Raw genomic sequence first — 144179 nt, forward strand, 5'->3', positions numbered from 1 at the left:
GCCATTTGGTAATGCAGAGGCAGTGCTAAAACTGGAAGCTGGGAGAGTTTTGAGCATGGCAAGACAGAAGTATTTGCAATCGTTTGGAAATTCCCAGGCTTGCTTCTCTATATTAGGTCAAGGGGTGGTGGGGGTTAGGCTGGGGAACCAGAAACAAGGTGGGCAGTATAGTGTACTGGAAAGAGCACTCAGCTAACCAGGGGCTATTTGAATAATTACTACATACAAAGCACAGAGCTAGGTGGAGTAGAGCTATAAAAAAGCATTCTTGGAGATTATAACCATTTGGAAGATGCACATTTATGAAAAGTTAATCTTTGGTGCAAGACAGGATGTGTAGGACTGAATGATTATCCAGGGAGCTAGAATATTAGGAGTTAAAAGGAGGGAGACCACCCTGGGCAGGATAGTCCAGAGAAGAGTCGTGTGTGAGGTGGAGCTAGAACTTTTCCTAAAGGATGGCTTTAGAAAGGTTGACTTTAAATGCCTCTCAAATTCATCCTTTCCACTCAAGGCCACAGAAGTAGGTCACTTGGTCATTATTTCTTTAATTTTCTGTCTTTAAATTTTACAACTCAAAATTTTCATTTAAAAAAATCAGACAGAATATATGTAGTAAAATGTGAAATGACACATAGGCACATAAATAATGAAGATTAAAAAAAACTAAAACAAGATCATATTATACAAATTATTTTGCAATGAGGTTTTATCCTTTAAAAGTATTCCTCTAAAATATTTTTTATGTCAGGATATATAAGCTCTTTCTTTTGACTTCCCTTCTTGTGTGGATTCTGGTGAAAGACTGTTCTACTCACTTCTGGCCTCTCTTGGTACATCTTTTTCCCAGCTGCTACAAGTAATATTTTTATAAAGTATATATAGTGTTATGTTGCTTTGCTTAGAGTCTTTCACTGGCACCTATATCAGTTAAAAATCTTTTTCTTAAAAGTAACAGAAAACAGAACTCAAACTTGTTAATATAATAAATAGAATTTTATTGGTTCATGTAACTGAAGATCACAAAGTAGGTGGACTTCAGGCAAAGTTAGACCTAGGGGTTCAATATAGTCATCAGGAGCCTGGTTTCTTCCTCTCTCTCCAGTGCCTGCCAGGATGTCGACTTTATTCTAGAGCTGTTCTCCCTCTTGGCCACAAAGCTTTGTGTACAGTTGTTTCTGCATCATCAATAACATTCTTGGGTTTCATTCTGTTTGTACGACCCTTAGGGCTATGCAAATCTCCAAATGAAAACAAGGAGCTGATAGAAAGTGTTGAAGGTATGTTAAAGCAACAATCATATATTTACACTAAAGCACTTTGTTGTTTTAAGAGTGAAGTGCAAATTCTTCGGCATGGTTTGCAAGGCCATTCATCATGTGGTCTCGTTTATCTTTTCAATTTCATTTTTCTGTCTTATATATACTCTATCTACTATGGCAGTGGTGCTCTTACAATTCCATATTCGGTTCATGTATTCTCATGCACTTCTTCTCTTTTCTGAAGTGACCTAGATTCAATATGACCTCTATGAAGCCTTAATTAACCTTTTTCTGTTACCAGCAGGATTGCTGTGTATGGCTTCTTGGGTGGTGCATTACACCCCTCTAGGGTTGTCATCACTCACATACACTGGGACATGAAGGTTGTCCCCTGGATTGTGCAGTGTAAAACCTTCACAGCTATATGTGGTGGCCCTGGCCTGCTTTCCTTAATATCACACTACATTCTAATGGTTTATTTAAATGTCTACCATCCTTCATGTCTGTGAGCTTCGTGAAGGCTGGCACTGTATCTTAACAGGATAGCTGTATTACTTGCCTCTTCTAGATTTGTATTTTTGTCTGTCAACTGCTAAAAACAGTGAAGTATTTGTTGAACGAGTGGATGAATAAATAGCTATAATTTTTGAGTGCAGTTATTTCTTTTAAGTTTATTTACTATCACACCACTCTTAAGAAGTAGGTATTATTTCCTTTATTTTGCAGCTGGGGAAACTGAGGCTCAGAGAAGTTTGGTCAGTTGTCCAGGGTCATACAGCTAGTAAGTAACAGAACTGAGTCTGTTTCTGTTTCTCTCTCTCAAGTTAGAGTTTTTCCATTGTGATGAATGGTGGACATAAAGTTTCAGCATTGAGAACGATCACGTCTTGTTCAGTTGCCTTAACTACATAGTGGAAAGACTAATCATGCAATCTACCTCACCAAGTTCCCAGGATTAAGTGAGATTAGGTCCGTGACTGTGCTCTGAAGCACAGAGGTCATAACACTATGCAAATATAAGGTATTATTTTATAATGATGGCTTGGTATTAATAGCTTCCAACTTCATAATTAGCTTTGGATGCATGTTTTAAAGAGATGCATGTTTTAATATTTTTATGGATGCACAAATGGAATCTTGAAATACATTTGCAGATCAGTGCTGCGGCCCCAAAGGGAAGCAAGGCAGCCTAATTTTATGGCCCATATACAGGACCAAGACGAAGCAGGCTTGCAAGACGTCTTCCTTTGCTGTTAGTTCTCATTAGCTGAATTCAAATTCCAGTGGTGATAATACATAATTCTTCAGCTGCATATAGATTCTGCCTCTATAAAAGGAAAAAAAATCTATAAATGTAATCATCTCTCCCTTGTCAGCTAATGTAACACAGTAGTAACTATAAAACAGTTTTCTTTAGGCTCTTTTGTGCAATTTGTTCCTCCTGGCATGGATGGGGATATGAGCAGCATTTTGTTTCAATAGAGCCTTTCTGTAGCTTTTAACCAGTCACAAAGGGTGTCTTTCTGTACCTGGACACAATCCGGCCACAGAAATCAAATAGGCTTTTTAAGCCTTGAAAGAAAAGAAACTAGAAGGCCAGTGGCAAATATTTCATCATTTTGTGGGGCAAATATTATATATCTGGGAAAAAGATTTTTTTTAAGTATATAATTTAGGAGTGTCTAAAGGTGTTTTGTTAGGTCAATTGTATATCAGGAATTTAAAAGGAAGGGCCTATAGATCTTTAAATGCCTCCCCAGATAAGGTGAGCCTAATCTATTGTAAATTACACTTCCCACTCTCTGATCTCGGAGAAAGGCTTTCTGTCTCGCTTTCAGTATTTAAAATCTGAAATAATATAGACCTGACTACCCAGGGGTCTGCCTCTTGGCCTGGTGCTTTGTCACCACAATTGAGACGGGCAAGTTGGAAGCAGCGGCATGTCCCCCAGCGTAATTCATGAGAGCAAGAGGTAGTGTTGTCTGTGATTTTTCCAGAGGCTGGCTGTAACTACACTCCCCTTGAGTTTCTGCCAAGGGACATCACTAAATAAGGAGGTAAAATAAGGATAAAATTTAACTGCTTCTTTCCAGGGAAGCTTGTAGACAGTCTCACTTCCTTTTTTAAAGTTGGAGACAATTTTATTTGTTTAGGCAAATCCTATGGGAAATGAATAAATAAAGTACCAACTGACATGCTTCAGTAGGCTGAAAATAGATCCCAGTACACGATTTCTTTTTTATTTATCCGCCACATGTATTTATTTCAGGTTTCCTTCTCACAGACTCCCAGACTGGGAGAATCAGAGATAGTAATAGCTAGGAAGCACAGATTATTATTATTTTTTTGGTTTGTTTGTTTTGGGGGTTACCTCCCAAACTTTTTACTTTGAAAAAAATTTAAACCTACAGAATAGTTGAAAGACTAATATGAACGTTTTGTACATTTGCTTTCTCTCTCTCTCTCTCTTTCTTTTTGCTTATAGTATGAAAGTAAGTTTCATGCAGAATCCTGATAGCTCATCTAAATACTTCAGCATGTATCTTCAAAGAACAAAGACACCCTATCATGATCATACCCAAGGAACTTAACATTGATATAATAATATGTTGTAACATACAGTCCACATGCAAATTTCCCCCAGTTGTCCCAACAATGGCCTTTATAGCTATTCTTCTGTTGAATGCAAGATCCAAAGAAGGAGCACACATATGTTCAGTTAGCCCACCTTTTTGGTCTCTGTACATTCAGAACAGCCCCCCGCCCCATTCCGCCACCTAATTTGTCAATTGCAACATTAATATTTTTGAAGATTCCAGGGCACATGCCGTATAGAAAGACCCACCTCGGAACTGTCTGGTAAGTTTTCACCAAGTGTGTTGTCAGACTTCTGGGTTCAAAACCTACTACTTTCCTGTGTGGTTATATCATCAAGTTGATATGTGGTTAGGTTCATTTGTTTCCGTCTGTATTCAATTTTGGGTTTTGCTTTTGGTCTATCTTTTTAAATTTAAATTTAATTTTTGGATATGTAAAACATTTACATGGCTCAAAAGGCAACAATTAAAAATAAAATTAAACATTAAAAATATCTACCAAGAGAAGTCTTCTTCCTATTTCTGTCTTTCTCCTAATTCCCATCCACCTCTTATAAGTAACTATTTTCATTAGTTTCTGGTTTATCCTTACCATATTTCATTTTGCAAAAACAAGTAAATAAGTTACATATATATGCATATGTATATATCTTTATATGTATAGCTATGTGTTTATATATGTGTATAGAGATATATATGTCTGATTTTCTTTCTTATGATAAAGGTTATATAGATATATTATGATATTATTTTGCATTTACTTTTTTCATTTAATATATTATAAAAATCCCTCCATTGCAATTCATAGAAGTACTTCTCATTCTTTTCATAACTGCATAGTACTTCATTGTGTCAATGAGTCTTCTGTGATTACCCATTTTGTTTTTTTCCATTATCTTGCTATTACAAATAAAGCCTTGACAAGTAACCTTGTACCTATGTTGTATTGTACTTATGGAGGTGCCCTTGTAGGTGTGATGCTGGGCCAAACGGTGAATGCTTGTGTAGTTTTGTTATATACTGCAAATTCCTCTCCATAGGGTTGCATTATTCTGCACCTTCCCAAAGAATATATGAGCACGTCTGGCACAAATAGGAACACTTTACCTTATCTTACTGAATCCTCATGACAACTTTCTCAGGAAGATACTTTTATTACCCCCATTTTATATGTAGGATGGTAAGGCTCAGAGAGCTTGACAAACATCTCCAGGTTCACATGGCTAGATTTGGCACAGTAGGATTTGTACCCAAGCTCATGCAACTAACCACCTCACTGTGCCATGTGTCGCTGCATTAAGCTACATGAATCATAATTCTGTGTCTTGATAAAATTAATGGGAAATCTTTTGTTTCAGAAATGGTGTTCTTGAAAATATCAAGGAATACTGGGGAATCAAGAGAACTTACAATCTCAAGGAATGTTGGAGAAGTAAAAGAATAATCTTCATGTTTCTTAAGGAGGTCAGTGTTCAATCAAAGTTTCTAGGTACAAGCCAAAGATTCTGACCTCGTGAGTTTAGCTATGATAGCAAGAGTTTCTTAAAGATAAGAAGTTTCAGGAAGGCCCCTCTGTGGAGACAAGGCATGAGGATATAGGATGCTATGTCTAGTTCTGAGACAGAGGGTGCTAGTAAGGGGAAGACAGGGATTAGGGCCAAACATGATCAGCTCAGGATTTTAGACAGGTTCCAGTCCCAGCAGAGAGTTGAGGGAAGAGACCAGAAACCTGGAGAGAATCTAGGGACCAGACTTAGATGATCAGGATGGAGGAGAAAGCCTCCCAAGGTGGAGAGAATGAGGCTATCCAGGGACTCATCCTAAGGCAGACAGCAACAAGTAAATAAATGATGTCAGATACAGATCAGGCTCTGATCCAGGGCAATGGCATGGAGAGTAGTTAGGATGTTTAGAGAAGACCTCTCCAAGGATGTGTCCTTTGAGGTCAGACATGAATGATGAGAAATAGCAGGCCATCTAAAGATTTGGGGGAAACAACTTTCCTGACAGAGGGAACAGCAAATGTAAGGGTTTTGAGGGGGAAAATTAGCCTTGCAAGTCATGTAACATGAAGACTGGTATGACTATAAGATACTAAATAAGGCAGTGATCATTTATGAGGGTGGGTGCATGGACAGATCAGGTAGGGCCTTGTCAGTCAGGTAAAAGAGTCTGGATTTATTCTAAGTGCATCTAGGCAGGTTTAGGGGAGGCAAGTTCCAATGGACTTCTGGAATGAGTTGCATTTTAGTCATTAAGGAATGTATTTAAATTCAATTCTATGAGGTATGATGAGTTCCAAGGAGATAGAAATAGAAAGAAGTGCTATTGATTGCCATATATTTATTTATTTTTAAGTCAGAATTATTTTTTGTAAAGCAGCCTATAAAATGAGGCTGAACATGAAGTTTGGTCAGCAGCGTGGTTAAAGGACATTTACACAAACATAAATACATTGCTATTTACATTTACCACCTCCAGATGATTCATCAAGAGATGCATGGTCTTCACTTTCAAGTATGAATAACTATTTGTTTCAGGGATATATGCATAGTAAACATATTTCATTTCATGGAAAGAAGTAAGAATTTAAAAATACCTTGTAATGTGCCACATGGGAAGCTCGAAATATATGCCACTGATGAATTGAAATAGTACCACATCCCCATCCTGTTCATCAATCTTCATATTTTTGTGAAATCAGGTAACAGAAACTTTCTTCTGATTATATCTCTCATTTTGCACTTGGTATTTTTTATAGATTCCTGAAATCAAGGAAGTTTGTAACATGAAGTAAGAAATCAAGCTAAGTTAAAGATATAAATCCTTCAGAAATAAAGAGTGAAAAAAGTTAATGAAATGAATGACAGTAAATATATTTAAAAAGTCATGAGAGGTACATCAAAAATAAGGATAATTTAGTATCAAGTCAACTTATAAAAAAAAAAACCCAAACATAATATTTAACTTTAAAGCAAAATCATAATTAGTCAAGAAAAATTTAGCAGGAGCACTAAAAATATATAAATATGCTTTGAATCTCCCAATTTTCTTTCTTTCTTAGGCTGATCTATAAGATATATCAAAGGTCCAACTATTTTTATTTTTATTTTTTTAAAGATCCATTTATTTATTTTAGAGAGAGAGAGAGAGCACGAGTCAGGGGAGGAGCAGAGGGAGAGGGACAAGCAGACTCCGCACTGAGCACAGTGCAGATGCAGGGCTAAATCCCAGGATCATGACCTGAGCCACAATCAAGTTGGACGCTTAACTGACTGCGCCACCTAGGCGCCCCCAGGTATTTTTAAATATCTAGGTGTTTGATTTCATGTAGACCAAAATGCAGACATTTGAGTGAATTTTGTACTTTCAGCTGGCTATTTGAAATCATATGGAGGGATGCCTGAGTGGCTCAGTCGGTTAAGCATCTGCTTTGGTGCAGGTCATGATCTCAGGGTCCTGGGATTGAGTCCTGCATGGGCTCCTTGTTCCGCAGGAGCCTGCTTCTTCTTCTGCCTGCTACTCCCCCTGCTTGTGCTCTCTCTCTCTCTCTCTCTCTTTTTCTCTTTGACAAACAAATAAATAAAATCTTTTTTTTTTTTTTAATAAAGATTTTGTTTATTTGACAGAGAGAGACACAGCTAGAGAGGGAACACAAGCAGGGAGAGTGGGAGGGGGAGAAGCAGGCTTCCCACGGACCGGGGAGCCCGATGTGGGGCTCGATCCCAGGACCCCGGGATCATGACCTGAGCCAAAGGCAGATGCTTAACATCTGAGCCACCCAGGCGCCCCCAAATAAATAAAATCTTAAAAAAATAAAATAAAATCATATGGAAATAGCCTAAGCCACCTTTTTAAATCTATAAATTAGGCACAGATAATTTTCCTTGTAGGTAATATATAATGTAATGAAACCTGAAGAGTGATCATGCAATCAGCTAAAAATTATAACTGGTTGATTATGGAGGAAAACTACCATAGATTTATTTAATAAGCAATTTTCTAAAAAGTCTTTCTGTGGAAATGAATCTGGTAGATATGTGTGGTTGGTGGAAATACCCACTGAGACAAGAAAAATATTCAAGTTATTTTCAAATTATTTAAATGCAAGTAAAGGATACAACTTATTGTATATAGATGGCCTTCTCTACAGAAGTATAATAACCCTCACTGTGAGAATGAATTTTTCATGGCCCTCAAATCCTCCTGAGGATATCTGATGGCTCCTGATAGCGTGTAACTGGGGTGAGGATCACTTCAAGCTCTTCCAAGAAGCTTGCTCCATTTTTGGGGAAATTCCCTCTTGGTCTCTACGACATCTATGGAGACTCTGGCTCCCTGTCTTCTCTCTCCCTAGTATAGCACCTTCCAGAGTGTTTGCTGTGAGACTGGCTGAACCATGGGCCAGCTTCCCAAGCATCTCATTCCCATAATAGGTCTATTCCTATAGGCTGTTGCCAGTTCTTTTTTTAAAATAATGATCAGATCTACAAAATGGAAAAGTCAGTTCAAGACTATAAAATGTAGTCAGTCTAATTGGCTGAAGCCTAATGAAACCCAGGATCTGAGTTAGGAGTTTAGATCTGGGTGTCTGGTAGGCAATAGGGAGTCACCATACATTCCTGAGGAAGGCAGTGCTAAGATGAAAATGATGTTTGAGATACTGATGACCTCTGTGGACTGACCTGGAGATGGGAGAAATGGAAGAGAGGGAGAAGAAGTGATAACAATGATATGTATAGTTCTGTCTACTTATCTTTACTACCTTTGGTTTCAACAATTTTCTCAGCTAAGTTACAAGGCTGAGTACAAGGCTTTTACAGGTGATCTTGCAGAGAGGTAAGAAGCAAGGGGAAATGATTGGTGGCATCCAGGTATAAGAGACAATAGTCTAATAACTAGGAAACTTGGCATAGGTACTAGTTTGTGTGCTGGGTGTCATAAATAAAGCGGAGTGATCGGGGGACACTTGCCATGGGCATTCTTTGACAGAACATGATTGAGACAAATGATGAGCTCAGGGCCTCTTCCAGAACAAAGACATATACGTCTTGAGATTAGGAGAAGCTAATGGTGAATAATCACAATACTGTCACTAGCACCATTTCATAAGCACCTTTTATGTGTTAGGGAAAGTTATGAATATTATCTCACTTACTTTTCATATCCATGGAATGAGGGTAGATATTATTATCCCCATTTTGCAGATGAGGAAAGAGGAATCAGGAGGGGCATTGAATATGATTGGTAGATCATGATTCAAACCAAAGTCTTTCTGATTCTAAAGCCTAGGTAGTAAACTACTATTTGGGTTTGATTCATGATTTTTAGCTCTATCAAGTTCCTTAAAAATAGCTATTGGGTATTGCTTTAGTAAATTTTCAACTATCAACATGGGAGAGTGTGTCTAGAAGAACATGGAGAGAATCAAAATTTGTCTTGAAAATGGACAAGCTCATTCAAAAAACAGTAGCTATTGCATGTGGGGACTTTGTGGCAACCCTGTGAATGTTCCATAAAATTGTTCAAAAAAAAAAAACAACAACAACAACAAAAAAGAGAAACAAAAAATGAAGCACTGCTTTCTTTTTCCTATGTATGTTTTTTCTTCTGTGTTATTTTGTCTTTTACTTGTTTGTTTTGGCATGTTGTAAGTCTTCCTCAAAAGTTTGATGATATTTGGTTGATTTTTCATACTTCAGTGTGAGGCACTGAAAATCTGATGAAACCTGTGTTTTGTTGGTAGAGCTTATTGACTGGGGTCTTCTGGCAATTTATTGACTTTTTGGAGGGAGTCTCTAGATATCAGTAGCTGTAGGTATTTTCTCTGGGTACTAAAAGAGAAAAAAATTAAGTTTACAGAAACATTTTAAGAATAGTGCAAATATACCTCCCCCCGCCCCCCCGCACCATTTGAGAGTAAGTGACTGCCATATTTTTGTGTGTATTTCCTATATACCCTGTAACCAAATTGTATCCATCAAAATCAGGACATTAACATTGCTACCATTTGATCTCTAGACCCATTATGTCCATTATAGGAAGAGTCCAAGAAGAATTATGTTTTGCCTTTTGTTGTCATATCTTTTAGTCCCCTTCAGTCTAGAAAAGTTCATCAGTTCTTGCTCAACTTCTTTGTTTTTTTAATATTTTTGAATGTCAGTTATTTTGTGGAATGTCTTTCAGTTTTATGTTTTATAAATATTTCTTCATGATTTTTTTCCAGTTATCATCTTCAGCAGGAATATCACAGTGGTGGCTTTTTATTGCATCTTCGCCTTGTGGTTGTGCACAATTTTGATTTGTTCTATTACTAATGATATTGAGTTTGATCACTTGAGTAAGGCAGTGTCTGCCAAGGTTCTCCACGGTAATGTTACTCTTTTTCTCTTTGTAATTAAGTGTTTTGTGTGGGAGGTACTTCAAAATTTGCAGATATCCTGTTTTTCATCAAATTTAATTAATTAGTTAATGTTGGTATGAACTCACAGATTTATATTTTGTTCAATGGTTATAATTTGTTACTATATTATTTCTTTTGATGCTTAAATTGTCTCAGATTTGACCAGTAGGAGCCCCTTCAAGATGACCTCTGTTTCCTTTTTTGAACCTCAACTGTTCTCATCCTACTTATCATCTAATTCCCCATGTGCTGTTGCTGTGGCTTCCCTCCTTCCTCATGCAAAACTACCTGCCTGGGCTGGCCCCAGCTACTGATTTGAAGTGAAATTTTCAGGAAGGGAATAGAAGAGGAAGATCTAAGACCCATATTCTAGGTGAAACTTTCAGAGGAATGAAGAAACTTCTGGAATTTGGAATGGGAAGGCAGAACCACACTGTTGAGCTCCGCTATCATTTCAACTCTAAGAATACATACACACAGACTTACGTACACATATACATAGTATACAGTCTCTAAATCAAGTCAATTATACTACCAGGTCCTCAGCCAAAAAGGAACAATTTGTTTCCATATTCATTGAATGAAAACATGGCTATAACGGATTTATCTAAAGGTGTCTTAGTTTGAATTCCCCAGAAGCTGACTCTGACACGAGCATTCAAATCTAAATAATGTATTTGGGGGTGGGGGGTTTCATCCCAGGAAATACTGGGAGAGTGGAGATGTAAATCAGGAAAGGGAATGAAGACAATAAAAGGTATGTTCTGTGCCAGTTATCTGAGGATATCCAGCTCAGCCCCTCAAGGGAACTCCGGGAGACAGTGAGAACACATCTAATTTATCCTGACTGATGGCCAAAGAAGCAGTGGTATTTACCTTTCAACTCCTTGTTTGTCATTGGTTGAGGATTCTGAGAGACATTAACTCTCCAGACTTCTGGTTGACCCCCACCACAGGCTGAGGGTGCTCCCACTGCCAGATGAAAATCCTTACGCAGAGAGTTGCAGGTGTTTGCACGTGTTAAGTGACACACAGAAGGATATCAATAGGGCAGTGACAGTTTGCTGAAGATGTTGTTTCTTTTCAAGGCTCTGCACCTGAGAGAGTACATACTACTTTAGTGAGATTTTCAAGATCATGTTAGATTATGTTATAATTTGTGTTATACTCTGATGAGACTCCAGTGAACCAGAAAGAACTAATAATATATACATATAATATGCATAATAATAGCTTATAACATCTCATATTTTGAGAGCTAACTATAGTATTGTCATGTTTTTACAGATAGTTAATGATCAAAGCAACTCCTTAAAGCCAGTACTGTTAAGTATTTACATTTAATGTATAAGGAAACTAAGACTTTGAGGGGATTAGCAACTCGCTCAAGGTGACACTAATGGTAAGGGGTACTGTTGGGTTGTAAATCGAGGCTCACACTCATAGTCATTTTCTTGGTGTTCTAAAGCAAAGCCCATCAGAGTTTCCTCAAAAGCAATAGAAAGTAAACCTCTAAGGAGGAAACCTCTGAAATGCTCTCACAATCAATCATCTAGTGGAGAAACATCGATCTAGTGATGAAGAGAGCTAGGATTTAGACAGGAGGCCTCTAAATGCAAGTAATCAGCCTTAGGTCCTAATTGGAGCCCTGGTGTAAAATTTTACCCTGAAGAAACCTATTGAGTTCAAAGCATCAGTCCCTTCTGTGGAACTTACGCCCAGCTTCTGGGAACTGCTAATGAGAGAATCCCAACAGATGCAACAGGGATCGCGAGGCTGGGGAAACACTGTTTGTGGCTCCAGCACTCAATTGAAAGTTGCTAAGTGCAAGCCATGCATTTGGGATCATTCACTCATTTTTTGGTTAAAAAAAAAAAAGTTGCCACGCATGTGCCTTTTGATCCTGATTCTGACAGGGTAGAAATTCTTAAGCAAGTAAGACTCTTATTTGCAACGTAGAGAAATAATTCTTGTCTCCAAAAAATCTAAAAAAGAATGGAAAATGAGTATTGATTGTAGAGTTAATCTAAGTTTCATTCTGAATGGAAGTGATTGAAATCCATGTTAAGATGCTATAGAATAACATATCGCATTTTAAATGTCTCTAGGAAATTAGCAAACCGTCCTTGGAACATAGGTGCAGTACGATGTGAATATATTTTTGGTTGAAACTAGGTCACTTCCTATTTTAACTAGGAAACTTTTGTTTCAGCTTTAGTGTATTTTTAAATACTGTATTGAAAAATACAGTTGTTCCGTCATTACTTATATCTGAGCTGATGATTGCTTTAAGTATGTGCCTAGGAAAATGAGTATAGCTATGAATCTGATAAATGTGGATCTGAATTGAAGAGGTTAAAGGAGTTTATTAATCCAGCTTAAGCAGAAGCATTTACCAAGGGGAAGTAGATAAAAATTACTGGGGAATCAAGAGGAAAAAGAAAACTGTGGGAAGGATGATGCTAACCTGACATCAAAAAACTATTTGTAACATCCATACCACTGTCCACCAGACTTTTCACACCGTAAAGCTATCAAACAATTATCTAATTTTCTAGGTCCTCAACTGGACTAGTGCGTAAATCATTTAACTTTGATCACAGCGAGGACCCAAATGGAGCAGGAAGATGTTTTTTGGTTGTATTCAATCCCATGGAAAAAAAAAAATGTGTACAAAGAAAAAAAAATCAAACATGTCTGCACCTTTTTTCCTTGAGGAAGACGGATACATTTTGGAAGTGCTGTTTTTGGCTTTACTGAGACATATACCCCAGTGATCTAAGTGAGTAAATGCTAAAAATTTCCCACTTCCCTCTACAGATTTTGAGCAATTGTCTTAGCTTCTTTCTTAGCCCTGTAGAAGGAAACTTTCAAATAGTAACCACTAAAATCCCAATAAAGTAAAGAGATAATAAAAAAAAAAAAAGAAAATGTTTCCATCTGTAATCTCTTCAGATTTCAGGGTGAATAAATTGGCAGATACCTGGTAGAGCCCTGGGGCCAAAAACTGAGCTTATTTTGTTTCTGTTTTCATTTCTCCTTTTTTTGCCTTGTCAGTTGAATAACATCTCTGCTGATTTTCTGGAGACTCAAGTCTTCCCAATGGCCATTTGTCACTCTCTCAGCTTCCATGGCTGCTGGCTATGGGTACTAAAAAAGCACCAAGGTGAAGGAAAAAAAAAAAAAAAATCAGGGAATAATGTTTATCTGAACATTCTCTTCCAGAATTTTGACTAAATTTGGAAACCCAAGCCAAGTGGGAAAGTAAAGATTTTCTTTCCATGGATCCTGTAATTGCCCCCAAAAGGCAGCCCTTGGGAGCGTTGCAGATTTTAAGCATTCAAGGTGTGTTGGTAGACTGGTAGTCATAAGGCAGATGGCAGGGAATCTGCTGGAAGGCTGAATTTTCACTGGTGCCAAATAGGGCTGACTGCACAGTAGTTAAGTGGGGTAGCTGTCAAGGAAAGAGACGCTTTGCTTTCCCTCCCCTACAGGGACAGTTGAACCACACACTTCCCTCCTTCTCTGGTTCCCAGTTGCCCTGGGCATTTTTCTCTGTTACAGCATTTCACTCCTGAAATGAATGGCACTTAGCAGGGAAGGTGTCTTTGGTAAGTATTTTACAACAGTGCAGGAGTTAACAGTTTCTTTTTTCATTAAAAGTGAGTTTTTGGTGGCTTTGTGACTGGCAGCCTGGAAACTTCTTACTTCCCTTTGATGCAGTGATCTCATAAAGAGTCTCCTTTTCCCAGACATCTGCCAAAGGGAAGGTTATGCTCCTTTCCTCCCTTCCTTCTGCCTTTGTTCCCTGCTTCCCTTCCCTCCCAAGAGTCATAAGAGAGAGTTTTGTAAAATTCCTGTGAATATGCACCAGCGGTAGGTGCCAGATAATACCACAAACAACACACAGACACCAAATGATTTGTTTACTAAGGGGTATGTGTATGTGTGTGTGTTTGTGTGTGTCTGTGTATGGGGGAGAGTTTCCAAAAAAGCGTTGGGGGACATGGGAGTTACAGCTCATTACAGAAGATAGCATAAAGAAGAGAAGAAGAGAAAAGTAGTATTTAGCCATCTTTACAACATCAGTGGACATACCAATGGTAACTTTTTAAAATGTAGATCTGCTGCTGTTAATATTCCACTTACAGCTAATTAAATATTGACAAGGTAATGCTATTGCAAGGCGGATAATGTAGTGTTCCAAAGTCAGAATGCGTCCTCCTTAAAGACGGGCATTATATCACACTTATTACTGCTGCCCAGAGCTTACCACAGGGCTTGGCACAAAGAAAGCTCTAGATAAAGATTTGTTAACTTGAGTTGAAAAAAAAAGTTAGATCACTACATCATGAACTCCACAAAAGTATTTATGAGAATTAGGATAGTGATTATGTGTAAGTGGAAGCTGATTTATCTGTTATTCTTTTGACCTACACTTCATTAGCACAATCAGTCTTCTGCAGGATGATGCACCTGAGACATTACAAGGGCTTAAAGTATCATCTGAAATGTCCAAGAAAAATTTGATTATATTCTGTATAATTTTAGTACTTTTAGTCTTTGGGGTATTTTACTAGACTTTAATTCTTTGAAAATTAGCAATCCTTTAATGATATATAGGATAAATTGCTCTAATCTGAGGCTATAATTAACCAGAACTCCGAATGTGTAGCGATTAAAAAAATGTTTTTAGGTGGACAGAGCTGGGTTGGAATGTGGATTTGGCTGTCGCCACCTTTGTGATCTTGGGCAGGCCCTTTAGCCTCTCTACACTTTGGATTCCTCGTCTCCGAAAATGGGGAGAAAAACACCTTCTCCCTCCAGGGCTGTTGGAAGATTAAAGGAGATAATGTATGTGCTTGGCATGGTGACAGGTACTTGGCAATCCCTCCTAAGTACTTGGAATAGGAACCAGTAGCCACCCCGTGTTCCCCACTTACTGTATGGACCATGTACTGGGAAAGAGGAAACCCTGGGTGTATGCCATTGGGCACCCTATATTCCTGCTCTAGGACTTGTAGCTTTATACTAAAAAGGGAAGTGTTAGGTACTGAAAAAGCTTTCCTGGTGTTTGGCAGCATGTTATTAGTATCACAAGTGGAATTAGTCTAGATGTATATTTTCCAAATATAATTTGTTATTTTCTAAGGTGGATCTAGACACATACCTGTATTTTTTCCTCCAGTCCCACAGGCAATTTTAGATCAGTACACGGAAAATGCCATCTGTTCTTTGTAGTCAGAAATGAAAAGAAACTGAGTTTTCAGCATCACTATGAGATTTGCATTTGAATAATAGGTGTCAGATACATTGGTACCCATTTCTTTTAAGTGTGAAGTTAAATGCTGGTGACTTCACTAAGTGTTGGGAAGCAAGATGTTAATATTGTAATTATCTTTTTCCTTAATGAGATGATATTGAGAAGCAGGTTTAGAAAAATTTACTGAATAAGATGCTGAATAGGAAAGAAAGATGAGTTGGCTGGCTTTCCTTTTTTCTCTTGGTGGAGCCCAGGTTAGAGAGATGGAGAAGAATCTATGTGTTGTTGCTTAGAAACTTGGGCTACCTTTCGCGGATCCCCCAGACCCCTTTCTGTGAGCTGGATAAGGACTGAAAGTCTGAGGACACTCTACCTTCTGACAACAGTGGCATTTTGTGGGGACAAAACCCTCAGAAAGCCACTGCAGACATTCTGGAGACTTCCATATTCTCCCCCATCCCTCTACCCACCTCCACCTGCATTTTCAGGAGTCCCTGAGACCACCCTCACTTCTGACACCAAATGCAAGTTCTAAGTTCCCCAAATCATCCTCAAGTTCAATAATTCACTAGATGGACTCATAGAACTCAGAAAAGCTGTTATACTTAGGGTTTGTTTCAGTGAAAGGATGCAAATAAAATTAACGGAGGAAAGACTAGGCATGGCACTTCCGGTTTTCTCCAAGTGGAGTTGTGGGAGGACTGCGTCTGTTTCTCTCAACAACAATGTGTGGCAATACACATGAAGTATTGCCAACCAGAGAAGCTTACTCGATTCTGGGTGGCCAGAATTTTATTGGGGCTTGGTCACAAAGACATGGTTGACCATTCGTGCAGCTAACCTTAGTCTCCAGCCCTAGCTGATACCATGTGGAACAAGGTTTTCCACCATAAATCACTTTGTTAGTTAGCACAGCCTATCTAGTGTGGCTCAAATCCCGCTGATGAACAAAGACATTCTTATCAGAGACGACATTCCAAGGGTTCAAAGATTACTTCCCGAGAGGCGACGGCAAACGCTAAACCTCGATCTGGGCAAAGATAATCCTCTAGTGCACACGACCCTGTCCTCTTCCAAACAGAAACATAATTTAAGATCCTGATATAGAATTCAAGTGAGGGGGCTACACAGAGCAAGTCAAGAAGTATCACATCCAGGCTAGGTTCAACTTATTTCCCGTCCTTGATCTCCTCAACGAATTTGCAAGTGTCAGTGACACTTTCTATGTAGGTAGGATCCTGCCAAAATTGAGGAAAAGGACAAATTTTTGTAATTCCACTGCCCGTTTTCCTCAGACATTACCTTACCACACCATAAAACACAGTCTGAGAATCCATGTAATTTGATTTAAGAGATTATCTATAAGTATTATTTTCCTGATCCTTGAGCACTGGAAAGCAGCATCCTCGTATTTGAGACAATGTGCGTATCCCTGCGAGTGTCTACTAAAGGAGAGCATTCTTCTAAGTATGCAGGCTTACTCATCCCCAACACTGCAGAAGGCTCTCTTGGGAATGACCAAGAAAAGAGAATGGCTTCCTTCCTTTAGGTCATCCTATTTATTCATCCATATGAAGAAGGTGTGGGAGAGTGAGCCTTAATCAAACTTTGCATTTTCTTACTGCATTTCAACCAAACCTAGTATTAGGATGTTTTGAGCTATTATCAAAAGCTCATGTCCCTCCATATCTCACCTCCCATTTGGGTCCAATTTTATACTCAAGAATCATAAATCCAAATGCCCATGGAATTAGGTGAGCATATCAACATGTGAAGTGTAACAAGAATGTGACAATAGATATTACTGGAGAAAGGAGAGTATGGCAAAGTGGAGATTAGCAGACTGTGTGAAAATTCACATACAAATTTTAAAATATTTTACAGGCAAATCAGACACATCTTTTGGTGGACAATGGTCCATGAAGCATTGGTTTGGGACTCTCGTAACAAGGATAGAAGAGCAAATACCCAAATATTAGTAGGATAAAAGATAGAGCTTATCCTTTGCCTCAACATTTCAAATATTTTCAGATTACACAATCTGGCTTAATGTTGACTATAAAGATTCAGTTTTCCAATTTTCCTAAGAAATGTAAAAGAAAAGAGAGTTAAACAAAGAAATGTACTCAATATTGAATGGGAACATCAAACAAAAGGAATTACCTTTGCTATCCCATTCATCTTTTATTCTTTATGGTATGGATTTGACCCAGAAAGGGAGAGTCAATGAAGAGTTTTGATTTAAAAGCACCTAAGCTGCTCTGTGATGGGGATAATAGAAATATACATTATAAGGTAACAGGAAGTAAGTAATAATATCTAATCTTTAAATTAAATTCTAGACAGTGAAACAAGAGTGGTAGGGAGACTTATGCAGTAATATTTTTGACATTTCTAGTCTAATTTAAGGTCACACAAAGTATACAATCTGTAAAATATATTTATGAAGAGTAAATCTAGAATTATGGAGATTGAAGTAAAGTCCAGCTTTTTGCATTTCCAGCACATAGTAGGCATCCAATAAATCTTTACTGAATGAATTAAAAAAAAAAAAAAAAACTTGTTTACGTCCCCTCTGAGAGCCCTACTGGGTTTTCTAATCATGCATAGCCCATGTCAAATGAAAGATAAACTGTGCACAGTGAACAATGGCCATTGTCTTTTCACCTTACCCAAAATAAGAAGTAGAAAGGCCAGTGTTTGAGGGGAAATTATTCTCTTGATAAAACTCCAAGTACTTGAACTTTTATAAGGCAGGCCTTCCCAGTGAGATTTTAGATCCAACGAGTTTCAGTAAAGAATCCGCATAAGCACTCACAAGTTTGGGTGCTTATCCAAACTGAAATTAATCTCTGAACCTTTTGAGGTTTTCTGAGTTCTAAAGAAAGCTGAGAAAGCCAGAGAGGGCAGAGAAAACACAGAGAAAAACCAAGGAGAATGATCATAGGAAACGCTGCAGAGGCCAGAAAGATCACAGGGATGTGGGGGTCGGCGGGGAGGGCATGGAAGGGGTTACCGAAATGGAGGAGGAGGAAAACGGGGGAGCAGAGGTAGCTTGGAGGGAGCCAAGGAGTCCAGAGCAATCACAGCAGAGATGCTGAGGGCAGAGGGAGCACTAAGAAAACAGAGCTGAGTGGAGAGATTACAGAGGTGCAATCAGTACAGAGGAGGAGGGCAAGAAACGTGCCCTCAAGAAGAGCTCGACTCCAAACTCTGACTGCTTAAAGGGAAGAATGGCAAGACCTTTCATTTGGATGTGATCCTTTGAAATCTGGAAAAACTTTTCCTCTCCCTCCCTTTCCTCTCTTTTCTTCTCCCCCCATCTCCTATAAAAAAGAGGTAAGAGAAGAAAGAAAGGAGGTGATTTGATTTTTTTTTCCCCTAGTTGTTTTGCAGTTTGATTACCAATATGTCATGCAAGACTTAAGATGAAATGCAATGTGAGGCTTAAAAGATGAAACTGACTTGAAACAGAATATAAGCTATCTTTCTTCCTTTGGAAAATTCCCCATCCTTCTTCCTTCCGAAAATTCAAGGCAAACAAACTACTATATTTGGGAAGAAGCAAAAAAGCATATTTTTTAATAAACAAAATGCTAGTAATACTACAGCAAACTAAGTGTTTTGAGTATTAAACAATAATATTGTTTACTGGACAGACCCCCTTCATTCCATGATAAGAGAATAGTTTGAGTGAATCACATCAGTGAAATGCACTCTGTTGTGGACTATTTAGGCATGCCCCTGTGCCCCGCATCACAGCTTTAGCTGATCTCCTTGGAGTGTATAGTGTATATCTTTTCCCAATTCGATCCCCTCTTTTACAGTGGAGAAATAGACATCCAGAGAAAATGGCATGCGGTCTTAAGGCCACTACTGAATAGTAAGACTTTAAACTCTATCTGTACTAAACACAATTCTGACAAGATGTGTAACTTTTTACACCTCGGTTTCTGAATCATGGTTCATTTGTAGGCCGTGTTGAGGTAGGCTGTCAGAGGTAATTGAAATTAAAAGCAGAAAAGCAGCTATTTTAGTCTGACCCATAAAATAACCCCCCTGGCCTAGCTTCTGGGTACTCTTGGTGGGATGTCTGTTCCATTGTAACATGTTGATAAAAGCCAGCTCTCTTTCTTTTCCCCAGATAGGTCTCATATGGACACCCTAACCCAGTCCATCCGGGTTTGTTTTGTTCTGTTCTGTGATTGTAAATGTGTGATGTTTATTGAGACTCGGGGTGGGTGGAAGGGGTCAAGTAAGAGAGTACATGAATAAACCATACCTACCACCAGTATAAAAATATGCAACTAAGATTATAACAGGGAAAGGCAGTTATCTTCATATTCAAAATACCATATGGAATTTTTATCATTATAAAACCTTCCTATTCTCTACCTTGTTTTACTGCTGAATAAGAAACCAAAATGGCACAGTCCTTACTCTTCCTGATTTCTTAGACTTGCTGGGTAAGCACATGCCACTGTTAAACCCCATCACTAATTTTCATTTCAGACCTTGGTCCTGAGTTAACACAATGGAAACTTTTTTTTTTTTTTTTAAATCTTATTATTTGAGGGACAGAGAGAGGGAGAGAGCAAGTGGGGGGGAGGGAGAAGGATAAGCAGACTCTGTGCTGAGCAAGGACCTCACTGTGGGGCTCAATCCCAGGACCCTGAGTTCATGACCTGAGCCGAAATCAAGAGTTGGACACTTAACTGACTGAGCCACCCAAGCACCCCCAACACAATGGAAACTTTTAAAATGGCTTCTAACTTCCAGCAGCAACTGGATTACAATGGCTCCTCAAACTACAGCATTATTGTACTCATCAAAACAAAGCTTTTTCCATCCGTTCCAAGATTCTTCCAGTGACTTTATTATGCTATTTATTCTTTTCTCAATAATAATTTAATAATTTCTTTAGTATTAATCACATGCTAGTCATCTACTGGAGTGAAAGGATTCAAAAAGTTGGAAGGTGGTGACCATTTTCAAGTATCTCCCCAGGAAATAAGTTGGAGCGATATGAAACCTTGTTCTCATTTATATTGACTTACATACATCTGTTTCTTCTTCAAATTGGAAGCTCTTTAAGTTTAGAGAGTTTGGTTTCTCCTCCTTATCTAACTCCTTATCTAGCCCATGGTATGGCATACAGAACACAACCATTATGATTTGTTGGCTAACAGGCTTCTGCCTAGCCTCTCCAGGATAAACCATCATTTCTGTTCAACTTGGTATGGGCAAGCCAGCTTGAATTTTTTCAGTCACTGTTCCATTGTTTTCCCTCCTTCTTATATTTTCCAGAACAGATCCTGGTGACTATTGTCTTTGATTTTCCCATGCCTAGTTCTTGGTCCTTTTTTCTGAGAAAATAACACCTATATTACTTCGTGGACTTGCTGGGAGGACCAAAAGCAATGCTGTATACATTTGAAAGGTAGCTATAGAAAACTTTACAAGCAGGTGTTATTTTTATAGAGCTGTTTCCTTTGGTGTGAAAGTAGAGAATATAAGCAATGTACTTGTGAAACTGGGTACAAATATATTATTCATAAATTTGGGATATAGAAATGTTAGCAATTCTATACATTTAATAACAATTAGAAACAAATTCTTATCAGGCCAACTATCAGTAATGGTAATCATGAAAAACAACAGGTAATAGAAAAGCAATTTTGTTTTACTACAGATGCAAGCACCACTTAAGTGTGCATGATGCATGATCATATGCACCCTCTGTTATCTTTGCAGGCTCAGTAAATATTGTCAGGTAAGAGTGTAGACTCTGGAGCAAGAATGCCTAAGTCAGAATCTGGCTCTTTCACTTAGCAGGTGAGAGATCTGTCTGCCCCCTTGTTCCCTATCTGTGAGAGTGAGGGGACGGAAATGAGAGTACCTAAATTTTCAGGTAGTTGAATTGATTAAATGAGATATCTATACAGTAATAATTTTAGAAAAGGGTCTGACATATAGCAAGCACTATGTAGTTGTTAGCTGGAATTGTTCTATTATTTCAGAACATCTCAATGAACATTCAGAAGTGTAGCCAACCATTTTAGGTTTTGTTCTTTAAGACATTTAACATTAGGCCAAGTGAAGGTGGTGCTACACGCTCACTTCCAGCCCTGGTTGAGCTTTCCTGGTGAAGGCAGGTGTCAGGTTCTGGATTCTGCTGACTGAGGATGAGGATGGTAAGGAGCAGAACACAGTAGACTGATTCAATAAGTGAATGTTGTACAAGATGAAATCAAACTAGATAACCTGCCACTGCCAAATGGCCAAGAGCACAGGCATTGGAGTTACCCCTGAGTCCTGATCCCAGCTCTACCCTTTGACCAGCTGCATGGATGACACGTTCCAAACTGGGCGGCTGGGTTGTTGTGGGCACAGCACTGAACATGAAGCATGGCTGCTAAGGCATCTGCATGAATGTTAGTTTCCGTTCAGTGTGGCCAACTACACATGGTTCTGTTTTGTTTCAACTCTCTGGCTTTGCTTTAATGACTTGAGAGAAACAGCAGATTTCCATTCCTTTTTGCAAACATTTTAGCACTTAAAGATTGTCATCCGCACAGTTGTTACATGGATAACAAAGCGAGCCTGAGCCCTGCTTGAGCAGGGTCTGTTCCTGGGGAAATAGCTTGACTGTTTCTGCTTTGCCTCATCTGCCATGTATATGTCAGTTGTTAATTGGAGATGGAAACATTTCCAAGTTTTCTTCTTCCCTAGGTATTGATCTCTTGGGTGAACATAAAGTCTTAACCCCTTAAGCTTTATCACCATGCTTCCTCTACCTTATCAATTCAAATGGATTTAGCATGTATTATCGGTATTTAGATCTTGAATTTCTTTCTACTTCTTTCTCCTTTAAAGCAATCTGTCTAGCTGCAAACCTCTTGTTAGAAGAGATTATATGATTGTTTTTTGGTTTTATAATCTGTTTGAAGAAGAAGTGGCTGCACACTTAAGGATTTAAAATGTCTCAACAGGAAACAGCTTCTCTGTTGAAAACCTGATTTCTCACAGAGCTGCTTTTTCTTTCTTTATAACAAAATTTTCAGATTTGATCACACTGCTACCAGGACATTTCGTTTTATTTAAATGCGACAACACAAACATCACTAATCTGGTTTCCCCAAATTCATTTGCGCACTCCCTGTCAACAATGGTTTTATCAGCCATCAAAATCTAATTGAAATGGCAGTGCTGCATGTAGTCATCCAATAATTATAAAATAAACAGACTGAAAATTCAGATGCATTTGAACAAAAGCCATCAAAGTAACATAAACAGGAGAAAAGGTAATTAAAGAGCTTTCTCTCTTCAGCTTTCAACATTACAGGTTTATTTAAATGCAGCTCTAGCAGGAGACCTGAGATGGATTGATTGGCCAAATTTGTTGGCTGACGCTATTCCGAAATGTGTCCCATTAAAAATGCGGTGAAGAAATTTAAAAAGCACGATAATCACAGCACCTCAAAAAGCATGCTTTACTTCCTCCTCTGAGAACTTCTATGGTCATGCGCACAGGTGACAGATAATAATGGATGACAAAAGGCACTGCCCTTTATCATTTAAACACCGCATCTTCAGAGGTTGGGGCAGATAGAGCAGTCTGGTCCCTGACTACAAAAGCGTGATGTCAAAGGGTTGCCCAGCATAGGCTGCAAACCGCCACTTGAATTTTTCACCTGCTGGAGAAAAGGAAGCTGCCTATCAGAGGCTGTAATGCTTGCATGCAAGCAGTTTAGCAATAAGAGATTCAAACTTTTGAAAGAGAGGTAACAAAGCCCTAAGAATAAGCCCCGGTCGGTCATGAATGTATATATAGTCCTAGGGCTGGTTGGCATAGCAACTGTTTCTGAGAACCCCGGTGCTGCCTAAGTAAACAGCTGAAGCACAGAGCGTGCCTCAGCTAAGCTGGGTCCATCTGTGGTATCAGCATGTGAGGATCAGAACAGGAACATTTTCTCCAGTGAATCGATGATATTTTGGTATCACCTCCTAATAACTCCATTGTTCTTAGCACTTTGTGGCAAGCCCCTGGTTCTCTCTCTTTTTCCGCATGGCCATTTTGTCGAGCAATCTCAACGTAGGTGAATCTGACTGAGTTGGTTTGGGGATAACTAAAAGGGATCTAAGCTTAGTACCTTGCCTCTGTTATTTGTCGAGAACTTCCAAGGAAAACAATCGATGATTCAACAGCAACTCATTATGATGATCCAACAGAAATGATAGCTGCCCAAGTTCTTACTTCAAAATTCAGCACACTGGGTCATTGCAGAGGTTTTGGAATCAGACAAGCCTAGCTATAGTTTGTGGTTCCGCTATGAAAAGTGGTATGACATTGAGCATATTGGGCATGTTATCTCCTTTCGGCAACTGTTTTCTCAAATGTAACATGAAGATAGTAACAAATACCTCATGGGCACTGGAGGATTAAAGAAGTTACTGTATTTAAAATGCTACATGAAGTACTCAAGAAATGGTAGTGCTCACACCCCCTGCTGGGTTCTTACCCAATGGCATTTTAGAAGGACGTGTTCAGTGCCTGCCCTTTTTCATGTGATTCAGCAGTAACTCCTGACTCCTTTAAGCCAAATGTTGTGGTCTAATTCCCCTCACCAGTGGCTGATTTGTGGTGGGTGTGTGGTTCTAGTTCTTGCCACTGATATAGGAGGGGAGTTCTTGGAAGACAGGTTAGTGGTAAGATATTAGATCCACTTGGACTAGAGTAGTAAGAGGTCCCCACAGGATTTAAGGTTACAGAATAGATGAGAAAACACATTATAAGAGCTTTTATGTGCTTGTAAGTGGATGCCCTTAGATATCTAGGATTTGTAAGTAACAATTGGAAATTTCTGTTTGGGCTGGGCTTCATTATTTGTGATATTCTTCTGGAACTGAACTATGCAAGCCATTGTTTTATAAGCATTTTAAAAGTACACACTATAATGCTTGGAAAAAATATGTAGTTGAATAATTCACCTGTGTCTTATCCCTGTGGAGAAAGGGAAAAAAAAAAAAAAAGCAGCTATAGCTCTTGGAAACTTGAGTTCTTTCCGGAAAGTTCTTTTTAGACATGTGAGAGAATGTAAGGGTTATAACTAGTGGGTCTTTCCTTCCTTGAGGATCTTCTCTACCACCCATTTCTGATGCAGGAAGAGACTTTAATGGGAAAGAATCAGTAGTAAGGCCAATTGAAGTCTCTTATTGATATCAAAACATCTGTGCTTCCTGAGAAAAAAGAACTGAGAATCATAATTCTGAGTGTCTGGAAAAGAATTCTCAATGTTTTATATTCACACTCCCATTCTTTGATCCTCCTTATAAATCTTTGCCCCCAAAATAGTCCTTCTCAGTCCAAAATGATTTATTTTTATCTTGCCTTTACCCCGATAATTTGAAAGTGTTGTTTCCAAAAATTTGTATTGTTTTCATGAATCACATCTTTTTTCTGATTATTGTAAGTTAAGATTTTTCTTACTTTGTACAACTCAGTACTCTACAAAGAAGGATGAGATAACAAAGGATGAAAGCTGAAGTCTGTTTGTGACCCATGAGTTCTTTTCCTTGGTAGTTTCACTGAATAATCTGCCACTAATATGATGCATGATACTGTCTTGGCAGTTTATTATTTTGAGGCAATAGAACATAACAGATTGGAAGGAACTATCTTGATCTATTATATCAAGAATCCACAATTTATAGCTCTGTCTATTTACTGGTAAAAAGACACTCCCTGAGAGTAGAAGGCATGTGCATCTATGTAGTGATAAGAATGTGGTCCTTTAAAAATTTTTTGATATCCTTACATTTGTACAGTGCCTGTGATTAGGGACAAAATTCCTTGTATTTTATGTAAACACACGAAATACATGTATTTGTTAAATATATATTATTACGTTGACTCTCCACAATAACCCTGTGAAGTAAGTTCTGTAAATTGTCAATGCAGAGATGAAGAGCCTGAGATACAGAGGAAGTTAGATGATTTGCCTAAAGTCACATAGCAAATGAGTGGCAGAGGGATTCCACCCTGGGGTCTTTTGATTCTTAATGATATTGTTTAATTTATTTTTTCTTCACAGCTGCTTCTATGGGTATATGCAGTTTAGCCTAGGGCTAACACTATTTATTCATAACCACTTGTAATATAATTTTTTGGAGATGCTGTCTTTGCCCAGTTTAAAGTCCATGGCTAAAGGCTGGTCAGTTTCCCTTTTCAAAGAAGAACAACTAGTTAAGTCCACATCTCAACCCTTATGGAACCCCCACACTCTGGGGCTACTGTGCATCCACCCCAATCACGGGCCAGACACCAGACACCTAGGGCAGCCCCTGTGCCCTGGAACACAAGGAGTCATTCAAATTATCCAATCCACAGGAAGCTCAAAAAACCTAGCTAACCCCACCCTACCTGCCTTACTTAAGCTCCCTCCTCCATCTCCAGCCTGCTGTTATTCTTCTTCCGTCCAGTTGCCTATGTGGCCCTACCTGGTAGACTTCTCTCATTTGGAGTCCAAGTAATAGAGTTTTGCCTTTCATCTACCCAAGTTTCATTGGGTTGTGTCTCGCCCTCAAAAGAATCTTTAAATCTTATACACCACCACTTTGGAGTTTAAATTTGTCTCTAACCTTTTCAGATACACTGTGATATAACTGGAAAAGCTTTGGATAGAGAGACAGGTGTCTGAGCTTCTACTATAGGCTTTGTGTGGTCTTGAGCAGGTTTATTTAACCCCTTGGAGTCTCAGCATCTCACCTATAAAATGAACAATCACCCTCAATGCAGTGGTTCCCGGTCTGGATTGATCTATCATTTTGTGGTATAAATTGGTAGGATAAATCATTTGTGGTATAAATTTCTTTCATTTTGTGGTATAAGTTGGTGTTGCCAAAGTACAAGGGTATCTGAGGACAAATTGAAAGAGAAATATTCAACCGGAAAGCAGTGCCTATGTCCTTTGGATGTGAATCTTTCAGTATGGCTGATTCACATTGAAGTCATGACAACATGATAAAAGGTATCATGAAGAAATTCTTTGGTCAAAACTGGACTCTAGCTAATAAAACAATAATGACTGGTAACTCTCCAGGCTGGTTGGTAGCCCATCATTATAGCAACAGAAACTTGCTTGTTATTGGGTTTTGAAAGTCTCCTTTCCAGAATGTAGCCTATGAATTCTGAGACCATTTGTTAAAGTTCCTTTGAGATTGTATTTTTTTTTTTTTTCATTCTCTCCCTCTCTCTCTTTCTTTTTCTTTTTCTTTTTCTTTTATTTTTCTGGTCAGGAACTTTAGAAGCTGCTGAAGCTGCAGATTTTGGTGTCATTGACGTGCCTTCCTCTTTGTTTGGCGGCTGATGAATCCTTGGGGAGAGGTGTCCGCAACCCTGATGGAGGGCCAGAAAATAGAGCTGCTGTGAACCACACGCAGTTCCTGGATGCCTGATTTTTCTGAAAGATAGGCTCTTGATCAGGCAAGCAGGGACTTAATGATTTATGCCTTTATGCTCAACTCCAGATAAAGTTAGACTATATCCTAAAGCGTATATAGGAGGAAAAGCTATTACAGCATGTGGCTTGTCAGTGATAAATTTTAAAAAAAGAAAAGAGAGAGGGAGAATGAGAGAGAGAGAGATAGTAAATAGCCTGTACTTGAAATGATTTCCAAATTTCAGCAACCTAGGAATAATAATAGAAGAGAGAGACTTTTTTCTTTTTTTAAAGATTTTATTTATTTATTTGACAGAGAGAGAGAGAGAGGGGGAGAGAGGGAGAGTGGTAGAGGGAGAGGGAGAAGCAGACTCCCCACTGAGCAGGGAGGCCAACTCGGGGCTCGATCCCAGGACCTGAGCCGAAGGCAGACGCTTAACCAACTGAGCCACCCAGGTGCCCCTAGAAGAGAAAGTCTTAAAACACTTGTGTGGCCTCATCCTCTTTCACCAGGCTTTCTTTTTATTCAAGGTTGAGGTCAGAGTTTTATGATGTATTTTATTTTAGAACCAGAATGGATAAAAACTAGCATTGCAACGGCTTGGCAGAAGCATGAGTTTTTTGTTTTTGTTTTTGTTTTTTAACCTCTCCCTATCTCTTTTCCAAAGACAAATGATTGTGTTTTAATAACCTAAATAAGAGATGGGTTCAAAATCCCTCATCAAGATTAGAAATAGAATTAAGAGTCAAAGTTATAATACCAAATCATTCTAGAGTGCCTGAGAGGTTCTGCTAGTTTTGTAATTGGTTAGTTCTCCCATTTAGATTCTTTAAAATACTTTCTCCTTCATGTCTAGCCTAATTTTCCCTCTCCTGTAAGGGTCGGTACAGGTGAAGAGCCATCTCCTTGAAAGGAACTTTCTCTAAAGAGCAGACCTTCATACTCTACGCAGATGGTCTCACATCTCTTCACCATTTCTGTGTGTTCTCTGTTGGTTTCAGTGTGCTCTTCCTTCTGACCACGGACACCTGCTTTCTTCTTTGGAGGACTTCCCTCAGGCTACTGTAACCACTTTGCCTGCATGCTCAAGAGCTTCTGCAGACAGCTGGAGTGCCCGGGCACTTACCTATCCTTCAGGGGCATTTGGTCAGTGGGTGACTGGTGTAGAAGTATGGAAGCGCATCTCCTCTGCCTCAGTGCATTCCAGACTTCCCATGCAGGATCAGGTTGAAGCCATCATCCGTGAGACTTTGAAATATTACCCTGGCTTGGATTCCTCCCCCTTCCCTGTCCTGCTTTCCTCCTTCCCTTAGCCCTTTATTTTGAGAGTACTTTCATAATGCAAATTCTATCTCAAGGTTTGCTTCTGGGGAACTTGACTTAAAACACAACCTTTCTGGTATCCCTTTTTGTGGAATTCTAATAACAATCTCTACATGGTTGGACACTAGTATTAGACCATGTCACAGGACTTGCTCTTTTCACTCCAAGGAAACTGTGAACTCTCTGATGGTCGATGGAATCCTATCTGGTGTCTACTGTTTTTACTTTATTGCTTCATCCTGCATCTATTTCCAAAAAAAGTCTGTAGGAGCTTTACAATAAATGAGTAGGTAAAATAAAACCAAAATCAGTGGACAGAAGATAAATGATGGGAACCAAAAAATAAAGGGAGGAGGAAGAAGGAAAAATCAACAACTCCAGACTGAGGAAAGCAGCCCAAATCAAGAATAATATTTAGCTTGTACTTCTTAGCAGCCAGGATAAAGATGGAAATATGATCTTTTTTTTTTTTTTTTTTGGTAGTTTTCAATGTTTAGTAGCGTGAAGTTGTCTTAGTTATCCATTGCTGTGTAACAAATTATCCCAAAAGTAAGCAGTTTGAAACAACAAACATTTATTAGCTCTCACAGTTTCTAAGGCACAGGAAATGGGGAGCAGCTTAGCTGGATGGTTCTGGCTCATGGTCTCAAGCTGCAGTCAAGCTGTTGCGACAGCTGCAGTCACATCAAGTCTTGACTGGGGGTGGAGAATCCATTTCGAAGCTCACTCATGTGGCTGTTGGCAGGCCTCAGTTCCTCACTGTTTGTTGTCCAGAGGCCTCCCTTCTTTGCCACATGTGCCTCCTCACAGGTGGCCTGAAAGTCCTCAAGACATAGCAGCTGGCTTTCCCCAGAATGAGAGACCTGAAAGAAAGCCAAAACAGACCTGCAGTCTTTTCTAAAGTACCCTGGACGATGATAACCCACCACTTCTGCTCTATGCCACTGGTCTCACGGACAAACCCTCATACGGTGTTGGAGGGACTACACAGTGTACCAATGCCAGGGGGTGGAGATCCCTGGGGCCATCTTGGAGGATGAGGACCACAGAAGTATATTGCCTGTATTCATTTCTCCTGAAAGAGTGAAAAAGATTGTTCAAAGGAGGACCCCATGTGTACATTTTTTTGGTATGTTCCATGTACTTGTCACATAAAGAGTTCTCAATGAATATTATGGATACTCAAATATACTAGTCTTCCAGGATGTTTTCTCCATAATGAAGAGTAAGACAACTAAAACTATTGAGGACATAGTATCTGTACTAGATACTACATTGGATGCTGATTTGGGTACTTATAAGTCAATCTTTAAAAAAAGTATTGTAGGTATGCCACTTCTTCTATATTTCTAATGCTCGCACTCTAAAGCAGTGCTCAGATTGCTTCAATCTGAGCTTCAGCAGCCTCTCAATGTACCTTCCTTGGTCTCAATTCTCTTCATCTTATATTTCACTTTCATCATCATTATTGCTTAATGACTCATTACTAGTATAATAAAATCCAATGTCCTTGACTTTTCAAAAGCAGAATTCAAGTACCCAAGTCTCTATCCCATTGCTTCCATCATGAGCCCTTGTCTTCAACCTGGAAGTATTCTCACTGTATTCCAAGTGTCCATGCTAATTTTTAACTAATAACTTATTCTTGCTGCCATTTCACCTACTGAGAGTTTCTTATTCCATTATTTGTTATCTTCAAGTCCTTGTTGAATTGTCTTCCTCAATATTTCTTTATCTTCACCACTTCTGCATTAGTTCAAGTCCTAGTATTTCTTAGGTGGATTACCTTTTCTTTTTTTTTTTTTTCCATTTTTTTAGGTCCTTTCTGCTCCAATCCATTCTCCATATTGCTCCATTATTTTTTATAACACGTCACACTGATTACTGATTATATCATTTCCTTGCTTAAAGTGAACAAATCACTTTGAGGGCTTGACATTTAGTAGGTGCTCAGTAATTGTTAATTGCATGAATGAAAGGACCAGGTAAAGTCCCACTCTCTATTGCCATGAAGTCTTCCTATAATTCTGACTCTCACTTTGATCTTTCTCTCTTTTGAGGTCCTGTGATTGTCTGTGTTTTCTCTCTCATTTTGATGTTCTCCTGTTAATCACTTAACTCTTTATTTCTTTTTTTTTTTTTTTTTTTCCAAAGATTTATTTATTTTAGAGAGAAAGAGAGCTTGGGGCTTGATCTCAGGACCCTGAGACCATGACTTGAGCCAAAATCAAGAGTCTGATGCTTAACTGACTGAGCCACCCAGGCACCCCCAACTCTTTCTTTCATTCATTTATTCTTCATTTGTTTATTAACTCCACACATTTCTTTAGTACCTACTATATGCCATACACCATGCTAAGTCTTGGGGTACAATGATTAGGAAAAACAGAGGTTTTCCACCTTCATGGCCCTTAGAGTCTAGTTGCAAATAAGGATGAAATTAAATAATCACATCAAGGAAGGTATAATGACAGACTGAGGAAAGTGCTGCAAAGGAGTGGTTGTATGAAGGCATGTAACATGGGACCCAGCCGTGGACTCAGACCTGAGAGAGGCTTCTCTGAAGAAGTGACTACTTTTGAGCTAAGATTGGAATGATGAGTAGAAACCACACAACAAAGAGGACTGGGGCAAGGAGTGAGGATAAAAGACCCTGTTGTAAGCAATGCAGTGGAATACATAAGGACTGTGTAATGGGATAAAAATTTAAAAGAAGGCCAGGTTGATTGGACCCAGGAAGAAAAAAAGGACATTAATGGAAAAACTGATGAAATCTGAATAATGCATGGAGTTTAGTTAATAGCAATGTACTAATGGTAATGTTAAAGGTTTCTAAGGTTTGACAAACATTGCAGTAATGGAAGATGATAATGTTAGGGGAAACGGAAACTGAGTGAGCAGTATATGGGAACTCTCTACTCTCTATGCAACTTTTATGCAAATCTAACATTATTCCCAATTAAAAGTTTATTTAAAAAAATAATAAGGCCAGAATGAAAGAAGCTCAGTGTGTAAAGGAAGAAGGGTGCAAGATAAGGCTGAAGATTAACACAAGGCCAAGATTTCTGCAGACCTTGTGTACCATCTTAATAATGTTAGTCTTTATCTTGCAGTAAGGGAGGACCATGATAGTTTTAAATAGAGGATGTCACAGCAGAGCTGCATTTGAAAGTATCGCTGGCCTGGGGGCAGTGTGGACAGTGGATTAGAGGGATACTGGGGTGGGACACTTGTAGTTAATCAGATAAGAAATTAATTAAAGGTGGGGCAGACTCTTCTTAGCAACGTGTATGTTTTTAGACTTCATTTACCTTTTATTTCTCTTTAATGTCTGTCACAGGATTCTGCACATAATATCTATGGGACACATTTATTGAATGAATAAATGAATAGGTAAATAGATGAATTAATGAAAAGGGATCAGATCAGGTTAAGCAGCCCCTTGGCAATATCATGGTGGCACGAGGGCTGGCACTGGTGATTTCTGAAAGAATCAATAGACTTTCCCTCGTAGTTTCCCCTCTTGCTTTCAAAAACCCTTCATTACTCCAGAAACGAGTGATTTCTTGTCTTATTTTTGGAATACCTAGTGCTTGCACAAAGGTTTAAGGAGGAACACTGATGGAAAAGCGGAGGTTCAAGAACACTTTGAAAGAAAACTTGGAAGTGTTTGATACCTGGGGATGCAAGAAATAAGTCAAGACGTGGTGAGTCATCAATCGGCACAATGGTTTCTTTTTTTGAGCATTTTCATTCTGCATACAATTCATATTTCCCCCTTTTTCGGCACTAGAAGTAATCTTAGCTTTCTTAGAGACATCCTTAATTAGGAGTTCTTCTCCTAAGAGAAGAGGAAGAAATTAGGAGAAAACTCCTAATTTCCCAGTAGATAAAGGAAGCCCAGGGAAAGGCTGTAGCGTGTGTATGAGGAAGGCGCCATACCATGAGTCCTGTTTGCTTACTTCAGCTGAGAGCCAGCAGGTTAGGCAGGGGCGGGTCTGAGTTTTCTGCGAGCCTTTTTTCACAGGTTTCTGAAGAACATCTCTTGAGCTAATTGGTTTGAAGATCAGGAGACTGCTGAGTTCCTTTCAACCTAGAGGAAGAAGGAACTAAGAATGATTAACATTCCAAGATTGTTTCAGCCAGGCAACCCTAAAGATCCCGGTTTCTCTCCTAGAATCTTAGCTCGGAACATTTGCGCTCAGTGTTTGGGGAAGTCTATCCCTACCTATGTTTGTTTTCTAACACACGACCAATTTTAGCCAATGGAGCTTTTATCATGGATCTCAGAGGTTAATCTTTTCCCTTTCTTGTCTCCTCTCCTTCCCAGACATGCATTCATTTGACTGGCAGCCTGGAAAATTGAAAAATGCCACAGGGGTTATTAAGGTTGAAATCGTTTCTGCTCTTTGAAGCTACGCAAGATAGTTATTGCTGCACTCTAATATCCAGGCCTCAGAATAGCACGTATTGTTCTTAGGCTTGCCTGACATAGGCCTGTACCAGCCGTAACGCCCAGATAGAATGAAGGGGTCTCAAGATGTCATTTCTCCACTCTGAAATATATCCCTTTAGTCGATTAAAACAGAGTCCCTGAAGTTATTAGAATGTATTCTGTGTCTTTGTGCACACACGTTTGATTTACTTTTGTTCTTATTAAAAGGGTAAGCCTAGAGAAAAGGAGAAAAGAGAATCTTCCATAATCCATATTTTAATAATTGCCTGAGTGCACATTTACTATACAGAGACTTTCCTGTTTCTGTAACTATTTACTTGGCTCTTCTGCAAAATGTGTATTACTTACCTGGCCTGGTAGACCATGACACAGCTTCTGGCCTATCATATAATCCTGTATTTGGCTCCCCCTGAGCCATTATGGTGTTCTGAGTCTGTCTGTAGGATGGAGATATTATTTTAATGGGTCTTTTTTTTTTCACAATAATGGCTCCATATTGTATAAATTGTATTGAGTCATTATGATGTTAACACATAAATATTAAGAAAACCATTGGGAAAAAGTAACTGTGTCATTGAGATAGCCTATTTTCCAATGTTAATAACTTCTTCTTTCATTTTTTTCTCTGTAAAAAATATTGAGGGAGTTTAATCCACATTAAAAACTTACAAACATTTATTAAAAAAAAAAAAAGAAATCGTTTCATACCCTACCTCAGTAACAGGAAATAATACCACCTCAGCCACTGGAAAACTTCTATGAATCATTTAAACAAAACAAAGAAGGAAAAGAAAACCACCCCAAAACCAAAGTACACCATGGTAACAAGAAACTTCAGAGATTCTTCAGGAGAGAGAATTTGTTTCAATTTAGCTTTAGGGCAATAATCTTTTTTACCATGTTGCTTCAGGCAAACAATTCAATATTAGCAGTGCTTATGACTAAGAATAGGAAGATGTAAAATAATCTATAATAACAAAAAACCCTGATCATGAAAGTGAACTTAAATTCATGTTCTTCAGGGGCACCTGGATGTCTCAGCCAGTTGGCGTCTGACTCTTGGTTTCAGCTCAGGTCATGATCTCAGGGTCATGAGGTTGAGCCCCGCATCAGGCTCTGTGCTCAATTTCCATGCATGTAGCTGGCTTACTCCTATATTGGTATATCAATCAGGGTCCCGGTAGGAAACAGAACTCATTCCAGATGGTTCAAATAAGACTTTAATAAAAAGATAACTTACAGAGGTATGGGGCTGCCATCCAACAGGAATGCATGAGGAATGGTGAGGTGTTCCCCTCAGGGAATGAAAATAGGAAGCCATTACCACACCCACTGCTGAGGGCCCAGAGGGGGAAGTGGTGTAACTGGAACCCAGTAAGCACTGGAAGGGCGGAGGGAGGGCTGCTGTCACAGTGAATCAGCACAGTTGTCACCGTAGCTGTGGCATGAAAATAGAATGAGTGGGGAAGAAATACTCCAACTTCTGTCCTTCTGCCACCTGTCTCCTACTGTACATCTGTTGGACAACCTCACCCAGGAGGCAGCCGGAGAGAGCCCAGGAGATGTAGTCTGCCAGGGCCACCTCCTGAACATCAAAGTAAGGTGGAGCAAAGAAGGAAGGTGGCACCAAAATGGGAAATGTTCAGAACCATTGGTTTTTGCATCACTAGAGTTAGCATTATTGATGTCTAAAGAACTAAATTACTACTAAGGGATTATACTTTTTATCCTTCTTGAGAAAGAAGCTAGAAGTTTCATATGTTCTTTCACATGAGATAAGAATTTCAAAATGATCTTCGGCAAGTTTTTTTCTTGCTTTACAAAAATATTCAAAAATTTATGCAGTAGTCTAATTAATATCCATATAGGAAATTGCAATTTTCAAAGGATTTTATCTTTGAGATAAAGTATCTCATTTAACCCTAACCCAAGCCCTAAGAGGTAGCTATTATTTGATTTATTTTCCAGTTGAGGAGACTGGAGCTCAGAGCATCAAATGACTTTCCCAATATCCTAAGTCAGAATGAACAGCATCAAGATGAAAACCTGGGTCTCCTGACTCCAGCCACCTGGCTCTTGGCATTATACCACTCTGCCTTTCTCAAAATAAGAATGTCATACACTTGTGACAGCAGACACACTGAAAGAACAGAACTGTCTATACCTTGCAGGAAATCGCATTTGTAGGGGAACTAGGCATCTTCGCATCACACAAGCTCGGTCTCAGGAAGTCAAGGGCAGTCTGAAACATCAAGGCCAGTGGAAGGAAATGGTTCAGGGAGAGATGCAAGATTTGAGGCAGAGACTGGAGGTATATCCTGAGGAAACAGTAAGCAGGAGTCTTTCCTGAGGAGTGTACATTCCTGAGAGTGGTTGGGAAGAGAATATTAAGGATGTAAAGCAAGGCTTCTCAAGTGTTAAACAGATGGCTGCAACATTTCTCAAAATAGTGTTCATGGACCACTTCCGTCAGAATCACCAGGGTTACTAATTAAAACAGTCTACACTGGATCCCCCTCTGACTTACAGGGTCAGAGTCTGTTTGAGAGGAACTACACGGTATGACATTTTGACATGTCCTCTACATTAGCCCCCTACTCTCCCACCCCTACTGCATCCCTCCCCAGCTACACAGACACACACACACACACACACACACACACACACACACATACACACAGAGGTTGAGAACAACTGAGAGCAAATTCAGGCAGCTTGACTAAAAAGAGCTCTGTGATGGGACTGTAAATATTTGGTCTGGCATGGCTGAAAATAAGCCATCTGATTACTCATCTATCATACCAACTTCTGTTTCTTTGCTTCAATCATACCTTTTGAATAAGCTTTTGAAATGTATTTTCTAATTTTATGCTTTAATAAACAAGGTATTAAAGACATAATGACTTTTCAGACTCTTACAGTGACTTGAGTTAAATATTTTAAACATCAATTATGGTGAACATTGAGGATGTTTACATCTTTAGTAAATCTGTAGTAAATGGAGAAATTTGGTTGAAACTGTGGATGCTAAGATTGCTTTTAAAAAGGAATCCCTAAGACAGGCATGTGTTCTTGTTATTTAATCTCATTTTCATAAAAGTAACTTGAAAAATAAGCAACTGCAAGAACTCTAAGGTGAGATAATATGGCTACCTCCTTTTTTGTAAAATTAATTATCGACAACAGATGAAGTCATCTGCAAGATGTTTTCTAATCAACACTGAAAGCTTCTTTTCTGTTTTTATCATCATCCTTTTGCAGCATTCAAAACACTATGTATTGTTTCGGCATCAATAACACTTCAACTTCCTGTCAGCTTGCTTTAGGACTCAAGTTTCTGGGTGCCAGATATCTGGGGTTATCGTGTTTATGGTATGGGACGGAATATTGATTTTCATTGTTTTCAGTAAAGGTTTTGTTGTCATTTGGAACTTCATTCTGTGGAATATGGGTGCTCTACCTTCCTACCCTTTGAGAACTTCCTTGTCAGTTGGAACCCTATAATCTGAGTCATGTCTCAAACAAATGGCATTTTAAATCCTGTTTAATAACAGTTTTAAAACAGTGACTAAGGCTGACTATAATATAACTTAACTGTGAATCTATAGGCCACATCTACAATCAGCCCTGCTGATTTATAGAGAGGCACAGATACTTTATAACTGGTAACCTTAGGTTGAATTTGAGCCAATTGTAGAATTTTCCCTTTTTTATTGCAATTCAGAATGGCAAACATATAGTTTTTTTCCCCTAAATGATGGTAGCATTATTGATCAGCCACAAGAACAAGATATGCTGGTTGATTTTTTTGCCCCATTAATGGATCATTAGGGAAGGTCTATATACTTGGAATTGTTTTTAGGGAGGGTCTATGTACTCAGAATTGTTTTTCCAGTAATGGTTGTGGGTTTGAGTTGATTCATTTATACTAGAGGGTAGTCCCTCTTGGACTAACATCTGTAGTTTTGAGTTGGCTGGCCTGGGTTGAAGCTACAATTTATAGTCATGGAAGTAGACCAAAATAAACAGCTTATTCCAGAATTAACTCAAGAGTTTGACCTCATTTGCAACATGCTCTACACCAGAGTTTATTGGTTTTAACCTAATGGCTATTTTTAAAATTAAAGTCCTTATCTTTGGGGACTTTTCCAGAAAATCCACCAATTACTTTTTCAAATATCCATTATTTCTTCAGGGACATATTTGATAAGAGACAGAAGAAAATATAAGCATTATATATTTTGGTATAAAGATAACAGTGCAATCTCTATAGTAATTTCCTATAAGTTCTTATCAATGCAATTGAAAGCAAACAATTGGAAAGTGAAAATTAAATGTGATCACCTTTTTAGGAGAGGTGTGTTCACAATGTCAAATAATCAATTTTATTGATTTTCCCCCTTTCTGAGCTGACCAGTTGCTCTGGTTCCCCATAGTATCACCTTAGCATGTATCTCCGAGAGCTCTCTATAAATTGAGAGATCTTAACAGGTGTTACCACCAGACCAGGCCATTATATCTACCATAGCACTTTTATAAGACATGACACTTACTTGAGTATTATTAATTCTTAGACTGGTACAAAAAAAAAAATCACTCAGCTATTCTTTTAAGGTTTAATTACATATATGCACGAGTATACGCTGTTTCTCACACCCAATTTTCTTTGCCGTCTGTTACGCTATTACAGGAAAGCAGATGTTTATTATGAATTATATTTCTTTAATATATAACAAAGTAAAAATATGGGGTTGAATTATTTATTTTTTGAACTTCTGCCTAAAACATTAAAACCATACTAATATCAACTCTGTAGAATCTGTTTAAAAATAGGAGCAACTGGGGTGCTGTATTTCATGACTGAATGCCAGAGCTTTCATACTGAAAGAAAGCCGGGAGGTAGGAACAATTGAAAGACTCCAAATGCATCATGTCTAAAAAAGCCAAAAGACAAGCTAAGTCTATAAAGACTTCCTGTCATATTCATTTCTTTTTTCCATCCATACAGTAAGGGTACTGTAAACCTATTGAGTTCTTTCAAATACCTTGGGTGGAAATTTATTTTCAAACTATAACAAGTTTTTTTTTTTTTTTTAGAAATAGAGATTCTTTATTCTTAATCTGGTCATATCCTGAAATTAAATAAAATCAAGGTACAGTCCAAGACTTTCTCCCAAAGTTATCTTTCTTTGCACTATTGCTGAGAAAATCAACAAAGAACTACTGATTGCCATCCCCTCTAGTTGACAGTCATTGCTATTTTTCCTTTTTCTGTTTACCATTTGAAATTTTGGCATTTTTTCCCCCTTATATTGATATGAAACAGAAAAGCTTGACATAACAAGAAACTGAAACTATTTATATATTTCTTTCCTTGTGGTTTAAAACATACACAGGTCTCTGCATTCTAAAGCAGTGGCTTTCTGTAGGAAGTAATTCTGTAGCACGTTCCTCGCTCCGTACCCCGCCCCCCAAGGACTTTCGGCAATGTCTGGAGACATCTTTTATTGTGACTTGCACGTGGGAGGGTCTCCTTGCATCCAGCGAGTAGAGGCCAGGGATGCTGCTCAACATTCTGCAATGCACAGAACAGCTCCCACAACAAAGAATATTTAGCCCCAAACATCAATAGCACCCAGGTTGAGAAACCCTGTTCTAAAGCAAGCCCTCTGAAACCTTGCTTGACCTTTGTCTGCAACTCTGGCTTTCAACTGCCAAGCTTTCACTGCTTATTCGGCCATTTCCTAGTTATCACAGGCAATCCCATTCCACGTCACTCTTGGGAGTAACAGTTTTATGAAATTCAAAGGCTTTATTTATTATTTTTTTTTTAACCTCACCTTCTTTAATTGTGGTGCATTCGATTCTCCCCACAGATCTTTCTGTTTTTTTTTTTTTTTTTTTTTTTCTGATTTTCTTCATGCCTCCCTTACCACTCCATTTTTAAGTCCTTTTGGATCTCCCTTTCATCTTTCCGTTCTCTAAACTGTTGGTATCTTTGACATCCTCTCTCTACTGCATTTCTTGTGTGCTGGAACACTCCTGACACTAGATTAGCTACATTCTTTTCATTAGGCAGCACTGAACCCCGGATTGCCCTATTCTGGGTTGTCAGGGGCCTGGGGAACTGTCCTACTGACTCTATTTCCCTCAGGGTCACACCTGGGGAGGTTCTGGACCCACAGAATATCAATCTGTGGAGACCGTGGTGGTAACAGAGGGCTTACCCTACTAATGTTTGTTGTCCTTCATAGAGTGCCAACCATATGTGTTAGGCACTGTGCAAAGTGCTCTTCATACATTATCTCCACCGGGGAGACATGACCAACCTTATCTGCACACAAGAGGAGAAGAAGACTCAGAGAACTTCAGCAAGTAGCTGAGGGCATTGGCTAGCAATGGGTAGAACTAGGATTTGCACCTAGGACTGTTTGGTTTAAAGTTCCCACTCTTTCCACAGGGTCCTGTTGCCTCCGTGCCTTGTAAATAGTTAGGGACATCCTGACATGCTTAGGTTTGTCTAAGGTAGACCTTGGTGACTTTCTCTGAACCATAAAAAGGCTTTCAGAATGGCTTGAATCAAAGGGACTTGGTATTCTCAGAACTGGAAAATCTTTTCATTGGTTTTATGCTCTTTTTTGAGGCCAAAGTGGAATTGGTTTCATTCACTTATTTAATATCTAGCATAATCCAGCAATTACGCTAGTTGCTGCAGTCCTTGGCAAGTCCCTGAGAATTCCAGAGTCAGGGCGGTGCCCAGGAAAAGCTCTGTAGTCTGACTGGCTGGTTTGTGCACCAGTCTGCCCCTCTGTGATGTGCTCCTTCTCAGTTACCTAATTTTACTTCTCTACCCCTCAGGCTGCTCACCTTTCAAATCAGAATAGTAACATTTCAAATCACAGCATTGTGGAGAGCCTCAAAAGACCCAATGCATAAAGACTCCATTCACAGGGAGTAAGCAGAGCATAGAACTCCCACCTTCTCCCCCCCATTCAAGGTGACAGGACATGGGTCCCCAGCAAGGCGTGTTGTGCCTGCGAATCAATAAAACATCCACAAATAAGATGAAGTGCCTTGGCGCTACCTAAAACAGATGTCACTTGTTTGATAACAGTGCAGAGAAGATATAGGGTAAGATGTGGAACGTGAGCGGGAGATTCTTTAAGTGGATGCATTCTATTCTTATAACCCATTTTTGTAGTATTGCTCTGATGAAAGTGGTTTCTCTTTCCCTGCTTAACCTGTGTCAGAGAATTCCTGTGTGCAGCATGGCGAATTACTGCCATATCCTGTTTCAGAGATGGCTGCTCTTCTGTCACGGGTGGAAAATTTTCCAGTGCATAAAAGTGTGAAAGTATATTATAAGGGTGTGAATGTTTTTGTAAACAAGATATTCTAGATGTTATTTCTACCCACAATTTACTTTTGTGCTGTGTGTATGTGTGTGTGTGTGTGTGTGTGTGCGCGTGCGCGTGCGTGCTTTGGCAGGATCTTTCAAAATACCAGCCAGAGAGTTTCAGTTCCTCAAACTAATCTCACCATCTCCTGTATTTTCTATCATTTTTCTGTCCAATGATAGCAGGCATTGACCTTTGGTAGATCATCAGGCATTCCTAACCTCTTTCTGCCAACCATTCTGGAGACTGGAAAAACTCAAGGCTCACCTTATCAGACTCTCTGTGATAAATAAATGAAAATAGTTCTGGTCAATGAGATACAAGTAGTAGTCTGCAGAGGGAACAGGGGCTCTGGGAATGCTTTTACTTTTCCTAACAAAAGTGGCCTATATTACATATACCATGACTACTATTCACTCCTCCTTTCCCCACTCCCATCTTCTATTTGCCTTTTATTCTTTCTTTGCCTTTGTTGTTGTTATTGCCTTGAATGAAGTTATGATGACTGGAGCTGCAGCAGCCATCTTGCAGCCAAGAGGGAGGGCCAAGAAAATCACAGAAATTCCAGCTCTTATCTTTTGAGACTGCAAAACTGATACCAGCAGCTGCCCATCTCCAGACTTTTTGTTTTGTGAGACAAAGGAATCTCCACTGTTTGAATTGCTGTCCATCACATTTTTCTGTGACCTGTAGCTAGTTATATTCTGATACAGTACCTTTGAACAACACATTGCACTTGCCTGTGAATTCTCATGGATCTTCTCCATCGATTCCTTCTCTGCTGAAAACGCCTCTCTTTCAGGGAAGGTGTAAATGATTGAATCCACATCCTTATCTCAAAGTATATTCTCCTCATTTCATGGTACTTACTGGACACTACCAGTGGGCATCCCTTTACTTTTGACTTTTCACTATTAATACATTGCACTCTGCAATATTAATGCCTTCTATTTGTTGCTATTTTTCCCTAAAGAGATATTTTTCTTTTCATGTTTTGCTTTTTGTTTTTGAGTCATAATGTCTAGTTTTTTTTTTTTTTAATTCCCTTAAGATGCATAATACTGAGCTCTCTTCTTATTAGACCCATCCGAAGGTATTTTTGACAGATGGACACGCAGCACATTGAATTTTGCTAGCTGCTACTAGGCAACCAGAAAGGGTGCCAATGTGTGGCGATATTCACACACACAGCTAGGCCTCGACGTACTTTCATAGTGTCACTTACTTCAGCTGGGAAAGAGCCAGACTTGAATCTGGCTTTGCCCCCCTCCTCTTTTGCTCAGAACTGCTTTTCTCAATAGCTCCCCACTGCAGGATTCCTTTCAGAGCTCAAGCCCTGAAGGTTTATGTGGCATGTACATTAAGAGAGTTCTTTTTTTCAAAGTACAGATCCTTTCTTCTTGATTTGGCATCTGACTGTGGTTATTTCTATTATTAAACATCAATGATTCATATTATATAACAGTAGTTATTTACAATGAGAAGGTATAATATAAAGTAATAAGGTACCTTCAGCTGTGCATTGCTTCATGGTACCTGGATGATTTAATTTTTTTTCATATTTCATTTTTAGCTATCCCTATCATTTCCATTGAATTGTACACGCAGCATTTCCTTTTTTTCCTTAAAGAAAAACATAGAAAAGGGCAAAAGATTCCAACCTTTTGAATGTTGACTTCTTTTCTTTACACAAATATTTGAAAACCCTTGTTAATTAGAAACAAAACAGTACCTCCCACATTCATTTGGCTTCCCTGCGTCATCTCTTACAGTTATGAGAGACAAATACATTTCTGCTCATTACTGGCACTGTTCAAGCAGTAAAGCTCAGGGAGAAGAAGATGTGAACAAATTGGTGAAATATGCTCATGGCTAACACACACAATGACTCAATCCCACGGGGAGACAGGAAACACCCAACATCATCCTATTTTTCCACATCATCAAGAATTTAAAGTCTTAAATAGCTTTCCTATGTCATTTCTTCAGGAACTGACTTCATATCCTTGTTTCTGATCTGAAAGAAATAAGGGCAAGACAGAGAGAGCCTGACATTTTCCTTTTTAAATATAAAAGGAATGCAAGCTGGGAAAGACTAGCTGGAATGGATTGTTCAAGCTCATGAGGAAGACCATGACACATCTTTAAAAACTCTCGTGCTCCTTGGGCCCTCAGCACAGGACTGTCCCACGCTTGTCCTACTGACATAGACAGAAATCTGACTTCCAAATAGTTCCCTTTTAGCAGTCTTCCTGCTAGATTCCCTCTTGATGGGCAGGAAAGCTGCCGGCAAATGCACGGGATGCACAAGTGTGCTGCGAGGTGAAGGTGTTACGGATCTAGCACTACGCTCACACCCCGCTCTGTCTTATTTTCACTTGTGCCTCCACTATCTACACATAGTTTCCTGACAGTCCGCTTGATTACAGTGTAGAAATATCTAAGGTCAAAGTCAGGCTTATGTCCTGATCTACTTGTGGAGGTTGTTTTTTCTTCCCTCTGTATACTGCTTTGTTTTGACCTCTTTGAATGAAAAGAGCAGAATCTTTTGACTTCTGAATTCCAGATTCCACTCCCTCTTATTGTTAATACATGGAAACGTCACAGCAAGGCTGCCTGGAGACATGTTGCTGAAGAGAAAACACTGCTGGCTGGAGACACATCTGGGCATGTGTGCCTCAGACGTCTGTCTGGAGATCACAGGACCACCACCCAGAGCACGCAGAGCACCCAGAGCTGCTACCGCCATCACCTTTTACTGCTGGAGTGACATTTCTTTGTAACCAATCTTCCCTGCTGCATTTCCCTCTCCTTATACTCAACTGTCTCTGTCTTTGTAAACACAGCAGGGGCACCAGTTATGGGTATGGAAGCCTCCTGCCCAGCTTGTCTCACTTGTCGCTCTGGAAGGGGATGTTTCCTGAGAACACAGCTCCTTGGAGTGAGTGGGTATGCTCTCCTGAATCAGTTGTGGGAGAAAATGTTTGAGAAGTCTCTATTAAGAACAGCTGCCACTAACATCTGGAAACTCCTTACCATTACAGAGTACCATTTCACAGAGCATGGCATTCTGAATCCTTACACGATCCCTCACAGGAAATGAGATTATGAAGATGGTGTTATTGTCCCCACTTTAAAGAGAGAAGACACTTTTAGATAAGTCACACAGCTAGTGAAGTCAGGACCAGAATGAAGCCTGTTGCTGATATTGTGCTCTCAGCCATGCCATCCCCTCTCATTTAGAACAGAGATTCATGACCTTTCTGAGGCCATTTGTGCCTTTGAATATCTAATAAAAGCTATGAACATTTCTGAACAAATAGGCACGTATAGTTCTACCCGCAACCTTTTCATACAAGGTTAACCTGCTTATGGTCAACTGCACCCTACTTATGCGCCCTGATCTGAAGAAAGGCAGCCACATTTTGGGATGGAGAGGTGGAAACAGCAATGGGACAACCCAGGCCACCAATAAAGCCTACCAGGGAGGGGAGCCCTCCCAAAATAAACCAACTGCTTATGTATTTCAAGAATGATTATGATTATGCAATATTATTATTTCTATTAAGTGCTTTTTTGTGTCAGACGTTCTGTGAAGTGCTCCCATCTCATGTTCATCACAACTCTGTAAGTCAGGTGCCTTTACTGTCCCATTTTTCAAAAAGAAACGAGGTGTAAGCAATATACCCAGTGTCACAAAATCACTGAGCTTGTCAGTGACTGAGCTGGAATTTGAACCCAGGTAGTTTACCTCCAGATCCTACCACCTTATCCACTATACAAATCTTCTCTTTGAGTTATGATATGAAGCCGACCTGTCCTCATTATGATTTAGACGCAGGTGTGTTGGGCAATGAGCTCACTACCAGTCTTTTGCACACAGCACCTCAATTGAGGACTCCATCTTCTCTGCCTAAGAAATACTGCAATACTTTATTCTCTATGGCTTCCAATTTACATCAGTGTTGTTCTTCCTTTGCCGATATTGTTTTATAGTGCTAATTACTGTATTTTATGACCAGGATGATTTTCTTTCTCTTTAACTCAGATTGCAAGTCTCTTAGGTGGGAATCACATCTCCATACATACTGTATATTCTAGAGTTAGTGCTTCCCAAATTTCACCATGTCCACTAGTCACTCAGGGAGCTTGATGAAATGCAAATTCTGATTTAGTAGGTCTGGGCAGGGCCTGAGATCCTACATTTCTAACAGGCTCCCTGGTGAGGATGATCCCACTGGTCCACAGATCGCAACCTGAGTGGCAATGTTCTAGAGCATACAATGCTCACTGTTAAACTATGCAAGCAGCAAAGAACACAGGAGGCAGGGGCTACCTATATGATAGAACCAGACTTATTTATTCAATAAACACTTGTAATAGAGTTCCTACTCTGCCCGATATTAGAAACAATAGATTTTAATTCTGGTTCTCCCATCATCTAATTCAAGGATGACTGACCGAATAATCTTATCTCCACTTTACGAATGGAGTAAGGACATTCATTCCTGATTAGCTGGGAGCTAGTATAATACACTGGAAGAGGAAGGCCTTGGAAATCAGGTAGACTTGTGTTGTAATCCCTCCACTACCCATGACTACATACCCATATGACATTTATTTATTCCTGAGGGAGTCAATAAACTTTTCTTGAACACCTTCCAAGGACCAGGCATTAGGGTAAACACTGAGAATCTAAAGGGCTTGTGGGCTTTTTGCCAACACTGGAGCAAAGATGCTCAAGCAAATCAAGCGGTGCAGATGAGCATGATGAGTGCTGTGATACAGAAATAGGCAGCCTGTTTAGAGAGAATACTGAACTGCATCTAAATCAAATTATGGAGTAAGGAAAAGTTTGTTTGAGGTGTGAGTCAGCCAAACAGAAGGCAGGGCATGGCATGATACATGATGAAATGAACTTTGGAGGCAGGTCACAGGGCGGTAGCCCTTAATTCAACTCATGGCTATGAAGAATTGGGCAAGTGTCTAACTCTTTAAGTCTCAGTTTCCTTGTCTATAAAATAGTAATAATCACTGTAGCCTTTTCATGGGGATTATATGAGCAATTCACATTGAGCACTTGGCACAACGCCGAGCATATGTGAGAACTCATCAAACAGAGGCTTGGGTGGGAAGATGTAAGCGTGAAAGAGCATGTTGTATGTGCAGATCTGAAATTGCTTCCATCTGGCTCGGGTGAAGAGTGAGAGCAGAGAAAAGGCAGGAGGTGATGGGGAGGAATGCACTGAGAAATCTTTTTTGTACTAATATAAGGGGTTCGAGCAGAAATGCACAAAGACGGGAGTGAGGATGGGATGAGAGTAGGGTGATACGGGGGCTGATATGGAACTAAGCAAGATGGAATATGATTTTGGTCAGCTTTAGTTTCCCCCCTCTGTGATATGAGAGCTTTCCCGAATTTAGAAGAAGCACCTCTCTGCAAAGCTTGGCGGGTCCAGTGGCCTGAGGGCCCAGGTTCTCTCCTTGGCTTCATTACTTAGCCCAGGTGTCTGATCCTTGTCTTTCTTCTCATTAGCCTGAATTTCTGATTCCTGTTGACTGCCTCCCAGATATGTCACCTTTGGCCAGGTGGACAAGGTTATCTGTGAAGTCACTGAAAGCAGTGCTTGAGCTTGGAATATTAATAGGTGCTCACTATTTATGAGTGTTGAGTGGATGAAGCATGGATATTTAATAAGGTCTTGCTGAGTACCTTGTTTGTCTGCACCTTGTCTTGGCTGATTTTCCTAAACTGACCACTGCTTGATTTATGCCCCTTGTCTGACCATCTCTCATTCAGCTAGACTCACACAGAGTCCTACTTGGAAAGATTTTTTCCCCCCAATTCTAACATGAAATTTCCCCCTCTGAATCAAATATATTATTATTTAGAAATTACTAAGTACTTGAACATTACAAAGAACGAAAAAAATTGTTCAGTCTCCTTTGGGTTCTCTCTTTGTCCGTTTGCTATAGTTTTTTTTTTTCCTCTCTCTCTCTTTCACATGTATGTGCATACATGTGCTTATGCCAGGCTTAATGAGAAAAGTGTGACAAATTTAGAATTTGCTTATTAGTGTGTGTGTAGTCTACTATGTTTCCACAAGAACAAATCCATAATTTATTTGAACTTGGTGTCACAGCTTTGCGCAGTGGCAGTATCGTAGCCAATGAGGTTTATCCGAGGCATGATTATTGCTAATTGAACTTGGTGTCAATGCAACATGGAATTTTGGTTTTGTCCTCTCCTGGATTTCAAAGTGACTGGCTCCCAAGGCTTCAGCTGTCTGCTTGTAAAGATTTGTTGTAAACTTTGCCCGTTTAAATTGTGAACACAGACTTCCTCACAGAAGAAAGTGAGAGACGAAGCTGCAATATGGCTGTAGAGAGTAGTCTGTATAAAATGAGAAACCCCAGAGAAAGAATGTCCATTCTTATTTTCCGCTGATCTCTTCTGGCTGTTCGGCTAACGGCTGCTCCTGGGACAAGTTGGCTTCCTACACTCCCGTTGCTTGACCTATCCATGCATCCCCTCTGACTACGAGAAAGAAATCTCTCTCTCTTAGGTTTCATTGTCTCTGCTCACTGAACAGCTTGGGTTTTCTTCTTCCCAACTTTTTCTGTAAGAAGGTCAGGTAGACGTTACTGTTCCTAGCTGACTGCTGGAATCTTCATTGGACTCATACCCGCCGTAGACTTCCAAACTGAGCTTATGAGTGCAAAAAAGGAAGGATGTAGGCAAACCTAAGACAACTAAAATTAAACCTTAACATAGGAATGATTTTAGTGGTTGGGTCACTTGAAGTTTGCAGTAAATGACCTCTTTCTTTTTTGGGTTTGTAACAAGGTGTCCAGTCCTGTGTGGCTTTCTTCTCACTAATCATACAAACATTAAATGAGAAATTGAGACTGTTACGATGACAGATTCGGCTCCGATTATTTACATCTTTCACTTTACATATTATTTTTGAGTCCAATATACATTAGCAACTTCTGAGACATACACGTTAGATAACTTTATGGCGAATGGAATGACATAATTTCTACCTGCCACCTTTAAAAACTGGCAGGGCTTCAGTACGTTTCTCCCTTCCCCATTCCTCATTTTATTCCTTTCCACCAGCCATTCCTTAAACTGGTGTTCTTTATTAGATATAAAAAGAACAGTCCAAAGTCCAATATTTGAAAATTCCCTACAAAAGCTACATTAAAAATAAATTGTTCATAAGGAAAAGTATAAATTTTTTCTACATTAACTGTCAGCACAGCTTGGGACTTTTTTCCTAGATGCAAGGTCAGTTCATATATCAGCACCTGACTCTTCACTGAGAGAGCCCCGGTGTGTGGTGTGTGTGTGTGTGTTATGTATGTGTGCGTGCATTTCAATGAGATAATGAACTTTAGATCATTCTAGGAAAATAAGAATTCTCAACTCAAAATCAACCTAAACTTTTTATGTTTAAATCATTTTACATAATCAAACCAAACCATTAAATCATTGTATGAAATTACTTAGTTTGATATTTGTGTGGCAAAAACTCTAGGGGTAATGCTTATCATTTATTAATTTCGTGTACATAGAGTCAAGAGACGAAGGTAAAAAGGACTCCATTATAGATCATCCATCCCACCCTGACCTGGAACAAAGGTCAGACTTCTGCGTCTTTGTCTTTACTGTCTGAATGAGTCAATCAATATGTACTCTTGGTAAAGATGGAGGGAGGAGAGAATCAGGTATAATTTTAATGCTTTCCCTGCCATTTACCAAAATGTGTTTCAAATTTTTCTGAAAACACATTTACTTCTCTGATTTGTAATTGCCAGTGCTTATGCAAATATTGCATAAACCTTAATTTCTTTTTTGAATACTTTCCACATCTGGTCTTTGCCCTTCTTTTTATTATTTAACTTCACAAGGCTTAACCTTACACAGACAATATTCTCCCCCAAAATTGCTGTGCTGAAGTAGACTGATTATCATTGCATAAATATCATCTCCAGATAAGATTTATTGACTGCCCACCCGTGGAAGGCACTGAACTAGGCCTCGCAATAAATGTTATTGAATAGCTTCCACCTCTGTTCATAAGATCTGTGCTGCTCAAAAAGTAAGGCAAAAATTACCTCATATCCTATTTCCCCTGCTGTACTCTGAATATAGATTTATAGTTGGATTTCTTCTTTCTACTTTGTGATCTGGAAACTCTCATTATGAAGCAGTTGTTCTTTCCATAAACTTTTTAGATCTTTGTGAGCTCTCTTTTATTACTTTTTTATGCTGATACACTCTGGCATCAAGGAATCCTTACAAGGGATATCTATAGCCCTTTCCCTTGGTCATTATAAAAAAGAAGACTTTTTTTTTCATCAAGTAAGAATCTGGTGCAAATGTGAATCATAACCTAAAGTTTCCTTCATTCATCAGAAAGTTCATCACTGTCCATCTATCCGATAGTGTTTCAGGTACTTTTGATTTTAAAAATTATTATTACATTTAGATACAGGATTTAGATTCTTTGAAACAGTAAAACAAGTTGGGTTTAAAAGAAAAAAAAATAAAAGTCAGGTTTGATGACATGAAATGCTTGCTTGAGTTGAGCATCATTTAAGAAATACATTAAACGATTTGTATGAGAACATTTTGGATGTAGGTAAGTCATAAATATACCCATAAATTTGTATCCTAGAGGAGGACAGGGGGACGTTGCCTCCTTTGCTTTTTCTCTTTTAGAGAGTATTTTATTCAGTATCACACTCAGGGCATGGCACCGAACAGACTAATTCAAATCGTGGTTTTGTCCTGCTTTACGGCATGACTTTGGACAATTCAACTTTTCTGACCCTCAATTTCCTTCCCTCTAAAATTGGAGCAGTGGTATCTATTTAGCAGGGAGGTTGTTATGAATATTTATAGGTGGTGTAAAATGCCTTATACGTAGTCAGTCTTAGATATATTGGTAACTATTAGTATAGCTTTTAGCAGCCCTTGAAAATGTGTTTAAAAAATCATTTAGGCCTCCAAAATTATATTTGATCTGTAAATTTTATCAAACCTATTGTGTTCAGAGTGATGTCCTTCCTGCTACTCTCTTAGTTCTCTTATTGCTGTATATTGCTTTCGCTAACCAATTAGTTTATAGAAAATATGCAGTGTGTAATCACAAATGAATTTTTTAAAAGCCTACATAGCAGGACTTAAACATCCAAATGAGTCCTTTAAAGTGCCCCATAGGGAAACTCTACATTACACTAACATCACTACCATTGTTGAAGATCATTTTCAAGCCTCCCTTTGAAAAATGCCTTCAAAGTCAATATGCAAGCCACCTAAGAAAATCAATGACATTGCTTTAGAGTCACTCTTTATTCCTATCAAAAAGAAAAAGTGTCACCTAGCTTGACTCTTCACTTTATTAAGATAATATTTACCCTCAATTACATTTAGCTCTTCCCCTTTTCTTTCTTTTATTTTTTTTCTTTTCTTCTTTTTGTATGTGTGGCAGTGAATAGTTAAAACAGCTCGAGTAGTAAAAGGCATCAAGCATCTCAATAAGATGGACATCCAAACATTTGCCTGGATAACTTGACATGCAACAAAGAATGCCAGAACCTCCAAAATAAGCCACAATTAGACCACCGTCCCCTTTAGGCATCAATAATACTGGAAAATATCTGGAAATCTAGGCTTTGAAGTTTTAAGTAGCACATTTAATTTCTCTGGTCTTCAGACATATGCTTAACCACGCAGTAGACATTCAACCTCTTTATTTTTCCTCAGAGCAAGCTATTGAGTGTGAGTGTGTTGATGCTCTTGGGGGCAGTTTTGTGGGTAGAAAAGACCAGTCAATAGTTAACATGCTTTTAAGGAATAGTGGTCAATCTATTCAAGTTTGAGATTTAGAAGCCTAGTTCTTCCTGAAGCTTTTAGGTTCATTTTATAAAACTGACTATATGTTTATATGTCTACAATAACTTTTAAGAGCCTTTGAACAACAGTTGGATCTGTTGGCAAGTGTATACACCTTTGAATCACTTAAATGTCATGGATAGAGAACATTTTCTTGTCTTTTCAACTGTGTCAGTGATTTGACTGGAAAGTCTCAAGAATTTAATAATTTCTTATGAGACCTAATAAATTAAAAATATAAATATGGAAAGCTTTAAGTTCTTTTAAATGATCTGATATTATATAAAAGCCAAAATTTCCACTTAAAATCACCAATCTATTTAAATTCTGCTTATACATTTTATTTATTTATTTATTTTGCTTATACATTTTAGCTCATAATTACAAGGCTGACATGTTACTCCAATAAACTAAATTCTCTTAAACTTAACACATATTTAAAATACTGATTGTTCACTGTTCACTGATATGAAAATAATAATGCAATGGGTGTGATACTAGCCTGATCTTTGTCCTGCATGCTAGACATTTCAAAATTCTCTTGACTATTAAATACACAGCTCAAACTTATATTCAAAACTAAACTCTCAATCTTCTACCCTAAGCATGTTCTAACTGCAATCTTCCTGTACCTATAAATGGCAAATTTATTCCTATAGATGCTCAAGCCCAAAACTTTGGAGTCCTTTTTTACACTTCACACTGACATCTGGTCCTGAAATTCTCCTGATTCCACCTATAAAATATGTCCAAAATCCTACCATTCTCATCACCTTCATTACTAGTCCTCTGGTTCAAACCATCATCATTTTTTTAAGTATTTTTTTTTCCTTTTTAAGTTTTTTTTTTTAATTGAGGTGAAGATCACATAACATAAAATTAACCATTTTAGAGTTAATTATTCAGTGGCATTGAGTACATTCCCAATGTTGTCAACCATGCTCTTTATCTAGTTCCAAAATATTTTCATCATCTCAAAGTAAAACCCTACACCCACTCACATGTTACTTCCAAATCTGCTTCCACCCAACCCCTAGAATCTAATCTGCTTTCTGTCTCTATAGATTCACTTATTTGGGGCATTTCTTATACATGAAATCATGCAACATGCAACCTTTTGTGTCTGGCCTTTTTTATTTACCATAATATCTTTGAGGTTCATTTATGTTATAGCATGTATCAGTACTTCATGCCTTTTTATGGCTAAATAATATTTCATTGTATGTAAATGTCACAATTTATTAATCCATTCATCTGTTGATGGACTGCCGCATGCATTTTTGTAATAGATGTCTATCTGCTCTTCCTGCTTCTGTCTTTGACCTCTTGTAGTCTTTCTCAACACAGTAACTAAAGAGAAGCTTTTAAGATGTGTCAGATTATGTTACTCCTCTGCTCAAATTCTTCCATATCACTCTATCACTTAGGCTAGCATCCAAAGTCTTTATAAGACCTTATAAAATTTTTAATGCCTCCCTACAACTGTTACCTCTCTCATATCCTATTTTCTATGACTCTCTTCTTTACACACTCTATGACAGTCACAAGGTCTCCTCCAAAGTCTCGAATGCACCAGACATACTCCACTTCAGGACCTCTACATTACCTTTCCTCTAGACATCCCCACAGTTTACTCCTTTGTCTCCTTCAAGTCTCTGTTCTAATGCCCTCTACTACATTGTCTCTTACCTTCTAATCTAGATCCTTCTTAATGTGCTTTATGTTTTTATTTCTATTTTCTATATTTTTCAAAACATATCACCTTTTAATATACTATAAAATTTACTTGTCTGGTATTAAACAAGTTCTTTTAGAAGCAAATCCTAAGACAAAATTTGAGTGCAATAATTTACTGGGAGGTGACCTCAAGATAAAGAGGCAGGGCAGTAGGGTAGTGAGTCAAGGAGAGGTAGGTTATTAAGCAGATTATCTCTGTGGACAATTGAGGCTCAATTGCTTCCCACCAAGAGATGAGGAAACTAGGGGTATGTACCTATCAGCACCCTTCCTGCCATTGGCCGAGGGCTGTTTTCAGGACTTCAACACTCATTTCTACCTTTCCTCTAGTGTGGGAAGAGTGCTCCTGGGGCTCAGGCAGAAAGTTGCAGTTGTTCGTTCATAGTTAATAGCCTTCAACTAATGAATGTGGAGGAAATGTAAACAGGGCATTGGCATGATCAGTTCTACTCATTTATTATGTTTATTGCATTTATTCCTTGACTAGAAGGTAAGGTTTGTAAAGGGAGAGATTTTTCTGCTTTGCTCATGAGTGTATCCACATTGCCCAGAACAGTACCTGGCACCTAGCTTATAGTCAATAGATATTTTTGAAGAAAGGAAGGAAGGATGGAAGGAAGGAAAGAAAGAAGGAGGGTTGTCTTAAATATCTTATATTTAATTCTATATCTGCATGACTTGAACAATGTTTCTTCTGGGGGTTACAATTTTGTTGCCTAAAACGTTTTTTAGAGTCCATTTCTCAAGAGTGATGTTTTTGGTTGCCTTCTCAGTTTGCTGAAGTTATAAACAATCAGAAGTTCTGGTCAGGAAACAACTGATTGTTTGTCTGTGATGTGGCTAGGATGGACTGACCCCTACTTATTGTATGTGACAAGGACTTCACAACTTTTTCTTTTTTATTGCAGTAGAGTTGACACACAATGTCACATTAGTTTCAGGTGTACAACATTATGCTGTGCTCACCCAAGTGGAGCTACCATTTGTCACCACACAATGCTATTATAATACCATTGACTATACTCTCTATGCTGTAACTTTTATCCCCGTGACTTATTCATTCCATAACTGGAAGCCCATATCTCCCACTTCCTTTCATCCATTTTGCCCACCTTCCCACCCACCTCTCCTCTGGCAACCATTAATTCTCCGTATTTATGGGTCTATTTTGTTTTTTGTTTCTTCATTTTTTTGTTTTGTTTTGTTTTGTTTTTTAGAGTCCACATGTAAGTGAAATCATATGGTAGTTGTCTTTCTCTGGAGGACTTCATAACTTAAAGCCACAGCTAATCATATACTCCACAAGTCAGATTACTCTATAATCCTCTCTCCAGTGGCTAAACCTCTTGATTGGATTTTTCATTGCTTTGACTCTTAAAATATGCAGAATATTTTTCCTTCTAACATTAGAGACCCCTGAACTTGACAAATTGTGCATTTTTTAAATACTTAAAGAATTAATACATATGTGTGTACATATGCATATATACGTATGTTTGAATTTTGGACACCTCTTGCAGCTTCCAAGGTTATTCCACTAAAAGAAATATTTTATCAAATAAAAGCTTATGTGGAAGCCCAAACAAATAAACTCTGAGGTTCTTTGATGGAAGAAGTAGGGAGTTTGGAATCCTGTCCTCTTGAAACTATCTAACCAGTAAAGAAGTCTTAGAAGCACAAAGTAGGTCCATAGGAATGGAATACTGGAAGAGACCCTTCCAATCCCAACTTCCAGATTTTCTGTGCAAGAATCTGCTGCCTTCTTTTGGACTCTTCTTTGGCTTTCTAATGCACTTTAGACTTAATTAGATTATAAATATAATTTTAAAAGTTATCATTCATTGTGTATCTGCTATATGCAAGATAGCCATAGTAATTTGATTTGATCTCTAACCTTCAAAGCCTTCATGCAACATAAGTAAAATTAAACATGCAGAAATAGGTGAAGAGTTGTCAATTTATATAGCTAGAAAGTGGAAGAATCAATATTTGAACCAATCCTGTCTGTTCTACACCTTGCTAGGTATGAACAGTGTTTTATCAATTAGTGGATAGTCAATAAAGAACAGTGAAGAAACAGTATTTTATATAAACAATGTTACTGTTTTTTTTTTGTTGTTGTTGTTGTTTGTTCTGGTTTTTTTTGAGAAGTCTCAAGATTTAGATTCCAGAGAAAGCATGCTGTTCCTGACTCTGGCGTCCAGTTCATAAATTCACAGTATTATATGTGAGAATTAAACATTGCATTGGACAAAAGTCTTTAATCTCCAAAACAGGAGTTTTGTGAGAAAACTCCTTGAGCAGAAAGGGAATGATCACTTACCTATGCAATTTTATCCACAGTGGGCAGATGAATGAGCCCATCATGAAAGAATATGATGTTGTTCTAAATGTCCTTCAAGATCTTTATAGAGTGAGGAAGACCAGAATAATGGGGCAGGTGGGGAAACATTCCCAGTGGAATGGAGCTGCTGTGTACATGTTCCAAGTGGTAATGGACATTAGAGTTGAAAGAAGAAGTCCTATATCAACTGTAAGATCATTAGTCTGGCCAGATATGAAATATTCTTTCAATGATACCTGTTCAGGGAAGGGGGGGGGAGAGAGAGAAACAGAATACCGAGGCATATTGAAATATCTGCAAGCTATATGGCAAGAGGAAATTATTTATAATCATTGGATTTTTATAAGAATCAGCATGAATGCAATGTCTGTTTTGCAGCTAGAACTCTTCCGTATATCACAAATATATCTTTGGATAATGTTTCTAAATTTGGTGTGCTTATCCTATAAGTGATATAATTTAGGTAATTGTTATTAATCATGACCATATTCTAGATTGCTTTCCTATTCCCATTTCTAACTGCCTATTCTTTCAGTGGGACCCAAGAGGTACAAAATTTGGGGATATGATTATGTAGCCAGCTGCCTCTATTAATGAGATTAATCTATAGTAGACAGAAACTAAAAATTAAATTAATCTATATCAGACAGACATTAAATATTCCCTTAGAAGTCCCCTGGTATGATGTTTCCAAAGCAGTGTTATGATTTATGTAAATCATATGCTATAAAAGAGTTTAGGAGGACTTAATGTAATACTCCACATCCAGAAAAAAATTTCACAGATCGTCACAACAGATCATCACAAAAAGATGAAAACTATTTAAAATTTTAGAAAGTCTCTAGAGAGAATATTCCTTAGCCTTTTACAATGTGTGTGCTAATGTTAATTTCAGTCATTAAGCATAAAATTATCCTTATTCCTAATTATAATTTCTTTTCTGCATCATAAGTTTATTTCTTTAGTCACCAACTGTTATTATCTATTAATACTATCACCCTTGCTCATCCTAAATAGTTCCTTCAGAGTCTATGGTAAATTTCTAGGTTACTGAGGGGCAATATAGCCTTCTAGGCCCTGCAACTAGACCGCCAGAGTTCAAATTCTGACCACTGGAACTTGTGGGCAAAATTACTTAATTTCCCTATACCTAAGATTCTCCTTTGTAAAATGGAGGTAATAATAGTATGTATCTCTTATGATTGTTTGGGTACTAAATGAGATTTTTTAAGTAAAAAATATAGGACAGTACTTGATATATGGTAAGTTCTCAATGAAATTAGCTAATATTTTCCCTATCTTTTTATTCTGAGATAACTGATTTTTTACAAAGTGGGGATTCATCAATCCCTGGAGTTTGTAACTTTCAGCTGAATTTTTCCAGCTGTTTCTTTCAATTTTATTCTTTTAGTAAGTAATCTGACTAGATGTCATATTATATAGACCATAAAACAACTATAAATATTTGAATGTATCGTCAGCCATGTGCTCATTGATCCAGATCACTTTTGAAAGGCTGAGTACACTAATTATTTTGAATACATCCAATGACTGGGAGCCCAGACATACCTTTAAGTCATTGCATGCTTGGCTATGTGCTAGGGATTTTCTTTTCTGATTAATGTAAATCATTATCTGAAACAACTAGAATCCATTTGTTGTGGGTTCTACCACTGTCTGATGAAAGCAACGGGTCCCTATCCTCTTTTTGGATCTTGTTCCCTTTATGCATTTGGTTTGAACAGTAATTATGTCTTCCCTTATCTGGTTTTGGCTTTGGTTTTGACTGAACGTAGACTTAGTTCACCTTGATCTCTCAAAGCTAGTCTGTTTTTTTTTAACTTTGTGTTTTATAGTCTGGCAATCAATCAATCAATGTATCTTAATGTATTTTTTTTCTTTGTGTTTGCTTTTGTTCTCTGCAAATCCTATACAACTTTTTGTGCAACATTTGGGCCCCAAAGTACAGGTGCTTTTCTAAGTTTCACCTAACCAATAGTGTTCAGAACGGCTGCTGCTGAAAAATCGCCTTGCTTGTTTTACATGATATGTCTATTAATGCAATCCAATATAGCACTTGCCTTTTGGTGACAGTGTTACACTGCTGAATCATATTCAATTTTTCATCCATTATTTCTTCCCTGGTGCATCACAGAACATTTGTCTTTATTAGCTCTCCCAGTATTGATTTCCACTCCTCCCTTCTTCTATTGATATCAAACCACATTTTAATCATATCTTCCAAACTAGATTCTTGTGTTTTAACATAAAAAATGTCCAAGAGGGAAACATCTTCTTCAATGGATTTAAGCAAGGTATATTCCGTTGCATGACATTGCGAAGTACTAGGTATTCAGAATCTTGGAGAACGGTTGGAAGACTTCAAGAAATGACCACACTAAATTTCCTTTGCCCTGATGAGGGCTTCATAGATATAAATTGCCAATGGTAATGGGTTTAGGCTAATTTACCAGGGAAAAATCAGTTGAATTTTAGGTTTACAAAGTCTCTAGGATGGGCAGAATTGTGCTTATCAGCAGCCCACTTTATTGAGTGTCTACTGTATGTAGGGCTTCATTCTGGAAGTAATGTTGAATAGCATAGTTTTCTTTTTATAATGAATTTAAAACATACTTCCAAGGTTATTTGAGTGTAATGGGAGCAATTTTGAGATTTATTTTTAGCCAATTAAATGTTAAAACTATGCAACAATTATAGAATGTAATGCTTTTTCAAAATATAAACACAATCATGTTATGTTACATGCTCCATGCCATTTTCCTTTAGTCTCTATATTTCAGAAAAGAGTTCCTTTTTCATTTTTTTAATGAAATAGTTGGCTATTTATAACTTGGCCATTAGAAACTTCTAAAATTTTTTCAATGAAAAAAAAACCCTTCATTTTGAAAAAGTTTATCTGGTATTAAATAACCGAGTAGGATCCAAATTACCAGCTAACAGTTCACATCTCAATAGAAACAAAACATTAGAAAGTTTCATGACAGAGTTACTACAAAGAATGATTAATTGGATCGGGTTTCTTTGACATATGACTATGCTTTCTTTATGGCCTCATTTATTTGTGGCCTCTAAAGGGGTATTTCAGTCATAGTAGCTATAGGCAATTCATTATTCCTTTTAAGAAAAAAAAAATCAAAATGACAACCCTTTATTTTTAAACGATCAACTGCATTGTCCTTGCTATTTCTAATGATAGCTATTTGTTGAAAGTGACTGTAAAAGCTGGCAGAACCTAAAAAGACTACTGGTTGTATCTCCTCTAGCTGTGAAGATTTTTCAAACAGGAAAAGCCTAATTTCATTTGGTTCTCCATTTTTGCTATTATTCATAGAATTTGACAATAGTCTCAGGTGGGCTCAATCTAGGTGCTGAGGCTGGATGCGTCACTGTAAAAATCCAACACCATCTCACGGGGCCACAGGGGCGCAGCTGGCTCCTACTACCCAGACAGAAAACAGGAGGCCAAAATTCCCGTCTGTTTCTTTTGAGTGTAATTTACTGTGCAACTTAAACTCTGGACCTGTTTAATGGTCCTAACAGCAGAGTTTCTAGGCCAACGACTAAATCAGCGGCAGTGCTCTGCATTTGGAGACAAGCCTTATGATTTACAAAATTTAATAAGCTGGGCCCTCATGACATTTCCCCCCAAGATTCTGCTTTTATAGTCACTGCCAAGAAGCCTGTCAAAGAAGCATATACCCATTGGCATAATGAAAGCTTACTTTTTAAAAAATTTTTTTTGCACAAAAGCATATAAATATACTTCTACTATTGATAATTCATTAACAACAAATAAATTCTAGAGCACTCCTCTTGCCGGATACGGTAATACATTAGTGACTTTTTTGCATTGCTTTATGGGAGTGATATTTCTTGGGTAGTATTTTTGCGAGTGTCTGCCAAATAGAGTACAGACGAAGATGACTTAACAGTTTCTCATCGGCACACTGATTTTTTAAGTCAAGGTTTGCCATAAGTCAAAGTCCCTTGAAAGTTCTTCTTTTGTATTGTGAGAACACACAGTGTTTTGATTTCTTCGTCTTTATTTTCTTAAAAGTTACAACTGTTTAGCAGCTTTGCCTAAGAGGCTTCTACTAAATCAGCCTGGATTGTGTTGCTTTGTTGTATCAAGATGGCTCTTTGGGGTCAACTTTGGTTTTCAAATATAAAACCCCAAAATGCATTGGGATGATTCTGGTTTATTAAAATAGGCACCACTCTCACCAATCATGCTTTGATTGTCTTGGGTGCCCTGGTGTGTCCATCATGTGATATTGCTAAGTGAGAAGCTTGCAAAAATCACAACCTGATCCACCTGGAATTCCTGGCTCAGTTGCTAGTCTCTTGGTAACTGACACACCTGGTGGTGTTATTTTCTATTAAATAAAATTATGCAATTCATCAAACTTGAATTAGAAGTAGCCCTGAGGTTATTCTTTTGAAGGGATGTTCCTGTTGAGATTGCATACAAAAAATAATGTATCTTCCATTGTTTTAGGCTTAATCACCCTTCCTTTTAAAGATAGATTTCCTGATACCAAAATAGGCACATACTCCAAATCTTTGAATCGGTTTGTCTTCTGTGTCCTGTTTCCTGTCTCCCATTGTTCTTGTCTCCTTTATTTCTCCCAATCAACGTCTTGTTTTCTCTGTTACGTGATTCACATTCATGTAGATTAGTTCTGCAGCTTTTCCCCCCATTCAACTCAGTCCTGGGGGAATTTTATTTCTGTTACAAATGCATACATTTTACACTGTTTGGGAAGCCTGGCTTACATATAATGATAAATGTGTGGAAAAATAGGTATATTCTATTATCATAACCTGCCTGCTCTATTTTCTTTCCACTAGGGAGTTTTCATGGGTGCATGGCAAAACAAATTGCAATCACCTGGGTGTTTTCCACTCTAGTTCTGTCATTCTGAATGATGTATTTATTCTTTAGTTGAGAATTAATATATTTTTCTATCTATCTATCTCTGTACACACACATAACTTTGTATATGCATGGGCAGATGATAAGCAACAACTAAAGAGAACAGTGAAAATATTTTTTTTTTCCTGGGATCAATGAAAAAACGTTTTATGTTCACATTTAAACGTTTAAGGCCTGGGGTAAGACAGGTTTTAAGGTCAACCAGACAGGAAGATTTTCCTCTCCTAAGCATCTATCAACAGTCCTTGGAAGAGCAGTCAGCACTAGCATAATTTAATATGCCTTCTCTGTGAAAAGAATGCCTCTTTGACATCATGTCTCAACTTGTGCTTCAACTGAAGATTTTCAGGTGGTCTATGTTTTGACGCATTGATTTATTTTTATCATTTTAGTCACAAACAGTTTCAAATCCCTTTTTTTCTTATGTGTTCTAGAAACCAGGAAAATAAAGACTCATAAAAATTATGCATTCCGCTGGTGCTCCCTTTCTACACTGAAAACAAGGAACAGTTGATACCCTGCAGATGGTAGGCAGCCCTGTTCCAGGATCTGCTGAACCTGCAGGTCATTTGTGGCTAGACTGTGGCATGGTTTGGGATTAAGCACCAGGCTTGACAAACACAGCTGGGAAGGGACAGCAAATAAATTGGATGATGTCTTTTACCAGCAGGGGGCGCTGCAGAGCAAGAATAGCTGGGGATGTTCAGCCAGTTAATCCAAAATAAAATGTGTAAGACTGTTCCTTCTGTTGGGGCAAGAGATGTCGGAGGGGGAAGAGGACAGAAGAAGAATACAATTGAAACCAATCAGGGAAGTAAAGTGTGTGTGTGTGTATCTAGCAATATATAATATAAAATTCTTGGGAAAAGTATGAAGCAATATCAGGAGAGTTCAAAATCCAGACTGGTAAAGACTTTTTTTTTTTTAATTTAAGAATCATAATATTTTTGCAAATATAACTAAAGATGTCAATTTAAGATTGCCGAAAAATGACGCTCCCCTCACCCCTGCCCACCTCCTCCAAAGACAAACCATATGCCTTGAAGATATTGCAATGCATTTTCTTCTGGGGAGGTACTTGCTCAGAGAAATAAATCAAACATTTGTATACTTTTCCCATTGTTTGTTTCTATAAGACAGTGTTCTGTGAATTGTGGTGCTTTAAAAATATATGACCGTTGCAAAGAGGGATAACACAAGTTATATATTTACTGAAGAAAGTTATCTGGAATATATGGACTTAAACTGGTATGTCATATTTGGAAGGGGAAAATTAAGCTATATTTTCTTAGAGCAGGATTTTCCTCTGTGTTTGGAATATTGAGAGTTGTGAATATAAAGACATGTTCCTGGAATATCTCCTCCCCTGCAGAAACTCAGAGCTGAGTGAGGGTGTAGGAAAACAAACAAACAAAAACCCTACCAGGATATTATCTGACCACAAATCATACAATGCTGGGGAGCCATTGGTCCTTAAATTTGCAATCTCTTTGTAATCTAGAAGAACCTTATTTATTTAAATAGATCCAGTCTTTATAGTAATCACAGTAAATTCTTTAATAAAGAATTCTAATTCTAGTAATAAAGCAAGTAAAGGGAAAATGTACATAGAATGAAGAAGCTGGAGCACCTGTTGGCAGAATCTCATGGGAGAATACTGGTTCTAATATAAATGCATTTGCTTTACCCAGCAGTTCAGGAATCAGCTAAAATATCATGCTAAATGAAGGAAAGGAAATGGAAGAAACTGTTGAGTTTAGCTTTATATAAATACTGCAAACATTTATGCATACATTGGATTTTTTGATACCTAATTTAAACTAGTATTGATCAGAATTCTTTTAAAATGACATTTGGTACCTTGAAAATGGTCCAGAAAGTCTTTATGAAATGATATCATTCCTTCCAGGTATGGACAGGGATTAGCTGAAAACTGGCCGAAAGCTAATGCATGAGTGAATCAGGTTATAAAATTGATACCATCTATGAAAGTCTTCAAGAATTCAGTTCAACAAAAACTTATTTAACATCTACTAAGTGCCAGATACTATGTTAGGAATTAGCGACCATTAGAAGAATAAGACAATTTCATTGGCCTGAGGACCTTAAAGAGTGGTGGGAAAGACATCACAGATTTTCAAAACAATAGGGCAAAGTGCGGTTTGAGATATTTCTACAGTGCAGCAGAAGTTCAAGGGGTGGTTTTTGTGTTTGTATTGCGGAGTGTGATGAGTACTTAACCCAGGCGGGGGGAGTCATGACCAACTTTCTGGAGCAGATGATGCCCAAGCTGGTTTGCAAGGATTAAGTTAGAGGGTGACAAGAATTGCTATTGCAATTAACTAGGGACATAGGTCTTGAGGTTATCTTTTTTTTTTTTTTTTAAAGATTTTATTTATTTATTTGACAGAGAGAGACATAGCGAGAGAGGGAACACAAGCAGGGGGAGTGAGAGAGGGAGAAGCAGGCTCCCCGCAGAGCAGGGAGCCCGATGTGGGACTCGATCCCAGGACCCTGGGATCATGACCTGAGCCGAAGGCAGTCGCTTAACCAACTGAGCCACCCAGGCGCCCAGGTCTTGAGGTTATCTTAAAGGGATCATTTGTGTGTTTTACCATCTTAATTTTTAAAAACCACTTCATATATGTGACTCTGTCTTATTTTTCAGAATCTTTCAATTAATCTCTCTAAGGACAGCCTGATACTTCAGAGAATAGGATTCGATCATTCAATATATTCCATTAATTTAACTTATTTTAATATGAGGAATAGCCATTTATTCATTGATAATTAGTGAGCATCTACTACATGCCAGGCACTGTTCTACACCCCGAATTTGAATGAAAGCCTCTCTCTTTTCTCATTAATCTTATATCACATTATAGGCTTAACCCAAATCTATGAACAACAGCTATTACAGCTTATAAAACACTTTCTCATGCATACTTTAATTTTTACAACAGTTCTGTGAGATGGTAGACTGTCTTTGCTTCCTTACTCTGAAGCTGACTGTCTCACTTGCACATCTGTGAAACATTAAACCTGAGGTACAGAACCCCAGGAATACCTTTCCTCTAGTTTGACCCCAACAAGACTCTGAAATTTGATTTTTAGAACTGCAGCCTCTTGGTCCAATTTACAGATCAAATTTAATAAATACTTGTTGTTACTATGGGCCAAGCCCTGTTTAATATTAGGAATACTATCTCAGGGAGCTTATAGATAAAACTAAAAGAAAGTCACATTGTGCTATTAGTAGGTATAATGGGGTAAGGGAAAGACAAAGGGAAGTATGTTAGCGAAGGTTTCTGGTAAAAATTTGTTCATGTGGGTGTTCAGGAAGAATGTGTTGGAGTCAACAAAGAGAAGGTTTGTACATTGTGTGTGTGTGTGTGTGTGTGTGTGTGCATGAGAGAGAGAGAGAGAGAGAGAGACTGAGAGACAGAGAGACAGGGCGGGGTAGGGAGAAGAGGATTCCAGCAAGAGATAAAGAGTGTGAGCAAAACTATAGAGGCGGGTTGGATTATACAAATGACATTCCCTGGAAGAAAGAACTCTGCAAGAAAACCAGGTTTGGAATGGAAGAAGGTCTTGAGTTCATTTTGGGGTGCGATGAGCTTGAAGAGTCTTTACACTAATAGAGATTTTTAAGTAGGAGGTTGGGTTTCTAGGACTAAAGGTCAGTGGGGGGAGCACTGGAGTGAGTATATACAACTGGAATCCTTAATATACAGATGTCATTGAAACTATAGTCATGGAAAAGATCACTTGGGGAGAAAGAGAAAAGGGCATGGAAATGATGCTATCAGTAGCCAAATATTAATAGCCAAGAAAAAGAAGATGATCAACAAAGAAGACTGAGAAGAAAGAAACAAAACAAAATAAAATGAAACAGAAGAATGTGGATATTGTCACTCAGGCTAGGGGAAGAGGCTTTCTAGAGTGAGGGAGTGACCAATGGTATCAAATATTTCAAAGAGGTCAAATAGGATGAAAAATGAAAATGCCAATTGAATTTGGCTCAAGGTAGGTGGATCATAATGAGAACCATTTCAGTGGGGTGATGGCGATGGGCTGGGAGCCAGTGGAGAGGGTTATAGAAGCTGATGACAACAGAGGGCCAATGAAGCCAAACCTCTCTACTGATAAATCTGGCTTTGAAAGAAGGTGAGAGATAGGTATTAACCTGAGGGGGATGCAGGCCTACGGAGGGTTTCTAAAATGCAAAGAGAGGCTTGGGCATTTTTAAGAATAAAAAGGATCCAGTTGAGAGGGCAAAGATGAAGATAAAAGGAAGAGAGAGGAAAATCAACAGGTTATGGTAGAAGAAAGAGAAGTTTCCTAAGAAGGCAGGAGGGATAGAACCCAAAGTGTGGATAAAAGGATTGACCTAAGATGGGAAAAAGGACCCTCCCGTATAATAAGAGGAGGGAAGTGGGGAGGAAAATGGGTGCAGTGCAGGCAGTTTTAAGCGTCTGGCAATGGAAATGATGGCATTCCCCTGTGGTACTTTCTATTTTCTCTGCTAAGTGGGAGTGGAGGCCATTAGCTAAAACTGAGCCGGTGGTTGATGCTGGTATATGGCCTTTATGCTGTTTGAATCTTAAGTTTCCCCTATGGAGTTTGACTTGGTTTGTCCCTTTTTCTTGAGACATTGCAGGCTACTTTCCCCTATCAAAATCTGGCCTTGGAAGTTGGGGTGGCCAGATAGCCAGGGGATCCAGAAATATCCTATTCCAGACCAAAGTCAACTTTCCCAATGAGAGAGATATGCAATAAGAAGTTATGAAAGGGGAAAAAAGGAACATATTGCCAACTTGACTTGGATCAGACCTTAATTTGAAGGGTTACGGGAGGTCAGACTGGAGCACATGGCCCAGAGGCCAAGCCCTACTCTGTCCAGCCTTCCCTTGCCATCATCAAAACAAACAAACAGCACACTTGAATTTCAGATCTTCTCTCATTCCAGCTGATCACATGTAAATGAGAAGGCTATATGAGGGTACCTGTGTCCTGAATGCCTTGGACAAGCTGGCTCCAAGCCCAACATGGGGCAAAAGTCCTGGCTTAGCTGTTACAGCAAGAAGAGTATGAGCTCTTTTATTCCAAGGTGGTCCCACGTATCGGGGCAGCATCCAGGGACTAGAGCCCTGATCATCACTTCTGGAGAGGCGTCATAGTATTTTATGTTTGGGACATATACCCCAACTTTTCTCCTGCAGATGTATACTTCCCTGAATCACACAAACAAAAACTATGCATGAATCTTAAGTTTGGTGGAAGCCATTTCTGGGTTTGGGTAAATTGTTTTATAGTTAAAATAAATTATTATGATTCCCCACTTACTTAGTGTTAGCAAAATACTCCAAAGAGAGTAGGAATGAAAACACCTTCTATTGACCTTGTTGATCCAGGTGCTACTACCTTTTCTCCCCTTTCTTTCATAGCCAAACTCCTCTGAGCTCTACATCTGCTTCCTTCCTTTTCTTACTGACTTCATCAACTCCTATCATCTGCCTTCTATCCCAGAAAATACTCTCAGGATTCACCAGTAACTTTTCAATTATTAAATCCAATTTTTTCTTAGTGCATATTACCTTTCATGATTATAGAATTGGACTCCACTCATTTGTCTTCTGTGGCAGTTTATCTTCCTGGTTCTGCTTCTGTCTAAATACTCTGTTATGTCTACCTGTTCCTTTTTCCTCCCAGCCCGCCTCTGTGGATATCTGCCCTCAGCCTCTATTCCTTACCCCCTCTATTTCTTCCTGGAAGACATTTCATGACTCCAACTATCACCTCCATTCAAATAAATCCAAAATTTATTTCTCTACTTCTGACATTTCTTCCCAGGTCTGGTCTCCTATCTCCAGCTAAATCATGCAGAGATCCTACTAGGTGTCCTTCCACTATCTCAAATTTAATAGATCAAATGCTGAATTAATTATCCTTTGCACTTAGTTTCTTTTTCAGTAACCAGAAGATCATCTGGATGACAGCAGAGGTTCCCACACCTGATTGATCATCAGAATCCTTCTTATGTGTGATGCTGGACTCTGTGTTCTAAAGAGCTCTTCAGGTGTTTCCAGTGATCAGCCAAATTGGAAGCACTGTTCAAGGGAGAGGATCATCAAAGTAACTGATCTGAGGTCCTAGGATGTCATAAATTTATTCTATACTCTCTCTTCCCCCCAATTAGCACTGATATTTAATAGCAATACGATACTGAAAGCGCTATTTTATTTCCTTGAGCCTCAGTTCTCTCATCTATAAAATGAATATCAAAATAGCTACAGCAGATTATTGTCACGATGAGAAAGTAAGGGTAGATATGTAAAATATGCAGTAAGGTGGCTTGTATATAACATGGGCTTTCTATTTTGTTTGCTCCACCTCCATTTTTTTCTAGTTCATTCTCCACACCACTAGCAAATTGATTTTCTGTAAGTGTCACTTTTATTTTGTCACTCTTCCTCATGACCTCTGTGGTTTCCCATTACTTTCAGCAATAATACTCGGACCCCTGCTCCAAAGGCAACTATGTTTCTTCAAGAGTAGTTTTGTGGTGTTTAATCACCTTTAATTTCTGATTTGTTATCCATGTAATACAAAATTTAGAAAGATTGTTTTTTATAAGTATGAATGTCAGTAATTTGGAAATTTGAGTCACACCCCCACATTGAACAATATAAAAAAATAATCATTATCTTGTCATGCTAGTCCACAAAAATGCAATTGACCCTTTGTAGCAAAAAACCATACCCAGTCATAAAAATATTAAAAATAGACGAAATAGCAAAAAGCAGTTCCACTGTGCATGTATATTAAGTACTTGCGCTCCCTGTACGTCTCCGGCCCAGGAACTTCTGGGGATGGGCCCCTGAGCGATATAGCCAAGTGTACCTTGGCTCTGAAACACATTCCCACTAAGCTGTCAATGACTGATTTCAGATCAGCCTTTGAGCTGATAGCAGGAAGGGAGAGAGAGCGTGAAAACGTCGGATGCCTGGATGAAATGAAAGGTAGCCGCAAAAATAAATGTCTTACTAGCCTGGTTTTACCTGGTTGGCCTCCTTCAATCCATGCGGGCCATTTACGTTTTATATGGTCAGGTATGTCACTTTATTTCTTCCAGTTCCCCTTAATGATGAGGGTTGCAGAATGGTGGTATTAGCTGTTTGGGTTAAAAGGCTTTTTCCAGAACTCCCCAAATAGCTTGCTGACCCCTCTGGTTAGGATGGTCTTTCCCAAACCCGGGAAAGGGAAGGCGTTTTTTCTCTCCCTCAGCACAGTGCGTGTGCATGCTGCACACGGACGCCGTGTCACCCGATAAATTTGCTTCCAAAATGAGTGTTTACCTCCAAATTTGCTTTTATAAAGAAGTGATTAGTGGGGCCTCAGGCTTTCCAAGCTACTCGCTTCTTTGAAAGTCTCCTTCTTTGTTATTCTCTCGCCTCAGCTCTGGGAGCGACTGGGAGGAGGAGGAAATGGGGAGTTACTAATCAAGGGGTATAAAGTTTCAGTTAAGCAAGATGAATAAGCTCTAGAAATCTACTCTACAATATTGTACCTATAGTCAACAATAATGTATTGTACACTCCCAATTTGTTAAGAGGGCAAATATCATGTTAAGTGTTCTTACCACAATAAATACAATAAATTTAAATAAATAAGTAAAACTGCTATTAAAAAAAAAAAAAAAAAAAGAACCTACATGAATAGAGAAAACTGGCTAAGAAACCCAGCCTGCCACTAACGAATTTTGCTGACCTGAGCAAAGGACTTAATTGTCCAGAGCCTCAATTTCTCGACCTGGAAAGTGGTGATGCCGGAATCCTCCTCAAACAGGGATATTGAAGGATTCAGATGAGAGTCTAGGCGATCATAATGGTATTTACCTGTTATCTAAGCCTGCTCTGGCTCCTGCTAGGTACTGGGAACAGGTTTTGGTGACTTTTTAACCAGTACAGGCTTTAGTTGATACCAAATTGCTTTCCCTTTTGATATAACACATGCTGCTGAAGAGCGGAACACAGGTAGCAGGAGTAAATAGCAGAGATTACTGATGACTTCTCCTAATTCCCTGAGGTCTACTTTTACGTCTCTCCTTTGTTTAGGGCCCTCTTTTACTTTTAACCTACAGGCAAGGCAAATAAACACTGTTTACAAGATATTTGAGTTCCTCCATTCCCTGACAGCATTTCCTTTTACCTCCTCTCCACCAAGAAGGCCATAGCAATGACCAAAGAGGCTTAAACAAAAGGAGGCTGTCCATGGAGAAGCGCCTGTCCATTTGCCCAGAAAGCATTCTGATTCACGGTATTACTCTTTATGAGGACTTGGGGAGTTACTAATTTGATTTTGGTTTTATCTGATTTTGATTTGATTTTTATCTGATCATACCGTAAACATAAAATTCTTCCTAAAGTGAAAATGTCCCCATTAATTTTTTTCTCATATACATATGCATATTCTTTGAAAAAACAGAGAAATGAGGATAAAGTATAGGAAAGAACTAGAAACAACCCACACGAGTGTCACCTAGAGATTCTTTTAATTAATAGAAAGTATTTCACCCTATGAGTCTACCATGACATTTCTTGCCAGACTCCTATGGAAGGATATTTAAGTTGTTTACAGTTTTTAAAGATAAAAACCCGTACATCCATGTCTATAGCAGTATTGTTCACGATAGCCAAAAAGTGGAAACAGCTCAAATGCACATCAATAGTTTAATGGATAAACATTATGTGATATATTCATGCAATGGAATATTATTCAGCCATAAAGTCCTGATTCATGCTCTAACAGCATGAACCTTCAAAATACGCTAAGCGAAAGAAGTCAAACACAAAAGGCCACATATTGTATGATTCCATTTATATGAAATGAACAGAATCAGCAACTCCACAGAGACAGAAAACAGATTAATGCTTTCCAGGGGAGAAAACAGTGAGTGACTGTTAATGGCTACAAGGTTTCTTTTGGGGGGTGGGGGAGAGTGATAAAATATTCTGAAATTGGATAGTGGTGAATGATGCAAAACTTTGTGAATCTCCTAAAAACCATTGAATTGACTCTTCAAAAGGGTGAACTTTATGGTATGTGAATTACATCTTAATAAAACTGTTCTTAAAAAAAAAAAACTCAAGGGAAGAAAGCATTCAAGAAAAATATCTGGAGGTCAAAACGTCAATTGCTGCCAAAATGCCAAGCTTCTGTTGTAACAAGTAACATTGGCAAGAGCAGTTTGTCTGGTGAGGTTGAATATCATATTGAAGAGTAAATGAGAGGGGACAAAATATAAATTGAGTCTATACAACTCAAGAACTTTTGATGGGAAAGGAGGAGAGAACTAGGGCAATAACTGGAGAGAAAGTAAAGAGGAAAGATGTATTTAACTTTGAGTTCTAGTTTTGTTTTCAGTTGGGCAGAAGAGAGACTCATGCATGACTCAGTGCTGATGGAGAAGGTCCAGTAGAGTAGGACAGTGGAGTGAGAAGAAAATTCACAAATGGCAATTCTTGAGAAAGCAGGAGGTAGGGCTTGAAATCTGATTATGATAGAGGGTTTGAAAGAACTGCTTTGGGAATAAGAAGAGAGATGACTAGGACACTAGGAAATAAAACTTTGAGGCAGCTCTGAGAGTCCCATCAAGGCCTTGAATTTATGGTAACATTCATTCATTCATTCATTCATTCACAATGCTATTCACGCTATCCTAAGGACAGCATACCAAGTCATATGCCTTTCAGGTGTGTGTGTGGTGATCTAGGGCTGGGTTTTGCAGGGAGAGTGCAGTGGAAGCCCACTGGAGGAGAAGAACTGAGGATGTTGGCAGGAGAGGGACCATAGTGAAAGACTATACCAATAAAGACAGAGAGGGAGGAAAGTGCATTCAGAAATGGGTAAATACAGAAGAAATTAGAAAAGCAAGTGATTAGATGTCTTGGTAAGGTCAAATAATAATAAAAAGGACTGATTTATTGCATGCTTTCTCAGTAGCATCATGCTAAATGTTATGGGGTATATTATTCATTCAGCAACAACTGTTATTTTCATTAAAAACAGCACAAAACAAAAAAGAGGCTTAGAGAGATTAAGAAACCTCTTCACGTTCATACATCTTGAACATGGCAGAATTGCTACTCAGCCTAGGGCATCTGAGTCCAGAGCATTTGCTCTAACTGTTGGGCTACTTCACAGCTACAGGTATTATATAAGTAGCTGAGTCAGAGAATTGGAAGGAAAGGAGTTGTGCTTGTTAAATGGTGATCTTTACACTTAAATCAGACATGAACATTTCAAACGCTGACAAAGGAACAGGGCCTATCCATGGGATGTGGGCAGCAGAAATAGAATGGTAGGGAAGACCACTGAAATTATGGAAATAAAGGGAGGTTTGGGACCAGCTTTTGGATATATTCTTCACCCGTATTCTCAACTCTCTGGGAATGTTAGCAGGACTTGGAATGGAGAGGAAGACTGTGAATTAGGTTCTAAAGTCTATAGTAAATGAAGGGCGATGAAAAGGAAGTTGGTGGAGGGCAACAATGCCAGAAGGGTAAGCACGCTATGGGATGATGGGTGAGAAATGGTTTGGAGGTGTCAGTGGGGACCCCATCCCAATACTGAGGTGTGTGAAGTTTGAGAAAATTAACAGACTCTACTGGAAAGAGCAGAGGAGCTATTCTCAGAACAAAGCTAGGGTTCACTTTCAGGCAGTAAGTAGGCCTTGACTTTTTTTTTTGATTCCTTTGAAAGGCACTTGAGAATTTGACGGAAGCCACAGACTTGTTCCCAGGAAACTGAATGCAAACACATATATACACAAAAATTGCATACAATGTATTCTATTGGATGGAAAATTGATTTCTTTTCAGAGACAGAATGTAAAATCAATCTCTGCAAATAACTGTATCTTTTAATCTTGCTTTATCGTACAAACAATGAATGGTCATTTCCTAAAAAAATAACATAATTCCAATCTATGCAGATTTTTAAAGCAAATTTTAATGTGCTTTAAAGCAAACCTTAATGAGAAAGCTCAGGTTTATTCACAAAAAAGGAAAGAGTGAAAGTCAGGAAGGACGGAAGAAGGGAAGGAAGGGAGGGTGGGAGGGAGGGAGGAGATTGAGAAATGTTGCAGGACTTCAATATGGAAATACATTTGTCTACAGATTTATTGAACATTTATCTTTATTTTGATGCCAAGAAATATGGAACACTCTGACTTTAAAAGGTTGAGGCAGGATGTGGAACCAACCCTCTCATAGTTCACTTTGCCAGATATGGGTGGGCTTATGTAGGGAATTCCAGAGGCCATCCGAGCTTCCGTGTTGAGTAGCTGAATTCATGTAACATCATTTTCTTTGTCCTCAAACCAAAGAAGCCACCTTTAAGAAGGACTATGACACGAATGTTGCCAGTGTCAGTGAGAAAATTATAATGAAGTCATGTTTTGATTTCAAAGTCGCCTGAGAAGAAGTAACTTCAAAAATTTTTTGTTTTGTTTTGTTTTTTTAATTTCCAGGTATATCTGCAACTTTCTGCTTACAGAGACATTAAAGCTTTGCCATTCTTAATTCTAGGCTGTAGAAACACTTCATTACCATGACATATATATAGTCCTCTCTCTCTCCAGTCTTCTCTGAATGCACGTATTCTTGCAATAGACTCCCTGGCAATGAGGAAAGACCTTGAGTAAAATGATATGCCACATGCATGTGTCTAAACATGGCTTCCAAATAAGGCAAATCATAATGGACTCTGTTCTGAAAAACTGTTCTTGGAATTGTCTTTCCTTTTCTCTGTCCAAAAAAAATGAGAGAGAGAGAGAGATAAATATCTGCATGGAGATTAATCAGATGCTTTAAGATCTGCCCTGTGGAAAATCAGAAAACTCTGGTATACGAGTAAAGAATTTCACATTCTGCTTCCATTTCTTGATGAAACTTTGGGATAAGCTGGCCAATCGTGTTCAGTTTTGATGAAATTAATGACTTTCTCAGTGGAAAACAAGATTTGGTGCCAATATATACTGATGGAGATAGCAGTGAGTCACATGGACATATGGAGTTTCTTTCTTTACTTAGCTATCAAAAATATCAGGCACACTCCAGTCTCAAGTCTTTTCTACTTGTTCCCTTGCCTAGAACATTCTTCTTGCAGACATCTGTATAGATCACTCACAACTTCCTTCAGATCTCTAGCAAATGTCATTCTCTTAGAGAGATCCCCCTAGCCTCCTTTTATAAAATGGCATGGAGCCCTCCCCCTGGCAGATGCTGCTCCTTACACCATGCTCTGTTTTCTCCATGGCTCTTATCACCATATGACATCATTTATGCTTGTTTGTTTATTGTCTGTTTCTTCCACAGGGACTTGTGCTCCACAGAGCCTGAGCCATGGTAGTTTTGTTCACACCTGTTATCCCCAGCACCGAGAATGGTGTTAGGCACAGACAATATAAATTTGTTGAACACATGTTTCATCTGTTTAAAGTACAAATTTTTGTCTGATGATCTCAACAAAAAGGAGGGTTTCTGTTTTTTCCAGTTGCCCTTCACTGTTCACTCCTTACTCCTGCTTGAGGCTTCTCACTAACCCTTCTGGGCTTTCCATCACGGCTCTGCAAGCCGCTGTCCTCTCCCCATGCTGTTCTGCCTCAAGCATAAATAGAACCTATTTATTTCCTTCTCCAAGGCTATACTAACATGTTTTACTAAATATGTGAGGCTTTCATAAGAGGATTACAAAGGAGAAAAAGAAAACTTGGAAGTCAGTTCATTTGTCATTATCTGTCATGAAGAGTTTCTTGCTGACTTGTCTTGGCTCTAGCCATCCCATAGGTCGATGCAATCTGTGATCTGTTCTCCTTTAGACCAGAGCCTTTTCTCCAACTTCCTCCCTTTCCTGAGCCTCAACTACCCCATGAATCTCAATCCCAAAGAAAACAAAGAAAGGGGGGTGCCTGGGTGGCTCAGTTGGTTAAGTGACTGCCTTTGGCTCAGGTCATGATCCTGGAGTCTCAGGATCGAGTCCCGAGTCAGGCTCCCTACTCAGCGGGGAGTCTGCTTCTCTCTCTGACCCTCCCCCCTCCCGTGTTCTCTCTCTCTCTCCTTCTCTTTCTCAAATAAATAAATAAAATCTTAAAAAAAAAACAAAAAACAAAGAACTTCTTTCTCTGGCTGAACAGGTGACAAATTAACATACCCTAGCCTTAAAAATAAAAACAGAAACAAAACAAAAAAACAAGTCACTGCCATGATCCATACCTTCCCCAAGGTTAAATACAATCCTCCCACCATGCCCAGGATCATGAAGCTCTCTACATCACCACCCATTATATACAAATTTGCAGATGAAACTCTGATTCTGTACATGGAAGTTACATCATTTTTTCTATACAGTGTCTTAATGGCAGGAAGTTTTTTTTGTAAAGGCCACTATAGTTATCTTTCTTAACCTGCTTTCGGATCCCAGAAGAACTGCTCATCTTTTGTATCATCACATACAAAGATGTGGTCCAGGGGTGCATGGGTAGCTCAGTCAGTTAAGTGTCTGCCTTCAGCTCAGGTCATGATCCTGGGATCCTGGGATTGAGCCCCATGTTGGGCTCCCTGCTAAGCAAGGGTCTGCTTTTCCCTCTGCCCCTCCCCCTGCTCGTATGCTCTCTCTCTCTCAAATAAATAAAATCTTTGAACAACAATAACAACAACAAAGAGTGTGGTCCAGCCAAAATGCAGCAATAATCAGGTCATCCCATGAGTCAGGGAGCTAATAAATGTGGGGTGAAGAGTGAAAGACACTGAAAGTCAAGGATGAATCTTGGTTCCTGGCTTGGCAAATTTTTGTAATGTTTTAGTCATTCCAATGCAGTGTTTTCATTAAAAAACCCCAAAACCGAAAACCAAAAACAGTCCACAAATTCAAGGTAAACATTTATATTTGCTAGATTCATGCTTCCTTTCATACAAACCTTTCAGCACAAAAAATATTGTGGCTGCTGTGTCCCACTTCAAAGGTAAAAGTAAAACCAAAGGATATGGAAGTGTCCTTCTAATTTATTTCCTTTGAAGTTTTCTGTAACTTTATGCTTACAATAAGCAATGATAGATCTCTTTAATCATAAGGCAGAGACATTTATTTAATTTTTCTCAATAGGAAACAATTCTAGACATTGTAATATGGTTTTAATGATGATCTTATGTTACTTGATTATATACACAAAGCAACCTAGACCTTTTTTAGTAAGACAATGTTCTTATAATATGGCAACTTTTTTTTTTTTACAGTCATATTTCAAAATAATAGGAAGAAAACTTAAAAATCAATCTTTTTAAGCATGTTACTGAGCCCATGGAATGTAGTTCACAGACCTCACTTCAGAACCTTTGAGTTCTAACCAAAGTGGAAGATGGAGTTTTCAGGAAGAGCTTGAGGATGTAATGGCTAATCAGACTGGTGTTCCAGAGAATACAGCTGAAAGATTTGGCAGGGAGAGGGAATGGTAGGGCGTGGGTTGGTGAGAACAAGTACCAAGCAGTTTGGGGGTTAGAGGACAGGATGAACAAGAAGCCTGAGTATGTCGACTAACAAAGATGACTGGAATATGAAGTAGCTGATTTGAAGATTGACACACAATTCATCTTGGCCATTTTCTCACTGATGGGAAAATGCATGTGTCTCAGAAATTACCAAGGACTGGGACTGGTTGCAGCTTCAAAGAAACCTTAGTTTCTCAGGATGGGGAAACTTTGCCTTGTAGAAGGAGTAAGTAGGGCTCCATATTGATAACTTGGAGTCTTGGGGGCAGCTAACATATCTTGAAAGCATTTCTGAATTATTTAATGCTTCTTTCTTTTAATGTTTCACCTGGGCCTAGGTAGTCTCTTATAAGGGCATGTAAATGAAGCACACTGCTCCTTGTTTTCATTAATCTAGAAATAAGAAACAGGGATTCCTTAAAAGAAAATCCACCCAATTTTCCTTTCATATCTGTTACCAAACTGCCTTATAGAATGCATATCTCTTTTGAGAATCTCTTTTCATTCCAAGGTTCCTGAATCTAGACATTTCCTCATGTCTTTCATACAAATGACATACATTTCTTATGTCATTTCATATAATGACACTTAATTATGTTGTTCCTGTTTTTCTCGGCCATGGTTCCCTGCTCCTTTCCTCTACATACTTATCATAATTTAACAAATCAATATTTGCAAATTTGATTAATATCTATCTCTCACTAGACTATAGATATCAAGGGAGCAGGAATGTTTGTTCTAGTTCCTCTTTTTTTTTTTTTTTTAAGATTTTATTTATTTGACAGAGAGAGACACAGCGAGAGAGGGAACACAAGCAAGGGGAATCGGAGAGGGAGAAGCAGGCTTCCCGCTGAGCAGGGAGCCCGATGCGGGGCTCGATCCCAGGACCCTGGGATCATGACCTGAGCCGAAGGCAGACGCTTAACGACTGAGCCACCCAGGCGCCCCTGTTCTAGTTCCTCTTGTATCCCCAGTGCCTAAGCCAGTGCCCAGTGGGGGTAGTTGCATTAAGATAAAATTTCTTGATTGATTAAATGTATGCTTAAAGAAATATTGTTGCCCCTTTTCTATCTTTTTTTTTTTTAACATAATTTCTAGGAAGAAAACATTTTAATCTCACTGTAACAGAACATTTTCTCACTTAGGGGAATCTGACCATGTTTACAAGGAACAAATTGTGCGAGATGGTTAACAGTGTATATGTAAATAATTAATTAATTTAAAAAATATTTGGGTGTTCATTATTCAAGTCAGATATTTGCATTGTCAAATTCTAATTGATATGGCTTGATTTTCTCTTTGATGGGATAACTGAACTTTTGTTTGTTGCTGAAAAGAGAAAAGAGTCAGGTGTCATTAGATCTTGGTTTCATTTCTGGCTTTATATATGACTTTGGGTAAGTCATGAACTGTGAGCCTAAGCCTTGTCAGCTGTAAAACAGGGAAAAACTCACATGACTATATTTTTTTTTCCCACTGAATGCTGTCAGGATAAAAGGAGATAATTATACATGAATATTTTGTTGGTAAAAGTATCATTATATATCTATATACATCACCCAATGTATATATCTATTCATATATATGAATACGTACATATATATTAAACACTTTTACCAATAAAATATCCATGTATAAATATACACACACATAAATAATTATTTCTCTTGGTCTGGCTGTCCATACTATTAATATTCAAATGATGCGGAATGACTACATAACAATGATAAGAATAATGATGATAGCTATTTATTGCCATCTTGTTATATGCCAAGCATTGGGTTAAATGCTTCATATATATTTTATTTAATTCTCACAAAAATATGTTTATCATTTTTTTCCCTTTCCACTTCTACTCCTCTTGTTCTCTCTTGCACTCACTCCATGAAATTAGGTGTTGTATCCATCAAGCCACCGAATCTTTTCTTCTCAAGGTCACCAGTGGCCTCTGTGTTGACAATGTCAATGGTCAATTCTGCTCTCCTCTCACTCCACCCTTCTGTAGCATATGACAGTAGATCATTCCGTTTTGTGCAGCACTTTATTTGCTTGGCTCTATGACACTACTCCCATGATTTTCATCTTCTTGACCTCTGAATATTGGAAATCCCTAGAGGTCAGACCCGGGACCTCTTTTCTTTTCTATTTTAGCACATTCCTACTGGGATCTCACTCAGTCCTGACAGCTTAACTATATTTATACCCTGACAATGCCCAAATTTTAAGATACACTCTTGACCTTTTTCCTGAATGTATACTTGCATATCCAATGGCCTACTGAATATTCCCACATGGCCGTCTAATGAGTGTCTCTTAACTAAGCTCTCTATAGTTTCCCTCCTTTTTATCTATTTCTTCAGTCTCCATTCACCCAGGTGCTTAGGCCCAGAACTTTGGAGTCATTCTCATTTTCTTTCTCACAATTCCCATTAAATCTATCGGAAGTTATATTCAATCTGCCTTCAAATGCACCATGAATCTAACCACTCTTAGCAGCTGGTAAATGCCATCTTCCTATTTGAAGCCACCACTGTCTCTACCTGCACTATTGCAGTCACCTTTACTTGGTCATCTTGTATCTATTTCTGGTTCCCTAGAGTCTATTCTCCACATAAGAGCCCAAAGTTATTCTTTCAAAACATAAATTGGATCATGATACAGAGATCAAAAATGTTCAATGGCTTCCCATCACAGAGTAAAATCCAAAATACTACTATGGCATATACGTTTCTAGGAGTTATTCCTTGGCTACCTTTTTAATTCAATTCATAAGTCACTGAGCACCAGTCTCACAGATCTTGCTCTTTCTCAAAAATGCCCAAGTATTCCAGACTGAGGATGTTTGCATTTGTTCTTTCTTCTGCGTGGAAAGGTCTTCTCCACATACTCACGTGGATCACTGCCTCACCTCCTTCGGGTCTCTGCTGAAATGGTACTGCCTCTGAGGCCTTGTCAGCCCCTGCTCTTGTCGGGCTACTATCAGATTATCCAAAACTATTTTCTTCGGAACAATTACTGCTACTCGAGATGACATTTCATTTTAACTTCTTAATTATAAGGTGCATGAGGGTAGTTCACTGTAGTATCCTTATATCTAAAACAGTGCTTGGGATATGGCAGTGTGAAATAAAAACAAACATTTTATTTTTGGAGAACGCTGTGTGGTCAATCTGATTTTTGTTTTTGTTTTTAATAGGAAAGGTAACTGAGACTCTGAATAGTCAAGTGATTTTGTCAAGATCCCATCATTAGTAAATGGTATAGTTAGGATTTGAATACTGATCTTGCTCTTTAAGCCACTATGCCATACTATACTATACTGTCTTCACTCGCTATGCAATTATCTTAACAATTCAGGAACCCCAAATTTTCAGAAACATTTTATCAAAATACCTGTGTGTGTGCTCACATTTCAGCATTTGTTGCCTTTCTAGGATTTTTTTGAAGGTCCACACACATCCACATTCGACAGCTTATATTTCAGAGTCCCTGAAGGGAGATTTAAAGAAGAGAAAACCACCTTCTGAAACACATCGATGCAAAGATTGTTAAAAACAATCAATGACACTTCCCTGACAATTGGATAAATGCACACATGCTAAGAATTTCAGACTATAAAGTGAAAGCGATATAGTCAGGTGACTTTTATCTCTCTGATTCCGTGTTCGAGCTTTGCAGAGGCCTGAAGCGGTACTTAAACCATAACACTGTTACAGGAAAAGCCATTGACTTCAGCATTAGACAAGACCTAAGGCCAGTTCCTGAAGTCAGGTTTTACTGATTTTTAACACTAAAAAGATTTCTCTAAAAGCATATCTGGCAATTGTCTTTTTAAGGTGCTCTTAAGAAATGCTAAATTTTCTTCTCTTTCAACCATTATGCCATTTTCATTTTGTGTACATTTAAAGAAAACCTTGAGTCTGGAAGTAAAGCATGCAACATTATCAGTTTTGTCTAGATTTATGTCAATGATTGGATGAGAGTTGAAAAAACCAATTTTTTGGTTATGTGATGCCAAGAGTTGGATATTTGAAAATATCTGAATATTATCTGAATAATTTTTCACTTGTCCATGAAATATGATAATCGTTAACATTGAGTGTGCTATGCTAAGTGAAGTAAGTCAGTCAGAGAAAGGCAAATACCATATGATTTCATTCATATGTGGAATTTAAGAAACAAAACAGATGAACACAGGGGAAGGGAAAGAAAAATAAAATAAGATAAAGACAGAGAGGGAGGCAAGAGACTCTTAAATATAGGGAACAAACAGAGGGTGGGTGGAGGGGACATGAGTGGGGGCGTAGGGTAACTGGGTGATGGGCATTAAGGGGGGCACTTGATGGAATGAGCACTGGGTGTTATATGCAACTGATGCATCACTAAGTTCTACCCCCGAAACTAAACTAAAACAAAACAAAACAAAACAAAAAACTAATAATTAACATTTGTGGAATCCTGGTTCTACCACTGCTAGTGTATGACCTTGTGCACATTATTTAACTTCTTTTTTGCATGTCAGTTTCCTAATTTGTAGACTGGGGATAATACTAGTGCCAATCTCATGGGATTTTGGTGAGGGTCAGATGACGCAAATGTTAAGCACTTAGTATCTAGCAGGGTGTGAGGGTTCCAGAAACACCAGCTATTATAATTTATACATGTGGCTACTAGATCAGAGTTTCTTATCCTTGGCACCGTTGACATTTTGGATCAGATAACTCACTGTTGTTGGGTGCTGTACTGTCTTGTAGAGTGTCTAGCATCATCCCTGGCCTCTACAAATAGATCCCAGTAACAGCCACCCCCTCCCAGCTGTGACAACCAAAAATGTCTCCAGACATTGCAGATGTCCCCTGGGGGACAAACCACTCCATGGTGAGAACAACTACTAGACGAATGCTTTATATATAGTATCTCATTAGATTCTTCATAACAAGTTTAGGGGGTAATTAATAATTTCATCCCATTTTAATAAATGAAGAAAGTAGAATTTAGGAACATCAATTATTTGCCCTAAGACACACAAGACATAACTTGCGAAGACTGAGTTGTTACTAGAATCTGACTGCCTGCCAACAAAGCTGCGATGGTGTGTCAGTTAGGTGTGTCTCGAGTTGATGGGGTTCTCCCGTGCACAATGCCAAGAAGTCAACATTCCACTGTATTTCCAATCTCCCCTGCTCAGGAGCCTGCAGTGGGCTTGCTCTATGTGGCTTTACAGCTCAGTGTCCTCCTTCTTTACGTCCTGCTGTTCCTCTCTGCGCTGAAGAATGCTATGCTTTTCTATTAGGATCAGCTGACGAGTGAGGCTTCTCTCTCAGGAGCATTCTCAGCTTAATGTCAAAGCAGGAGTTTCCACCCTTAACTGCCAGTAGATATAATCTGCACTCCTGATACTTTTCAATGAGAGGAGCAGTGAGCTGACTTTTGCTTAACATTTGTTGCAAACTTAATTGAAAAGAATGAATTCAGGAATTTTATCTAAAGAATTTGTGGTGCTTTGAGAATGAGGTAGAGAATAAACAAATTAACAAAATAAACTGATAAGCCTTCCCTTGCTTAAAAATTAAGAACAGACAACTCCTAAGTAATCTGTGAGTATGCTGACCTTGGCTTTTCCTAGATGTTTCCTGGTCTGAGGTTTTTAAGTTTTATTATTTTTTTTAAAGATTTTTGTTTATTTATTTGACAGAGAGAGAGAGAGACAGCGAGAGAGGGAACACAAGCAGGGGGAGTGGGAGAGGGAGAAGCAGGCTTCCCGCCGAGCAGGGAGCCTAATGCAGGGGCTTGATCCCAGCACCCTGGGATCATGACCTGAGCCTAAGGCAGACGCTTAAGGACTGAGCCACCCAGGCATCCCAAGTTCTTTCTATTTTTAATGATGTAAATTTGTATTCAGGTAAGAGGAGGCAGAGGGGGAGAGTAATTTCTTTTTCCATCTTCATCTTACTGGATTCATCTGCTGCATTTTTCACTTTTGTGGCTCCCATACTAGTACTCTGTTATGGCCTTCTCCTCTTACCTCTGGTCAACTCCTCGCTGTTTCCTTTCTTGGCTACTTTGGTTTTGGCAATCTCTTAAATTATTGAACCCCAGGGTGGGGTCCTTAATCTATAACTCGTCTCACTTTCCTATATTCTTTGGGCAATCTTATCCAGTCTCATGCTTTCAGATATCGTTATTTTCCAGTGGATTCCAAGTCTATGTCCTTAATTTGGGTGTTTGCCCTGAGCTTCAGACTCATCTATCCAATTACTAGCTGGGCATCTCCATAGGAATGTTCTATGGACACTTGTTGCAACATGTTCCCCCTAAAGAGGATCCTTTCCCTCAGTTAGTGGCACTACCATCCACCCAGTTGCTCAAGGTAGAATTTGTGCATCATACAAAATCTGCAATCTCTCATCTCTCTGTGAGACACTCAGTCACCAAGTTCTGATTACTTCCTCTACATAGATTTGATTCATCTTCTTCTTGCACATTTACTGTCACTGTCATTATCTTCCATTGGAATCGCTGCCTTCACCTCCCAAAAGGGCCATGAGGACAAGCCAGCATGCAGGTTATTAATAGTGACTGTGAGCCCTCCTTGTTGTGGCTTCTGCCTACCTCTCTGTCACTGTTTCCCCGGCTTGCCTTACACTGGGCGCTCAGGCAACACTGAGCTGTTTGTGGTTGTCTCTGCCTAATGGATTGATTTTCACTTCCTGCCTCTGTTCAGCTGTCCCCTTTGTATGGAATGCTCTTTCCCTAATTATCTCATTCAGAAAGCTTTTGTTAAACCTTACTGTTCTCGCTCCAATAACCCCTTCCTACAATTACAATTACTTTGGTTGCCTTTCTATAGTTCTCTGCCATATTGCTTTATAATCATTAGATTCTCTATCTCTACTTCTATATATCTTCTGTACACACACAATCAACTTTGGGGGGGCAAAACCATAGCGAATACACCTAAATGTTTGTTGAGTGAATGACTGCACCAGCTATCTTGCTGAATTTGGTAGCAATCTATTTTACTAAAAGAGCTTTTTAAAATAATGATCATCTCTCTGTGCAGTTAAAATTTTATGTGATTTACAGATAGGGGTTCGCCCTGACTCATAAATTAAGTAGAAGACTGTTACTTCTGTTCACCTAAACATCCTCCAGTAAATGTTTTCTTGGCTTGTGGCAGAGATTTTGAGCTGTCAAACGGGACAGTGGTATGAACCTTTTCTGTCACAGGGAGCCATGTGTGGCCTACGGGATTAGATTCTCTATAGGAAAGTGGGAATTGGATCCCGGGCCAGGACTCTTGATCAAATCTCTTTGCATCAACATGCTGCTCTTGCTGCTCTTGAAGCTATACTTCTCAGTATCACCTCCCACCGAAAGAGTGGGAAAAAATGCCAACAACAAAAACATGTACCTGCTTTAGACTTTTTATATTAAATACAACATTTTAAAATCATAAGTATAAAAATTATAAGTTACAAAACAGATATAAAAAGAATAGTTTTTCATACTACAAACATATTTCTGGTTTTACTAAAAGGATCATCGCAAAATTTATTTATGTAGAGTTCTCGGTAAATTAAGAAACTACGTGATTAAAAAATATTGCACACAACCTTTTAGGAACAGATTGGAAATATTAGAAGATACCTGCTCTTTAGATTCATAAATGTATATTTTCTTATTAGTGCTTATATTCCTATATGATGTGCATTCAATATCCACATTTAAATGTGACCACACTTATGATAAATGTTATGTATTTGTATATTATGTTCGTGCACAAAGTAATAAGCCTTTTTAAATGTCATTGTCCTGAATATTCATAAAATGTCCTTTCAGTGTTCAAAACAATTTTATGTAATAGATAGTCTGTGATACATGCAACATATGGGATAGTTGCTGAGCACATCACTTAATATGTATGATGAAATAAAAATTATTGGAGCTTATAGTATGTTTTGTTATTGACCAGTTTTACCCCAAAACCCAATAAGTTTCCTGATTATTTTCTTTGTCAAAAATCTCTCTCACTAATGCCTGAAAGACATTGATACAGTTGTAAATAGTGTCACAAGGATGTCAAACTTGACTCAGGTGGATCAACAAGCCATTATTCCTCTCATTTGTACTCATTTTTAATGATCAGCAACTGAGCCTGACAGTATTTTTGTGACACTTTCAATCTACAGGACTGAGAGAGCTGCCGTTTATCCCTATCTCACCGGGGACATTAGCATTAACAAGCTGACTCCCGCACGGCCTGGTGCCAGCCACAGGTCACATCCATGTGAAAGCAGCTGTCTCTTGGGTGGGCCATGCCATCTCTATTTTCCAGACAACAGCTGGCTGAGGGATCTCACACTATTAACATCCATGTGAACTGAATGCCAGCTACCTGCATTACAACCTTCGGGGTCAGAAGGGAAGCATGGTGCTGCTAGCAGAACCCACCCACGTTGCCCATAAGAAGCAGGAGTTACATATGGCAGGTGAACAAAAGAAGTCATCAGACTTCCCCTTGACCAAATCCAGTCAACTGACACTCTTGCCCCCACTGTTTTAAATCAAGAGGAACAAATTCAGGGCTACCAACTCATTGATTTTAGAGTGGCATGGTTTCCTTTTCTAACAGTTTATAGATGTCTGCTGCCAAACAACCAGAGTTTAATCATTAAAACAATTACTTTGATTTTCAATCATGTACATTCTTTGAGATCCACTAATATTAATAATATTTTTTGTGCTTCGGTGTTAAAGAGGGAGGAAAAGAAAATTACCATATTCTTTTCAATATGAGAATTCTCTATGTTCTGGGTAGAGAAATTAAGCTCTCAGAGCAAATATGACCCTGAAGAACAGTTCTTAACAGAAAAATATATTATTGCATTACTATTTATTGAAATTTTTAAGAAGTAGTTCTGATTGGCAGATCTTTGCATAATAAGTGTTAAATAGTTTTCTTCTTTACTGCCTGTGAATCTCAGGGTCCTTTGCACTTTCAGTCTTAGATTAATATCTGATCGGTTTGCTAATTATTGGCAGTCTAGGACTTCTCCCTAAAATTTCTTCCTGCTTCAAGCAAAGGATGAATAAATTTGGAAAAGAGTGTAAGTGTTCTTTAAATCTGTGGCTACACAATGCCAGAACAAAACAGTTGGAAGTTGAAAACTGGTTATTTGCCTTGTTTTAGGTGAAAAGAAAGACAAGGGGAAAAAATCCATTATTTGAACTTAATTTTTAAAACGCACTAAATTAGTTACTTGCTGAGATACAAATTTAAGCTAGATTAGAAATACATGTTTTGAGGGGACATTTTTCTTACTTCATAGTTCAAGAAAATAGTTGCATATCCAATTTTTTCTGGTACGGATAGACGAGTTCTTTTTGTATTTTCATCATTTGGAAAACAAAACCATCAGAATTTCTTTTTTATTTTTTGATCCCCAAGGAAATAGTAGTGTTATCATCAAATTCAGGAAGTGGATAAATGCTGGAATAACATAAACAGAAACCATTGTATATAAATAAGCCAATTTAAAGTAATTTAGTCAAGGAAAGGCTCTATTGCTTTCTTAATTTTTTTCCCATTTTGTTTCATTGTAACATGTACCAGGCCTACATGTTTTAATGCTCTTTTTCTCTTTACGTCCCCCTCTGCAGTTTCAGTCCAATAAATTCAAAAATCATTGTCTTTAGGGGATTTATTGTATTTAAAAGCAGATCTCAACATCATACAAATCGCAGTTGTAGTCTGGGTAAGGTAATGGTCAATAAATAAGGGAGAATAAGAACACTAAAGCTAGATTGTGAGGAAAGAAAGGAAAAAAGAAGCTTACTACATTCTTTCTAAACAAACAAAAAGGCGTAATTGGAAAAATTCATTTTTATGTTTTCTTACATTAGATGGGGACCACTGAGTGAAACATTCACTGATGAATTACTCCTGTAATCTGTGTAGGAAAAACAGCTACTGGCAAATTAAAGAGTCCTGGAACAGAGCCATGAGAACTAAATGGCTAAAAATGAAAACAGGCAAACATTTGAGAGTATTCTACAGAATACAGATCTTTCAACACCTCCTCCTTTTCACTGGTTAATTCATCGTCATGGAAACAGAATTTATCAAAATGTTCTTGCTCACTCCTAGTGACCCAGTGAGTAGACTTACAGAGCTGGTGAAAGGTAACTCAGGCTGAAGCAATTTTTACAAATGATATGCTGCAGTTCATAAATTGGTGAATTTCGAATGGTGCCATTGTGTCCAGGGAACAGGTTTCCAAGTCTCAAGGGGTGCCCTTTTTTGTTTTTTTTTTTTTAAATCTGCCAGGCAGAGAAACCAGACACCTTTGCTAGTGATTGAGCACGGATGACTAACCCCGACGAAAGTGGCCGACTTTAGGTTTTAACTCACCTTTTCCCCTCAGTTTGTTTCCCCCCCTTGTCTAAAAGATGTTCAAATCTGGTATTTGGTAGCATTTCTTTGGTTTCTTCATCTGCCACAGCAGCAATCTCTGCTGTTCTATAGCTCAAAGATGCAAAAATCCTTCCCTCCTCATCATAACTGTCTTCCCTTATCTCTAGTGGAAGCTAGGTGTTTGGCAATCATGGCCTAACAGATTTGGAGAGCTTTAAGTTGACACCTTTCCCAGATCAGAGTTAACCCCACGATGGAGTGGCTTCTTGGTTTTGGGAAAATGACTTGAGGAATTCCCTAAGGAAAAGTGCCATTTTACTATCAAAAAAAAAAAAAAAAAAGACATCATCCATGCAGCTGCCAAATTCAGGGAAGGTTGATTTTTTACTTTATGTTTTCAATTAGTGACTTGTTGTCATGGAAACCACGCTTCAGATGATTCTTGAACTTAAATGGCTGGATGTGATCAGGCAAAAGCCCTCCCCTTTTTAGGCTCAGTAGTCAATGTCTCTCTCTTTGGTTATTCTGATAACAGAATCACATAAAACATCTATAAACATGTAAAATAATAGCACGGGGCAACATCAATTAAAACTGAATATTCAATAATTCATTCTTCAATTAAGGCTCTTTCCTTTTTTCCTGAAGCTGTAACCTTTCAAGTGTTAAAACAGACATAAGAACTAAATCATTTAGTAAAAGAAATCTTTTCTAATTAGCGGTTTGTGATATACTAATGAAAAAAAAAAACCCAGGATTTGAAATTCCTTTTTGGTTTTCAATGTTTAATATAGAAAGCAAAATGAAAGGGCTACATTTGGAAAGTCTATTCAAGGTGAAATAACTATGGATTGAGGCGCTAGCCTTCTACGGGTGTGTGTACACGTGTTTCTTTTGTCTCTTGAGTAGGGAGGGTTGGGGTTTATCAGGGAAATAGCACAGCCCACTCAAGGTTCCGGGCAGCCAGAAATAATTAATCTATATTGAGACTGCCGGCATAGGGTCCATGTTTGCCTATGTGACTAACCTGTGTCAGAGCTGGGAAATTAAAACCTCTAACCATAAGAGCAGCTCATCTTTAAAAAGGAAAAATCAAACACTCAGGCACTCTGGATTTATTTGCTGACCTCTGTTTGAATACAGAATTCACTACTCTTCAGAAATACTATTATGCAGCATGTACACTAAGCTCTCTGTACGTGTCCGGGTTTCTTTACTCTCCCGGTGATGGGGAATTCACTTCCCTCACTACCTCTATTAATGCTAATTCAGGGACAAGAGGCCCATAGGAGAGGGAGCAAAGTAAGCCTGGTCAATTTTCTTTTTAAATTTAAAGGACATACTGGCTTTTGTTTTTTTTTTGTTTGTTTTGTTTTTGTTTTGTTTTGTTTTTGCTAGTGGAAAAAAAGTTGACTTCAAACATCTTTTCAATTAATTCAAACGGAATGTAAATTCATACTAAGTTTTCTGTAGCTGAAGGGAAAACAACTACATTGTTACATGAGATTCAGCAGATGTGACATTTATGTTGCATGATACACATGTATCACGGGTCCTGAAGTATGGTAATATTTGTAGTTGCTGTGTGAAAAGGTAAGTGAAATTATTTGGCTGACAATCAGTGAACCAGACTCCTCATTATTGTAATGATAACTCCGTTTCTTAGTTTAGACAGATCATCTGACCTTTCTGTGACTTGGTTTCTTCAACTTTAAAATGGGAAACCTATCTGACCATTTTTTAAGTTCCCACAGACATGTATTAAGGCCATTTGTGTTGAAGCACTCATATTTTGATGAATGGATGACTTTGGTATTTTCTTTTGCAAATTGAACAGTGACAACTGTAACAGCTTTTTTTTTTTTTTTTTTTTTGGTAGGGGGACAACAGTGTTTGCCTTTTCCCCCCTAAAAATCTGTCCTAAGAAACAGATTAGGATGAGATACATTGTCTGTGGTCAGGTAGCCACCAGGTTATAAGGTATGTGGGGCCAGAGAAGACTGGTAAAATGGGAACACAGGACTGCTGCACATTTTGTGTCTCTTTCTTAAATACAGATCTCTATTGAAAGGCAGAAGGTTTCACTGTTTCTTGCCCAGAAACAGTATGCACAGTGGACAAAGATAATAGAAAAGATGTGATGCAGGAGGGCACCTCTTTTGATCGTGAGGCCAGAGAGAGTTAGTTAAACAGGAACAGGGTTCTTATCTTCTATCTTGTAGCCTTTACTCGTATCCTGCCCTCTACGTGGAGGTAGAGCAAAGCACACTTTTCCTCTCTTAGAGAGGTGCCCCTGAAGGTCAAACACAGTCAAGAACTAAGAAGAATGATGCTGGTGCCTCTCCCTTACTGCTGTGTGTCATCTGTGCAGAGAGAAGTTAGCTGAATATGATCCCTTGAAAACTAGTGAGGAGGAAGCATATTCATATTTAACTTGAATTCAAGTGAGAAGTAAGCACTAAGAATACTGTGCTTTCTTCCTACGTTGATTTTATCTGCTTCAGAAAATTAACAGCCTACACTGAAATCAGGTAGATGAAAAATATATTTGTTCAAACATATTGTGCTCTGGAGGAGAAAATTACACACACACACACACACACACCCCCCTATGTTTTAGCATATGCCCCTTTTTGTCTCTTCCTTTTCCAGCCACATGTTTAGTAGAAGAGAGTCAAAGATATTTTGGGACAGGTGACACAATGAAATAACTAAGGGAATGGGACCATCGAGGAATGGGGATGTCACATCAATCTTTGTACTCTTTGCAGCTGTCTGCTCTGACTTGGGGTGATATGAGCAGCCTGGTCCTGCTCTGATGACTCTCAAGAGTATACCTTGGGATGGTCACCAGGGGTGTTACATTGTACACTCCCTGTCCCCCTGTCCCTGTCCATTGGTGGTGGTGGTGGGGTGATATGTAAACCAGAAATGATATAAACCAGAAATGAAACTCAAGGAGATAAATAATACGTTAAATCAAAGTTCCCATTTTCTTTGGGAACTAAGTTTGTTTTTTGCAACCTGCTACCAAAATGCCTGGGAATTCAGATAAATTCATAACATGCTAAGAGACTGCCTTGCTAATAGTCCCTTCTAAACATGAACCAGGAAGCAGCTTCTTGTTCTTAATTCATTTTAACCTATGATCTGTTTGCTTAGCTCAGAGATGACTGGATCAAGAATTAGCACCTGAGCCAAATACAGCCAGCTTATGAGTTGGCCAGCAGCCTGTCAGGTGGTTTGATGAAGTGATTTGACTCTGTTCAATGCAGATGCTGACGCTGGAGGGCGAGGAACGAAGCTGGATTCTCTCTTACCGAGTAGAATAGGGACATGTAGAGAGGGACACAGACAACCAACTGATCAAAGGCTAAGAGACACACAGAGAAAAGGCAGGCGTGAGGTAATGAAAGCCATGTAGACAAAGAACATGAGGTAGAGAAGAAGAAAGAGAATACAGTTGACCCTTGAACAACACAGGGATTGGGGCTTCCACACCCCACACAGTTGAAAATCTGCGGATAACTTTTGACTCTCCAAAAACTTAACGACGAATAGCCTGTTGACCAGAAGACTTACCGTCGTTAACATAGTCAATTAACACATATTCTGTATATGTATCACATACTGTATTCTTACAATGAAGTAGGCTAAAGAAAATGTTACTAAGAAATCATAAGGAAGAAAGAATACATTCACAGTACTGTACTGTGTTTACTGAAAAAAATCCATGTATAAGTGGATGTGTGCAGTTCAAACTCACGTTGTTTAAGGGTCAACTGCAGTCAGAAAACTGACCAGACCCACTCAGAGTAGAAAAGTGATCTGTGTGGGGCGCCTGGGTGGCTCAGTCAGTTAAGTGTCTGCCTTTGGCTCAGTCATGATCTTGGGGTCCTGGGACCGAGTCCCGCATCGGGCTCCCTGCTCAGCTGGGAGCCTGCTTCTCTCTCTCCCTCTGCTGCCCCACCACCCAGCTTGTGCATACTCTCTCTCAAATGAATAAATCTTAAAAAACAACAAAGAAAAGTGATCTACGAGGATAGCGGGGGCTAGATTATGGTGTGTGGCCAGTAGATTATGTTGTGTGCTATGATGGGACAAAAGGCATCTTAATTTTCCATGAAACTGGTTCCCTTGATGGCTGAGAAGGTTTTCTGCACTCCCTCATTTCCCCTTGTGTCCTCACAGCACATCTCCATAACTTGAAAATTCTCAGCTATTCATATTTCAAATATTTATTCTGTTCCTTTCTCTCTTTCTTCTCCTTCAGGTATTCCTGTTATGTGTACGTTATATTTTTGTATTTGTCCCACAGTGTTTGGATATTGTATTCTCTTTTTTGTTTTCGGTTAAAAAAATCTCTTTGCTTTTCAAATTGAGAAGTTTCTATTGACATATCTTCAAGTTCCCGAGTTCTTTCCTTGGCTGGTTACAGTCTACTGAGGAGCCCATCAGAGGCATTTTTTCATTTCTGTGACAGGATTTTTGATTTCTAGTCTCTCCTTTTGACTCTTTCCTGGAGTTTCCATCTCTCAGCTTACATTATTCCCCTGTTCTTACACATCATCTCTTTGTTTCATGAGAGACCTTAACATACAAATTATAGTTAAATTTCAGGTCTGATCATTCCCAATACCTGCCATATCTGAATCTGGTTCTGATGCTTGCCATGTCTCTTCAGACAGTGTCTTTTTTGCCTTTTGGCATGCTTGCAATTTTTTGTTGAAAGCCAGACGTGATGTCTTGGGTGGGAGAACTGAGCTAATCTGACCTTTAGTGTGAGATTTTCTGTTTATCTGGCTAGGTGTTGGGCTATGTTTACTGTTGGCTGTAGCTGTAGATGTCAGAGACTGAAATTTCTTGTGGTGTCCTTGCTTTTGTCATCTCTGTTGTCTTTGAGTCTTCTCTGTTGTCTTTGGGTTTTCCTGAAGGCTCTTTTGTAAATAAGGTCTAAGCCATGCAGTTCTTTTTAGCTGTACTCCTCTGTTATTATTCAGGGGCCCTATTCATGTGGTGCAGGATATGCATGTGGGGGTGGGGAAATCATTTTAGTGCCCATGATTATGTCTAAGTCTCAATTTTATTTTCTTTACCCACCCTCGGGTGAGACCTAAAGCCTAGAGGGCGCTGGAATTGGGTATTTCCCTTCTTCCACATCTGTTAGACTCTGATAAAACCCAAATCAGTTTAGCTTTTCCCTCAAGGAAAGATTTTGTAAGTAGAACAAAATGCTCTAGGTATATTTCAGAATGGTTACTTCTCTCTTTTCCTTTTGGGAGCATGAGGTGATTTTTCTTCAGTTTCTAAGAACCTGGGCGGGGGGGCTACTGGAGTTAAAACTCAGAAAAAGTGTGGGGGACACCCCAAAGGCTGGGTCTCCAGGGGTTTTTATTTCTTATGCTTGTCTATGCTCACTCTTCAGCAATTAGTCAGTTACCCTTAAAGTATCCCTAATGGATGCTGGCTCTAGCTGAGGTTTCTCCTCAGTATCCAGTGAGCTGTAATTCCCTGTATCTGCCTGTCTCTCCAGGGTTTGGGGTAGTGTTTGCTCCATGATCTCAATTCTCTGGTGGATTTGAGAAAAGTTGTTGATTTTCAGTTTGTTCACCTGTTTACTTATTGTGAGGATGGGAGTGATGACTTCCAAGCTCCTTATATGCTGGACCGGAAACCGGAAGTGAACCCTGTCACTTGAAATAACCTAAATTCCCCTCTGTCCTTTGCAACCAATAAAAGTATAAAGAACAAACATTGTTTAAGCCACTGGTTGAAGCTTGTTTGTTTGTTTCTTTCTTTAAGTCCTGACATGATCCATCTTATCATATTTGAAAATTCTCTTATTAGATGTTTAAAAACTTGTCTTTATTCAGTATGAGCTGAGGCAAGTAACTTGACTCATTTTTTCCTCAATTTCTTCATTGGAGAGACAGAAACAGAGACAGAGAGAAAGATTGAGCTAATATATAATCAGGTAATCACAGAAGAACCCTACTGATAATTCATGCATAGATGGTATTTGAAAAAGGTGGGGTGCTATATAAATTTATATAATGTAATCTTGCATGCCACTTTTGGACTATTTTGAACGAAGCACTTTTATGCAGAGTAATAAAAAAACATTTTAAGGTGATATATTTTAGCGTCATTTTCTTCCCTTAAATTCCTCTGCCCACCTCTCATTTTTAGATAGGTCATTATTCCAGAAAACTCTCTCATGTCTACAATTTTATAAGAATAATATATGGACAGTTATAATCTTGAGAAAGTATTTTCTTATTATCATTTTTGACAATAGACCTGTTGTATAAAGGGAGTCTTTGAAATAGAAGCTATAATATCAATCATCATTTTAACAATGTAATTTATATACTACAATAGGGAATCTATCACTTTCTTTGCATTTTGGTTTGTTTTATACATTTTCGGTGCCAATACTTTATTAACACCTCTTACTTTTTGTACTAAAGTGATTGTTTCCATGAACTTATCAAATTTTATCTCTCTATGCACTAAAAACATGCTGGTGAAGAGGATCAACTTACTAATTCAAGTTTATAAAGGATGAAGCATTTGCCCTTGAATTTATATTATCGTGATCGCTTTGCAGTGTCTTCAAAGAGAAAAAAAAAAAGTCCTTCAGAACAGCACTGTTTGTTTTTCTTTTTGTTTATTTAGCCACAAAGTAGCCTTGAAAGATCAGCTATCACACAATCCTGGAGATATTTTTTTTCTGTTTATTTATTTATTTTATACCAGGGGGAGGGAAGGATGTGTATAAAGAAAAATAATGAGGTATGACAGGTTATTTGACAGTTTGCTAACACAAATTAACCTTCTTTTAAGACTGGCTGCATGTGAACATCCAGTTTCACTCCAGCCTGACAACACAGCCTCTGTCTGTGGGACTGTCCTAAAAGAAGGTAAAGTTTGGAAGGCAGCAGTGGCAGAAAGCGATGACACTTCTGCCTAATCTGAGCGCTGTGAAGCTTTCCATGAACAATACGATATTTTTGCTTGGTTTGGGATCTGTCTAATGATGTGCTCATCTCAAGAGCCATCTCCTGAGGATAGGAGTACTTTGGGCAAGAATGCCATTTTTCCTTTCTTATTTAATGGTTGAAGAAACTAATGCACAGTGAAGTGATGTGGCTAAGGCAGGGCAGTAAAACTGAGATCTGCACTCACTGTGCTCATGTTTGAATCCTGTTGTTTCGCCATTAGCCATTGTCTCAGTCCATTCTTAGCAGCTCAGGCTGCTATAACAAAACACTGTGGGCTAGATGGTTTATAGACAACCACAATTTAGTCTTCACAGTTTGGGATACCGGAAAATCCAAGATCAAGGCGTTAGCAAGGTCACCTTCTGGTGAGGTCCCTCTTTCTGGTTCATAGCCAGTGTCTTCTCACTCTGTCCTCACACGCTACAAGGGGTTAGGGATCTCTCTGAAGCCTCTTTTATAAGGGCACTAATCCCATCTGTGAGGGCTCTCCACCCTCATGACCTAAGCACCTCCCAAAGGCCCCACCTTTCAATATCATCACACTGGGCATTAGGATTTCAACATATGAACTTTGGGGGGACATAAACATTCATATCATAGTAGCCCTTTCGCTTATGGTGTTCTTGAGTTCAGAATTAATCTCTCCTTTCTCTAAACCTCTGGGCTCTTTATATCTCTCTTAAGGCACACACCACACTATAGATTATGTATTACATATTCATGTATGTCTTATCTTCTCTCCAAGTCTGTGGGGTCTTTGAAGACAGAAGAAACATATCCTTATTCTTGTACATAAAATGTCAATGACCCGCAAAGCTAATAATAAAAATAAGTTATCCTCCATATAATAGTTGTATAATTTAAGCAATTATTTCTTAAATGCCATATGAATGAGAATTCCAAATAGTATCTTACTAACATGTTCTAACATATCTTTTTCTGTTTTGTTGCTGTTGTTTGCTTGTTTGTTTTTAACATGAGAAGAAAAAGTCGATCCATGCTGAAGTGAAAGCCAGTGACAAACATGAGGAAACTTACAGACCAAACTCACCCTTCCCTCCTATACCTTGGACAGCAAATTTCTGGGATCGTAAGAAACGACTTTTTTAGGACGCATATGATTCAAAAACAATTTCTTATAGCATTCAGCAGGGGAGAAAATGAGTCCCAGAGCTTGCGGAAGCTTTATCTCAATTCTGAGTATGCACTGCCTTGTCTTCTACGTACCTAACCCTCTCTAGGCACATCTGTCTCTAACATCAACAGCATAAACCTCAAATAACCCAACTCTCATCTTCTCCTGATCCCATCCCAATTCATACTTATCAGGTGAAAAACTGATATCACCACTGCGGTCATCATCAGCTTTCCTTTTTTCCAGCATGTCATCATCTGACCTCTCCCCTACCTGACAGTTTGGTTTGAGGGATTTGAAGTTTAAACTATATTTTATCTCTGTACCTTCCTGATATTGGTAATAAAATAGGTTGGCTGGAAGACAGATTGTGAATAGAAAACTATGTTTCTCTTAAACTGTGAACTGGGCTTTATACTCTTAAAAATCTAGCCTGAAAAATGACTTCTGTTCTCCTGGTATGGGGTAACTGCAGTTCCTGACCATTTTCATTTTGCCTGTTTGACATAATACCAGTGGTAGAAGCAGAGAAAAGTGGCAGAAGTTCCCTATAGGATGTCTGCCCTTAGGTGTCAAACCCAGAGATTAGTTCCAGATTAAATTTACAATGCCCTCGCTATTGGCTAAATTTCTATTTCTTTTTTTTTTAATTTTAAAAACAACTATTTCAGGTTACATTTATTTTTATTATCAGTACATCCTGTGGACTCAATATATTTGATTATAGCAGGTAACCTAGCAAATTAGATATCATAACACAGATGGTAAATATCTCACCAGTGTCACCAAAGTTTGGTGAGCAGGGTCTGTTTGAAATACGGTAAGGGAGAATAGATCTAATTGAGTAGAGACAGACTTTGTTGAGTAGAGAAATTTGCAATGTCACTTATGCACACTCAGAGATCCAAAATCCTAAGAGCAGAAATTTACTAGAGATAGCTGGAGTGTGAAGGAAAGGTGAAAGGACAGGTGTGATATTATTGTGAAGATGTATTAAGTGTTATTTGGCCTGATGTAAGAAATAAATGACTTATTTCTGATTTAGGTCAGACATGTTGCACAGGTCTAATATATTGTAAAAAGGGGAATTTCAAATATTGGGGATGTATAAAGAGACGCTCATCCAGCTAGTAGTACCACATCTGACAAGTTCTTTACCTGTTTTGTCTCAAAACGTATCTCCCAGAGTTACTGAAAGCAATTGGAAATAATGATGACTTTGTATTTGAGTAACTCAGAGAACATTTTTGGCAGAATAGAAGGTTATGCATCCGGGGGAGACATGGCAGTATTCTTTCAAGGTATATGATAGCAAGGAAAGGAAAGAGTAGGTACAGTCACACCTATTCCCCAGATTCTGGGAAAGTAGATCTCAACATGTTCAGAAACATGATCAGCATGATTTCCTGGCATGAAAATCCAGAAGGGCAGCTGTCTCAAGAGGAGTGTGATAATTGAAGGCTTGTCATTTAGAACAGAAATTGGAAGTACTGAATATGGCTCTGAAGATGAAAGCTAGGATGAGTGGATAGAAGCTAGAGGAAAACAGATTTTCAGCTCAGTGTAAGAAACAACATTCTAACTTTTAGAACTGTCCAAAGATAAAAATGGGCTGGCGTGGGAAGTAGAGAGTTATTCATCACTTGATGTAGCCAAGCATAAGCTGGATGACTTCTTACCTAAATATTCTGGAGAAGAGTTGAGCCTCAAATGGGTAATTGGACTAGGTGATTGATGATTCTTTTCCATACTGAAATGTGCCGATTATTGACAAAAACACTTACTATGGTACAGCTCAACTGTTCAACTCCACAGTGGGTAACGGTGTTCTTACAAGAAGTACTTCTTTAAATTGCACACCGTATTCTTCTACACTGTTAATAATTACTAAGAATTCCAGTTAAAAATTCGAATTTTCTTTTTTCTTCAAAGTACACACAGTTAGCTTCTACTGATGCAACTATACATACACGTCATCTAATGGAGCACACTGTGGAAATTGTGTTGGCTACTGACCTAACTATAGTCACTTCAACAAGATAGAAATTTGTTTTTCTCCCACACAAATTAAGTCTGGAGACAGATGCTGGTATGGCAGCTCCAGAAAATCATCAGACTCAGCCTCTGTTCATCATCCTCAAAATCACTAAGTTGACTCTCAGAGCTCCAACCATTCTATCTTCATTCCAGGCAGGAATAGAAGAGCAAGGGGCAAAAGGGTCTCCTGGAGGACTCTTACATCTCAGGGGACACCTCTGTTTACAGACGTGCTTTGGAAATATAGTTCTTCAGCTTGGCACATTTCCCGGGCTTCTCTTATTAAGCATGAAAGGGAGAAAAGCAACTTCCGATCTCTGCTATAGGCATCTTATTTCACGTTTTCATAGTTGGACAAGCAATGACTTCTTTTCTTTGTACGGATATAATTTTCAGTGACATATAGCCAAGGTCTAACAGATTCATAGAGCTCCTCAGCAAGTTTATAATTTGGCATCCTTTTAAAAAAATCATTATTCTTTATTTGTTCAACAACTATTTAGAGGAGACACCCTTAATGAAGAAGAGGGAGATGAGGAGAGCAGCCGTAGGTGGGCCCAGGCTTCCTTCTATAGACTTGAAAGAATCGGACCTGCCCCCTAATCTATTTACCCCTTTCAACAAGAGAGAGGGCCTAAGTTTCTTAATTTTTTTTTCTTAAGCAGCTAAGTTTCTTAATTGGTCTTTTGAATTTATCATTGTATTCATTCATTTATCCTGTAATCTAATGGTTCTGTTGAATAGTTACCATTTGCTAGGCAGTGTTCTAGGCACTGGGAATATGGAAGTGACTGAAATGGACAAAACTTCTTATCTCCATGGTATGCACATAAAGTACTCTTCCTGAGAGATGTTCTAGGGAAAATATTCTTTCTTTACATTTCATGTGATGTTTGAGCTGCCTGCCATTTATAGATTGGTAGCTTCCGCAACTCTTCAGCTGGCCCACCCTTTTATCTAGCTCCCTACTTGATGGTTGTCTCCACAAAGAACATCAGTCAAGGTGATAGTTCACACCCCCCAGCTACCTTTATCCCTTTATCCCTCAGAGTCCTTATGCACCCCTCTGGCAGTTCCAAAACTCCTGTACACACCCACGTCATCGGACCTCTTCTAAGGGTCATACCCTCCAAAATTACCTCTCTCTCCTTTTCCCAAAAATTCACTTAAAAAGTACTCATTTCAGGGTGCCTGGGTGGCTCAGTCAGTTAAGCATCTGCCTTTGGCTCAGGTCTGATCCCAGGGTCCTGGGATCGAGCCCCGCATCAGGCTTCCTGCTCGGTGGGGATCCTGCTTCTCCCTCTCCCTCTGCCCCACCCCACTTGTGCACACTCTCTCTCTCTCTCTCAAATAAATAAAATCTTAAAAAAAATTTTTTTTAAAGTATTCATCTCTTGTCAGGTGTTAGGCAATTTGGTTACAGTGGTTTTTTAAAGGTCATAGTTATTGTTTGTGCCCCTGTGCTAAAGCTCATTGAATCCTCACAAGGAGTCTATGTAGTTGGTATTAATATTTGCAACTTAACAATTAGGAAATTGAACCTTAAAGAGGTTAGAAGAACATATTCAAGATCATTGTGTGGTTTGCTGGACTCTAACTCAATTCTACCTGGCTCCGAATCCCCACTTCTCTTCACCACTACATGCATATGCTCAACACCTGATGAGCTTTATTCCCTCAGAAAGCATTTGGATTATATTTCCTTAAAAAGGTTGCCTATTAGCCTAAATACCTAAATGTATATGATATATCATTTTCTTTCACTCTCATGTTGTTTTGCAAAGATCTACTGTCCATATGAAGGCCAAAATGCAGTTGGCATCTATTCTTCACTCTTTAGGAAGGTGAATGTCAAAAAGTTTTGAGAAAAAAAAAAAAAATGTAACTAACCCTGGACTGATGTAGGTAGCAGTTACAGATGATTGCAGTTAGTAGAGTAAGCTTTAAATGGGGCAAAGTTTGACATCAAGAATAATGAGCTGAACTGAAAAGGAAGAAAGCTGGGGCAGTGAAACAAGGATAGATTTCAGAGATAGGTAGCTCAGAGCTTCTGTCTTGCCTTCACCAGCTGTAAAAACACATGTTACTATGTCATTTCAATTATCAATTTCTTTGTATTCCAATGGGAATAATAATATCTGCTTCTTAACCATATTGTGTGAACTAGGGATAATATGCTTAGTAAATTTTCATTGAATTTGTCTGTGGTGGGACCTAGGTATCAGCATTAAAAAAAAAAAACACCTCACGTGGAATTCCAATTAATAAATGTTGAAGGAAATAGGGAAATAGAAACTCATTTCTGGACAGAGACCACAGCAATAATTGTTGTAGATAAGATCTACTGATGGATGTCAAAATAGTGAGTAAATGTTTGATGAGAAACAGGATTTGTGTGGTTTCAAAGTATCAAGATATTTATTAACTACTGAAGGAAAGATAACAACTTTACAGTGGAGAAACCCGTTAGATATGACTAACCAAGTTATCAAAGCTGGTATTACCAAAAATAATACATCAACATTATGAACTCCTTGATATGATGCATTGAGAAGGAAAGGTATATCACTTCTGTGGTATTCTTACAAAAATGCATCACTTTGTTCTGATCATGAGAAAAACATCAGACAAACTCAAATTAACTCCAAAATAATGGATTAGCACTCTTCAAAAGATCAAGGCTATGAAAGACAAGAAAAGGCTGAGGAAAAATCACAGATTGGACAAGGCTAAGAAGAAATACCAGTTCAATGCAGTCCTGAATTAAAAAAGGAAATTAGTGGAACAACTGGTAAAATTCTAATAGGACCTATAATTTATTTAATAATATTGTATCGTTAATGTTAGTTTCTTGATTCTGATAATTGTATAATGGTCATGTAAGGGGTTAATGTTATAGGAAGCAGGTGAGGGACATATGAGAACTCTCTGTATTATTTTTGCAACTTTTCCGTAAGTCAACAATTAATTCAAAACAAAAAGTTTAAAAAATATGTCTCCAGTGATTCTAATGCATAACCAAGAATGAGAATCTCTGGTTTAGAATGTAGTAAATTCTCAACAATTGATAGCTATTACCAAATCTGGCTAAATGTCATGCACGACCAATCTGTTTTAGTGCTCAGGAAGCATGGTTCATTTTTTATGTTTGCCTGACCTGGATTTGTCTTTCCAGATAGTGATAGTTGAATTTATTCAAATATAACATAGTCTTGAAAAATATAAGTATAGTCGAAGGGACTTTTTACATGATTCAACTTTAGAAATTGAATGTTTTTCCAGATAACAAGGGAACAATGAAACACTCCCAATTTCCCCGTCAAATTTTCCACATTAAGAATGTGAATGACCTTCACCTCTGTACAACCCTTGCTTTAAAGCCTGAGTTCTCTCATTCCTTGCTAATTTTGTGATTTTTGATGAATAGGATGGGCTGCCTCTTTAAGTTTCTCTCATAGGAAAAAAAAACCAACACAATAGTATCTGTTAGTCATTGGACATTTTCTAGGGTAGAACAATTATCTTAGTTTGATTAGCAAGCAAGGAAGGAAGAGGAGTTAAGGAGGGAAACTTCTGTTTATTCTCCAGGCCCAAATTTAGAAATTCAGATTACTTCTCTTAAACAGAAAATGTTAGGTAAAGCGTAAGTATTTTCTTCAGCGTGTGTCACCCGCAAGAGAGTTTGGGAAGGAAGAACAGAGTAGCTGTTTACCTGTTTGCAGAGTTTTAAAATAATTACTTGCATAGTCAAGACTGTTCAATTTACAAAATTAAATAATTTGGAATAATAATTTCACTCAAGTTTATAGAAGAGTTTAAAGCTCTTCTTCCAAAGAATCTTCAAATAAAAAACTGGTTGCTTATGCATTGAAGTGAAAATGGGAAATTTAAAATATTTTAATTGAAAATGCTTTATTTTTTTCCCCAAGTGACAAAGACTTAACCTGTAGAAGCAAGGGGCTCTAAAGCCAGTAGTTTTGAAGGTGATATTTTGAGGTTGCTCAATAGCTTCATATTCTTTTTCCTCATCTGCAAGTAGGGCTAATAATAGTAACTTCCTCATAGCATTCACATAAGGAGCAGTAAGATCATGTTTTTAAAAAAAGGCCTAGCGTAGTACCTGACACATGGTAAATATTAAATACATGTCACCAATTTTTTTTGTTTTTTGTTTTTTCCAAGAAGGATGACAAGAGAAGAAAAAGAAGGATGAGTTAAATAGAAAATCTGCACCTAGTTCTGGTGGAATCCCTAGATAGTGGCCTGCACCTACATCTCCCTATCATTTAGCCGGGACTTTTTGACTAGTTCTTGACATATATTGGGAGTTCGAGGATTATTATTGAATAAATTAATATAATCATGCTCTTGCAAATGCCCTCAATTCCTTTGGCCCTCTATTTCTCCTCCATCTTGAGCCAGCGATAATCCCTATTGACTTGAAACCACATACCTAGCTTTTCCTTGGATATCCTTGAGTATCTGCATATTGCTAGAGAAAGTGACATGACTGGGCTGACTGCTTTCATGTTAAATTAACGCATCTCAAATGGACCTTCAGTAGTACTCAGAATTTTTTTCCTCAGTAACTTTGCTTCCCAGCAAGATTTTAATTTCAAGCGTTCTCTCTTTTCACACCTCCCACCCTCTCATTCTTAGCTGAATACTTCACTTCATTTTTCATTCAGAAAATAGAAAACATAGAATGAAAACTCCATCTGCCCACAACTAAATCGAGAAACCTAAGTTCCTTTACCCCCAACTCTGTTATGTTCCCACCTGTTACTATGGCGGCCTGTATTTCCACTGAGGCTTCGAATCCTATCCACTGACTCCCAGTCACCTTTACTGATACACATCCAATTTCCTACATCCTCAATCTCTCCCCTTTACCTTCATTATTTCCACGCACATGTAAACATGTCCCATTACTTTCCATCTTAAAATCTAACCTTCCATGGATTTGACATCTCCTTCAGCTATTGTGTCATTCTTCATTTGTCTTCAGAGCCCAACTTTGTGAATGATCAAGTTTTATTTTCTATCTCTGCTTCTTTGCCTTCTGCTTGTTCTTCATCCCACTCTAATCTGATTGCACCTTCACCATTCCAGTGGAGGTGGTAGGTTTATAGTTTGGTGGGTTCGGTGTAGTTCAAAAAGATATATTAGGAAAGCCATTTGGGGGGCACCTGGGTGGCTCATTTGGTTAAGCGTCTGACTTTGGCTCAGGTCATGATCCCAGGGTCCTGGGATCAAGCCCCACATCGGGCTTCCTGCTCAGCAGGGAGTCAGCTTCTCCCTCTGCCTCTCTCCACCCACCCCCCGCTTATGCTCTCTCTCTCTCACTCACTCTCTTTCCCTCAAATAAATAAAATCTTAAAAAAAATAAAAATAAAAAAGGAAAGCCATTTGGCCTTAAATCCAAGCCATAGTCTCTAGTTTAGATCCATCAGTAAATGATAATTTGATTTCTAGTTCAGAATCCCATTCAGCACTTGGGAAAGGAAGAAAGGAAGATCATTTTATTGAACCCTTAAAACTGCAACATCTTTACAGGTTGGCTAGGAACACTGAAAAATAGACAAGGGCTAGAAATTGGGACTCAAAATAATATGGAGATAAGATTTTCTAAATGACTGGTTATTTGGCTTTGATAAGGAGGGATCATGTTGATTTTGACCTTGGTGAATCACAGTGGCTAAATATGGCTGATGTCTCAGAAGCAAGGATAATTTTGGTTAGATGTGGGCCTTGGTAAGCACAGGCTTTATGGACAGGCTGGGACAGCAGATGCTGACCTGAGCCTGGCAGGTGCGGCTGCCACCTAAACGGCATAGTCAATGCCTGGATTAGATTATCTGGAAAATCACCCTTTTCATCCTAATTAAGATTTGCCTCAAAATAAGCAGAGCTTTAACATATGGAGTGAAAGTAATTGGAGTTGAGGAACTCAAGAAATTGACAGAGAATGTGTCAGATGGCAGACAAAAATGGAGAATAGGACCCTGAGTCGAAATAGCAGTTCATAAATTTGGTTGGGATTTTCCATAGAAGATCAAGGAATGTTTTGTATAATTTTCAATTATTTCCATGAAAAATAACAAGAATATTTTAAAACAATTTTGGTGTTGAGAGTGTGCTAGATATTTGGAAAATTTACTCAAATGAATTACATGAAGCATCCTAATCTTAACGGGTACTGTTGGCTCATCCTGCAGCTCTTATCTTGAATACAGTCACTTCTCACCATCTCCACTGTTTCAACCACAATCCCAGGCATCCTCATCTTTTACCCTACTGCTGCAGTAGCCTCCTGGTCTCCCTCATATGCTTGTCCCCCTAGAGTCTATTCCTCTGCACAACAGCCAGAATGACCTTTTACAAATGTAAATCAAATCATACCATCTCCGGCTTAAAATCCTACAGTGGTTCCATAGCAATTAAGTTCAAATCCGTATTACTTACCATGATTTGCAGGGACCCTGCGTAACCAGTCCCAATCATCTCTTGTCATCTTTCCTCCTGACGATTATGTGTCAGCTATGATCCCAGACCATTCTCTTATCAGAGATTTTCCATGTTTTATTCCTTCTGCCTTGGATCTTTCCTCCTGACGATTATGTGTCAGCTATGATCCCAGACCATTCTCTTATCAGAGATTTTCCATGTTTTATTCCTTCTGCCTTGGAATGCTTCCTCTTCCTTCTCCTCCCCTCTCCATCCTTCCAGATCTTAGTTCAAATGTCATCTTCTTTGAGAGGCATTTCCTGACCTCATTATCAAAAGCAGTACCTAACCTCAACCTCTCATCTTGTCACCTTCTTATGTATGACCTTGTGTTCTTAATTTCATAACCCTTATCACTCTCTGAAATCATCTTGTTTATGTATTTGTTTATTGTCTGTCTTGTCTCACTAGAATGCAAGCTGTATGAGGACAGGGACTTTGGTTCATGCTTGTGCCCCTGATATCTAAAACCATGCCTGACAGACAATGACTCTTCGTTGTGCTGGTGATGAAGCTACTCACCTCTCAACATCAAACTCATCTTTCCATATTCTGCTTTGTCCAGCTGGGGCTGGGACCCTGCAAATCCCATTTCTCCCTTAGAGTTGGGTCTGCCAGTTATGCCTTAGGCTCTGCCAACTGGGGGCAATGGAGGAAAATTGCAAGGAGTGGGGAAGGAAAAGACCTACCTCTTCCTCCTTGTTTTTCTGGTGCTCCTGTCAGCAGCACTGCAGTAGCATTGCTTTGGCGGGGACGGTTGATTCATGACAATTGGCTCCAGTTTGCAGATTTCACACAGCCTGAACCAGGCCCAGCATCTTCTCTCAGATATACCAATATCGTCCTGCAGTACCCTTCTCAAAAGACTGAGTCCCAGCTTTACGGGGTCCTTGTTCTAGACCTGTCAGCCAGCACCATCCAATAGAAAGAAAATGCAAGTCACATATAAAATTTTAAGTTCAAGTGGTTACATCAAAAAAGCAAAAAAAAAAAAAAAAGTAAAATAAACATGTTACTTAACCCAGTGTACCCCTAAATATTGTCATCTCAACACATAATCAATACAAAAATTATTAATGGGATATTTTACCTTCCTTTTTTCATACTTAGTCTTTGAAATCTGGTGTGTATTTTATACTTTTGGTGCACCTCAATTTGGACCAGGGGCATTTTAAGTTGCTCAAAACCAAATATGGCTGGTGGCTACCATGTTTGACCATGCGGCTCAACGCAGTTTAACATTCCTAACATCTCCCCTCATTTTCCAGGCCTAGAGGAGGGCTTAACTACCTGTGATGCCTCCACGTTTTTGGTTTTGTAATACCTAATTGATCATTATTTGTATAAATTCCTTTTGTTGAAATAACTGGCCTGCTTTCTATTCCTTAACTGGATCCTACCCAATTCTTTTGTCCAATAAATGAATGATGCTGTTGGAAAAATAAGATCATTATATCTTAAAATGCTATACAGATGATACAGTTCAATCATCCATTTGGGACACGGTAAAAGAACTGAGTACTACTGAAAAATCAGAGCATGGCAGAGCGGATATGTAATCTGAGATCTGCTCATACAGGAGCTGGGGACATTTTGTCTTTCCTTTGGACTGTGGAACAGTACAATTTTGTCACCTTCCCTCTCTGCTCCCCATTATGCCTCCCATCACAAAGAGAGATGTGACTATTATCTGATGGATTTTGGCCAAGGTTTTTTATAAAACCATGAGATGGGTTTTGGAATTGTCTAGCACAAAGACAAAATGAGGTATATAATACCTTTGCCTCTCACAATTTAGGTGAATTTAAAAATGTTACCTTTTGTAGGCTTTATTGTCAGCTACATCTGTGTAAAGCTTAGACAATTTAGATTAAAAAACAAACACACAGATAAACAAAAAACCTAACCATTTGCTTGATTATAGAAGCCTGGAAACCAATTTAATTCTATTCAACTTTTTAACGGAATTCTGCCAAATTGTTTGCGTGTGTGTGTGCAAATACTGCTTGGGTGGTCAGTGTATTTTATGTTAGGAGTTATGTATTGGGGACGAAAGGGCTCTTCTAGATCCTGTTATAGATGCTATGAATTTCATTCTCTATTGTCTTATTATTTCCCTTACCCTCTCTTAACCTTTTTGTTCTTTGCCCTCTTTTTTTCTTCTGTCACGCCCTCGTATTCTCCTGCTGCCTTTTCTCCACTTGGAATCATTATTCTTTTGTTGCTAAAGGATATACTTCCCTTTAGGACTTGAAGAACATGCCTAAGCCAACACAGATGGAGGAAAAGTCTTTCTTTTTTGGCCACTTTTCCTACCCCCCACCTTCTTGCATCTGATCTCTCATCTTTCTCTTAGACCTGCTTCAATTTATATTTCTCATTATAACTTTCTGTAACTTTCCATCCCTTTTGCCATTCTCCAGTCTTTCCCCTCCCACTAATATAAATTTTCAGCACTTAAATCAAGACTTTTCTCTTCAAGGCAGTATGTGAACTTTAGTTAATCCTCGGTGTATGCTCTTTTATTACCACTGCCATATAAGGCAGGAAGGAGATTGAGACTTTCCCAGCTCCCAGAGGGGTCAATTTGGTGTCTGAACTAGAAGTCTGATAGGCCTTATGCTTAGTTCTTTATTAAGACCAGGAGATAAAGGCTCTGTCTCTCTCACATAATAGTTCCCTGGATTTATACAGTGCCCTTTTCCTGAAGATCCGAAAGCATCTGAACGCAATTTGCCAACCGCCTCAGAGACCAAGGAAATAAATGTTTACCCATATCTGTTTGCTAAACAGAATCAGAATATGTCAAATAGGGTTTAGTCAGTGGGACCAAAGCGAATGTTAAGTCTCCCTCTTCCTGTCTTTCATTTTATTTGGACCTTGCAGGGAATATGTGTTTTTAAGAGAACTCCGCATTTGTACTTACTGCAGGCAGATGCTTGTTTCCTTGGTATGCAAATCAGTAGCTCTGGGAGATACAAATCTCACAGGCTGAAAGGATTTTCTGTGGGCCAAAGGGCATATACAAATTAATTGCAAAGCTGCCCTATGACACTGTTGCGAAGTAGGTTAGCAACTTGCCCGAAGTCACATTGCTTCTGAACCCCGGGCCTGAGAGAAGCGTATCCTCTCTGGAAGCCTTCCCATCGCTCCACACTTGGCTGTCTGATTTCTCCTAACCCGTGAGTCATCCCCACGGACGTGCTCCCAGAATGGTTTCAGCTGCGACTGGCAGCCGTTAATTGTCCTGAAAGGGATGCAGTCTCTTACCCACTGCCGACTCCGCTCCAGAGCCGGGCTGGCCGTTCCGTGTGTCACTGGGGAGGGAAGTTTCGGTTTCCTCTGACCTGAGGGCACCCAGGGAACTGTCTGCAGCGAAAGCCGTGAAAGTTCAGCCTCCTTAATGAGGTTACGCGCCCAAGGCGCATGCGCGTTGCGTCGGAGACCTGCGAGTGGCAGAGTGAGCGATGAGGCTTGTCTCCCTCCCGGGCTCTACATAACCCACGGCCTCTGTGGGACCTTCCCGTGGCTGCTGTAATAAGGCATCCCAAACTTGATGGCTTCAAATAGGAGAAATGCATTCTCTCACAGTTCTGCAGGTCGGAAGTCCCAAGTCGGGATCACGGGGCTGAAAGCAAGATGTCGGCAGGGCGGGCTCCCTTTGCAGGCCCTAGGGGAGCCGCTGTTCCTTGCCTCTTCCAGCGTCTCGAGACGAGACGCAGGGGTTCGTTGGCTCGTGGCCTCATCCCCGCTTCCTCTGCCTCTGGGGCCACTTCACCTTCCCCTCTTCTGTATCAAGTCTCTTGCCGCCTTTCTCTACAAAGACGTTTGTGATTGCAGTTAGGACCTGCCCTGCTAACCCAGGAACATCTTCCCTTCTCAGGATCTTTCGCTTAATCAATCTGCGAAGATGCTTTTTCCACATAAGGTCACATTCACATGGGCCCTTAATATTCTAACAAGGTAGGGGGCTAGGTCAAGGTAGGTGTTTAATTTCTAACCGCTCTAAAAATAGCGTTTCGTTTTGTTTTAACAAAGTTTTACCTCAAAAATTTAAGCCAGTTTCTTTCTTTAGGGATGTGATGCCAATGAATACTGGTCAGAGAAACTTAAAATCCTCCTGGTGTTTATTGTACAGTTCTGATGTAATGGTTGGAGAGTTTTCTGGTTTGCTCATCTGTTTGCCAGACTATAGCCAAGGGTTGTAATGTAGAATATTGTTTCTCCCAGACTCAAACCTATTAACATGCATTTACTGGATTAGTACTTTTGATCATTCAGAGAAAGGGCCGTATGAAAATAAAGTTCTTTGAGTATTATGCAGGTTAGTTTGTTATGTGGGGTTTGGGGAAGATTTTTCTTTATGAACAACTCCCTTTGTCTCTTCTCCCTTCTTGTTCTGTAACTGATATTTTTAGTACCCCATGGCATTTATACCTTATCAGAAGTCTGCGTTACTTTTATTTCCTTAAAGGAGACTATCAGGGTGGTATGTTTGTTTTATTTTTGATTTTGTTTATATTTTTAAAAATTAATTTATTTGAAATTGAAACATAGTTGGTATACAATATAATATTAGTGGTAAGTATACAACATAGTGATTCAACAGTCCCGTACATTATGCAGTGCTCACCAAGGTAAGTCTAGTTACCCTCTGTCATCATACAAAGGTATTACAATATTGTTGACTATATTTCCTATGCTGTGCTTTACATCCCTGTGACTTATTTCTTTCATAGCTGGAAGTTTGTGCTTCTTAATCTCTTTAAGCTATTTTGCCCACCTCCCAGTCCCTCCCCTCTGGCAACCATCATGGTTCTCTGTATTTATGACTGTTTCTGATTTGTTTGTTCTTTCGTGTTGTTTTTTAGATTCCACATATAAGTGAAATCATATATTTGTTTTTCTCCGACTCATTTCACTTAGCATAATAAAGGTGGTATGTTTAGATTTTCACTGTTATTCCTCTTTGTTTGCTCAAGGCACAAAGTACTTTTTTCCTATGTTTTTTGTTGTTGTTTGTTTCATAGTTGATGTAGTAAAAAGGAGACTGGATAATGCTTGGGACATTTTGAAATTTGCTTACATTTATCTTTGGGTGAGAAGTCTCTTAGTAGGGAACCATACTTTCCATATAGATTTCATGCAAATGTGAGAAAAATTTAAATTTATTCTCAGATTTTGGAGGAAAAAACCCTAAAGGCTTATGATTAGCCTTGAAGTTTGTCTGAATTATAGGTCCAAAGAACTTATATATGAAATAAGAATTATAGAAACTTTTTGTTTTGAGCAGAAATAGCAACACTAAATTCAGAAACACATCACATCAGATTCACTGAGGCATGTATGGCTGGCTTATAAACTATTAGTAACTTATATGGGGAATAATAATAATCGCAAATCTCAGTTCTTTTTTTTTTTCTTTTTAAGATTTCTTTATGTATTTTGAGAGAGAAAGAGAGCACACACTCATGGGCCTGGGGGGCGGGGAGGGGCAGAGGGAGATGGAGAGAGAATCCTCTAGGGGCCTCCCTGCCATCGAGGAGCCCGACTCAGGCCTTGATCCCAGGACCCTGAGATTATGACCTGAGCCAAAATCAAGAGTCAGCCACCCAACCTACTGAGCCACCCAGGTGCCCCTCAGTTATTAGTATTCTTATCTTTTCAGATATTTTTCATTCAGCTTCCTAGGTGTAGTGTTGAACATTCCATTTTCCTAAACCAATGAAAAGATACCTACGAATTGGATAAAAAATTTTGTTTCTTCTACCAGTATTCTTAGCCCATCAATAGAAATAACTAGATGTAGCCCACACAGCTGCCTTGGGTGACTTCATAGGATGTGTGACCACCATTAGTGCTTAGGTTCCATAGATCATGTAGAAAAAAAAGAGAGACAGGGTATAAGGAACCTGGAGGGCAATTTCTTCCTTTTTAAATTCCCACACCTACATATCGAGTCCTGTTACAGCTTTTTTCTCCTTGATACCATTCCAATTTATCCAGGTCTTTCCACATCATTACTGCTTTCTTGAGTTAGGCCATCACTGCCTCTTACCTAGGTTATCAGAACAATCTCCAAACCATCTCAAGTCTTATCTTTTTCTACACTAATAGCCTATATGGTCTTTCTAAAATCCAAACTACGTGATGAAAACTTTTCAGTGTAACCCACAGTCCTTAGGATAAAATCCGACTCCTTCACTTGCCCTATCAGAATTTTCATAATCCTGTTTATCTTTTCAGACTCCTCTCCTATCTCTTCTCTATCACAGTATTACAAGAGAATTGATATGTTTGTAAATCTCTTCAAAATATGCTTTTCCTTTCTTTTGCAGATGCTGTTCCCTCAGATAGGAAAATCTCTCTGTCCTCTGATTTCTTTTCCCCGTGGCTCCACCACCCTCCTTTGCTTAATTAACTCAGTTTAGCAATGACCTTCACCGGGAAGTCCTTACTAAAACCCCCTTCCCCAGATTAGATTATTTTATCTCTCCACCTGCCTCTTCAATTTAGCTCTTATCACACCTTGATTTTGTCTTTGGTTTCTTTAATTTACCTGCTAAAGCTTCAGGGCAAGGAATGCATTTCGTTAACCATTGTGTTCATATAATAGGCACACAATAAACATTTATTGACTGAATGAAGAACCCTCCTCAAATAGGTTTGTCAGGAAAATGAAAACAGACAAGATGCTGAGTGGAAGTGTCAGCAGTTACATATTTGCTATCACTGGGAGGAACTTTAATTGTCTTTGTTCTGCTTTCTTCTCCAAAGAAGCAAAAGTGCTAACAGCTGAACGTTGCAGAACAAAGCTTCTTGTTTTCTTAAAACTTATTTATCATCTAGCACTCTAGAGATGATATGGTATGACCATAAACTCTTCCTCCAGCTTTACCTTATTTAACTACAGTGATTTTTTTGAAGTATTTCGTGTGTTCTTGTTTTTTCCTGTAAGAATTTTTTGAAGGAACCTTGACTTTCATCAGAGAAAAAATAGACTATAGTTTAATTTTTGGAATGTTGTCTTTCATGATTGTGACCATGATTATGAAATGCAGTTGCCCAGAGAGGAGGCAGCAACCAGACAATGTACTGAAGGGATGTGATACTTTTTCAGTGGTATAGGGAATTGTCAAATACTTAATAAATGTAGTTGAATTTGACCTTACTTAACTTTTTATAGTTGCACCTTTTAATTGGGCAGTAGACGTTTTCTGACTTGCCTAATTCCACAGGCCTTAAGCCAAAATGAAGAAAGTTAAGTATTTAATAAAACATGGCTTTCCTTAAAAGGTTTGTTTTTACTGTTTCATACAACTTAAAATGCAACTTAGAATGAACCCTCTAGTTACTGAATTGTTTCTGAAGGTCTAGTAAAACAGTAATTAGCAGGAAGACAGAGGAATAGATGCTCAACCTTCTGTCCACTCCACCCTGTGGATCTATTGGACATTTCTTAATGAAACTCATTATGTAGAATATCGAGCTTGCTTTTTCTCCCCCCCTCCGATTCCTTCCTTTCTTTTGTTCTTTTGTTCTTTCGTCATTTACCCAGCGTATGTGTCATTCAGTCCTACTTCCAGAGATGAAGACCTGTGAACCATTAAGGAACTTAGCATTTATGTGGAAAGAAGAAAGTGAACCACTATTATGAAGCAGTTTGATAAATGCAGGGTTAGTGCTATGCATATTGGAAGAGTCATCTACTCAGTCTGGGCTCAGTGGTGTGATGAGAAGGAAGAATGAAGATTAGGAAAGGCTATTTGGAGAAAGGGGGGTATGAGCTGATAGTTGGGAATATAGGTAATATGTAGGAAATAATATCAAAGTAGAAAAGAAGAACAAAGAGAAGGGGGCAAAGACAGGGTACAAATGTGAGGAAAGAGAAGATAATACTCAGGCACCTGCAAATAGTTAGGTATCTCTGGAATTAGAGCTTGCATGAGAATTAAGCAGGGGTCAATGGGGCTGTGGCAGACAGGACCCAGAGTTGGAGAAATGGGAAGGGCCAGATGTAGAAGGGTTTTGTACAGGTCAAAATATATTTTTGAACACTGAGGTGCATTACTAGGCATTGGCAATACACAAATAAATTAGGAAAAGTCCCTGCAATAAATGAATCCCAAATTTTGTAGAATAGGAAGACATGACAGCAAATATTTGCAATAAATTCAATACCAACAAGTATTTGGATGTTATTCAAATGACTGGGAGCATGTGGAGAGTTTTAAGTGTCAGCAGAATGTGATTACATTGCATTTGTGTTTTTTGGCATTGTACAGAATGAAATGGAAGGTTGTGAAGCCAGAGATTAAGACATCACTTAGGAGATTCTACTGCACTGATCTAGGGGAGATTCGAAGAAACCGTCAGTGGGGATGGGCAAGTTGTGTTGCATTCAAGAGATAGAATTGATAGGAGTACTTGAGGATTATTTGACTCTTATGGGAGAAGGGAATGTTGCAGAAGAAGGTGACTTCCAGATTTCTGACTTAGGAAATGGAGCAAGGAAGTTTTCTGTTCCTTTTCCTCTGTTGGAAGTATTGCTTTTGCAGAGGCACGCTGGGAAGGACGCTTCCACCTCTCTCCCTGTCTCTCTCCTTTGAGGAGGAGGATTGGTTATTCAGCTTGGTCAGAGTTTGATACTCACGTATAATGATTTATGAGAGGGTGCGGCTATTGTCCTCAAAATGAAGAATCAGGCAGGAGACCTCCCCTTCCTTGTTGGCTCTTCTGGGGAAGGCTTCTCCTCTGTTATCTTGTCTTCATCTGGGTTGTGAAGCTGCCCTTGATGCTGACTGGGAAGTTGATTCAGGCTCTGCCCTGTAGATATATTACCTGTTGCCCAAACACTTGACTTAGAGCAAAGAAAAATAAAAAAGTAAGAGTTCTCTTGGTAAATCTCCAGTACTGTGCCCCAAAGCTTACTTTTTGTTTTTCTTCATCAATCATTAATAACGGGGATGTTTCGGCCCCCATTCACCACTGATCTTTGCATGTATGCTCTAAGGGCCAGAAACTTGGAGCAGAGACTTAGGTTGCAGCCTCTGTTGAGTGACTGAGTGCCATTCGGCAACATAAGGGGACACAGAGTTGACTGTTTTATCCCTCTAAGTCTTTTATTCAGCCCCCCTTTCCTTTCTCAGGTGATGGGGTAGCATCTGCCTTCGCTCAGGCTCTGGAGCTTGATCATCTTCTGTAATTTTTTGCTCTCTCATCACCAAGTTGCAGCGATTTCATCCTTGAAATGACACTTGAATCCATCACTTCCTTTCTATTTCAGTCATCACAATTCTGGTTCAGGCTCCCATTATCTCTGACTTAGATGACTGCAGAAGCTTTTTAACCAGTCTTTCTCTCTCCAGTCTCTTCTCACTGCTTTTGGAGTTTTCTCAAGTGTATGAGTATCTGATCATATCACCGTCCTGCTTAAATACTTCAAACTTGTTATTGCTTATAAGAACCACCTGCCATGGTGTGGTGCCAGACTACACATGGGGTGGTGCAAAGGAACTGGTTTGGCTGGTGGAAGGTTTGGGTTCACTTCTGGCCAGGTCTGGTTATCCTTATGACCTTCCAAGTTTCTCTAGTACTTCTTGTTTCTTCATCTATAAAACAGGAGGGTAGAAGTAGATGTTCTCACAGGCCCTCTCCAGTTGTACATTTCTCAGTTGGCCACATTGCTACTTTTCTAGCCTCCCTAGTTTGCCAATAAGTCTTGACTTACAACAGGATAACTGTGGTACCTTAAACACACTCTGTGCTCTCTTGTGTGTCATGGCTTCACAATCAACACATTTGTTTAACAAGTGCTTCCTTTCTTACCCATCACTGATGTCCCCTGTTGAAATCTCACTCATCTCTCAAGGCCCACATCAGATTCAACTTTCTTCACCAGTCCTCTCATGATCTCTTCCGTTGGAATTAATCATTCCTTTGTAGATGTTGTCAGAACATTTTGTTTATAAAGCACTGGTGGTTTTCTGCAATTGTCCAAGTATCTATTTCTTTCTCCCCAGTATACTTTAAAATTCTTGTTGGGGAGGATGCAGTGTATTCTTATTTATATGTCTCCATCTTAACACTTTACGCCTGGCAGGATCTCAGTTGATAAATGTTGCTTAACTGAATGGACGTAATAAACATGCTCTTCATTAAGGAGTGTTGTTTTTCAGTGTGGTCATTTTGGGGGTCCTCATTCATCAGACTTGACTGATGGATTTCTATATGAATTTTGGAAGTTTTCAAAAATCACATTCGGCATCAAGGGACAAGTATTTGGAGAGTGAATATATTCTAATCTTTAAATTAAATTCCAGAATAAAATATCAAAAAGGTCTAGCACAATGGAAGAATGCTTGGATTGAGTGTAGCCTCTTAGACTAACACTAATGGATTAATACCCTCTTGGTTGCATGGTCTTTCCTCTGTTTTATGGAATTACTAACAATATATTTATTAGTACTTTATAACCCTTCAAAGATGACTGAATAACTTTCTCGTATTTTTGTTTCTGTTTTTTTTTTAAACCTTTTCGCTGAAATGACTTATTCTCGTGTAGATTAAAAATTGCTTGGTCCTTATACTCTGCATAAACTCTTAATTTAATGGTAAAGATTCTGACCATGTTGATGATTCTTTACCCTAAATACTCATCAACTTGGAGTTAGAATACAAAGCTTTAATTGTCTTTGTAAGCAGAGAGGAGTGATTAACTGCTGCCTATTCAAAAAGTCTGTTAATGGAAAGAAAAAGAAACCAGCCTAGTGTGGGATTGTGTCCTCCTTTTCTCAACCAGAAATGCTCATCGGGCACGTGTCTGTTTTAGGATTTTCAGATGTGGAGATAAAAACTGCAGCTAATTTTATCTTTAGAATGGAATAAACACTTGGGCCTTTCTCTGAGTTTCAGCAGAGAAGTTCAGTGTCATTGATGATGCTTGCCATCTGAAATTGTACTTTCGCAATCAGAGTAATTTTCCATTTAGGAGCGTCCTGCAGCAGCTGAATGCTGGCGGAACACTCTAGTCCCCTGTGCTTGATAACTTCGTGGCCTTTGTAGCACTGGGGGTGAGGAAGAGGATAGAGAAAATCTTCTTATATCTTAGTAACTAATTGATTTAGTAGGATTCATGCCATTCAACAGACATCCTTATTACTTGTGTTGTCTTGTCCTAAATCCATCTCAGACCACTGTGACATGGAAATGCAATTTCTTGCTGGAGCTACTTAAGTAATCCCACAGTGTCTAATAATGTCCACTGTTCAGTCTGTTTTCCCAGCATGCTACATCTTCAGTTTTGTGACCTGATTTGAGTGAATGACATGCATTTTGGGGGAAGAAGGGCTGATGTGTGGATGATTTAAAAAAAAAAGAAAAGAAAAGAAAGGAAAAAGAACTTTCAGAAAGATTTCATTTTAAAATGGGAGAAATGATGCAGTACCAAGATTTTGATATGCAAATGAGCCAAAATAAACCATGCTGTACAGTTTGACATGCACAATGTCATTTAATGAGGCATAGTTATCCAAGTTATTTGAACTGCTTAAAAATCATTGTTAGCATCTGGTGAGAGTCTGCCAAGTTTTACAGCTAATCTTCACACACACGGGGCTGCATATCGCTTACAAGACAGAATAGATACCCTTGCTCATTTTGCCGCATGAACTTCCTTCTCCCCTTTTCCCATAAATTTTAAACTAAATTCTCAGTGGTCACTCCCTGATTCAGGAAATAGTACTTTGTGCCAAGGCCCCTTCTACTTATGGTCCTGTAGTTAAGTATTGGGAAAAGGGTGTGTAAGTACCTGAGAAAGCTGGCTTGAGGTGGAACTAAGTAAATGGTGTGTAGGTGAGAAAAATAAAAAAGGGGATCAGATTTATCCAGTGAGATGAGGAGGGGTTACCAGGGCTTCTAGGCACAAATGTTCCCTGCATCATACATTAATTATCAGTGATACAAATAACTGTCCTGGCTACATTAGTGGGTAGGGTAAGATCTTGGAGGGTAGGGAGAGGATAAAATATTTAAGGTGGAAGGCTCATAGAGGAGGCTGCGTTTAATGATTTATTTACATGGAAAACACATTTCCAAGTTGATTTTTAATAGTCACATTTGGGGGAGTTGCCACATTAAATTAAAAATACAAATTTATCTGAGTAGCCTAATCTATATAAGAATCTTAGTTTCCTTTCCTATATAAATGTTGTCAAAATTTTTCACCGCATTGCCAAACCAATTTCCTCTTTCTTGGAGCATGTAAAAATGGTTTTCTAGTGGTTCCCATAAGTGGAGTTTGTTTGAAAACATCATTCTTTTGTCCTGTTGGCTGGCCTTAATTATTTTTAATTTTCCTCTGGGGGATCAGAAGATTTGGCTGCTTTTTCTCCTTGAGGGTAAAGCAGGAACTTCCAAATGCCCAGGAAAATAAATGTGTTGCTGACTAGGTGCCCAGTAGAATAATGTAGCTGAAATTATTGTTTTTTTATGATTATTAATACTGAATTATGCTGGTAAAATGGCCTAAGATCCTATGATGAGAAGAGCTGTATAAATATGAAATCACAGTGTTTAACAACAGTTGCATCCTCAAAGGATATTGGAAATCCACTTATCTAGATTTAAATATGAGAAAGAGCATGAAATGTGTTAGCTTTTGAGATAGGGATGTGGATAAATTTTCAGGTTCATATATAGTGATTATCTGAAGTCTATTCTGATTTATCCAGCTGGCTCTTCCCTACTGGATTGATAGTAGATTTTAATATACTGCATTTCTTTCATGTTTCAGCTACCATACGACTCTTGCCATTAGGTAGTATGACACAGGGTGTGCTCTGGTAACTGCTGACCTTCAATAATCAGGGAGCATCATCTTTGCTCTAACTAAATAGAATACAAGTGGCAGGCTTACTGTGCTGTCCTAGATTCGCTACATTTAAATCAGGAATTTTAAGACGTTTCATTAGGAAAGATTTCTTCCATCTTTCCTTTTTCTTAAAAACTGTTTAGGGTAAAAAGGTGTAGAATATTTATTTATCCAGGGCTAAGCCAGAGTCCCCACAGGGGAGGCCAGTGCTATGAAAGACCTGTAGCAGGGTGGGGGTCCATGCCTGAGGGTGTTTCTTTTTTATCGCATTCCTCTGGACTCTCAGTGACACTACCTTCTAATGGTTGTCACATCTGATCTCACATAGTGCTTCTTTCTTCATTCCCTAAACCATCACTTGAAATTGTGGGGACATAGGGAATTATGGAGTGCATGAGGCAAAGCAGAGAGGGAATAACTTAGGTGACTATTACCTTATTTCAGCTTTGCATCTATCTTTTCAAACTCAGTTGGTGACATAGGGACCCTAGAATGGGTACTTTGGGAGAAGGAGGCTTTAAAACTTTTCCACTATTTCTGAGGCATATTCATTTGGGGTTTGCTACTTTAAGACATACCCAGCTTAGCTATTCTCTCTATTAATTTTATAAAATTCTTTGGGGGTAGGGTTGTCAAATACAGCAAATAAACATACAATAAATAAAAATACTACATGGGACATACTTATACTAAAAAAAAATTCATAGTTTATCTAAAATCCAAATTTCATTGGCCATTCTATATTTTATCTAGCAATCCTATCTAGGAGACATTCTGGAGTTTACTACCATCCCCCAGTTTCCTCAGTTGATCTTGATGTGTTAACACTCAGAAAACATTTTAATAATCAAAGGAAACCAGATAGATCAGGGTAGGAGTCAGAATTCATTTGTGTCATTGGCTGTAGGCCTCTCGATATTCCTTCCTTCCAGAATTGATTTTGGTAAATATTTCATATACCCTATTGAACAGAACAGATGTACATAGTTGGGGTTTTCTTTAAAACTCCTGAAGGCTCCCCAGCTATCTCACTTTCTGTGGACAACGTTGGCACCACTTGAGAGAGAGGTGGAAACCAGGGAGGAGCCATCACTACGGCCTTCGCGATCTCAGCAGCCTAGAAGCCTTGCTGGCAGAAGTCAAAAAGGGTCAGAAGGCTAGGGACAGCCACTAATCCGCCGGCCACAGCGGCAGGGTTTAGGAGAATAGCTGTGCCATTGGGATAAGGCTGTTCCTCCGTAATGTCCATGTTTCCATTATTAGAAGTCTAGAACTCTTCAAACACCTGAAGAAGAGCTCATTCACCTGAATAAGAACCTACTCTTAAAGGAGGAGAGAGCTCATGACCCATTGAGGACTCATCTCACCATGCCCTTTACTCCTATTCAGGTCATTTACCCAGAGAAGCCCAGGAATGTCAGATCATTCCAGACTCATGCCCATTGCCTCACTTATTTCCTGAGCCTTGTTAACTTTTCTGGAACAAAAGTTTAATCAGCTAAAACATCCTTATGTCTTTAACCTCTTCTGTGTAAGTTCCTTTCATTTTTCTTGCCTAACTAAAGCATGGCTTTCCTCTGATGGCATTATTTCCCCTGGAGGCCCCTCAAATATGGCAGATTTCTCTCCTATATGCCTTGTAGAAAGAGACAAGAGGTGGGTTAGGCAGTTTGCTTGCTCCTTCTGATCACTTATAGATCATTCTTTCTATCCTCCTCTTCCTTAAAAATACTCAACTTTTACCCCCCTGTCATCAGAGTACAGTATCATCTGTACACCTTTTGTTTACAAGCCCATCCTCCCTTTGAGTAGCAGCTCTCACCTCTTGAAGATTTTAGTTTAGTGCTCCTTACACCAATGCCACTCTCGTCACATTCTTGGTGGTTTCAAATCCAGGTATATGAGCTCTCCAGTACTCTGTACTCTTGTTTCTTTGCCTCACTGGACCTCAGTCAACCACTCCTCTGGCTATAATCTGATCTTTTCATTACCCATGCACATCTGTTACCTCAATTTCAGACTTCCCATTAACTCTTTACCACCCCATCCCTGTCTCCCCAGTTTACTCCCTCAATTACCGGTTTCCCCATTATCTGAAAGTAGAGCATTCCTATGAAACCTTTCCTAAGCTAAATCCCATAAAACAGAGAAGCAGTTGCCATTCATTTATATGGAAACGTTTTTGAGTGTTGAAAGACTCAACAAAAAACCCCTCCCTGGCTTTTCTGAAACCTTAGGACACATCTTGCTAACAGATGCACAAAATAAATCGAAAAAGCACAGATGCTCACAGACACAGTTAAAAGCTATGGTGGCTCAAGGCTGAGATGCTGGGTGTAGCTCCTGGGAAAGGAGAGTGGGGGTGCCCCTCTCGCTGCTTGCTGTGTGTGCTGCCTCCATAACTGCTCACTGCAAAACCACAATTTCCGTTTTTCTTCATAAAAGCAAAAACCCTCTTGGATTTCTTTCAGGTAGTGATACAGGTACTAATGTTGGTCTTTCCTAAGAGTGATACGGAGTAACATGAACTTTAGGAAGGCAAGGGATACCTGCACCTCAACTGCAGCAATCTTTTAAACCTTCCCCCACCCCAATGTTCCTACTACCTTTTCACTATCCCTAAATCCCAAACCTCCTCTCCTCATCCCTTATCCAGTTTAAAATATATGGCCCATCATTATACTCATTCACTTGCATACTCTCAACTCCCTTGCCCACTTTCCCTTTGTTATACTGGGCTAAATCATACTCAGCTAAATCACAACCTTGGTTAAAACAAGCTTTCTGAGCACTTCTGTGATTGAATCCAGGTTGATACAAGTGGGACAAAATGCACAATCACTGATGACTGGTTTCACATGATCATTACTTTCAAGGCAGACCTTAATGCTACCAGCCATCCTACCAATCTACTCATTCTCCCAGGCTCCTAGCTTAGTGCTGTCTACTTCTTTCTCTCTTTCAGTCCTCCCAGTACCCTCCACCCTCTCTCTCACCTAACAACCCTGCTTTCTACTTCCCTGGTAACAGAAAAGCCATCAGAAGAAACTTCCACATGCTCTAATTGCCTGTTTTCATCTTAACCTGTATACTCTACCCTCTTTTCTTTGATTATAAATAAGCATGATATTCCTGGTGAAGGCCAAATATGCCTTGAATGATTAGACCCCATCCTGTCTTCCTTATTCAGAGACATTTTGACAACTCACCCTTTTTTTTGTAGCTCCCAGTCCCCCTCTGTTGGATTATTCTAATTAGCTTGTAGTTGTGTCGTTATTTTCCCAATATTTAAAAAAAAAAACCCTCATGACTTTAGTTTCTCCTCTGGATATTATCCCATTTTTCCTCCAGAGAGTTATCTCTGCCTACTGACTTGCTGTTTCTAATTACTCCTTTCTCTTCTTAACCTACTCAAATCATCTTTTAACTCCCACTGTACCACTGAAACTGGTCTTATCAGAGTCACCTGTGATTTCCTTATTGCTTAATCTAAAAATTAGATCTCACTTACTAGAGTTTTCAGAGGCATTTGACATAAATATCCTCTCTGTCCTTGAAATATTTTCTCCATTTGACTTCCAAGACACCTAGCTTTCCTTCTACTTTTCTAGGTACTGCATTACTACGTTCTTCATCTTTTTAATTTCTTTTTTTTTTAATAACAGCTCATTCTTCTTTTCTTTTTTTAAATTTAATTTTATTATGTTATGTTAGTCACCATGTATTACATCATTAGTTTTTGATGTAGTGTTCCATGATTCATTGTTTGTGTATAACACCCAGTGCTCCATTCAATACATGCCCTCTTTAATACCCATCACCAGGCTAATCCATCCCCTCACCCCCTCCCCTCTAGAACCCTCAGTTTGTTTCTCAGAGTCCATAGTCTCTCATGGTTCATCTCCCCCTCCGATTCCCCCCCCCTTCATTTTTCCCTTCCTACTATCTTCTCTCTCTCTCTTTTTTTAAACATATAATGCATTATTTGTTTCAGAGGTACAGGTCTGTAATTCAACAATCTTACACAATTCACGGAGCTCACCATAGCACATACCCTCCCCGATGTCTATCACCCAGCCACCCCATCCCTCTCAACCCCCACCACTCCAGCAACCCTCAGTTTGTTTCTTTAATTTCTACATGTTGGAATGCGCCAGGCCTTACTCCTTAACCTTTTTCTCTTTTCCATTCATTTTCTCCATTCCCCAGAGGATGTCATCCTGATTCATGATTTATTTTTTATTTTTTATTTTAATTTTTTAAAAAGATTTTATTTAGTTATCTGTCAGAGAGAGAGAGAGAGAAAGAGCAAGCGCACAAGCAGGGGGGAGCAGCAGGCAAAGGGAGAAGCAGGCTCCCCGCTGAGCAAGGAGCCCAATGTGGGACTCCATCCTAGGACCCTGGGATCATGACCTGAGCCAAAGGCAGACGCTTAACCGACTGCGCCACCCAGGCGTCCCTCATGATTCTTTTTTTTTTTTTTTTAAGATTTATTCATTTATCTCAGAGAGAAAGAGTGAGCGGGAGGAGGAGTGGAGGGGGAAGGAGAGAGAGAATCCTAAGTAGACTCCCCACCCAGCACAGAGCGTACATGGTGCTCAATACCGTGACCCTGAGATCACGGCCTGAGCTGAAATCAAAAAAAGTCAGTCCCAGACTGAGCCACTCAGGCACTCCACTGTCATGATTTTAAATATCATCTATATGTTTATGATGTCTATATTTATGTCTCCTGCCTGGACCCCTTCTCTGAACTTCAGTATTTAAATGCATCTGAATATATTCCATATACACAATGCTTACCTGATGTTCTATGGGGATGTCACTTAACATTTCCCAAATATATCTGCTGACATCCCCCACCTCCAAATCTGTTCTTACAGTTGTTTTCCTATCTTTTTTTAAATGGAACCTACCTACTACCTACTCATTCATTATACTCATTCACTTGCAGAATCATCTACCTACTTGTTCTGACCAAAATCTTTGTGTTATCCTTGACCTGTCTTATTTTCTGATATTCTACATAAGATTTGTCACAAATTCTATTGATTTTACCTTCAAAATATGTCCTAAAATTATCCCATTCTTACCACCCCTGCTACAATTCCTGAATCACATGCCTGAATTAATGCAGTAGACTCCTAACTGATTTTCTTGCACATGCTCTTGCCCTTTTTGTATTATTTTCAACCAAGGAGATAGAGGTGTTGCTAAGTATAACTTAGTTCATCACATTCTCTGCCCACATGGTTCTCCATCTTTTACCAGGCCCTATATTATTGTCTACGGTGCCTCTCTGCCTTTACTTTCTACCACTATTGTCCTCATTCATTCCAGTCTGACCACACAGGCTTCTTTGTTGTTGCTTGAAACACATAGACACAGCTCCACCTTGGGGCCTTTGAACTTGCTGTTCCTTTGTCTGGAATGGTCTTCTGACAAATATCCGCAGGGCTAGCTCTTTTGCTTCATTCAGGTTTTCACTCAAAAGTCGTCTTCTCAGTTGAGGGCTTATCTACCCACTTAATTTAAATTTCATATCCTTGCCTCTGTCCCAACACTTCTTTCCTTCTTTATCAAATTTATATCTTTTTAGACTACCTAATAATTCCATAAATTTCTTAGTTAACTTTGTTTACTGTCTGTCTTCTCTGCTAGAATCTAAGCTCAATACAGGCAAGAATGTTAGTCTGTTTTATCCTCTGCTACATATCCTCAATGTCTTGGCACATAGGAGGTGCTCAAATATTTATTGAATAAATGAGTGAAAATATGAACACTCATGGAAGATGTTCCTGAATCTGTGAAGCATATAAAATGAGCAACATTGTGGGTTTTATTCACTTTATTCTTTACTATTTTATGGATGCAAATATGCTTATTCAGAAGCCTTGGAAAACAGCCCTAGAGAAATGTGTGTATTAGGGATCATTGCCTAGGATATGAGATTATTTTAAGAGAATGAAGGTTGTTTTTGTGGAGCAAATAGCATTCCAGGGGCTAAAACTATTAGAAAGAAAAGCAGGCCATCCTAAATGTGGTAGAAAATTTAAATGAAGTGGAAGAGGAAGGGGGGAGGTTTGTGAATAAAATGACCCAACTTGCTTAGCTATAGTAAATCATCTTTCATATTGAAAGGGACCAAGAATCAGAAGATGCAAGCACTTGAGCAGAAATAAGGCTTGATTTCTCATTTTTCAAAAGGAGATATTAGTATCTGGCCTACCCTGACTTTTGTAGTGAGCTTCTGTTATTATCAAATGATATGGTTATAGAAATATACTGTAGCTTCTGAAATGCTACACAAATGCAAGGGATTATTTTAGGGTGCCACCATCCAAGAAATAATCCAGTAGGGAGTGTGAAGCAATCAACAGTCAACAGAATGAAAATCCCAATTTATCTAGAGGCTTATTGTTGGCTATTAGGGAGAGGTAGAATGTGGTTAAACCAGCGTGGTCTGATGGATTATTGTGGTCTACCGCCTGTAAGAGGTTAAGGCAACTGATTTGAAATCTAATGGAATTTCTGTGTGCAGTTTGGAGTGTGCTCCTAGTAACTCCTCTGGGCTATAATGTGATTTGAAGTGGAGGAGGGATTGAAGGCATAAAGCAGGTTTCAGGAATCTGTGTGCAAAGTAAACAGCATCTGGCCAATCACTTTGGTGGGTATGAATTCCAGAGAAGGGATCACCAGAGAGTTCATGATAAATGCCTTGGTAATGTTATGTGAAAGAAAAAAGATGGTAGGGCAACACGGAACAAAACAAAAGGTCGTGGGCTTAGAGGTTGAGCGGATCTTGGGTTTGGCTAATAGGAAAGAGAAATCCTGGTAAAGCCACAGAAGATGTGGCAAATCAAAATACTCTGATCTTACTACCTTTGTAGTTATGAGGTTTTTCCTCATTTCCTACCCTCCTGCAGCAATTTAAGCCTGTCTCCTCTTTTATAGTGGTCATAAAATTATTCAGCCTCCTTTTAAAATACAGCTCCTGCATTTGACTCTCTGATCTCCTGCAGCACTGAATTCCGCTGTGTGCAGAAGTATTTCATTTTATTGGTTTTTAAATTTTCTTGCTGCGCCATTCATATGAGTACTTATTCTCATATTGTGCAATGGCATTTTAAGCTTGGAATTGATAACTTTGTTCCCCCTGTACTTTTCCTAATCTTAAGTGGTACAATTAAGTTCCTTTCTAACTATGCTCATTGTCAGGCTGGAGAGACCAGGTTTTATAATCTTTCATTGCGTGTCAGTCCTGCCAGACACCTCACCTCCCTCACGGGCCTAATCTGGACCTTTCTGCTAAGCACACTGTGCCCTACCCTATAATTACCACCAGGCAGCAATTGTGAAATACTCTGAAAATTGTGAGGTCATTACCTGACAAAATCTTACATTTTGGGTAATGCTTTTATCCCTGAAGATACCTGTTGTTCTTTGCCAACAATCTCAACGCTCCCGACAGCATCTGTACATGTCAAAAATGGACATCAGAAATGTACATGTCAGTGTGTGTCTGTGTGCAGCTCTTCAAAAGGGGTGTGCTCCATCTTTCTGTCCTGCCAGGCGGGGGACGTGAGGATAGATAGAATGGTCTTGTGGGTCTCGTGGAAAAGAACCATGTTTGCTGTCGCTGCAGGCTGGTCATTTTGGGTGGCCAACCAAAAGCCAAATAATAAAGGCAAATAAAATAAAACAGAACATTGAGCAGTTGCTAGAGGCAAAGAAAAGTGTTAGTCTAGGCTTTTGTCATGGCTGTGCTGTGAGCATCAGTGCATGGGAGAGGCCCTGGACTGGCACTAGGATGATGCTGTGTAATTTGAAGCAGGCAAAGCATAGACGCTGGTTCTTATTAAATATCTGCAGGTTTTAGTAGTTTTGTGTACCTTCCTTTTAAAAAGAAGAAAACGATCCCTCCGAAGGGGTTCACAATTTTCTGTTCACCTGATTTGAAGCTCTTTGAAGTGTCTGTGTGGCTCTTACCTTGGGGGTGGTTTGACCAACTATTATGAATCTGCCTACGGGAGGTAGAGGACTTGTATTTTTGAGGACAACAACAAAATTGCTTTGAGGATCTTTAATGCCAACTTTTTCAGAGATCATGCATGGCACACGCTTTTTTGATGATCAAATAATAACGTGAAGCAGAGAGGCATCTACTGGTATTAGATGTTCTAAGGTCCAGAAATGCAGATGAACTTGACAGAATTCACACACATAATCAGTGCTAGACTCGGAAATGCAGAGCCAGGGCTAGGTGATACCCCTGAGACCATTTTATTTATCCTCACACGTTTTCGTCTCGGGTGCCAAATTTAGGGAGGAGCTAATAAACTCAGCTCAGCACTTGAGAAAAATAATATTCCAATGCAATATTTAAATCAAAAGTAGTGTAAAAAATCCATAATGAACAAACTATCAAAATTTTAAATAAAGACAATCTAGGATAATTGAGTTTTTTTCCTTTTTCCTCAGGCTCCAGTGTAGGTTGGCATGATACCGTTGCAATGGTGCAGACCTACTCATCCCTCATCTGCTGGGATGTGCTAACACCTAACTGTGCTCAGCTGTGTAAGACTTATTCCCTGGCACGTTTCTTAGGAATATCTCAAGTTTGGTATCTGTGTTTCCAAAAAACCGTTGAACACTGGAGTTTTACTCATGTTTCCCTGAGCATTACATTCCTATTGGTATCATTGAAGACATTGCTCAGGGGATTGAAAGTGGTACTATTTTGTGGTGCTTGTTCTCAAGCTCAGATCATTAATATGTAGAGTGGTGATGCTTTTGAATATTGTTTTGTTGGGTAGTTTTTTTTTTAACATACTGCCCCGAAGAAGAAGAAAGAAGAATATAGGGTTTTTATGGAATTTTTATAGAATTGAAATTACTTAAAATGAACAAATATATAGAACTTGAGAATTAAAGTGCACTTAGGTTCCTGATGTGACTTTGCACTGATACACTGTGGAAAAAAGCTCAGAATATCATTTCTAGGGTAGCCTCATCAGTCACTCCTTTTCTACTTAAGGCTCTACCTAAATTGATAACAGTCACAGTAGGGTAGGATGGGGATTAAAGTGACTGTCCTATTCATAGTTTAGCTCAATTGCAGAATTGGGCTCAGCCCAGAGGCTGAAATGGGTCCTTCCCCTTCATCCCCACTGTCTTGAATTAATCTACCCAGTTACAGGAGGGTACAGGATGGGGGAGACTGACTTACTTTATTCTTTCTTGGGTGGTTGAGAATAAATGTTCATTGTTTTCAGGCAGACACAGCCACGAAACTGAGCCATGAATGAATAGAGCCATCCCCATGTTAACTCCACTCCATCCCTACTTCCTAAAGACACCAAATGATATACCCCTTGAAAATACCAATATATTTTGAGTCATATGGCTGCTAGGCTAGAAACTGGATGAATTCGATTTACTGGTGAGGAAACCCAGCCAGATGTCCAGCATCTGTATCTCAACTAATGGAGTTTATAATTTTGAGGATTATAGAGTTCTAAGGATGTCTCCATTGAGAAATAGCATCATTTCAATTTCATGATGGTCAAAACCTACATAAGATAATATCTCTTATAATTTAGAAATAAGAGAGTCAATTATGTTAGAAGCTGCATAATGTTTATGATTCTCCAGCTTTTTGCCAGAAGGAATTCTTAAATAGCCAGGTGAATAGAGAGAAAATTTGTCTGCTCAGGTAAATAAATGGTAAATTTAGCAATTTTGGAATGGGGCAATATTAAGATGTGGTGAGAATATGCATTTATTAAATTCTAATGACCTAATAGTAATAACTTTAATGATACCCATTATTAGGGATATGGCAGCAAATTTCTCTTCTTGACCCTTGGTTTAACTCATTATTTTGGTCATCATATGGCCAGAATCTATTCTGTACTATTCTGTTTAGTCTATTCCTGCATAATTAATGATAATTGATATATTGGCAGGAGGTGGGAAAATCAGTAGAATCAGTTAATATTGAGACAACCTCAACTTGTCACAAAGCAATATCCTATGTGTTTTCCTGTGGTGGATTTCCAGTTTCAGAAGTCCTAGCACTGCTGCCCCTTAAAACTTTACTTTACCTGGATGAGAGTCATGAATCTCCATCAAGTCTTTGATCCTCAAGCTTAAGTGGCTATTTTTTTTTTTTTTAATTTAAGTTCCTCTGATAAAGGTAGGATCTGTGCTTATTAAAGTTAGACCTAAAATGTGACCTTGCATTCAAGATTAACAGTGTGAAGCTAGTGAGACTTTTGTCTTCCATAAATAAAAGATAGTCTCAAAGTCAGATTTTAAGGATCGTCCAGGAGGCATAAGCAAGCTCCTTATATCTTGTGGATCTTATTAATGTTCCCTCTGGATAATTGCTGCTACATAAGCTAAATTTATCTGCCAATGAGAAAAAACTAAATCAATACAATTGGCCAAAAGAAAGAAAGCATATGATGCTCTTGACTGTGGAATTCATTACCTAAGTTGATAACAAGTAAGTAAATAACACTGAAATACAGCCAACCTCACCACACACTGGAAAGTAAAGAGAAACAGAATGATGGGGGCAAACTTTGGTGCTTTGTTATTTGTTGCTTTGATTAGCACTAAGCTTGCTATGCTGGCCAAAGGACTTGGAAGCTTCGATTAACAACCCACTAACATTTCCAGTCATGCTATCTTTGGTTCCAGTTTTGAACTTGTACATCTCCTGTTTCTCTTTGTATTAAATGTTTGTAACCTTTTCTAATCATTAAAAAAATTAGATTGGTTTTGAATGTTGTAAAATAATATTAATTTGCAACTATCTTTTACACTTTTACTCTGTCATCCTTTTACTATTTGTAAAGTAAATAAGGAATTTATAAAAGCACCAGTGGGGCAGCATGAGTTTTTGTTTTCCTTGAGTAAGAAAATCCTTGTAATCTGAGACTGCCTCAAGCAGTGTTTATAATAAGTTCCTGATAAAGGGAGTATAACAATAGTCCCCACAAAAATCTTTCTTAAAGCACCATGAATATATACATGAGTGAGCGTATACAGAGTCAAAAATGTCTATACAGAGTCAAAAAATGTCTATTCTCTCCTTGTTTGGAAATTTTAAGAAGATCTTCCTCACTGAATACTTTTCCATTGCTTGAGGGACTGTATGGGACTGTTGTAGTATTTTTGGCTCTCAGAGAGTTTGCTTCTCAAGAAGCATCTTGTCCTGAAGAAATGTTTGGAGATCCGTGGCTGTGATATAAAAAGAAGTGCTGTGCAGTGAAAACACACTTTATGATAACTCATCAGCTGGCAATGCCAGAAAACTTTCTAAAACATGAGCATTCCTGTTTTGTTTTACTTATTTTTTAATTTTTAATTTTTTAATTTTTTTCTTTTTTTTTGGTAGGGAGCTAGTGACCCAACACATTCTTTCAAGCTGTATCATTAGGACTTTACACAGACACACACAGGTCCAGACATGTACACACACGCATGCACACGCACACATACACAGACTCACATTCACAAACAAAGCTAATTGAAGATACAATCACAGGACTGAGTGTAATTTGCTGTCTCCTTGCTAGTGTCTACTAGTGGCCACTTTGCTACACGCGATCATTTTTATTGCCAGTGGGAGTCAGTGATAAGCATAGAATTATTGCCCGATAATGACACTATTACGGTGTGTCACTACTGTATTTGGACTTGGGGCTATTTGTAACTTGTTTGATTCCCAGCGCAGAGCTGTAACTGAACAGAATATTCTAAATGTGCACATTTGTTATCCAGATACCATAGATCAGGGTCAGCTGAGAAGCAACAGGCAGTACATTCAGGGCTGCTGTAAACTCACGTTATGTCTGTGCACCCAACTCAACACCATTCACTCTTGGCATTTTCAGGTGGCACAGCCTCCGCACTGGTAATTTGTGCGTATTTGTGATCAAAAGTAGGTCCAGTAAGGGAAGCCATATGGTTTGTCGTTCAAGTCTGATGCATTTGTGAAGGAACAGATGCAAAATCGAGCGCACCTGGAATTCAGAGGCAGGAGCCCTGACAGAGCAATCTGTTGTATAAGGCTATATATGCTTGAGAATTTGTGGGGATGAAGTCCCTACAGACAAAACCTGCCTCCATATAACCCACATCTTAATACATAATCTACATTGGCTGCTGGGCATTTATTTTTCATGGTTGGCTACATTTACGCTCACATTAGTTCTGTGTGACAATTGAATAAATATGGTAGCAAACAGTTTACTTGAAGGAATAAAAAGAGTAAGATGTATCGTATGAAAATTCAGGCAGTGCCTTAGCTATATTGTTTTGCAATGTTAGAATAGGGTCTTGGTGAAGACAGAGAGTGCACTTCCATACAGTGAGTGGTGTGTGTGGTCATTGCAGAGTTGTGGAACTACATGTGGGTGGCTTCTTTTGCATTATTTTTGTGTTCTATCAGTAGTGGGAGGGCCTCTGGTACAGAGGTAGACAGTTTTGCAGAATGTCACATGGGTGACACATACTAGATTATTGAGGTCAAATATTATCATATAAAGCTGGACTCAGGAGGGAACTGAACCAAGGCACAATCTAGTTCTAGTGCATTTGGCAGTTAAAAATCCCTCTTCTTTCTCTGTTGCATGTTAATGCGGTAACCCTGAATGACTGACAGTCAGAGGGGGTAGTATAGGCAGGAACAGACATAGAAACTTCATGATGTGGGGATATATAGAAAAGGCTCCTTTGGTCAGGACAGTATGTTAACATCCGAGCTGACCCCTGAGGATACATTAGCCCATCTTGGAAGAAACTTCAAGATTTTTTTGACTGGAAAAAACAGCAGAACAAAGAAAAAGTTCAAGGATAGCCACAGTGGTCAAAAGATGTGCTTCTGTATCCAGCAATTGTGTTAGGTTAGGGGAATGTCACTGTGTAGATTAAGAAGAAATGTCAAGTTTTGACAAGTTTTATGTAGTTTTTTTTTTTTTAAGATTTTTTTTATTATTTATTTGAGAGAGAGAGAGGGATAGAGCACAAGCAGGGGGAGCAGCAGAGAGAGAGGGAGAAGCAGGCTCCCCGCCGAGCAGGGAGCCCGATGCGGGGCTCGATCCCAGGACCCTGGGATCATGACCTGAGCTGAAGGCAGACACTTAACCGACTGAGCCACCCAGGCACCCCAAGTTTTATGTAGTTTTATATGAGAATTAGGATAAAGGAGAGTATCATTATTCTTGAACTGATCCTATATTCTAATAGCAGTAATACAAGGTGAAAAAAGTGAACCAAGCAATTTTTTATTTTTTAAGTAAAACACAACCATGGGCTTTTTTCTTTTTTTACTGGGGAAATACAATTTTAGAAATTTCTTAAAGAATGAGGAGATGTTAAGGAAGAAGTGTGGGTCAGAGAGATGAATCGACACAGGTCATCTAGAGAGGAATGAGGGACCAAACTAGGAGAGAAGTGGCTTGACTGTGGGAGGATTTGCAGTCCTCTAACCCAAGTGGGAGGACAGTCAGTAACAGGAAATACACTGACCAAATGGAGTTAAGTTCTTGATCAAAGTTGTCCCATTGATGAAAGATACCCCATTCCTGGTTGCCTTGGCAATAGGACATTTATCTTATGTTAATGACATTATAATCAGGAACAAAACATGCAGATTTTTAAGGGGGTGGGGCACTGAATTACCTCCACTTTGGGGAGAGTCTGGGAGTAATTTGGGAGATTTTTGTCCCACAAGGTATGTAATTAATGGAAAGAATATTACTTTTATATAGATACATTAATGAGAGTACATGCACAAGAGGCTCCCAGGTACTGCTGATCCATTGCTACCCTACTGAATCTTATCATGTCAATATTTTATATCCACCCAACCTCCCTGATACTTATTATCACTGTGGTGGTTTGGAAGAAAAGCCAAGAAATCAGAAACTCTGGACTGGGAAAGGCAGAAGCTCACACTCTTGGGGTCCTGAGAAGGGTTTGGAGAAATACAGGTAGTTGCTGCTTGAGTTTCTCCCTGGTCCTGGACATCACAGCCGTAACATCCCCCCACAGCTCTGTGTCTTCATGCTCTTTTTTTTTTTTTTTCATAGTATTATGTATTTGGAAAATACTTACCAGGACATATATTTTGTTTCACTAGTAACTAGGCCATGTGACATCGATATATCTTGAGCAGCTACAAAGAGGATTAGGGTTCTTTCAAAACAGTTTTATTTATTTAATGTCTTTGTCAAACACATATAGTGCTCAGTATGTGCCAGGCACTGTTCTTAACATTTCCCAATATTAACATATTGTCATAGGTATAATTAGATGGATAATTCCTGGTGGGTTGTGGCAGGATTTATTTTGCCTTGGATAATTCAGATTATTGAAAAATTTGTTATGTGTATGTTGAGAGAGGTTCAAAATGTTAATGTGGAGAAATTGGACCTAAAATCCACATTTATTCAGGGTTCCTTCTGTGTGGACCATGCTTCTCAAAGAAGTCCATGTATGGGCTTTCAGGACACTGCATTTATGAGTCTGCCTATAAAAGTCCGCCTAGTCATTTTTTATGGGGGAAAGGGAGTATCTTCTTTATTAGATTCCCAAAGGCATCTGCAATTCCCAGTGGCAGTGGTGGTTTACATTGCTTAGCTCCCATCATCATCTCTTCCTTTTAAGTTCAGTCTTATGCAAATTGAAGAGGAAAATTAAAATATTTACTGTGTACGCAGATGCAAATTGATGATGTTGGCTTGGAAGGATTTTAGTTAAATTTTCTTTCTAAAAATGCATCGAGGGCGCCTGGGTGGCTCAGTTGGTTAAGCGACTGCCTTCGGCTCAGGTCATGATCCTGGAGTCCCGGGATCGAGTCCCGCATTGGGCTCCCTGCTCAGCAGGGGGTCTGCTTCTCCCTCTGCCCTCTTCCCTCTCATGCTCTCTGTCTCTCATTCTCTCTCTCTCAAATAAATAAAATCTTAAAAAAAAAAATGCATCAAAGCCAGGAATAGCAAGAAAAAGAAAAATAGAAGTAAACTTGGTAAAAACCATCAACAGTGCAATAAGAATAGAGAGCCACAAACTGCAAAACATGAAGCATAACTCTCAAATCCTTGATGCCCAGCTTGAGACAAGAGTGTTTACTGGCATCTGACACAAGTCTTCTCCAAACTGAAGAAAAGTGTAGATTTCCTCAAAAGTGTCACAGTGAGGGGGCGCTTGGGTGGCTCAGTTGGTTAAGCGTCCAACTCTTGATTTTAGCTCAGGTCATGATCTCAGGGTCATGAGATCAAGCTCTACATTGTGCTCCTTGCTGGGCATGGAGCCTGCTTAAGATTCTCTCTCTCCCTCTCCATCTCCCCCCTCCCCACAACTGTGTTCTCTCTCTCAAAAAAAAAAAAAAAAAGTGTCACAGTGAGAATAAAATTGGTAAACAAAGCATTCCTGCTATCATAGCATTTATATGATAGTGTGGGAAGACAGAAAATACAGTGCTCAACAAGGGAATTTTCTGATCATGATAAATACTCCAAAGAAAATAAAATGAGGTGATCTCTGTTAAGTATCTGAGGATCCGGGTTCTCTGAGATGGTGACATTTGAATTGAGACCTGACTGACAGAAAGATGACAACCTGGCAAATATTTGGGGCCAGAGTTTGCCAGAAAGGAGGAAAAGTAAGTAAAAGAAATCCAAGTCAGGGATGATCTTGGCAGGGATAAGGAATAATAAGAAGGTCATTACATCTGGCTTAAGCCACTGGAAGAAGTGGTAGGAAATATAAATGTTATAAACCATGATGAAATAATTGAACACCATTTATTATTATTATTATTTTTACTCTGGAGGTGGAAAGAATTAGTAGTTGACTAATTTCTTCATCTTCTGTAGCAGGGCATTTGTATGTACTTTTAAAGTTAACACATGTTATTAAATAGCATAATGATTCCAACCTCTTAAAAATTTAGAACTAATTTCTTAATATTTAAATATTAATATCTCTGTGATAAAGAAAATGTTAACGTTGTTCAGCATTTCCTTTAGTTGCATTTCTTTTCTTCTGGTAAAGTCAAAGGAAATTTAATATTTGTTTGTTAAAAGTAACATTAGTGTGGTTATAGTTTTGTAAAATTATGCTCTATTTATTTCTTTCCTTCCTATTTTCCTTCCTTCCTCCCTTCCTTCCTCCTTGCCTCCTTCCTTCCTTCTTCCTTCTTCCTTACTCTTACACAGGCAGGATATGCACAAAATTTCTGAAATGATGTCCATCTAATGGCAATGATGAATATTTTCACTTCTGAAACTTGTTTATTCTTAGTTTTACAATAGGCATGAATTGTAACTTAATTATGTTATTCATTAATATTTTGTGGGTTTTTTGTTGCTATAATTTTTGTTTTTACTTTCTTTGGCCTAAGAGATTGAGTGATTTTTGTGTTTCTTTCTTTGTCACTTCATTTCTAGCATTTAAACATGTTACCCAAGATCTTTGATCATGTTTTATAAACTGTAGCTTTCTTACTTTTTTCAGAGACACTGCAATATGAACAACTTCATCAAGATATTTCCTAGCCTTTTCTACACTCATGAATTTGAACACTTTCTTCCAGCCTGTCATATTAAATAGAATCTTATTATTTTTGCATTGATCTTTAATATCTTTCTACTGGTGAGACCTATACATTGGCACTTTATGATAAATTTTAGTAGCTAATGGCTGTTGATATGACAGGTTTAAAAATGACTTTTGCTGTTCATCAATTTTTCTTTGGATATGGGAGTTTTAAAACTACCTGCTTCTATTTTTGATATATTCTGTTTAATAATATTCTCAAAATAGTTGTATGTGCTTATCTTTAAGTTTGTATGCAAACACATGTTTTAGAATAAGCATTTTTGTCAGTAAATTAATTTTTTAAAGGATTGATCTAATCTATTCATTTTATCTCATTTTTAAGTAACTGGATCCAAGATTGCTCCTTGAAGTAATTATGAATGCCTTGGTACATTGTATTATTGTTCCCAGCTCTTCACTTTCTTCATATTACAGGGTTATACATCCATGGCTTTTACTATGTATTATTGTAGGTACCTCACGTAGTCCACTCGATGAAATGTTATTTCTTGCTTACTTGACTTTGGACCTGGTCATGTTCTTTGGACTTGCTTTGGCCAGTGAAATGTGGAAGTAAGCCAAAGCTTTAAATGTGTTTCCATTTGTTGCCATTTGGTTTAGTCTCTTGTAGATTTGCAGCCTGCCCCAGGTAGTTCTTGCCTCAGAATGATGAAAAAAAAATAGAACAGACCTGAATTTGACCAGCAGTTGGAGTCCGGTCAAGCACAGAAGAATCTAAGTGAGACCAGCCAAGACCAACCAAACTGTAGGTGGCACATAGGACCATGAATGAAAAGAAACAGATGCTTATTGCTGTAAGCCACTGAGATCTTGGAGTTGTTTTTTTCTGCAGCATTAGTGCCACAATGGGTGACGAATCTGATCATTTAAAAACTTAGATATCTTTACGTACATTCTAGTCCCATAAACACAACTGAAAAACTAAGATCGTCATTCATGAAACTGGCTTCAGTTTGTGATTCCAGTTGTGGTTCTGCCAATTACTAGATATATGCAATTGAAAAAATTTTCTTGATCTCAGTGAGCCTAAGTTTTCTCTTTGATAAAATTTGGATAATAATATCTCTGTAGGACTAAAGATATATGTGAAATGATTTAACATAAACATACATATTAAATAGGTGTTCAATAGATATTAAATAGATATTCAATAAAACTATTATTTAATATTCACACTGGATTTATTGTTAACAGCATAATTTTTAAAGGTACTATTCACCGCTTTATTTATTTTTAAAGATTTTATTTATGTATGTATGTATGTATTTATTTATTTATTTAGTGAGAGAGAGAACGTGCCCCGGGGGATGAGGGGCAGTGGGAGAGAGAGAAAGAAGAGTCTCAGGCAGACTCCATGCTCAGTGTGGAGCCCTATGTGGGGCCCAATGTGGGACTTGATCCCCTGACCCTGAGATCATGACCTGAACTGAAATCAAGAGTCAGATGCTTAACTGACTGAGCCACCAGGTGCCCCAACTACTCACTACTTTATAATAAGTCCTTACCTGGGATTTTTGAAAATTAATGAAAATATTATACAAATAACAATTTTAGGTTGAATAAATGCAGACTTCTGAAATAAATTTCATTAAAGAAGAAGTCAGGCTTATTAGATCCTGTTTTTTATCACACCATCAGTAAATATTTATAAAATATTTGTAAGGCCTTTGTCTGGGTAGCAGGTCAGACAAAGAAATGCCAAGATACTTATTTTTCTGAGTGCCATGTCAGTCAAGAGAGACCACATGACATTTCAGATCAACCCACAGCCTGTGGAGAACAAAGCTTAGGGAGGGGCACAGTAGAGAAGAAAGAATGAGTTACGGATTCACTAAATGGAAGTTAAGTCTGAACCAAGATAACAAAATTATGCACAGATAAGCACCAGTGACTACAAATAAACCATGTGTATGGGAGGTAGTTAGATACAAGTTTCTGCAGAGAACACCACGTATTTTCTGTGCTGTTGAGAGAAGAGATTAAACTGAGTAAATATTAATCAGTAACATCCGAAGTGACTGTTACACTTGATTTCAAAGGTGATAAGTCATGTCCTGCACCTGTCCGCGGTGACTCTTAGGTATCAGGCAGTTTCTATCAGGCTAGGGGAATTGGTGAATAAGACAGAATGGTTCTGCCTCCATGGAGTCCACAGTCTTTGCAGGGAGACGCAAAGACTGCCTTTTAGAATTTTGTTTTTCAATTTTTTGAGCATACATAGCTCTTTCTCACCTCTGATCAGTACCCTTGCACAGGTTTACAGCTGCTCTTACCTCTGCTTGGAAAGCTCTTCTTTCCCTTGGCAGTCAACTAGATGCAATTGCAAACTGGAATTGCTACAAAGCAACGGAAAGGAGTATAGAGATGGAGAGGTAATGTGTACACAGAAACTGGAAGGATGACAAGGAGCAGGGCATGTGAGGAAGAGGGGAGGGAGTGTGACAACTCAGAGAAGAAGGAGTTTGCCTCCCTTGGAAGTGAAGGGATGCTGCTGGTGCATGGAGAGTAAAGGTGAGAGCAAGACCCAGGTCATGCCAGCTTGTGGGTAAGTGTACCTTCCTGAAAAGGGTAGGGATGTTATTGGAGGAGCAGTGAGAAGCTAAGGAAGTTATTTTAAAGGAAAGGGGTGTGCATCATTAGTTTCTACTTTAAAAATCTTACTTTGCTAACTAGGGAATAAATTGGGAGTGGGGAAGAGAGAAAACGGGGAGAAATCCAGGTGACAGGTGGTTCATGACCGGAAGTAGGATGATGGTTATAGAAATTGAAGTGGGGATGTTCAAAAGATATTTTAGATCTAGAAACAACAGCACTTGATGATGGATTGGACGTTAGCAGTGACTTAGGTGGGAAACTTAAAGATGACTTCTAGGTTTCTGCAAAGTTGAATAACAGTAGTCAAAGGAGATTGCTGGCTAGATTTGCAGACCAGGCTGCTGGCTGCAGACATGCTTAGATGACTGATCAGGAATAACATTGATTTAAAGAAGGGCTTTGATCATAAAAACTGAAGTACAGACAGAGCACAGTGGCAGGTGGGACTCAGAGAAGAGAGAGGCATAGACAGGCAAAAGTCTAGACAGGTCATGTTCACAGGCTATTCTTAGTCTGGAGACCTGGTCCCACCATCATGTTTCAAAACAGCACTAGGCACCCAGCGAGGGTGGGAAGCAGCATCAAGGGAGAGGAAGAGGTTGCAGAATCAGGCATGGCTGTGAAACAATTACGGTTGCACGATCTTGTGTGAATTACTTGAATTACTTAACCTTTCAGAGCCTCCGATTCCTTATTTATAAAATAGGATGAAAATATTTACCTTGTATGTTTGTTATGGAGATTAATTTGAGCAACATTTACAAAATACCTTGCATATAGTAGATGCTAAAAATGTAGTTCTCTCGGCCTCCCCACTGCGTAAATTAATTCATATCAATTGAGAGCTCACTCATTCAGCTACATGACTAATCAACCTGACACTAAAGGGCTTGGTTCTCGTCCAGCTCCCCTCAAGCTGCGGAGCAGGGAGTGGGGAGATGAAAAAGAAAGGATGGAACTAGGGGCGCCTGGGTGGCTCAGTCCGTTAAGCGGCTGCTTTCGGCTCAGGTCATGATCCTGGGGTCTTGGGATCGAGCCCCACATCCGGCTCCCTGCTCGGCGGAGAGCCTGTTTCTCCCTCTCCATCTGCCTGTCACTCTGCCTACTTGTGCTCTCTCTCTGTCAAATAAATAAATAAAATCTTTAAAAAAAAAAAAAAAAAAGAAAGGATGGAACTAAACATTATGGTATAGTCTAAATCAAATGGTAGAGTCTAAATTCCACTTCATTATGTACCATATTACATGGTGTTAAATTCTTTAATTTTTATGTCTTTGCAGCAACTTTCTGAGAACAGTATTACTTGGTTTCTTTTATAAGTAAGGACACTTGGGCAGAATTTGGGAGATCTGAGCAAGGTTACCAAGCACCTGCCAGGAGAGCCAGGATTGGAATGTGCTGAGCCTGATGCTTGCGCATTTCTCCCTCCACAGTGCGCAGCTTCTGCAAAAGATGGGCCCCAACACAAGTCCAATTCCCAAAGGAGGAAACTTGTCATGTACAAAATAACTTTTTTTTCTTTTTTTTTTTCCTGGAGTGGACAGGAGGGCTCTATTTGAGGGGAATGGTTTGGGAGGATTTATATCATCCTCTCTGAATTTGAAAGGGCTGAGTCATTCATTCATGGACTTAGTTATACTTTATTTCAGAGAGGAGAGACTTCTGAATCCCTGAAAAGTTGACACCCTGAGATCATTCAGCTGGTGGCATTTTGGCATTTTCACTATTTCAGTTCAATAGTCTTTCAGTGTTTCTCTGATGCCTCAGACTTTTTTTTTTTTTTTTTAATTTAATCCATGATTCAATCCTTACTTGCAGCAACAGGGATTTTTGTCAGTAATATGACCGGTGAAAGGTACATATACATGCACATCTCCCCTTGGATAGCTAATTGTCATCTCAATTTTGAATGATCAAAATAGAACTCAGTTTCCTTGCCTCAAATCTGCCCACCTTCCCCTACAGTCTTCCCTTCTTGACAAATTTCAACTGCAGGACATGAACCTCAGCTGTCCTCGACTCCTTCTCAATGGAAATCGACACCCAGAAGTATGTCGGTCCTGTCTTTGAACTGTTACATCCTCCACTGACATCTCCCAACAACATCTTTTGCCTGGGCTACTCTGCTAACCGCCTAAATACCTCTCCCTTCCTCCTCCCAGTCCCCTTGTTCCCATTCTCTTGGGCCAGACTGGTCCATTCACAAGGGAAGAGGCAAAGTCAGGACAGTGGTTGCCCACACTCCACTTGATCTGAAGTCTGACATCGTGGCCGACTTTTCTCTCACACCCCCTTTGCTCCATCAGACTTGACCACTTTTTAGTTCCTCAAACATGCTGACAAACTGCCGTCTCAGTGCTTTTCTACCTGCTAACATTTCTGCATAGAATTCTCTTCTGCCAGATAGACAAATAGCTTCTTTCCACACTTTATTGATATCTCTGCTAAAATATCACCTTGGGGGTGCCTGAAGGTGGCTCAGTCGGTTGAGCCTCCGACTTGTGGTTTTAGCCCAGGTCATGATTTCAGGGTGGTGAGATTGAGCTCTGCTCAACTCAGAGTCTGCCTAAGACTCTTTCCGGCTTCCTCTGCCCCTCCCTCTGCTTGTGCTCTCAGTCTCTCAAATAAATAAGTCAATAAAAATCCTAAAATATCGGGCGCCTGGGTGGCTCAGTTGGTTAAGCGACTGCCTTCGGCTCAGGTCATGATCCTGGAGTCCCTGGATCGAGTCCCGCATCGGGCTCCCTGCTCGGCAGGGAGCCTGCTTCTCCCTCTGACCCTCCCCCTTCTCATGTGCTCTCTCATTCTCTCTGTCTCAAATAAATAAATAAAATCTTTAAAAAAAAAAAAAAAAAAAATCCTAAAATATCACCTTGTCAGAAAGTCTTTCTTGACCATTCATTATAAGAGGGCAACTCTGTCCCCATACTTCTGCTCTCTTTCCTCCATAGCATTGATCACTGCTTAACACAGTATAAATTTATTTATTGTTTTTCTCACAACACCCTCCATCCTGCTTTGTATGTATGGTCCATGAGGACAGGAGCTTTTGCTCAGATTTGCTTCCTATTAGTATCATATTTGGCTTGATCCAGGAATGAATTCAATTCATATTGTTGAATGAATCAGTTGATGTTAATATTTGTGATGTAGATTGTCATTCTTGTAGATTGGGCCCAAGTTCTTATGTATATTAATTTATTTTTTCTTAGATTGTTCTTGTCCTCCTGACCTCTGGCTTTATTATAATTAACTATGGCTTTGATAAGAAATACTCCCAATTTTGGGGAACAGCAATTTCAACAGTAAAACATTAGTAGTGAATGGATAATATGAATAAGTCATTTCTGGAAAAATATTGTGAAATAAGATACAACTCCTTAGAGCACATTTTCTTTGTGTAGAATATTTCCTTATTCCCATGCAACACTAGATTCTGCTGCATTTATTTGCTTTAGAATTTAATGCTTACTATATTTGGGGAGCTAGAACTGAGTAAAAATGAAAACCTTTTCTAATGCTATCAACAAATATGTTATCAAGAATTTTTAATTATTTTTAGTAAGTTTTAACATGTAGTAGAACCAGTAATTCTTTTTTTTGCCCTGACTTAATTCCCATTGACCATCATTTGTGCTGCAAAGATGAAGCTCGGTACTTTAGCTCGTCTTTCAGACAAACTAAGACAGTTGTATTGAATTCCGAAGCATGTGCACTTGAAATTGGAAGTCCACTGTCAGTGAGGAGAACCTGCGGTAGCTGCCTCTTGCCTCCTCTTCTGTGATGTAATACAGCTAATCTCAGCTGAACTACTTGAGATGCTTGTTACTGCTGCAATCTCAATGAATTTAGAGTGGTAATCAATTAACAGTAAATAGGTTTCTTTGTCAATTTGGAAGCATCCCAATGAAGGTAAAGAGAAAGTGGAATAAGGTGATAAATAATTTATAGCTAGAGAGGATCCTTAATTCCTTCTGCCCACTAGTAGGTTCTAAATTATTTTCTAGGGGTAACATGAGACCAATAACCAGAGAACTGGGACACAAATTAACTGTGTTTAAGAAAGAGATTTTTAAACTTAAAGATGTGCCAGTTTTGCTGCTTACACCTGGATTTTGTACAAATGATGCAACTGCAGAGGGCCACTTGTCTGTGACCCTCCTAAGGTCTCTTTTTGCCATTTCTCCCGTTATTTTGATTTTTCTCTTGATCTCTCCTCCAGGATTATTTTCCGACTTGCTTGCATCTCATTTTGTACCAGTAAAGTGCATGTGTTAGTGCACACATGCACGATTGCTATTTTTATCCTCCTCTGGTAACTCTTTTTCTATGTCTCTCAGGGTCTCATCTTGGCTAGGCTTTCCTTTTATTAGTATCTTGACAGCTTGGAGGTGGTGATTAGGACATTTAGAGCTCTGAGGCTTCGATGCCCAGCATGGATGTAATTCCACATTCATTACCTGTCTTCCTTCCCCTGCTCTGCCTAGGTATGGGTAATAAAGGCCTGTCTTCCCTTGCTCAGTTCCTAAGACAAAGGGGACCGCGTAGTAATGTTTCAGCAGCTCCTTCCTCAGTGACATCTGGGCATAGTGAATTCACAATGTAGTTTGCCCACTCTCACGATGCACCAATAAAGTCAGTCAGCTGTCAAGGAGGTCTGGCCTCCTGGTGTCCTCCTCTCCCCTCTCCCCTAGCCCCTAAGTCTAGAGGCTAGCCCTAACTGTTGACTAGGGCTCTGGGTTACTCTTTTAGATCCCAGCAGCCCCTTCACCTGGTTTGAATCCTGCTTTTGATCTGTTTTTGTTTTTATCTTTGTTTTTGTTTTACATTGTCCTACGTGGACTTCCCTTATCCGTAGCTCTCATGTACATCATATTGAGAACTGTCCCCACCTTGAACTTCCTCACTCCATAGGCACCTGCCCTTCACCCTTGAACTGAACCCTTAGATTTTGACCTCTGACCCAAAGTGAAAAATGAGAGCTCTCTGGTTCAACTGAACTCGGTGATTTTGTATTCTAGAAGGGGGAAAGCTCTTCTGTTTTTCCAGACGTACTCATTCTCTGCTAGTTTTAGTTGTCTGAGAGCTTTGGGGATTTAGAAGTGGGACTAGGTCTCAATGCTAGTGCATGTCCAGTAAAAAAATAAATCACCACCACCTCTAGAAACAGTAGATTTATGTGAAGCTAAAGAATCTTAAGTTTCCAGGTCTTCATTTGCATGGGCCCCTTCTGATGCCCTGGCAGGGGCTTCAGCGCTGTGTTCACATATACATATGATTTTGTAAATTTGCAAAAGTAAGATATTTTAACTGCAACCGATGATAACCATTGTGTCTTTTCACTTCATCTTCCAGTCTATCATTATTTCCACTCATGCCTGGTGGCATTGCCAGTGGGCCGGGACACATTTTTGATCTAAGGAGAATGCATGTGAGATACATTTAGTTTGGGTCTATTAGCATGGATTTATGTGCATTGCAATTACTTCTATGAGTAAGTAATTACTCGGCTAGTGGGCAGCTTTGAAGGTGCACAGCTCACAGGTCCCTTCCAGAGAACATGTTGGCGTATCTCCTCCAGCCGCTGCACCTTCAGCATCACACCAAGACCATGCTCTCTCCAGGCTGCTCCGAGCCAGTGACTCTGTGTGGTCGGAGTTCTAGAGCCAGACCATCCCTGCCCATTATGGAATGGGCAGTCTTTGCCCCGGAGCCTCGACTTTCTCAGAGCTGTACTGCAGCTGTGCGGCCCTCCACCCAATTCTCCTTCCTTCTCTCTTTCCTTCCACAGGTGTCAGATCCTCATCACATTTGAAAGGTTCTCTCTATCTTTTTTCTCTTTCTTACCTTCCATGGGCATTCTCCCTCAAGGAGTCTCTCGTACATCTAATTCCAACTTGGTGTCTGCCGACATGAACTGACACAGTGAAAGGTTTCAGAGGCGAGTGCGTGTCAGATCTTTGTTTAAACTGAAGTTTGGCTATTGACTCTGATGCTAATGATCTTCACACTATATTGCCTTTTATATGCCTAGTGGTCTATCAACCAATCTTTGATTCCTTAACCCAAACTTCAAATCATGGTCATCTATTTTTAGTCACTTGCCAGCACTTGCCAATCTTCCCCACCTCCCCTCCTGACTCCAGAGCATTTTTTCCCCAATGTTCTCATCCACTACTGGCCTACCTATACGCCACACTCTACCCAGACAGACTCTGCCATTGATAGGGCAAACCTTTGCTTATGCTCTTCTCCCTGTCTGAAATAGCTTTGCCCAAACTAGGATGTGTGCATATTTCTTACTAATTTCTTGCTGATGTGACATGGACAACAGAAATATAAAACTCATAATATACCATGACAATGAGGACATCTGTGATGAACTGATAAACGAGCATCATTAATTCAAGAAGCATGTAAGATTAATCATTGTTCTAGAAAACTTGAAATGTCCTAAAATTTTATAGGCTATTTATGAAAGAAACTTGATATTTTCTCAAATTTGATAACAGTTGTAAAATTCACATATTAGCAATAGAGTTGTGAAGCTTATAGAAACTTTCCCAAAATACTGTTTTTTTCTCTGCCCAACCATATAAGAGAAAAGACTTAATTACCTGCTTTCTATTGAATTGTGTTATCCCCAAACTTCATTATGTTGAAGCCCTAACCCTCAATGTGACTGTATTTGGAGATAGGGCCTACAGTAAGGTAATAAAGATAAAAATGAGGTCACAAGAATGGGTTGATAGGATTTGTGTACTCGTAAGAGGAGATATCACAGAGCTTGCTCTCTCTCTACTTCCCCTTCCTACCTCCCTGCCGTGGAAGGACATGGTAAGAAGGCAGCTATCTGCAAGCCAAAGGGCTCTCACCAGACACCAAACCCCGTCAGAACCTTGATTTTTGAGTTTTCCAGCCTCCAGAACTCTGAGAAAATTTCTGTTGTTTAAGCTGCCCAGTCTGAAGTATTTTGTTATGGCAGCCTGAGTTGACTAAGACACTATCTTTCCCTTCTTTCCAAAGAATAGTGATTTTCAACTGGGTGTGATATTTGTCCTTACAGGGAATATTTGACAACGTCTGGAGACATTTTTGATGGTCACAACTGGGGGGATGCTACTGGCATCTAGTGGGTAGAGGTCAGAGATGCTGCAAAAATTCCTGTAATTCATAGAGCAGCGTGTTTCCTCTTTTCCCTCCACCTGATCCCGATGAAGAATTACCTGGTTCACATTGTCAATAATACAAAGATTGCAAAGCTTGAGAAATCCTGCTATAAGAAATCATATAAAATCATATTTTATGAAGAGGCGATTGAAGAAGATATAGTCAATTATATGGGACAAGTATTATAGGGAGATATTGAGCAGGTAATTAATAAATGTATTTGCTTGGTTTTGTTTGTGGTATTTTCATATTTTAAAACTTATAATTTATATATTTTTCTTTTCCTGAATAAAAATGTATTTTTCTACCTGGTTTGGTATTCTTTTTTAAAAGACAACCCTCAAAATTTTATAATCTTCAGTTCCCCAAATCCTGAATTCATCCCAGTTTAGAATTATGATTACACACTTACATACAGCACTAGTAGATTTTTACTTCATTATGATTCTGAATCTCAGCATTATAATTTTATTTTTGGGGGGTATAGTCTGACTATCTAAAAATGCTTAGTAAAGTTTAATGTAACAGAACATTTTTATAAGTGGAATAAATGCTGTCATTATTGTATATGTAGGCAAGAGATTTGGCCTTTCTCACTAAATCCTCTTTGCCCTTTGCAGAAGATTTTCCTAAGCTGTTAAATAATAGAGCATTCATGCAGTGTATTCTGGGTTCTCTTCTTTAGTGGAATATGTTCACATGGGAGTCATCCATAACTCACCCACATCTTTCACCCTACTCCTGAAAATTAATTAACAAGTCATGCCAGTTTTGAAATTTCTCAAATATTTCCCAATATCTCATTATTTTATTTAGGGCCTCCATCATTCCCCCATTGGACAGCTGAACAGTTTCTTACTTGGATCACCTAATTCTACTTCATAGTCTATACAGATACCAAGATGATCTATGATCCATCTCTCTATACCAAGGTCATCTATCTATCTGAGCATGTCATTGCATGTTTAAAAGCATTCAATGATTTTCCATTTTTATTTCTGTTTGTATCAGAACTTGTTCTTCAGAAGAAATCTCCAGCAGAAGCCCAATGAATAACATAGATCAAATTGTATCAGGTGAAGGACCAGAGCCTCCCCTCCTTAAACCATCTTTTACCCCTTACCCTTCTCTGTGGTCCCTGGGGCACCTTCATGATACCCATGTGTGACTGGAATGAGAGCAATGATTTATCATCCAAACAAGCACACTTCTGAGAGTGAATGGTCAAATCATTGCTAGTTATGCTGGGATAATAGGTGAAAAGTGAGATTGTCCCAGGCATACTGGAATGTACTGGCACCTCCAGTGTTTCTTAAAGGATAATTGCAGACCTCATCTGTAAATCAATCCAATCAACTTGGCTTGCAGATTTCTGGGCCACAACCTACATCCAGAGAATCATCATCTTGAGCACATGAGAGGTGCACAGGGTAGCTCTAGGAAGCACAGTTAACACTGCTCTACAGGATCCTCAAACTGATTTGCTAACCCTTTCTGACTGCCCTGACCATGTCCTATGCTCTCCAAACACCATATTGGTTGTTAAGATTGTGCCTTTATGTACATCGCCTCCTCTTCCTGAACAGCTTTCATTTTCTACTCCAGAGACTGTCAGCCCCTCTGGGGAGCCATTCCTGTGCTCCTCAGGTGGAGTTACGTGCATTCCTCTATGGTCCAGCAGAACTTACTGCATTTTATTGCTGACTTTATCTTAGTTGATTATTGTTACATTATTTTAGGTTTCATTTTTTCCCCCATTAAATTGTAAGCTTCTCAAGGGCAGGGGCCACGTTTTACTAATTTTAGAACATAGCACAATACTTGGCACATAGTAATTGCTCAAGTGATTGATGAATAAAAAAGTTGGTAAATGAGTAAAGATAATGTTCATTACCTCTCCTAATTTTGGCTCCCTAAGTAACTATTCTAGCTTTAACCTCAAACAATCCAACAATTTATTTTTACTGAGTGATTATATTATTATGTCATTTAGAAAATTATTTAAATGAATGTATGGTTATTAAAGTCTTTAATATATACGTTTGAATATCTCATCATACGGCATTTTTAGAATCAGAAAGGGCTTAGAAATCCCTTAGATTTCTATATCTTACAGATGAAAAACAGGCTCAGTTTCTTCTTCTATCAGAAGTAGAGCAAAGATGAATCTCTAGCCCTGAGGTGACAATGCAGGGCCGCCTGTGTTCCTGACACTTTTTTAAGTCCCTGCCCTAAGAGGCAATGCCTGGCCCAAATATTGGGGCTAGGTACTGAATAAGATAACATTAGTATGTCATAATGTTATAGGTTGGATTCCTTAGGAAGCAGACTCTGAGACAGAATTTAGCTGGGGATGTTTATTAAGGAGCACCTTGTGGATGAACACCTGTGAAATGGAAGGGAAAAGAAGCAGGATTGGGTAGAAAAAGAGGTTGAGCTTCCATACAGTCCTAAGGGTGGCCTCTGTTGATTCCAAAGGAATTCCAGAGCAAGAGCAATCCTTCAATGTTGTCCTTAGTTGGGTTAGGATGGCCAGCACCTTATACCCCTGTGTTGCATGTGGGCCACCTCAGAAAAGGTATGACCTTGGGTGAGGCAGTTCTCTGCATTTGAGATAATCCCTAGAGGCTGAGAGCCAAAGGCTGTCTGCTGGAGGTACTCCTAGCATCTGGGCAACAGGTTCTTCCTTGAAGGGAGAATCTAGGAAGCAGAGCACAGTGTTACCACAGTAAGCTTTCCAAAGGACAGACTTTTACATGGATATGAAGATTCTGGTTTGAATCAGGTAAACTCCGGTAAACTCAGTTGACAGAGGAGCCAGAATTGTCAGTTGGGTCTCAGTTCACAACGCAGCTGTATATATAGTGATACAATATAGCAAATTTATGAGAGACCTCTGAAATTCTTGCTGTGATCTTTTGGAGATTTTCTTTGTTAATACGGTGGGATATATGTAGAATTTTAGCAAATTCCTTTTAGTATGTACTGATGAAACGTTTTTCTTTTCAATTATTATTTGACATCTTAAAACAAACTTTTTTTTTTAAAGATTTTATTTATTTATTTGACAGAGACAGAGACAGCGAGAGCAGGAACACAAGCAGGGGGAGTGGGAGAGGGAGAAGCAGGGAGCCCGATGTGGGACTCGATCCCAGGACCCTGGGATCATGACCTGAGCCGAAGGTAGAAGTTTAACGACTGAGCCACTCAGGTGCCCCTTAACAAACTTCTTAATATAAAATGCGCTCTTATTGCATGACAAAAATAAGTCTTGCAGTCATGGTGAAAAATTGTATTTGTAATAAAATAATAATAATAAAAATAAAATTATAATAGGTTTTGTAAGATTTTACTTAAAATTTTCAAATATGTATATGTGAAGTTGGCCTGAATTCCTATTTTGCCTATTTTTATATTGAGGTATTAAGATTATGCAAAAAATTATACAATAAGCTGGAAACTAATCATGTATTTTTATTTTATACAGAGGGATTTATACAGTATAATACCTTGTTTTAATTTGGAACATTTTTGCTGAGTAATTTACTAACTTCTAAATTCTTCCCATGATATCTACCTCTTCTGGGTCAACTTGATTAACTACATTTCCTATGAAAAAATGTATAATATGTTGATATGTTCAAAGCTTTACATAGGCCAATACATGGTATTATTTTTAATCACCTCTGTACTGTATATGCTTTCTCATTCTAAATTTGTGTATTAGGATTTATTTTAAATTATTTTTTGAGAATAGTTATTTTGAGTGACTTATTTTCAAAGAACTCCTTAGATTAAGCAATTCTACTTTTTAATTTTTATCTTAAATTGCTAATTTGTACATTAAAATTGCTTTGTTGTACCTCCTTTCCAATACGTGTAATTAAAGATTTAGTTAACATATTTCTCCTTTTTTTTGTACACAAATGTTCATATTTATTCATAATAGCAAAAAAAATGGAAACAATCAAAATATTCTTCAATAGGTAGATGGCTAAACAGACTCTGGTACATCCATACATGAAATAGCACCCAGCAACAGAAAGGAATAGACTATTGATACATGTAACGACCTGGATGGATCGTGAGATAGTTATGCTGAGTGAAAAAAGTCAACCTATTGTATAATTTTATAACATTCTCAGAATAGCCAAATTATAGAAATGGAAAA

General features: G+C 38.8%; 2 long non-coding RNA genes and 1 pseudogene across 2 annotated transcripts; 1 reads left to right on the forward strand and 2 right to left on the reverse strand.

The window, feature by feature from the left end:
* Positions 1-1962: 1962 nt before the first annotated feature.
* LOC144381475 (uncharacterized) lies at positions 1963-11340 on the reverse strand. The gene is made up of 3 exons (XR_013446722.1): positions 11139-11340; positions 6459-6624; positions 1963-2589 (listed from the first exon to the last, which is right to left on the reverse strand). It is a non-coding gene; the product is annotated as an uncharacterized LOC144381475 (long non-coding RNA).
* Positions 11341-28847: 17507 nt separating this feature from the next.
* LOC118531394 (uncharacterized) lies at positions 28848-104465 on the reverse strand. Its single transcript, XR_013446723.1, has 5 exons — positions 104008-104465; positions 101427-101638; positions 34911-35109; positions 32233-32383; positions 28848-29153 (listed from the first exon to the last, which is right to left on the reverse strand). It is a non-coding gene; the product is annotated as an uncharacterized LOC118531394 (long non-coding RNA).
* On the forward strand, positions 46285-46397 carry LOC118531416 (U4 spliceosomal RNA; annotated as a pseudogene).
* Positions 104466-144179: the final 39714 nt, after the last annotated feature.

This window comes from Halichoerus grypus, chromosome 4, assembly GCF_964656455.1.
Source record: "Halichoerus grypus chromosome 4, mHalGry1.hap1.1, whole genome shotgun sequence".
Lineage (NCBI taxonomy): Eukaryota > Metazoa > Chordata > Mammalia > Carnivora > Phocidae > Halichoerus > Halichoerus grypus.